The 144,179-nt window shown below is 43.1% G+C and overlaps 1 protein-coding gene across 2 annotated transcripts; it reads left to right on the top strand.

Annotated features, from left to right (window-relative positions):
* Positions 1-83,465: 83,465 nt before the first annotated feature.
* Positions 83,466-139,687, top strand: SHB (SH2 domain containing adaptor protein B). Of its 2 annotated transcripts, XM_088527320.1 has the most exons (7): positions 83,466-84,038; positions 95,424-95,513; positions 105,107-105,224; positions 118,848-119,063; positions 124,630-124,798; positions 128,937-129,056; positions 139,158-139,687. In XM_088527320.1, exons 1-7 carry the CDS (start codon positions 83,466-83,468, stop codon positions 139,339-139,341), a joined length of 1,470 nt encoding a protein of 489 aa, XP_088383446.1. In that variant the 3' UTR covers positions 139,342-139,687. The 2 variants fall into 2 exon arrangements, with proteins under 2 accessions (XP_088383446.1, XP_088383447.1); XM_088527321.1 differs by lacking the exon at positions 95,424-95,513.
* The last annotated feature ends 4,492 nt before the right edge of the window (positions 139,688-144,179 follow it).

The raw sequence follows: 144,179 nt of genomic DNA, 5'->3' as shown, positions 1-144,179 counted from the left end.
CTAGGTCCCAGCCGCATAGGCTCTTCTCAGCTCTGCAAAGTTGTTTACCCGAAACGGCCAGCTACTCTTTCCCAGCTAGCTCCTCATTCCCAGCCGGCCAAGGACAATTTGCTAACACTCCCCTGTACATTATCAGCAAGGCGCAGGTGGTGCAGATCCTCAGCACGGCATTTCCCTACAATTCCCCCTTTTTTCTTTTGCACTAGTCAAGCCTTGCTGGTAAGCGAGACTATCATACGTCTAATACATGCAAAAGTACAGCTAAAGATACAAAGCAAAAACAGTAAAACAACCAGTAACATTAGCTTCAATTTTACTAGTACATGCACCCATCCCCAATTCCATGTTGGTCTGCAAAGTCTTCCCAGCCAGAGAGTCCGACGTCCTGCTGAGCAGCGTCCATTGTTTATTGATCTGCTGATGGGCAGTTCAAAGACTCTCGATCATTTCAACGTCGGGGTTGTGCTTACCGCCTGGAGCCGTAAGGTGTCCTTGGTCTCCAAGCCATTCCTCTATAAGTCCTCCTTTTTTCTTTTGCAATAACCAGGCTTTATGAGTATGGGAGGGTAGCATTCGCCTTAAGCATGCAAAGGCACAGCTGAATAAGCCTAGGACAAGAAGCAGAACAATCCAAAGCATCAATCCTGTCTTAAGCAAGGATTTTAGCCACCCACCAATACCCAATAAATCAGTTAACCCATCCAGCCCAAAGAAGACCACATCTTTCTGTATCTTCTGGGTGTGTTCCATCAGCTGTTGGATTTGCTGGTGGATTGCTCTGGAATGGTCCTGCAGGTCCATGCAGCACATTCCTTCAAAGTCTTCACATCCGTGTCCATGGGCTAGCAGCAGGAAGTCGATGGCCACTCTATTTTGTAGCACCGCGTGTTGCACCTGTGATAAATCTAGCGCAAGATTAGAGAGGACCTGACTGGTGACATTTGCTTGTTTAACCACCCAGCAGGACACGGTGTCTAAGACTTTGTGGGCTCGCGCTGCTGCCGCCCCCGGTATGAAGAGGGATGCGAAAATTACCTCCCACTTAGACCAGAGGCGGACTTCATCATTACAGTCCTCCATCTGGGTTATGCTACGCGCCATTCGCCGAGTTCTTCTTTTGACACTGGTGCTGTTAGGATGGACCCAGGGCAAAGCCATACTTACTTGGCCTACCGTACATGGACCCCCTATGGGCTTTGATGGAATGCCGGACCAAGCCCGGTCGCCACATATGAGAAAATATCCTGCAGGCAAGGTTCGAGGGGTTACAGAGCTGGATCCTGGATGTGAGGAATTGTGGGACATCTTGCCACACCATTTATCCCAACTACTCCCGTTGCCGACTGGGTACAACCAGGTGGGCGCCTGAGAGTTACTGCGGTAATTATTACTATAACCCGAAGCGCAACCCTTCTGCGATGCATTAAAATAAAGGCAAGTAGAAGCATTAAGGAAGTCTAATAACTCTATCTCCTGTGGTTCAGGCCCTACAGGCAGTCCTTGGTTCCGAAGATCGAAACGGTTGATTCCCGTTGCCAAGTTCTCGAGTGCTGTCAATCTTCTCAAAGTTTGGGGATTCCCCAATGATGGCATTGCCTTTACTGCATTCCAGAAATACTTCCACGTGGTCTCGTTTACAGATACCCCAACTAGACATGTTACAAAGAGGGTACTAGGGGTGGCCAGACTAGCGCAAAAACACGTGGTATTTAGCTCTTGAGCTAAGGTCACCCAGATGTTCCGTCGAGGATCAAACAACCGTGGATGGTACCCTGGAGCCCCTTCCGTTCCAGAGCCCAGTACCCAGAACATCAGTAACGCTGTTGCCCACCACTGTCCTGCACATCCTTTTCGACAGGACGCTCCCTCGCGTCTGCGACTCCTTTCGCTGGGCGAGTCAATCTGCTGGGAACCCATAACCGACCTGTGGGTGTAGAAACACACATATGCCCTCAACTATTGAATACGACTTTCGCTGGACCCTCCCATAACCCGGTTCGAGGATGCCGATAGTGCACGCTCTTAGATGACTCCTGCATCTTTTCACTACGGACCCGCTGTGCATGCACCCACATGGGGGGTTCCGTGTCATCTCCAAACACACAAAGATGGTTTGATACAAACAGTGTGTAGGACAACCGCTCTTTTGGGTCTGTCATTTCCTTAAATTTCATCAGGTAATCTTTTAAGGTGCGATTAGCCCGTTCTACCATGGCCTGGCCGGTGGGCAAATTTGAGATTCCCCTGACATGCTTAATGCCCCATTTTTCGCAAAACTGACAGACACCATCACTGGCATATGCCGGACCATTGCCCGTCTTAATCATTTCTGGGACTCCTAACAGTGCAAAGCAAGCGGTGAGATGTTCTTTCACATGGAGGGCTCTTTCCCCAGGCTGAGCAGTTCCCCATATTACATGCAAGTAAGTATCAATAGACACATGCACATACTTAAGTCGAGCAGACTCCGGAACATGTGTTACATCCATTTGCCACATCTCTAATGCCTTCAGGCCCCTGGGGTTCACAGCAATGCCCAGACCTGGCCCATTTCTGGTCCATGCTGCAAGGCTGCTCCCCCTAAAGTGAAAAGGAGCACCCGGAAGAAGCGGCGGGTGATCGTCGTGGGTGACTCCATGCTACAGGGCACGGAGGCACCGATATGCAGACCGGACCCCTCATCCAGAGAGGTCTGCTGCTTGCCTGGGGCCAAAAAAAAGGATGTTACAAAAAGGCTCCCAAGAATTGTTCAAGAGTCTGACTATTATCCTCTAGTATTGTTTCATGTGGGCGCTAATGATGCCATGGGGAAAATGAGGGATGTCAAGCAAGACTTCAGAGCCCTAGGGATGGCCATCAAAGGTACAGGTGCCCAGGTAGTGTTCTCCTCTATTCTGTCAACGAGGGGAATGGATTCAAGGAGGAGAAGGCGAATATGGCAGCTTAACAACTGGCTGCGCCGCTGGGCTTGGCAACAGGGTTTTGGCTTCTATGACCATGGAACTCTGTTTGATGTCCACCAGCTAGTGGGGAATGATGGGACCCATCTTAGCAAGAGAGGCACACGTCTCTTTGCCAAAAGGCTGGCCAACCTGGTTAGGAGGGCTTTAAACTAGGCAAGAAGGGGGAAGGGGAGTGGCACACTGACACGGCAAGCAGTACCGCACAGCCCAGGTCAGATGGCGTCCAGCGGGAGTACGCTAGTGGGGAAGTGAGGATAGGAAATGATCACAGAGGATCCTCTTCCACCCCTCCTGGGAAACCTGTGGCCTCTGTTGCTTCCCTGAAATGCCTGTACACCCATGCGCGAAGCATGGGGAATAAGCAGGATGAACTGGAGATCTGTGTGCGGTCCCAGCGTCATGATCTCATTGGAATCACAGAGACGTGGTGGGATAGCTCGCACAACTGGAGCGCTGCCATGGAAGGCTATGTGCTCTTTAGGAAGGACAGGCTGGGAAGGCGAGGTGGTGGAGTTGCTCTTTATGTGAGAGAGCAACTGGAATGCATGGAACTCAACCTGGGAGTGGAGGATGACCGAGTTGAGAGCTTGTGGGTAAGGATTAGAGGGCAGGCTAATGTGGGAGACACTGTGGTGGGTGTCTGCTACAGGCCACCTAGCCAAGACGAGGAGGTTGATGAGGCCTTCTATAGGTAGCTGGATATTGCCTCACGGTCACAGGCCCTGGTTCTCATGGGGGACTTCAACTACCCCGACATCAACTGGAAGGACAACACAGCCAGGCACAAGCAGTCCTGGAGGTTCCTGCAGAGCGTCGACGATAACTTTTTGACGCAGGTTGTGGAGGAGCCGATGAGGAGAGGTGGGCTATTGGACCTCGTGCTATCAAATAGGGAGAGTCTAGTAGGAGATGTTAAGGTGGGGGGTAGCCTCAGCTGCAGTGACCATGAGTTGGTGGAGTTCAGGATTCAACGAGGAGGAGGCAGGGCTATAAGTAGCCTTGCGACGATGGACTTCAGGAGGGCCAACTTTAGCCTCTTCAGAGACCTCCTCGGTAGAATCCCATGGGCTAGTGCTCTAGAAGGCAGGGGGGCCCAAGAGAGCTGGTTAGCTTTCAAGCGGCGCTTCCTCCACGCCCAGCAACAGTGCATCCCTGTGTGTAGGAAGTCAGGCAGAGGGGGCAGGAGACCTGCGTGGATGAGCCGTGAGCTTGTGGCAATGCTCAAGCAGAAGGCAGAGGTATACAGAAAGTGGAAAAAAGGACAGGTCCCCTGGGAGAAATACAGGAACGTAGTCAGGGAATGCAGAGATGAGACAAGGAAAGCTAAGGCACGGCTGGAAGGCAATCTGGCAAGGGACGTTAAAAATAACAAAAAAAATTTCTTCAAATACATCAACAGCAAAAGGAAAATCAGGGAAAACGTGGGTCCGCTGACAGACGGGATGGGCACCCTGGTTACAAATAACACAGAAAAAGCAGAGTTGCTCAATGCCTTCTTTGCTTCGGTGTTTACCAAGGGCAGCCCTTTAGAGCCCCAGGCCCTAGGGACAAGAGAAGAAGCTGGTGGAGAGGAAGACTTGCCCTGGGTAGAGGAAGATTGGGTCAGAGAGCACCTAAGGAACCTCGATACCCACAAATGCATGGGCCCTGATGGGATGCACCCCAGAGTGCTGCGTGAGCTGGCAGATGTCATAGCTAAGCCGCTCTCCATCATCTTTGAAAGATCCTGGAGAACGGGGGAGGTGCCGGAAGACTGGAAGAAGGCCAATGTCACGCCAGTCTTCAAAAAAGGCAAGAAGGAGGACTCAGGCAACTACAGGCCAATGAGTCTCACCTCCGTCCCCGGAAAAGTGATGGAACGGCTCATACTGGCCGTTGTCTCCAGGCACATGGAGGACAAGAAGGTGCTCAAGAGTAGTCAGCATGGATTCACCAAGGGGAAATCTTGCCTGACTAACTTGATAGCCTTCTATGATAGAATGACCAGCTGGATAGACGAGGGGAGAGCGGTGGATGTCGTCTATCTCGACTTCACCAAGGCTTTTGACACCGTCCCTCACAACATCCTCCTGGGCAAGCTCCGGAAGTGTGGGATAGATGAGTGGACAGTGAGATGGATTAGGAACTGGCTGGATGGCAGGGCCCAGAGAGTGGTGATCAGCGGTGCAGAGTCTAGTTGGAGGCCTGTGGCTAGTGGGGTCCCCCAGGGGTCAGTCCTTGGTCCAGGCCTGTTCAATTTATTCATCAATGACCTGGATGAAGGCACAGAGTGCTCCCTCAGCAAGTTTGCTGATGACACGAAACTGGGAGGAGTAACTGATACCCCAGAGGGCTGCGCTGCCATCCAGAGGGACCTGGACAGACTGGACAACTGGGCGGTGAAAAACCTCATGAAATTCAACAAGGCCAAGTGCAAGGTCCTGCACCTGGGGAGGAATAACCCCAGACACCAGTACAGGCTGGGGACCGACCTTCTGGAGAGCAGCTCTGCGGAGAAAGACCTGGGTGTCATGGTGGATGATAAGTTGACCATGAGGCAGCAGTGTGCCCTCGTGGCCAAGAAGGCCAATGGAATCCTGGGCTGCATTAAGAAGAGCGTCTCCAGCAGGTCGAGGGAGGTGATCCTGCCCTCTATTCAGCCCTGGTGAGGCCACATCTGGAGTATTGTGTCCAGTTCTGGGCTCCACAGTACAAGAGGGATGTGGAGCTTCTGGAGAGAGTCCAGGACAGGGCCACAAGGATGATCAGGGGCCTGGAACATCTGCCCTACGAGGAGAGGCTGAGGGAGCTGGGCCTGTTCAGCCTGGAGAAGAGAAGGCTGAGAGGGGATCTAATCAGTGTATATAAATACCTCAAGGGAGGGAGTGCAGAGGACGGTGATGGTCTCTTTTCACTGGTGGCCACTGATAGGACTAGAGGAAATGGCCGGAAACTGAAACACCAAAAATGCCATAGGAACTTAAGGAAAAATTTCTTAACAGTGAGGGTGACAGAGCACTGGAACAGGCTGCCCAGAGAAGTTGTGGAGTCTCCTTCTCTGGAGATCTTCAAAACCCGCTTGGATGCAGTCCTGTGCCACGTGCTCTAGGTGACCCTGCGTATGCAGGGGGGTTGGACTAGATGATCTCTAGAGGTCCCTTCCAACCCTAAGCATTCTATGATTCTATGATACTTCACTGTTCTTAACATGAATGCAGCTTACGTTGCACAAACCAGAGCTACTTCAGAAAGTCTCAATTTCTCCCTGGAAGAATGAACAGCTGGGGATACAGAAATGCAAGATTTGCTTTCTGTAGAACTTAATCTGGCTTTATTTATTTCATTAACCCACTTATTTCATTAACCCATTTCAGAAATCTGCACTGCTATGGAGAGTCCCTGCTCCTTATATCCCAAGAAAACACTTCCACTCCCTCTCTTTTACCATGTGTAGTAGTTCTGTTGCTCTCTGACCTGACCAGAAAATCAGTTTTTATCACTGTGAAATTAGGTTTTTCCAAGACAGTGTTTCCACAGTGGTAAAAACTCATGTTGGCTGTAAACTATAAAAACTACACATGGTTCCAGAGCAGCAGGAAACCTAAGGCTCCTTCCATTCATGTGTTTCTTTGGACTTTCTCCACTTACACTGCATGCCAGCTGCACTCCAACCCTCCAGACCTTCTTTTGCTAGAAAACAGTAAAATACCTAGTGTCTGCAAGCAGCTCTGAGGAACCAAGGCCTGGAGACAGTTTTTTCTCATTGAAGCTGATTGAGCCAAGGTCTCCTCAGAAGTGGTAACAAGGGGAGAGAGATGTGAGAACCCCATTCCCAGCTGAAAATAAAATAAAAAATAAAAAGCCGGGGCGCTGGAGGGGGGGAGGGGGAGGGAGCGGGAGGGGGGATGCAGGTAATGGACCCAGAAACAGGAACTTGGGATGGAAACATCCCCGGTGCTGACAAGTCCTCCAGGTTGGATTCCACCTTGGAGTATGAAGAGGACGCAGATGACTAGCAGCTGGCAAAGCAGCTTTCTGAACCAAACGTAGCCAACGTGCAAATCGGCCAGAACTACTTCTCGTTTTAAAGCACCCGAGCAGCAGAACATGCACGGCCGTTTCAAGCAGCAATCCCATGAAAGCTTTCCGTGAGAGTGTTAAAGCTGCGGCAGTAGGGCAGAGGCAGTTTATTTTATTAAAAATAAGCCCTTTGGGGATAGCACGGACCAGAGCGGCTGCCCGAACACTCCTCCCCCCGCACCGCGCTCTCCCCCCGCCATTTTCCCCTCGGGCTGCTGCGCTCGGGTGCTTCCTGGCGGCGAGCGCGCATGCGCGGCAGGGAGGCCGGGGCCGCTCGCGGGGGCGGGGGCGGGGGCGGGGGCGGAGCACGCGCATGCGCATGCGCGCGGCGCCGCACAGGGGGCGGCCGTTGTGGCGGTTCTGCGGGTGAGTAAGGCGGGGGCCGCGTCCTGTCCCGGTGCTGCCCTTTTACGAGGTGGCGGGTTGGAGGGGGGCGGCTCAGTTTTCAGCCGGGAACGAAGGGAGGGCGCAGGGATGTGTCTGTTTCGGCTTCCCCTGAAACGGTGACGTTGCATTTTGAGCCTGTGTGCGTGGTTTTCTTCTGCCGGCGCAGCCTGTCATAGGCTATATAGGAAGGTCGCCTAGCGCTGTTAGATGAGGCCTAAGAAAAAAACGAGGGAGCAGGTGCTTTTCTGCCCTAGGGGGAAACAGTTGGACAGTTTTAGTTGGGACCTGAAAACACATAGATATATGTATCAAAAACAAAACAAAAAAAACAGATGAAAAAAACAGATATGTCAAATAGGATCAGTATCACTTCTTCATTTTGCCCTTTTTTCCATTCTCTTCTATAGCGTGCAGCAATCAAGGTGCAGACATTTTAAAAAGGAACAACGAGGTTTAATGTCTCCAAGTTTAGCCAGGATAAATGCATTTCGGTGTTTTATTTGTCTATCCTGGGTTGAGATTTTTAGAATGACTCCTGATCTAATATATCTGGGTTCTTGGTGTAATATATTTGGGTCCTGAAGCTATTGCTGTGAGCAGCATGCTGTTTTTTGTCGAGGTGGAACTTCCTGTTATCTCTTGCAACCTCATCAAAATTGAGAAGATGTAGGGTCTTTGGAAATGGCCAGGGCATGCATGTATATTACTTTAAAGTGAAGGAAATGCTTCTCATGTGTCTTTTCTTCTACACTACTTGAATGTGTTGCAGGTTCATCGTAATAAGCTTTTTAGAGCTGCTAAAGAATATCCGAGTGATTGACTAAAATTTGTGAATCATGCCACTTTGTTATGTAGAGAGTATGCATGTAAACTTGCTTCTTGCATGAAGGCTAGAATGGAATCCTAAAAGTGTAAGCCAGAGCTGTGGATGTGGTGAAATCTTATTTGAAAGCAAAAAAAAAAAAGAGAGAGAGAAAATAATGTATGTGGTTCTAATTTATTTTTCTGCTAAAACTTTGTTTTTTAGGCAATGTAAGCATTTTAAGGATATGGTTGAGAAGAAATAGGTATGTCAGCTCTTTGCTCACCACCCTCACCTGCAGTTGCCAAAACAGAGATCTGGTTTGAATGGAGAGTCTCCTTTGTTAGCTGCCACTTTTGCTTACTGGGACAATATTCTTGGTCCCAGAGTGCGACACATTTGGGCCCCAAAGACCAAACAAGTTCTCCTCAGCGATGGTGAAAGAACTTTTCTTGCAAATCACACACTAAATGGAGAGATACTTCGGAATGCAGAAAGCGGTGCAATAGATGTGAAGTTTTTCGTTTTGGCAGAGAAAAGAGTAATCATTGTGTCATTAATCTTCGATGGAAACTGGAATGGAGACAGAAGCACCTATGGACTGTCCATTATACTTCCACAAAGTGAACTTGGCTTCTACCTGCCTCTTCACAGGGTGTGTGTGGATGGGTTAACACATATTATAAGGAAAGGAAGAATATGGATGCACAAGGTAGGTTTGCTTTTCATTGCTAAAAACAGTTGTCTTAGTTGTTTTGGGCACTAGCAAAATATGAGGCTGTGTCATACCCAGACAAAAACTCGAAGGAAAGTGATCTCTCTAGAAGTAAGAAATCCATATGTCAGCAAATTCAAAGCTGGATTTTCAGTCATGTGAATTGTTGTTACATAGGGTATTGTATGAGCATATGCCAGTTTCTAGTTAAAACAGGTGTCCTGTGCATTGTCTTTCATCTCCCCGAATCTAATAAAAATTAGTACTACAAAATGTGCTAAATAAAGTATTCGTATTCAGTAGAATTGGAAAATTACTATGTTTCAGATAATTGTTTTCACACTTTGTGTCCAAAAAGGAAACTCTTGGAATGATTTCACGTTACTGCTATTGTATACAGTAGTCACTGCATTATTTCCCCAAAAAGATATTGGCAAGCAGTTTTTGCAAGAGAACTCACCAGAGTATTAAGCTGTGGGAGAATCAGTAAGATAAATCTGCTTTAGTCCAAATATTATTACTACTTCTGAATCCTGAAGAAGAAAACTATATTAAATTATTTTTAAAGAATTGCACCTTAGTGCATTGTGGATTTTTCGTGATTAAATGGAAATTATGTCTTTCATTAAAAACACGTGATGGTCTAATAATAAAGTCAGTTGTTCTCTATACGTTAGTACTTTTGACATAAAGAAATGCTCATGCTCTTACTTAATTTCCCAGTCATTTAGGTCTCTCTTTACAGACTTTCTGTGTGGAATAGGGAAGTTCAGATAAAGCTTTGTGCATCGTTGTTAACTACAGCTTCCCTCTTTTTCAATCTACTGTAGAAATGGCCTTTCAGTTATATTGACCATGATGGAACATGTTTTCTGGTGGCATTCTCTGAAAATAGTCTTAAATTCTTCATTCTTTTTCAGATGTTCCTGAAATAGACAGTCCAGCTTGGTAAGTCAAGACAGTTAAATTCTATTTAAAAAGTTCTTGTTGGGTTTTTGAGGAAGGTCAAAAGTGTTTATAGCGTTTTTTGAAGATGAGGAGAGCAGAGAAATCAGAGCCTTAACCTTACTTGGTATTAAACATTTAGATTAAATCTTAGGCATGAGTAGTGTGTGAAGACAGGCTGAAATACTCGTTTCCAATTTCTGACAATTTATCAAGCAAGTCTATATGAGAACAAATTATATTGAATTAAAATGTCAGAAGAACTATGCATCTGTTCTGGCATTTATAGTGTTGTGGTTATCAGTTCTCATGAGATCTGTTTAGGGATGAACAATCAGATTTTAGACAAGAAGAAACCTTCCGAACTCAGGGCTAAGACAAATGTGGAACAATATTCATACTGGTAAAGACAAGCGATTCCAAACAGGGGTACTGTATGGGGTTAGAAATCCCTTTTATTCGTATAGATATCATATTTTAGTTCTTCGACAATTAATGGCAGCTCTATTTCTAAAGTGGAAAAAAAAAGTGGCTTATGGTATTACAGTGGTACTAAGGTATTTGCATGAAGTCTTCTTTCAAAACAAAGGATCTTCATTGTCTAGGAAGCTTCACAATAGAAGTGTCCTTAAGGAATCTACATTGTAGCCTTTCAAATCGTTAGCTGGGTGCCATTTGATGGCAATTTACTATAGATTATGCCTTATTCCCCTGTTTCAAAAGAGTTAGGCAAACTCTACCCACTTGAGATTGATGGACTTCAAGTAGTTCATGAGACCAATGGGATTAGAAATGCAGTAACTTCCTAGCATTTAGCAAAACTTATTAGTTGTTGTGGCATTATTTATTTTTGGATCTCGTAGTGATTGATCAAGTGATTTAAGCTTTTATTGTGAATAATAATTCAATATTGTTCAATTACATTTTGAATGTTGTTTGCTACTGAGCTGCTGGTGAGTGTGTTTGGAAAGCCTAGTCCAATCCCTTCTACAGTGGTGTTTTATATGCTGTGAGGTTTTGTGTCTCCTGGACTTGACTTCTGGTTCTTTAAAACAGAAGGCATGTTTTGAAGTCTTGCCAGTGTCTGAAGATGTGAAAATAATCCTGTCTTTCCTCCCCTGTCCAAACCAATATTTTTCCTTATCCTAGAGATATCATTTTCTCCTGTTTCTGTGGGAGTCATCCCTGTGTATGTTAATCATTTGAAAATAAAAGTATATAAAACAGAATTCTGAACTTTAATCTTTTGATCATTTGTCATTTTCTTGGTCTGTAACAAAAGAACTACTAATCTGTTGTTACTGACATCATTCTCTCACTTTCCTGCTACTCCTGCTATGTGTAAGAGGTTTGGTGGGAAGTGGAGCAGGGAGCACTGATCACTTTGAAGTGACTTCATTCCTAGCAGTGTCAACTCTGTAAAAGAAAAAGACTTGAACATCAAAGTTTGAATCTAAGAAGCATGTTTCTGAAGGGAAGAAATTTGGCCTTTGACTGTTGTGTGCATGCGTGTATAGAGAAATACCAAAGCTTTTATATTTAACTGCTTTCTTGCTCAGGAGAGGCAAGAACATTTCCAGAAGATTGCCCTGGAAGGCACGGAGAGAATGGAGGATCAGGTAAGACAGGCTGGTTGATGAATATGGCACAACATGACAAAATTAATCGACTGGATCTCGTGACTGTAGCACTTGGTGCCACTTCTCATTTCTGGGATTCAGGAAGATACTTTGGACTGGCTGATGACCTGCCATACACATGAGGCCAACTACTGAAGATAGGATGGTGGGAGCTGTGAAAAAACAAATACATTCCGTCACTTTATGTGTAAAAGGAAAGTCTATGAAGAATGTTGTATTTCAGAAGAGGGAAGTGTTTTATGTGTACTTCAGTTTCCCTAAAGGTAGTAGCTTCCACAGATATATGCTTTCTCCTGTTAAGAGTAGTTTTTCAATAGGTCATTACCTTTTCAGGTTACAGAGATGTATGGAATCTGTTGTGTTAGAATGTGCTTGTAGATCTAATGTGTGAGACTGTGAGGTTTCTGAAAGAGTAAGTAGGAAAATGTGGCTTTTGTGTGTGTGTGAAGCAAGAGAAATAAGGCACCATGTTAATAACTAGTAAGCCTGGTACTGTTGCCCTGTCACTGTGAAAACATTATAGTTTGAATACAGTACTTGCATGTAATATGGTGTGAATAAATTGTATCATTGTAAATGTTTTCTGAGTAGGTTGATCAAACTGATCTGGTGAATCAGCCTAGGACCCCGGGAACGCATTTTACATGTCTGGTTAAAAAGTGAATTGCGTGTTTCCAATTTACAATTGCTGTTGAAGTTTTGTGTATTAACTCATACACCGCACTTGCAAATAATAGAAACTTAAGATGTTTTGCCTGAGTTTCTCCCTGGCAACTTCCTGTACTGCATGCTTTAACTTCAAACATGTTATTTATTCCACAGGGCCACAGTATCATTCCGATGCTGACAGGAGAAGTTATTCCTGTAATGGAACTCCTTTCGTCTATGAAATCACACAGTGTTTCAGAAGAAATAGATGTAAGTCCTTATATTTATTGCATTCTGAGTAATAAAGTGATGTTCTCATTTGAAGCTCTCAACAACAACAAAAAATAACGTTCCACTTAGTGAAGTTTTGCTCAGCACTTAGTAAAATTAGCTACCAGTGATACCATTTTTAAAAGAACGGGAGAGAGGCTGTTCACACAAAACAAAACAAGTGAAGATGTAATTGGGTTTAATGTTGATAACCGTTTCAGTGTGGTTTATCATTCTCATGAAAGAAATAGAAGTGATTTGACTTGAACTAATTTAAGGTAATCTGGAGAAGGCATTAGAAAAACCTCTTGGGTGCAATCTGACTGTCAAGTTGGAGAAACAAGTTTAATCATCAGTGACTTGTTCAGTATTCTTTGGCCAAAGACTGAGGCCTTTTTACGCTTTTGGTTTTCTGGCAATGTTAAAACTTTAGCTTAAGCAGATCCTAAAGAGAGAGTTCCTGAAGAGCAAGCACCTGTGTTCAAAACAAAAAGTAGTTATTTAAAATTGGCACATATCCTTGTGTAACCTTTGTTTGTGTTTATTTGCATTTCAGGTAAGTGATACTGTGCTAAATGACGATGACATTGGGGATAGTTGTCATGAAGGCTTTCTCCTCATGTATGAAATACAGTTTTGATAGCAAAATGACATAGACTTGTGTGTGTGTATATTTATAAATATGTATGCATGTGAGTGTGTGATTAGATTTATTTGTAAGAATGGAAAAAGACATGTATTTGACTTTTATTGTATTTTTAATGTAAAACCAGAAATAATTGCACTTCAGAGAAACATTATTCTGTGGGAATAGTATTTCATCGATTTTTAGATCATGTTATTTTAGAATATCACCTTTACAATTTCATTAATTTCTGTACTGCTTAACTTCAAATAATCTATAATCTCTTTATACAGTGTGACATATTCTTTCAGTACTGCACAAATTCATGTGTTAAATTTACAAATTATTGACACATAGTATTTACTTTTATAGAAAAATTGGGTTCTCTTTGTGTTTTTAATCCTTTAAGGCTATCACTCTTTATAAAATAATATGACGAATGTTGTTAGATGGATTGTTGTAAACAACTAGAGTCACTGATTCTATGATGATAAGTTACTCTTCTATCAGTAATGGCTGCCTTGATGCTACTTCTCTTTCACAGATAAAATTTTCAAGAAGCAGAATAACTTGGCCATTTGCCTAAAGGGTCCTAACATCAAGGACCCTGCTTGAAACATATCTATTACTCTGACATGCTGCTGACAACATCCAAATAAAGAGCAGTGAGATGTGCAGTGTTGCACAGTAGTCCTCCTAAGTCAGAGTCACTGCATATGTTATAGCTGTGTATCTCTACAGTGATCAGGAGCATACTTCTGCGTTATGTGATTTTCTGTGTACCCCCTTTTCCTGCTTTTATAACTTTTTAAAAAATTACTGCTAATAGTATCAAGGTCGTACAGTTTTATGCAGCAGTTGTACAATCAGTGGCAAGATTATTGAGCAGAAGTGACATGAATGATCTGATGAACTCTGTGTCTTGAAGAATAAAGATTCAGTTAAGCTTCCTGTGCTGCTCTACTTGATAAGGTCTACTACCCTCTGAAAAACAGCATCAAGTCCTCTGGGTCTGCTCTCAATCTAATATAGTGTTGGAATGGATTTCCTTATTTTGCTGACTAAAAATTGGATCGCACAAAGTAAGAAATTCATCTGCACACCTTGAATCTATTTTAAAAATATTTGGTAAGGTAAAGAGTAGTAGGCCCACTATAAAGTCCACCTGTAGGACTTTCACCTGTAGGAGAGTCTCAGCATAGCTGTTATAATCCTAACCATTTTAGAAGTGTTTATTAGAACTGCTTAAACAGTATCCAAACAGTTGCTCAATTCTAATACTTATTCACAGATGTCGGAAAAAAGCTTTCTAATTACAAAGATAACCAGACTTTTGATACCGTGTGGTAGGTAAGAAAAGTGACGACAAAGGTGACGACAAAACATCAACAGAAGTCTGTTAAGAACAGGCTAAGAGTTGTGAGGATTAGTGCAGATAAACTTGTAGCAGCTGCCAAGCTGAGGAGTGACTAAATCAGAGCAGTGCTGCTGGCAAATCACAAGACAACACTCTCTAATTCCCAGTGTGTCACTCTATATCAAGGATCTCATACCTGTGAAGTGTTCTTGTCCATGTAGTTAACAAGAGTAGGGCAGTCCATCTACCAAGTGTCCCAAAACTGGTATCTGACACAAAGTTTTCGAAAATGAGAACCATCAAATAAATCATCTTTCAAAATTCTTTCAAATCCTTTATTATTAATGTCTTCTGCTATTTTAGGTGAATTATTTTGTAGTGGTGGTGAAGTGGTGTAGATGGTATACTACAGTTACGATACAGAGACAGTTTGGGTTAGCACCCAAGTGATATTTGGAGATTTTGTCTGCCGGTTTTTCTATCAATTGGACTAAAATTGTAAGTGTTGCTAAAATCTGAAAGTTATACTGGGGACTTAATTCTGTGGAATCATGGTGATGATTATATTTTAAAAGTATTTATAAAGGTATTAACCTGTTCTGTTTTTATTTGCAGTGCAATTAGTTCACATTTGCAGACCTGTGGTTGTTCTGTAGTTTCTAGGAAGCAGTGCAGAAAAAGTGAATAAGGTAATGCACTTCTGAACAAACCAACTGGAATGGCCATTGTTAAGAGTGTGAATGTGTCATTTGCCTATAGATGTACCTGAGGTTGAAGAGAGAGAGAATATCATTATGGAATTGTCTTCAGTTAATTACTCTAACAGTTATCAATTCTGCTTGAAAAGTGGCTTATAAGTTGTTTTCTGGCAACTTTAAGCAAGTTGCCAGACTTCTCTTTCACAGATAAAATTTTCAAGAAGCAGAATAACTTGGCCATTTGCCTAAAGGGTCCTAACATCAAGGACCCTGCTTGAAACATATCTATTACTCTGACATGCTGCTGACAACAGCAGCATGACAGAGCAGTGCTGCTGGCAAATCACAAGACAAGACAAGAAAAAATTTAATTTTATTCATATTGTTCATAAGGGAATAGTGGATGAATTGGAGATTTTAAGATCAGGTTTGTTAGCTATAAATATGAATTCAACCATTCTGGTGTGACTTGCATAGCTCAGGTCAACAGGTGTTGTCCATGTACTTTAAGAAATGGATATCTGCATAATTTTACTGTGCTGGGGAATACATACTTCTGCATCATGAACTGCTTGTGTTTCATGAAACAGATACACAACTGTAGTTATAAACACACTCCTCAGAATGTGCAGCTTATTAGGATCTTCATCTGTACCATCAGTTTCAAGATATTTGCATACCTGTGTCTGCAATCTATTTGAAATTAATTTGTAAATAACTGCAGACTTAGATCCTTAAATTAAGTTGACTCAACTTTTCAGAAGAGCCAAAGAGATGCAAAACACAAATGTAGACCCCTAAAACTGCAAGAAAAACACCATATTTCAACATAATTGCTGTAGCATGTGTAAAACTGACCTAATGTTAGCAACTTTCCAGGGCTAGAAACAACAGGCAGCATTAGCTGCACTTCTTGGTAGAGAATAGTAAAATGTACATATACCACTATGATCCAGAACTCACCATTGGAGGCTGTCATTTTGGAACAATAAAATTACTACCTTTTTTATAGTCACCCTTTTCTCCATTTTATTAATACTTTTTAACTTTCTTCTAAATCTGTTGATTTCATATTGGTTCAGGTTAAGTATTTGTTATCTTTTCTGTTTTTTCTTGTAATGTTTTTTGTACAAATATGGGAAGTTTTGATGCTTTTTTTAAATTTACTAAGTGTTTAAAAGAAAAATTAAAGGAAGATTTTTTTTTATTCAGTGTTTTCCAGCTCAAATTTTATACACAGCTTTCTGATTACATATAAAGCTAGTTTCAAATAAATTGAAAATAATTTCTGGAAGATATATATCTGTGTTTGTAGTCCACTGAAATATTTCTAAAATCTTATTTATTTATGGCATATGGCAGTATATCAGCCTTTCACCCAGGAGGGTTTCCCTCCACCCAGGAGGACTTAATTAGACTATTTTTCCATCTTTTCTAATAAATTCACCAAAGTTAATCTTGAATCAAAATATGCACAGACAAATCATGGATTTTATTTTTTAAAAAGTAAATGGAAGTCACTAACTAAATTGCCTCTCTGCTTTCACTCTTTAATCTTCTAATGTTAAAGCCTGTTTGATTCAGAATATCCCTGCCAGGTGGGAATGGAAAGAAGGGCTTTATAAAAACATACGATCCTAGAGCCTTCAGGTATTAGATACTATTACGTTTAATGAGGACACTGGTACTACTCAGAGTATTTTCTCTGCAGAGTAGTAACAATATTTTCATGTTCTTAGACCGTGACATGGCTGCTGGAGTATACATGTGGAGAAGCAGTATGGTCAAATAAATTCATTTCCTGACAGAAAATATTTTTCTATATTGGAGTTTTCTCTCCGATCATGTTTTTTTAATTATGGTGTACTGATCGTTCAGTTCTAGTTTATTTTGTAAGCATAAGACTTTCCATTTACAGAAATTCTCACTTTCGTGTTTTTTTGATAAATATGTGAATGTATCTGTGTGTATTGCTTCAACTCAAATATCAATTGAAATGTGAAACAGCTTAACATACTATCTTTTAACGGTTAGAGCAGTAAGAATGTGTATGTATGAATCCAATGTTAGTATGTTTGTTTTGCATATTAGGAACCTGTTTGTCACATTTGCACACTATTTCTTTATATTCCATAGTTTGATTTCTGTATACAGCTAATTTTCTGGTGTAATTTTTAACAGATCTTTCACCTGAAACCAGGCTTATCTCTGAGGAGTACTTTTCTTGCACAATTTCTGCTAGTCCTTCACAGAAAAGCCTTAACTTTAATAAAATGCATAGAGGATGACACGTAAGTGAATAAGTAATAGAAAACAGACTGTAGGAAATTATGTTCTTTTTGATGTAATCCAGCTTCAAAAATTCTTCTCATCTTTCTTGCAGGCAAAAAGGAAAAAGGCCTTTTAAGTCTCTTTGGAGTTTAAAGATAGACCTTGACCTAACAGCAGAGGGCGATCTTAACATAATAATGGCTTGAGCTGAGAAGATTAAACCAGGTCTACATTTCTTCATCTTTGGGAGACCATTCTACATTAGTGTACAAGAACGTGATATGCTGATGACATTTTAAAATTACCCATTGTTCATGTGTAATATTGCAGTCTTGCATGCTGGTAAAAGAAATCAATGTGAATACCACATTTCAGACAATCACTGATTTATAATGAAGCAATAGTAATAAAGGAAATCTGCAAGAAGCAGGAAGAAGTGCTATCAGACGGAATATCAACTGAAATAGAAGAGCATGCTTTGACTGTTAACAAGCAAGTGTTAACAAGCAATTGTTGATTGTTAACAACATAAATTGCAGCACTGCACAATGGAACTGTGACCTTATTTAAGATGTTATGTTCACTGCCAACCAGGATATTCTGCCACAGATCGTTGGTCTACCATTAAATATTCAGTAATGTAGCATAATTGAGATCTTTCAAAGCACAGAAAATTTGTTTTTCTCAGCTTCTGTTGTCAGTCTTTGGCTATTAACTGCTATTGTTTTATCCACTGTCAGTTTGTATGCAGGCCAGGTCAAAACCTTAAAATCTTCCCGCAGAGCACCAGAGTGATATTCTAAGTATTCTATTTGTATACCGTAAAATTTTTCATTACTATGTTTTTTTGTTTGTTTTTGTTTTTTGACACTTTGGCTCATGGTTAATGTATGCTGTATTGAAACGGGTGACACATCTGTGTTTGATGACGGTGTATTTCTCTTTTTTTTGGATGAAGGCAGGAATATGTGTCATGTTTTAGAGTAACCTTATAACTAGTTGTTAATTGTAAAAGAACTGCTCTTGTAGTTTGAAAAGCTGCTATTGCTTGTTTGATGAACTTATTCACAGCAGTCCTTGGAGGACAGTTTCCTCTTTTCAAGGTAGTCTTTACTATCTCTTCCGTGAAATGAGATATAAAATCAATAATTCAGATTCATGATGTTTTTTTAAATGGAATACTGTCAGTTCCTAACACATTCAGAATTCTTTACTTTTCACAGAAAGATTTATTGTTAAATATTGAGAGCTCCTGCAGGAAGGCAGTTGTGTCTCAGTTATGTGCTGTTTTTATGAATAAAAATGTTCAACCTCAGTAAGTAGCTGCATCTTGTCCAGCCTTTTTTACTTCTTTTTTATTATTTTTGGACAACAGACTTCACCAATTTTTCAGGAGAACTTGTCAGAGTTATGCTGACATAAGTTGCTTGTGCTTAGATTCTGTTTGTCTTGCTAGCATTTTCTTTTCCTTCTGCACTTTAGTCGGTTTATAATTAAACTACAAGTCTGATTCATAACCTTTAACTCTCTAGGCTCACAATTGTGGGAGAAATTATAATGAACAGTTTTGAACCTTACATAGAAATAGTGTTAAAGTCTAAATAGATGTAAATGTGGTGCTGGAATTAATCACTGTAACTTGATAGCCGTTGGAAACGTAACATTAACACTATTAACAGTAAAGCTCTAATTTATTGAATATGCTCTCACTTACTTGACTCCACAACCTCTCTGAGCAGCCTGTTCCAGTGGTCTGTCACACTCACTTTCAAGAAGTGTTAAGAAGCACCCTCACTGCTCCTTATCTGCACCTTTTTTTGGGGGGGGCATGCTTACAGTACAACTGTACACAACTTTGTGTGTCCCTTCAGTGGTCACATTGCTCAGACACATATATAACATATTTATATATTGTTTCTGGATATGGTATCACAGTGGTGCAAAATACTTATATACTCCTATTGGTTAAATATGCTTCAGTAGGCACTTAGATAAAGGTTCAAGGCAAGGTAATATTATACCTGACGGTGATGATTTTGATTGTGGCACTCTTGATTTCTACATGTTACAAGCCTCCGTTTTTGTTATAGTTAGCTAAATCGTATAAGTTTGCAGTCATACATATTGTTCTATTTAGGCATAAGGAAAGCTAATTCGGTTTTACACTCTTTCCTATTTCTTTGTAATATAGCATGTATTAAGGGCAGTGGTCCTGAAACAGTACCTCCAAAACCAGGGTTTCTTTTGTACTTTGTAGCCAAATCATGGTTTGCTTTGTATGAAAAAGGTATCTTATGGAAATATGAGGAGAGCAAGAAAGGCAGGTTGGTTATAAGTTTGACATTCTCGTATGTTCAGCCCTTGGTTTTGAGTGGAAGACTTAAAGAAGACTAACACACGGAAAAGGACACAAATACATGCAAAAGAGTGCAAGATTTGTTTTATGCAAATTCAGATTAGTTTAGGCAATTGGTTTTCTGCCACATTGACAATCCCCAAATCAGTTACGATGACAAAAGGAAAAAAAGATGATATTCAGTGTTTTTAAAAACTTCATAGGATTTAGTACAACTCAGTCATCCTTAGATATACTTGAGAATTTTTAAAAATTTTTTCCTTAATTTCCTGTGGAACTTTTGGTGTTCCAGTTTGTGGCCATCACCTCTAGTTCTGTTGGTGGCCACCACTGAAAAGAGGCCAGCACCATACTCCTCCCTCCCTCCCTTGAGGTACTTATAAACACTGATTAGATCCCCTCTCAGCCTTCTCTTCTCCAGGCTGAACAGGCCCAGCTCCCTCAGCCTCTCTTTATAGGGCGGATGTTCCAGGCTCCTGATCATCCTTGTAGCCCTGCGCTGGACTTTCTCCAGCAGCTCCACATCCCTCTTGTACTGGGGGGTCCAGCATGGGACACAATACTCTGGATGTGGCCTCACCAGGCCTGAGTAGAGGGGCAGGATCACCTCCCTCAACCTGCTGGAGACGCTCTTCTTAATGCACCCCAGGATCCCATTGGCCTTCTTGGCCACAAGAGCACACTGCTGCCTCCTGGTCAACTTGTCCACCACGACACCCAGGTCTTTCTCTGCAGAGCTGCCCTCCAGAAGGTCCGTCCCCAACCTGTACTGGTGTCTGGGGCTTATTTCTCCCCAGGTGCAGGACTTTGCACGTGGCCTTGTTGAATTTCATGAGTTTTTTCACCGCCCAGTTGTCCAGTCTGTCCAGGTCCCTCTGGATGGCAGCGCAGCCCTCTGGGGTATCAGTTACTCCTCCCAGTTTGGTTATCATCAGCAAACTTGCTGAGGGAGCACTCTGTGCCTTCATCCAGGTCATTGATGAATAAATTGAACAGGACTGGACCGAGGACTGACCCCTGGGGGACACCGCTAGCTACAGGCCTCCAGCTAGACCCTGCACCACTGATCACCACCCTCTCAGCTCTGCCATCCAGCCAGTTCCTAACCCACCTCACTGTGCACTCATCTATCCCACACTTCCGGAGCTTGCCCAGGAGGATGTTGTGAGGGACGGTGTCAAAAGCCTTGCTGAAGTCAAGATAGACAACATCCACCGCTCTCCCCTCATCTATCCAGCTGGTCATTCCATCATAGAAGGCTATCAGGTTAGTCAAGCAAGATTTCCCCTTGGTGAATCCATGCTGACTACTCCTGAGCACCTTCTTGTCCTCTATGCCCGGAGACAACGGCCAGTATGAGCCGTTCCATCACTTTTCCGGGGACGGAGGTGAGACTCACTGGCCTGTAGTTTCCTGGGTCCTCCTTCTTGCCTGTTTTGAAGACTGGCGTGACATTGGCTTTCTTCCAGTCCTCCGGCACCTCCCCCATTCTCCAGGATCTTTCAAAGATGATGGAGAGCGGCTTATCTATGACATCCGCCAGCTCCCGCAGCACTCTGGGGTGCATCCCATCAGGGCCCATGGATTTGTGGGTATCGAGGTTCCTTAAGTGCTCTCTGACCCAATCTTCCTCTACCCAGGGCAAGTCTTCCTCTCTCCAGGCTTCTTCTCTTGTCCCTAGGGCCTGGGGCTCTAAGGGGCTGCCCTTGGTAAACACCGAAGCAAAGAACGCATTCAGCCACTCTGCTTTTTCTGTGTTATTCGTAACCAGGGTGCCCATCCCATTCACCAGTGGATCCACCTTTTCCCTTGATTTTCCTTTTGCTGTTAATATAGCTGAAGAAGTTTTTCTTGTTATTTTTAATGTCACTTGCCAGATTGTGTTCCAAACGCCTTGTCGCATCTCTGCATTCTCTGACTACGTTCCTGTATTTCTCCCAGGGGGCCTGTCCTTTTTTCCACATTCTGTATACCGCTGCCTTCTGCTTGAGCATTGCCACAAGCTCCTTGCTCATCCACGCCGGTCTCCTGTCCCCTCTGCCTGCCTTCCTACACACAGGGATGCACTGCTGCTGGGCGTGGAGGAAGTGCTGCTTGAAAACTAACCAGCTCTCTTGGGCCCCCCTTCCTTCTAGAGCTCTAGCCCATGGGATTCTTCCAAGGAGGTCTCTGAAGAGGTTAAAGTTGGCCCTCCTGAAGTCCATGGTTGCAAGACTACTTACAGCCCTGCCTCCTCCTTGGAGGCATGGGAGGAAGTCTCCCATAACTTCCTCACAAGGAAGCTCAGGAGGTGAAGCTTAGATGAATGGACAGTGGAGAGAGGACTGGCTGGATGGCAGAGCTCAGAGGATTGTGATAAATGAGGTCAAGTTTTGTTGGAGGCTTGTGGCCAGTGGTGTCCCGCAGGGGTCAGTACTGGAACCGGTGCTCTTCAACTTGTTCATCAATGATTTGAATGAGGGCACAGAGTGCACCCTGAGCAAGTTTCAAGATGATACAAAACTGGGTGGAGTGGCCAACAAACACTCCAGAGGTCTGTGCTGCCATTCAGAGAGACCTGGACAGGATGGGCAGGGAGGAACGTCACGAGGTTCAACAACAATTGGGATAGCACAAGGTGTACGGACTCTGAATTGCATGTAGTATTCAGAGGTTTACAGCAATTTTGAGCCTGGTCTTAAACTGCCAAAAGCTACCAAAGTTGAAAGCACATTAACATAATCCTGCACAGGCTTGAATCAGTGAGAGAAATATGGTAATGCCAGTTTTGGAATTGACCCCCAATTTTTGAAAGCAGCAGCTGTCATCCTGACTCTGCAAGGGGTTGAGTGCTCCCCACAGCCTAAGCTGTTCACTGAGCTTCTAACACTGGTCTGGGTTCTGCACAAGGCTGTAAAAATGCTAAAACAAACAAAAAAAGAGCCTGGCACAGAGGGAGAAAAAAATTGTTGGCTTAGTGCAACATATGAAATTCATGAACTTCGGTGGGGGTGAAACCAAAGATCTTTATTTAGAGTTAACCACAACTTATACAGCTTCTGACCCTGGAGCAGTCCCCACCCTGCCTGGCAGCACACAAAGCCCAGCAACCCAACCAACCGATCAATTAGATGATCACATCTCATACACATCGCGAAGGGACCCATCTTGGTCTCTTGTCTGTTAAAACACAAGCATGAACTCTTCCTCAAGTTACTAAGTCTTTTGGACCTCTCAACTTCCACATACCTAGACCTTTTATGGTAACTTGTCTGTAAATTTTCTGACTTGGCCAAAGTGTTGAGTAACTTGTCTCTCACCTCCTATGTTACAATTTAAAAAATTAAGTACATATAAAGCTTTATCCAATCTTTCTTGGGGGCCATCTCCCTGAGCTCTCCCTTTCTGTTTAATTAACATATTTTTTAGGGTCTGGTGCACGCGCTCAGTAACTGCCTGCCCAGTAGGAGAATGAGGTATACCGAAGATATGTTAAAGGCCCCATTGTGTAAGAGTCCTGGGTTTGCATAGCAACATACGCAGGCCCATTGTCTTGTTTTATCGTTTTTGGAACACCCATGACTGCAAAACATCTCAACCAGTGCTTACACACATCCCAAATAAAGTACGGATTGGCTCAGTGATTTAACAAAGTCCATAAATTTCTTCCACTTCTGCTACTTCTGCTTCCTCTGCTTATTTTTCTGCTTGTACTTCATCTCCTTCTTTTGCTTCTCTCCTGAACATTTCCCAGCCATCTGACCCTCGATCCCCTTTTGTAACCCCATTATGTGGGTCTGGGAGGGTACAAATCGGGTGCCTTCTCTGGGTCCACAGGGCCTGAGTCGAACAGATCTTAGTGCAGAGGATTGGCTGTCCATCCTCCCACCCCTCCCCCCCACCCATATGCTGGTGCTGATGGTCCTGCTGCACATGACTGATTGCTTTTGTCCCCCTGAACATCCCAGGCCATTTTTAAGGTGATCCACCACCAGGTGGTCACATGTTTTACCGCGCGTGTATCGCCATCTGCCACCACCTCCTTAAAGCACTTTCTGAGATCTTCCCACATCTATCGCTAGAGCCTGCCTTCCTTCAGGAAAGTAGGTACCTTCTCCCGAATCCACTCAAGTAACATGACTAAATCCTTCCCGGAAACCTGTGGTGCGCAGTTCTGTTCGTGTACCACGCGCTGCAGCTTGTCTACACTGCCTTTCTGCTCTTGAGACGTTCCACCTCCCATGGGTCCAGGCCGCTCGTGTAATTAGGAGATGGGTGCACACTGGAGCTCTTCCTGCTCCGTTCCCACTTAGGCTGGGCTGTGCTACCAGGTTCAGGCTTCTCCAGCCTCCTCAATGTTAGTGCTCCACGTTGGGCAACACTTGCACAATATGATGCACACAGACTTCAGTGGGGGTGAAACCAAAAACCTCTATTTATACTTAAACGACACTTACAGAGCTTCTGACCTCAGAGCAGTCCCCACCCTGCCCGGCAGCACGCGACACCCCACCATCAAGCAACCAATCAACCAGATGATCACGGGCTGATCATGCGCGAGGCCATCCAGTGACCTTCTTGGTCATGCGCTGCCCATGTGGCTGCAGCTTCCCGCCTCTCCAGCACAGCCGACCGTCTGTGAACCAGGCATTCTTTGCTACTGACCTTAGGCTGATATGCATAGCCTCGTGTCTCTGTGCAGGGTGCTTGTGAGAGAGGATGGAAAGACTAGGAGACTCCCCTCTAATGAGGGGCACCTCTTGTCCACTCATCTTTCCTCCTTCTCCAGCTCAGCCTCGGCTCTGAGCTCCTGGATCTCTTTACCCTAACTGGAGCTCTCCAGGGAGCAAGAGGCAGCCCACAGTGACCCTTGCCCCAGGGACCAGACTCTGTAACAGTCCTGCTGTCCACAGGCTTCACAGTGGTAGGAAGGGCTCTCCACCTGCCTGTGGGCCACAGGCACTACTGCTCCTGTGGTGCAGCACATGAGGACTTGCGCAAGGTCTGTCCACACAAGTCGTACCTGCCCACAGAGCAGGATGCCCCGCCAGGCACCTATGGAGATCTAGTAGTGAGAAAGAGCAGAAATAGAAGGATGTGGTAGAAGTCGATGCATAAATGGAACCATTGCTAATGTAGCTTGAGGTCCAGAGTTCTCCTTTGCCACTGACAAGTCTCTTCAAATGCATGTTAAAGCCAAAATACTTTGGCTTTGGCTAGGGGCTCGTTATGCCACAGCCGTGGAAGAGCAGACTGTGACCAGTGATGGGCTGTGAACCAATAGCTCCACGAGGTGCTCCTGGAAAGGGCAGCTGAGTACTTGGAGCAGCGTCAGAGAGACTCTGAGCACAGGCTGTTTGATGCAGAAAAAAACCTTTATTGGGCTTATGGGGAAGGGATTGCGTGGAGGCAGGGTTAGGGGCTGGAGACACACACACGGCTGCAGTGCTGGCTCTGGAGGCCTGTGTGGGGTGCGAGCGTCAGCGCACGCTGCTCCAGCACCGCCGCACGTCGTCGTCAGGAGGCCCGTGCACGCCAGCTGGCCAGAAGACGGCCAGGTTGCCCTGCCGCACGCCGAAGAGGATGCGGATGAGCAGGCTGCTGCCCGAGGCGCTGTGCAGGCAGAGCTGGCAGGCATGCGCGCAGGGCAGCACGGCAAGGCGGCAGTGCTGTGAGGCGGGAAGCAGCAGCCAGGCTCTCTGCGCCACGTGCTGGAACCATTCTGCTATCTTGCGCACGTCGAGGAAGGAGTGGGTGCAGAGGGTGCGCAGGAGGCATGGGCTGCAGCAGGCGCCCGACAGTGACGTGGTCTGGTGCAGGAGGCAGTGCACATCGCCCAGCAGGCGCTGCCGCGTGCACACGCACCGCGCGTGCACACGCACACGGCCCTGCCACGGCGAGCGTCCCTGCCCATGGGTCGTCTCCAGGCGGAAGGCATGGCCGGGTGGTGGGCGCAGCGGCACCAGGAAGCTGTAGTGGCTGCTGGGGCGGCTTGGGTTGCTGTCGGTCACACAGATGCCTGGGCCCAGGCGCGGGAAGAAGGAGCCCAATGAGAGCGCGTGGCAGGCGGAGAGCAGCTCGTCTAGCAGCTCCTCCAGGGCCTCGGGCATGACCCAGATCGGTTGCTGGAGCTGCCGCTGCTGCAGACACCCCGCTGCCTGTCTCTGGCCCGCACACTCCTCATCCTTGTCCTCGTCCTCCTTCTGCTCTTCTTCCTCTTCTTCCTCCTCTTCCTTGTCCTCCTCCTCCTTGTGTTGCTGCTGCCCTGCCCAGCTGCACGACGGACTCGACGGCTTCCCGAGCTCACGGCGCCGCTTTCTGGCCAGCCAGCTGTGGCCCACGAGCAGCACGAGGGCTCCCAGCGCCTCCCCGAGCTTCCCCCAACGGCTGCCAGCCAAGAGCCACTGCTGGGCAGCGTCACTGCCCTCCTGCCGCTGCTGCTGCCGCTGCTCGATGGGCTGCGGCTGCTCCAGCTCTTCCTGCAGCCGGGCCATGGAACGTGTGAGGTGCTGCAGGCGCCGCTGCAGCCGCTCCTGCGTGCCCGCATCCACGTGGTCGCTGACCCTGAGTGGCTGCTGCACCACGGCCAGCGCCATCAGCATGAGCACCAGGCACACAGCCATGGCGCTCTCGCTGGCCAGACCGAAGTGCCGCGGTAACGGCCGCGCGTCCCGTCCCCTCGCATTCCGCCCGCCTGTGACACCCGCTGCCCCTTTGTGACTGTGCCGCGTGCTCTGTGCTGCCACGGGCGCTGCCCTGCCACCAGCCCTGGCCCAGCCCAGAAACGGCATGAGAGGGCCTGGAGCCTTCATGTCATGAAACTACTAGTGCTTCAGGACTCTGCTGTGTATTTGATCTTGAGGGCTGCACCCCTCCTAACATCTCTAGCTCCTAAGGCTTCCTGAACTCTCCACACCGTGGTTATCCTCAACCTCCCTCTCAGAAAGCATTTCTTTCCTCTTCCTTTTCCATCAGGATTGAGAGTCTGGCCCCTGGCAGCACAGGATGACCAGTCTTGCTTGGACCGATCTTGCTTGGGCATGGATGGATCTCGGCCAGGCACCGGGAGCCTCTTTCACCTTCATGGGAGCGCCATCTTGGTGTTCCAGAGGTCTTGTGTCTCTACGCAGGGTGTTTGTGGGAGGGGATGGAGATAACCAGGAGGCTCCCCTCTGATGAGGGGTGTTGGGAGCCAAGCGGGATTACAAGACACGGACGCAATATGAGTTTAGATCTTGCTCCGTTTATTAGCCGAAGTGCGCGTATATTTATACCTACAAGCATCTGAGGGATTTCTAGGCTAGCTTTGGTTAGTTGCTAGGGGGGTTGCTAGGTCCCGGCCGCATAGGCTCTTCTCAGCTCTGCAAAGTTGTTTACCCGAAACGGCCAGCTACTCTTTCCCAGCTAGCTCCTCATTCCCAGCCGGCCAAGGACAATTTGCTAACACTCCCCTGTACATTATCAGCAAGGCGCAGGTGGTGCAGATCCTCAGCACAGCATTTCCCTACAATTCCCCCTTTTTTCTTTTGCACTAGTCAAGCCTTGCTGGTAAGCGAGACTATCATACGTCTAATACATGCAAAAGTACAGCTAAAGATACAAAGCATAAACAGTAAAACAACTAGTAACATTAGCCTCAATTTTACTAGTACATGCGCCCATCCCCAAGTCCATGTTGGTCTGCAAACTCTTCCCAGCCAGAGAGTCCAACGTCCTGCTGAGCAGCGTCCATTGTTTATTGATCTGCTGATGGGCAGTTCAAAGACTCTCGATCATTTCAACGTCGGGGTTGTGCTTACCGCCTGGAGCCGTAAGGTGTCCTTGGTCTCCAAGCCATTCCTCTACAAGTCCTCCTTTTTTCTTTTGCAATAACCAGGCTTTATGAGTATGGGAGGGTAGCATTCGCCTTAAGCATGGAAAGGCAAGCCTAGGACAAGAAGCATAACAATCCAAAGCATCAGTCCTGTCTTAAGCAAGGATTTTAGCCACCCACCAATACCCAATAAATCAGTTAACCCATCCAGCCCAAAGAAGACCACATCTTTCTGTATCTTCTGGGTGTGTTCCATCAGCTGGTGGATTTGCTGGTGGATTGCTCTGGAATGGTCCTGCAGGTCCATGCAGCACATTCCTTCAAAGTCTTCACATCCGTGCCCATGGGCTAGCAGCAGGAAGTCGATGGCCGCTCTAGTTTGTAGCACCGCATGTTGCAACTGTGATAAATCTAGCGCAAGATTAGAGAGGACCTGACTGGTGACATTTGCTTGCTTAACCACCCAGCAGGACAGGGTGTCTAAGACTTTGTGGGCTTGCGCTGCTGCCACCCCCGGTATGAAGAGGGATGTGAAAATTACCTCCCACTTAGACCAGAGGCGGACTTCGTCATTACAGTCCTCCGTCTGGGTTATGCTACGCGCCATTCGCCGAGTTCTTCTTTTGACACTGGTGCTGTTAGGATGGACCCAGGGCAAAGCCATGCTTACTTGGCCTACCGTACATGGACCCCCTATGGGCTTTGATGGAATTCCGGACCAAGCCCGGTTGCCACATATGAGAAAATATCCTGCAGGCAAGGTTTGAGGGGTTACGGAGCTGGATCCTGGATGTGAGGAATTGTGGGACATCTTGCCACACCATTTATCCCAACTACTCCCGTTGCCGACTGGGTACAACCAGGTGGGCGCCTGAGAGTTACTGCGGTAATTATTACTATAACCCGAAGCGCAACCCTTCTGCGATGCATTAAAATAAAGGCAAGTAGAAGCATTAAGGAAATCTAATAACTCTATCTCCTGTGGTTCAGGCCCTACAGGCAGTCCTTGATTCCGAAGATCGAAACGGTTGATTCCCGTTGCCAAGTTCTCGAGTGCTGTCAATCTTCTCAAAGTTTGGGGATTCCCCAATGATGGCATTGCCTTTATTGCATTCCAGAAATACTTCCACGAGGTCTCGTTTACAGATACCCCAACTAGACATGTTACAAAGAGGGTACTAGGGGTGGCCAGACTAGCACAAAAACACGTGGTATTTAGCTCCTGAGCTAAGGTCACCCAGATGTTCCGTCGAGGATCAAACAACCGTGGATGGTACCCTGGAGCCCCTTCCGTCCCAGAGCCCAGTACCCAGAACATCAGTAACGCTGTTGCCCACCACTGTCCTGCACATCCTTTTCGACAGGACGCTCCCTCGCGTCCGCGACTCCTTTCGCTGGGCGAGTCAATCTGCTGGGAACCCATAAACGACCTGTGGGTGTAGAAACACACATATGCCCTCGACCATTGAATATGACTTTCACTGGACCCTCCCATAACCCGGTTCGGGTGACTCCTGCATCTTTTCACTACGGACCTGCTGTGCATGCACCCACATGGGGGGTTCCGTGTCATCTTCAAACACACAAAGATGGTTTGATACAAACAGTGTGTAGGACAACCGCTCTTTTGGGTCTGTCATTTCCTTAAATTTCATCAGGTAATCTTTTAAGGTGCGATTAGCCCGTTCTACCATGGCCTGGCCGGTGGGCGAATTTGAGATTCCCCTGACATGCATAATGGCCCATTTTTCGCAAAACTGACGGACACTGTCACTGGCATATGCCGGACCATTGTCCGTCTTAATCATTTCTGAGACTCCTAATACTGCAAAGCAGGTCGTGAGATGTTTTTTCACATGGAGGGATCTTTCCCCAGGCTGAGCAGTTGCCCATATTACATGCAAGTAAGTATCAATAGACACATGCACATACTTAAGTCAAGCAAACTCCGGAACATGTGTTACATCCATTTGCCATATCTCTAATGCCTTCAGGCTCCTGGGGTTCACAGCAATGCCCAGACCTGGCCCATGATGACTACACTGGGGGCAGGCCTGCACAATTCCGCGCGCATCGGATATAGTTATATCATACATCCGGATCAGACCTTTGGCATTGATGTGGAACTGTTCATGGGCAATACAGGCAATTTCAAAACGATTCAGTGGCCCACGTTCGGTCACCAAGCTCACTAACCGGTCAGCCCGATCGTTACCCTCCAAACCTAGTGTCCATTGATGGCTCCAGACGTGGATGACACAGAACACCGTCAAACGCCACCTCACCGCTCTTTTGATTTTGATTTGTAGAAACAGCTGGAACAATCGCTGTTTAGAAGTTTCTTTCAAAAGAGCATCCTCAATTCGCTGTACTACTCCAACGACGTACAGGGAGTCCGATACAATATTCAACGGCGTGTCCTTCCAGTGCATCAACGCCCATGCGACAGCCACCAATTCTAAGGTCTGCAGCGAGTCGCCTTCCTCCGCTTGTAGGGTGTGGGCCTTCCACAGGTCCTTCTCCTTCCAGGTGATGGCTGCCCTTCTGGAGGTTTTCCCTGCATCCGTGAACACCGTGAGGCCATCGCACAGAGGTCTTTCTACACACTTTGGTCTTCCTACCCACGAATAGCTGGTGAGGAAGTGGCCAAACTTTCCTGAAGGCCTTTCTGAAGTCACCTCCTCAGGGAACTCCAAGAGCGCTAACTGCAGCGCAGTGGAGGGCCGCAGGGCCCATTCCAGATGCGCCGCCTGTAGGGGAAGGTGGATCGCCGCTGGCTCACCTCTCGAGATTGCCAGTACCCGAGTTCTCCCACGGGGGACTATGTGAGACACCACTTCCAACCGAGGGGTTATGCTCCTGCATGGTTGAACTGAGGAGAAAATCCATTCTAAAACCGCAAGGTAGTCTTCTCCCCCTTTTTTCTTTTGCCACTGCATGACTACCGCTGTGAGGGAATTCTCCCATGAAAGAATGAGAAGGCGCAAAGGTAACCCTGGAAGGTACCGCGGGCATAATCGCGTAGCCACTAATTCCCCTAATCGTTCAACACAGGCTTGCTGCATTGGCGTGAGCGAAATCAGCTTCCCAGCGTCTGTACCTTTGAGCAAAGGACGTAGTCGCTCAAAGTCCTCATTAGAAATACCCAGTAATGAATGCACCCATTGTAGATCTCCCTAATAGGTCTGCACATCAATTAATGTGCGTAGATTCACGTGCAAGGTAACCTTTTGAGGAGCGACTGTGGATTCTGTAATAACCCAGCCAAGGTATTTCCATGGGTTAGTATGTTGCTACCGAGCTGCTGAGTGTGTTAGTGATTGTTTCGTCGTCCTTTGCCGTGAATCGAGTTTTCCGGGCAAACAAAATGTCGTCCATGTAATGGCAGACAATCGTATCAGGTCATCGGCGTCGGAGAGGCTGTAATGCAGCAGCGACAAACATCTGACACATCGTGAGGCTGTTCCGCATGCCCTGAGGCAGGACGATCCATTGGAAACACTGTGCCGGTTCCGCACGGTTCACCGAAGGTAGCGTAAAGGCGAACCTCAAGGAATCCTCCGGATATAAAGGAATGGTATAGAAACAGTCTTTTAAATCCACAATCAACAGATCCCACCCCTGAGGTAACACGGCAGGGGATGGAATCCCCAGCTGCAGCGCACCCATGGGCTCCATCTGCTCATTAGCTTTTCTTAGATCATGTAGCAGGCAAAATTTGCCAGACTTTTTTGGGATAACAAAAATTGGGGTATTCCAAGGGCTAGTGGAGGATTTCAAATGGCTGGCATCCGATTGTTCTTTCACCAGCTTATGTGCGATTTGCAGCCTTTCTGCACTTAGCGGCCACTGCTCGACCCAGACCGGCTGTTTTTGCAAGTGATTTTTAATGGCTGCCTGACAGCGGCCGCTGCGAGAAAACCGAATCGGTGGTAGTCAAGACCACCCCCAGCTGGGACATGCACTCGCGACCAATCAGGGCATTTATATCCAAAGGCAAGGCAAGGATTGTTACCCGTGACGTTATTGTCTTCCCGTTGATGGTCAAGGTGACGGATACCCCGCTTTCATATGCTGTTGCCACATCACCAATGCCATCAACACTCCCTATAGCAGGTCGTATCGGCCAACTGGTCGTCCAAAGCCTTCAGGAGATTATCATCACGTCGGCTTCCATGTCGAATAAGGCATCAAAGGTGATCTGTTGCCCCTGGCGGGTCATAGTTACCGGCAACGTTGGTCTTTTTCGCATGTTCAGGGTCAAGCACACCAATCCTCCTGTAGAGCCGAATCCGTCCTCTCCCCTTTCTGGTCGATCGTCAGCGGAGGGGGCACAACCAGCCATGAGATTGCTCAAGGGTACCAACTGAGCTATCTTACTACCCTTGGATGTAAACACCGGAGGTGAATGGGTGTAGGCCACAATTTCAATGGCTCCAGTAAAGTCTGCATCAGTCACACCAGGACAGACCATAATCCCCTGCATTCCAGCAGAGGAGCAGCCAATTAGCAAAGCGCCGAGATTTCTCTTGGAGGGGTGAAGGGGCCCCTGTGTCGCTGTTGGAATACGGACCGAATTATGGTCTACAAGGGTTACATCTATTGCGGTTGCCAAGTCGACACCCAGGCTGCCGCGAGTGGCTGGTGGCAACTCGGAATCGCCACGGAGGCTGGGGCAGGAGCTACTGTTTTCTTCGCGCGGCTCTGCAACACGCTCTGGTGGCCGTTTCCCGAACGGGAGCAAGCCTCCAGCGCATGTGAATCCGATCGGCAGTTCGGACACCACACCTGTCCCTGCTGACACTCTCATTTCATGTGCCCCTTTTGGCCACATTTATAGCATTTCCTGGCCCTCCTAAGGGGTGGGCCTCGCTGCGTTTCGGAGAGAGGCCGCAGTGCCGCGGCAAGGATCTGAGTATGTGATTGAAACGCTCGCTCTAAAAGGTCCGATTGGGCTTGCAGCGCCTCCGTGAGAAATGCCGCCGGGCCATTTCTTTCTCTTTTAGAGACTTCCTCGAGCATTATTTCAATACGGGTGTCACGTGGCAGGCTTAATATCATATTCTTACATTTCGAACACGCGTTCTCGAACGCTAGCATCTGCAGCATCTGCTTACGCAGTTCATCTGATAACTCGGGTGCTTGTTCCAGAGCTTGCACCAACCGATCCACAAAAGCTGTGAATGGCTCTGTGCCTCCTTGCTTGATCATAGCAAAGGAGGGGGATCTTTTTTCAACAGGCAACGCAAGCAAGGCGGCCAGGGCTGTCTCCGCGGCTGTGTTAAGCAAGGCCACATTATAGGTCAATTGCACCATCTGGTTGGAAAAGGGCCCTGTACCACAAATCATCTCTACGCGGAAGCTGTCCATAGGGTCTCCGGCTTCCCGGGGCCAGTCACACACCCTTTGAGCCTGCCTCTCCCAGTCACGTTCCCATAAAATAAACTGCACTGGAGTGAGCAGCAGTCAGGCAATCAGGCTGCAGTCCGCAGGAAGCACAAGCTCAGAACTAAACAGAAACTGTAACATCTGCTTTGCCGGTTCCGAATGTAAACCATAGTTCGTAGCCGTCTGTCATAGCTGCTGCAATATCTTCCAATCAAAAGCCTTCCACCTAGCCTCTACATTACCGTCTGTCTGTTGCTGGAGCATCACCGGACACGCTATAGTTGACGCGGCCTCCCACTCGCCTTCCAGGATGGCATCCTTAATCACTCCCGTTCATCTGCCTCCACTTGCAGGCCGTACCATAATACCCTCACCGGAAGTAACTCGAACATCCCCCACGGCTTGGCCTCCAAGACCTAGACCCCGCAGTTCTTTAATTGCCTTCCTCAGCGTTCTATTCGATGGTCTTTCGCTACCCTGCCGGTTTACCGGTCTCATCAATTCTGTACAGTCATCATCAGATGTATCCTCACTGCCACTATTTTCTAACTTCCACGAGCTTTTTGCGGACATTCTTGCCGCCCCTGCCCCTCCCTCAGCCCCCGCCGGTGATCCTGCCTCCTCCGGAGGAGCAGAAACCTCTCGAGAAGAGTCAGCTCTACCTGGCTCAGAGCCAAGGCCAGCCTCTTCGGCGATTTCAGCCGCAGTTTTCCAGGATCTGGCAACAATACCCCTTGGAGTAGCATTCAGTCCCCGACTAAATGGTGAAACCTCAGATTCTGCTCCCAACATTTCCGAAGCCGCCATGGCCATCTTCTCAGCAGCCATCTGACAGAGATGGTTCCTAACTTCTTTCCAGGTGTACCCCATCTCTTTAGCAGATTTGCTTCCGCTGATTGTGGATTCCTATAACAAATCCCCGATCTCTCGCCACACTGTAACACTGAATATACTGGCAGGATCCGAAGTCCGAATATACTGGCAGGATCCAGGTCCCCCGAATACCCGCACCGTTGTGCCAGGTCCGACGCCTACCCGCACCGTTGTGCCAGGTCCCTGTGTCGCTTCCAGAGCCAGGTCCCTGTTCGGGCGCGAGATATTGGGAGCTGAGCCGGATTACAAGACATGGACTCAAGATGAGTTTAGATCTTGCTCCGTTTATTACCCGAAGTGCGAGTAAATTTATACCTACAAGCATCTGAGGGATTTCTAGGCTAGCTATGATTGGTTGCTAGAGGGGTGGCTAGGTCCCGGCCGCATAGGCTCTTCTCAGCTCTGCAAAGTTGTTTACCCGAAACGGCCAGCTACTCTTTCCCAGCTAGCTCCTCATTCCCAGCCAGCCAAGGACAATTCGCTAACACTCCCCTGTACATTATCAGCAAGGCGCAGGTGGTGCAGATCCTCAGCACAGCATTTCCCTACAGAGGGGCACCTCTCGTCCACTCATCTTTCCTCCTTCTCCAGCTCAGCCTCGGCTCTGAGCTCCTGGATCTCTTTACCCTAACTGGAGCTCTCCAGGGAGCAAGAGGCAGCCCACAGTGACCCTTGCCCCAGGGACCAGACTCTGTAACAGTCCTGCTGTCCACAGGCTTCACAGTGGTAGGAAGGGCTCTCCACCTGCCTGTGGGCCACAGGCACTACTGCTCCTGTGGTGCAGCACATGAGGACTTGCGCAAGGTTTGTCCACACAAGTCGTACCTGCCCACAGAGCAGGATGCCCCGCCAGGCACCTATGGAGATCTAGTAGTGAGAAAGAGCAGAAATAGAAGGGTGTGGTAGAAGTCGATGCATAAATGGAACCATTGCTAATGTAACTTCAGGTCCAAAGTTGTCCTTTTTCCACTGACAAGTCTCCTCAAATGCATGTTAAAGCCAAAATACTTTGGCTTTGGCTAGGGGCTCGTTATGCCACAGCCGTGGAAGAGCAGACTGTGACCAGTGATGGGCTGTGAACCAACAGCTCCACGAGGTGCTCCTGGAAAGGGCAGCTGAGTACGTGGAGCAGCGTCAGAGAGACTCTGGGCACAGGCTGTTTGATGCAGAAAAAAATCTTTATTGGGCTTATGGGGAAGGGATTGCGTGGAGGCTGGGTTAGGGGCTGGAGACACGCACACGGCTGCAGTGCTGGCTCTGGAGGCCTGTGCGGGGTGCGAGCGTCAGCGCGCGCTGCTCCAGCAGCGCCGCACGTCATCGTCAGGAGGCCCGTGCAAGCCAGCTGGCCAGAAGACGGCCAGGTTGCCCTGCCGCACGCCGAAGAGGATGCGGATGAGCAGGCTGCTGCCCGAGGCGCTGTGCAGGCAGAGCTGGCAGGCATGCGCGCAGGGCAGCACGGCAAGGCGGCAGTGCTGTGAGGTGGGCAGCAGCAGCCAGGCTCTCTGCGCCACGTGCTGGAACCATTCTGCTATCTTGCGCGCGTCGAGGTAGGAGTGGGTGCAGAGGGTGCGCAGGAGGCCTGGGCTGCAGCAGGCGCCCGACAGCGACGCGGTCTGGTGCAAGAGGCAGCGCACATCGCCCAGCAGGCGCTGCCGCGTGCACACGCACCGCTCGTGCACACGCACACGGCCCTGCCACGGCGAGCGTCCCTGCCCATGGGTCGTCTCCAGGAGGAAGGCATGGCCGGGTGGTGGGCGCAGCGGCACCAGGAAGGTGTAGTGGCTACTGGGGCGGCCTGGGTTGCTGCCAGTCACACAGATGCCTGGGCCCAGGCGCGGGAAGAAGGAGCCCAAGGAGAGCGCGTGGCAGGCGGAGAGCAGCTCGTCCAGCAGCTCCTCCAGGGCCTCGGGCATGAGCCAGACCAGTTGCTGGAGCTGCCGCTGCTGCAGACACCCCGCTGCCTGTCTCTGGCCCGCATACTCCTCATCCTTGCCCTCATCCTCCTTCTGCTCTTCTTCCTCTTCTTCCTCCTCTTCCTTGTCCTCCTCCTCCTTGTCTTGCTGCTGCCCTGCCCAGCTGCATGACGGACTCGATGGCTTCCCCAGCTCATGGCGCCGCTTCCTGGCCAGCCAGCTGTGGCCCACGAGCAGCACGAGGGCTCCCAGCACCTCCCCGAGCTTCCCCCAACGGCTGCCAGCCAAAAGCCACTGCTGGGCAGCGTCACTGCCCTCCTGCCGCTGCTGCTGCTGCTGCTCGATGGGCTGCGGCTGCTCCAGCTCTTCCTGCAGCCGGGCCATGGAATGTGTGAGGTGCTGCAGGCGCCGCTGCAGCCGCTCCTGCGTGCCCGCATCCACGTGGTCGCTGACCCTGAGCGGCTGCTGCACCACGGCCAGCGCCATCAGCATGAGCACCAGGCACACAGCCATGGCGCTCTCGCTGGCCAGACCGAAGTGCCGCGGTAACGGCCACGCGTCCCGTCCCCTCGCATTCCGCCCGCCTGTGACACCCGCTGCCCCTTTGTGACTGTGCCGCGTGCTCTGTGCTGCCACGGGCGCTGCCCTGCCACCAGCCCTGGCCCAGCCCAGCAACGGCATGAGAGGGCCTGGAGCCTTCATGTCATGAAACTACTAGTGCTTCAGGACTCTGCTGTGTATTTGATCTTGAGGGCTGCACCCCTCCTAACATCTCTAGCTCCTAAGGCTTCCTGAACTCTCCACACCGTGGTTATCCTCAACCTCCCTCTCAGAAAGCATTTCCTTCCTCTCCCCTTTCCATCAGGACTGAGAGTCTCGCCCCTGGCAGCACAGGATGATCTCAGGGTGCTTCCACTGTGGAAAGTAACGTGCTGCTGGGAAGGGCCTCAGGCTCGTTGAATGGTCCTGCTTGGTGACTTGTCTGCATCGTTCCATATGTCTTGGGGTGAGCTGGGGAAGTCAAGTGGAGCCTGCACCACCTCAGAGCTGTGGGGCACGTCCTGTGCTGGTCATGGAAGCTGCTGCTGCAGACACATTCCCGCCTGCCTGTCCTCTGGGCGCTGCTCCTGCTCTTCCTTGCTGCAGGAGGGCCTCAGCTGCTTCCTGCTCTCACTAGCCCAGGTGCTTACTGGGCAGGCAGCAGCACAAGGGCTCCCAACCAGGATCTGCATGAGAGCAGGGCTTCAGTCAGGCTTTGCAGGGTTTCTAGGTGGCTTGGCAACCACCAGGAGCCACCAGGATTTGCTGAAGCGGCTGTCAAGGTGGCTGCATTTCTATCCCCTGCACTGGGATAGGAAACAGAAAGCAGGCTATCTTCCTGTCGCGTGAGCGCCACCATGTGTGTGCAGTGGCTCTATCAATAAGCAGGAGAGGCAGGCAGGCCAGTGATGAGGAGCGACTGTCCCCCGTGGCCAGGGGACCGGTCTTGCTTGGGCATGGATGGATCTTGGCCAGGCACTGGGAGCCTCTTTCACCTTCATGAGAGCACCATCTTGGTGTTCCACAGGCCTCGCGTCTCTACTCTGGGTGTTTGTGGGAGAGGATGGAGATAACCAGGAGGCCTCCCCTCGCCCAGCAGCTCCGCCAGGGCCTCCGGCATGGCCCACGCCGGACGCTGGAGCTGCCGCTGCTGCAGACACCCCGCTGCCTGCCTCTGCCCCGCGCGCTCCTCATCCTTGTCCTTGTCCTCCTTCTGCTCTTCTTCCTCTTCTTCCTCTTCTTCCTCCTCTTCATTGTTCTCCTCCTCCTCGTCTTGCTGCTGCCCTGCCCAGCTGCACAACGGACTCAGCGGCTTCCCCAGCTCACGGTACTGCTTCCTGGCCAGCCAGCAGTGGCCCGTGGGCAGCACGAGGGCTCCCAGTGCCTCCCAGAGCTGCCCCAGCTGCCAGGGGACTGATCTTAGGCATGGATGGATCTTGGCCAGCTGCTGGGATCCTCTTTCACCTTCATGGGAGCGCCATCTTGGTGTTCCACAAGCCTCGTACAGCATATCAAGGAATTATGGACTTCAGTGTGGTGAAACTAAGGACCTTTATTTAAATGCAGCTTGTATAGCTTCTGGTCCTGGAGACAGCTCCCACCATGCCTAGCAGTACATTAAGCCCAGCAACCCAATCAACCAATCAACTAGATGATCACACGGTGATCACATGCGAGGCCTTCCAGTGAGTTTCTTGAGCCAAGCATGTGGCTGCAGCCTCCCATCTCTCCTTCTCAGCCCCCCATCTACCAACCAGACATTCTTTGCTACTGACCCTAGGCTAACCTCCACATCTCTCCCTTCCTTATTTAGTTTTTGCAGTGCTATAACCGTCTTTATTTGAGTGGTCGTCACTTGATTGATTGATCGATCAATTAACTGTTGCACACATGATAGGAGACAAGATAGACAAATTAACATCAAGTTTAAAAGAAGGGTTTAAGTGAGTCAGAATATCTGTACTGATTGAGTGGAAATATTTACCCGCGTGGTAATACCGAGGCATGGTGGGGAGACTTGAAAATGCTCTACATCCACAGTTTTCAACAAGAACAACAACAACAAAAAACGCTTAAATATATTTTTGTTTTTCTGTGTCTTTACTTGTAGTAATCTTAAAGGTTGCATATACCAATAGCATCTTAAATATATTTTCTTTTCATAGAAAAATACAGTATTTCATATGAAAATGCTCCCTTAAATGAGAAATTTAGTATTTAGAGATATGCCACTTCGAACTATAGAAGACCCAGTTTCAGCCCATGAAATTCTTTTTACAGGAATGGAAAGTTTCTTGTGTGTCTCTCAGTGAGGATTAAGTCTGAATTCCAGACAGGAAATGTGAACATATTGTCTACCTGGCTTTTTTTTTTCCTTTTGTAAGACAGAATTAATTTTAATTTGAAAAAAACTCACATACATTGGCCAAAAAAAATAGGTAGGACATTTCTTAAACACCTCTTCCCTATACATGTTTTGCTTCCACCAGTAAGTTAAACTTACCAAAGTACAATGGGTTTATAATTTTACAACCTCTCTTTTCCCCACCCCCTTCCAAAATTAAACTGCATCTGAAAGTCACAATTTGACAGTAAAGCATGCATGAACTGATAGATGTATCTGCTTTATAATGGAAGTTCCTTCCCAAAGGGGTAGATGAAGGAAATATTGATATTCCCCACAATGGCCACAGATATGGTGACATTCCACATGGCGCAGTCCTTTTCTAATTTAAATGCACTTCAATCCCAGCAAGAATTAGTGCAGTCTAGGGTGGATGAGGTTGTGTCCTATTGTGTCCGTTAAGCTCTGGAGTTCTCTGGGACAGGAATTCAGCTGCAGATTTGCATAGCGTGAAGAAAAAAAAGTAGCTAAGCTGTACATAGATAGTTGCCATCTATGTGCACGAGTACGAGCCAGTATAATTCCGTAGGGAAATCTCAAATTCATGGACTCCAGCAAAGTACTTAAGCTGGGTATCCAACACTCAGCAACATGAAATAACTTCAGCAATCATTTAATGAAAGCAGAAATATTATGAGAAAAAATCAGAATAAAATGTCTTAAAAATAAGAATACCTTTTCAGCTAAAACTGTATGAGATTTAAACGTTTGCTAAACATTCCTGCCCTCAAGCATCTATTTAATCTTGACTTAGTAGCAAAGTGTTTAAATTAGTAAAGTAGAGATTCGTTAAAGAACTTGTTGCAAATGTAAAATTATGTGTGCCAAATTTAGAATATTGATATTTTTATTCCCTCTGTAAAGAGTGAAACAAATAAGCTTTAATGTGAGTAAGCACAAATAAGCTTTAATGTGAGAGCAGACTTACATGCATGAGTTTGTAACCCGTACTTTCTTGCCCTTTCCTTGTTCCTGTGTGAGAGTGAATGGAATGGGTCTAATTTAGATGTCTAAAATTAAACAGTTGTTCGACATTGACTATGTTGTTACGTTACACTTTGGGGATCGGGAAGAGTAAAACCCTTCCATTAAGATTGCTCCATTCAGAAGCAGTTTTCCGTTTTTTTTTTCTAAGTGCAAAGGGATTTTGATATATATCTTCCATTTAATCAAGAGAACACGTGACATGTTGACTGTGGTGTCCACCTACCAGGTAAAAATGCCAAGGTTTCCTTCTCTGGTGAGGTGTAGTCCCATGACATTACATTTTTTGCCTTCAGAACTTTTCCTCTTTTCGCTGTCCACTCCCTAAAATGTGTACAGTCACATAAATATTTTAATTCCTTTTTAATATCTTAAATTCAAACAGAACAGGTTCCACTTGCGATAACTATGCTTTCAGGAAGAGGGTTACTTAGAGATCAGACACAGGGAGAAATCCATGACAAAAGATGTACAGTCTTTGGGAACTCTACTGGGTCCAGAGTTTTCTTGAGCAGCAGATGAACTGATGCAGAAAAATGAAGTCTTGAAGCACTGGTTGGCTCTGCCTGTATGAAGGAAAAGTGGGGAGCAATAGAAGAAATTTGGTTGCATCTTTGACCATATGCTAAATATTTTCAGATTATTCTTCTCTGCTTGTGAAATTGATACAACTATTTTATATATTAATGTGAACTAACATATCCTAGATATTCTTGTTACAGTTATTGAATATTCTGTGTTCTATACATCCCTGCCATATAGAATGATAGAGTTTATATCTCATAGAGATGAGTTGCAAAATAACACTTGAAAATGACTTTTTAAGCTTAGAAGCTTCCCCCATTTTTTTGTGAGTTGGGTGTTTCATGTTTGTGTATGGTATCAGGCAGTTTAAAGAGGTTTGGGTCATGTCAAATTCTGCTGTGTTTTGTAAATTAAGATCTATGTCTCATACAGACTCAAGAAAGGTCTACCTTCCTTATATATGTCTGCATCGTGGACTTACGTCTGCATTAGTGATCTATTGCAAAAGTAAAATGAATACACTGCCCAACTAGTAGTATTTTGAATCTTTGAACAATTGGCATATTCTGTGGAAAGACTACAGAGAGAACATTAAACAGTCTTCACCCATTTTTTAAAGACCTTTGTTCTACTGAAAATGATGAGAGCTTGAGAATACCAAATTTCCTTAAGTACAGTACATATTTCACTTAGAACACTGAATGCTGTTTTTTGAAAACAAGCCACAATTACAAATTTAAAAAATTGTGAACATTTGAAAATTTGAGACTTACCTAAAAGAGAAAGAATTGCCAGAAACTTGCAAAGATACCAAATATAAAAAAATTACCTTCATCTCTTGTATTTTCTCATAAGGCAGTCAATAAATATAAAGCAAGTTCTCACTTCCATTCGAACTGCTTCCCAGGAACAGTGGCTGTAATGTTTATCTTCTAGAAAGTTGGTGATTCTTCGGAAGTACTTTTTCACACTGAGAGTAGTGCTGTTTAGGACCCCTGTTCGGGAGCTGTTTTTTCCTTTAGATAACTCTTCTACCAAGCATGTCTGCAGTTCTTCAATTTGCTGATGAATTCCATTTTGGAATTTCTCAGTACAGCTTGTATTCCAAGCACTTTTAGGAAGGTTTTTGCTAAATAGATGGAAGATATGTTGGAGGAGCTCATGTATCATCATTGTGGCATTCCTCTGCCTAACTTTGGTAATCTCCATGGGGAATTTAAAATCAGTTCTTTCTCCAAGACATTGCTGAGGAAAATTTGCACCCATTCCACACAGAAAGTTCATGTTCTGGTAGTTCACTTTGCTTCCTTGGAAAAGGCAGAGTGGATGAGAAATTTTGATATACAGTGCCAGTATAATGTAAACTGTCAGTAACGATCTCTGAACTAGGATGGACATGCTGATGATCCAGTCAGTTTTAATTTCCTTGTCTTCACATAGATCTGTAAGCTTGTATTTTCTTGAATGTCTTTTCTGTGTTCATATGCCTTTCCATGACTCTGAATTTATTTCTCCTGAATGAGACATCAGCTATTACTTATGTTCTATAAACTGAGTTTTTATAAACTGTGGTAATGCCAAAGATTTCATGTTGCTTTCATTTTCTCTTCTTGGTTGGAAAGGTTTGCTCATTTACCAAGGGTGGAAAAAAAAAAAAAAAAAAAGGAAACAATCTGAACAATCTGTTCTGGACACCAACAGATTAACAGATTAGAATCTGTTCATCATCTCATATGGTAACTACAACAGGCAGTCTTGCTTTATGCTGAGAAGTTTTTTACTGTTATGCTTAAATCGGAGAAGAGTATGAAAAAAGAATTGTATCCCCAACTGAGGAGAACATACCAGATTGTGTCTTTATAAATAAGGGAATCACCCCACATTCTTTAGCTGATAAGCAGGACACAGGAATATGCAGAGGGGAGGACTGAGTGGAGCCATGGGTGAGTGGGACAAAAAAGCATATGCCAGGAGTTGGGTGCCCTTACAAAGGAGGGAGCTCCCCATTCTTTGGCAAGGAGGACAAAGGAGTCAGTTGAGCTCAGGTGAGAACAGGAGGAAGGAGACAGGGAGTTTGGTGTAGGCGGGCCAGGAAGTCTGTTACTTCTGAGTACCTTGGCCAAAGGGGAAAAGAAGAGGACATCCCTCACTCAGGAAATTAGGATAAGAGGGGGCTGAGTCCTCCAGCAACGTGAGACACCCCACAAGGGTATGCCTGGAGGACTCTTCCTTTATTCAAATAAAGTTTTAGGACTCCTCTGTCTCCTTTTTGGACATTCGGTTCTTGACAGCGAGATTTTCTGCACACAGCTAACAGATGTTCAGTTGTCCACCCCAAACAAGATATAATTTTACTGATTTAAGAATAAACTTTTTTTTTTCTTGGACAAATTGTTTTGTTTGGGAACATACTGAAATTTTATTAACAGAAGAACCCTTTGCTGGCATAAGTATATAGACTCCACTAGGGAATTTCCTGCTATTGCTGTGTTGGCAACAAAACAACAACAAGAAGAAAAAAAGTAGATATATACACAGCTTTTAAGACAGAAATCTTTTTGCTCTGGTCTTTGGTAGTTTCCTGCGTAGAGGATCTTTCTTTAGAATCTGGTCACTAAACCAGTCTGGCTAGAGTGTAATGTCTGTTAAGGAAAACATACTTTTATATAAAGAAAAAAACTTCATTCCAATTTAAGACCAAGAAATTCCTCTTGTGAAGACAAACTCCTAAGGAGACAAAATTTACTCTTGTTGATAATAGAATGTCTCATCTTCAGAAACACCCCAGCCAGTTTTATAACAGAATAGATCTCTCCGTTTTTGTTTCTTGTACTTTGGTGAACATTAAGTTTTTGGACCTGCTTGTAGTAGGATTATAGGTTGCCCTCAGTGTGTTAAAGTGTCCAAAACAGTTCCAGCCTTGTCCTGATCCGCTGTCGGGGGAGGTTTCAATACGATGCAAAGAGCGAGATTAAGATGCAAATGGGTTCAAATGCCCTGCAACCTTGTAAGCTCTATTCTAATAATCATGATAGGATAGAGAGAAGAAGTAGGGAAAAAGAAAGATAAGCAAGCAAATGGGAGAGATTCAGCAAGATTAGATACACCACTACCAGTCCAGCTAGGATTCGCTGTCCCTGTCTCAGTGCAGGTGATGATCTCTTGAAGAATAGTTAAAAAGAAGCCGCTACAAGGGAGGAATATGCAGTCCTTTTATTGTCCCAGTTCAGGAAGAGTCCACCCACTTTCTTCAAGTTTTCTAGTACATGTTGTTCATGTTGTATGTGCTGTGTGCTCTGGTGTTCCTCTTCACCCAACTTGAGTGCAAGCATGGCTTTGTAGGCACTATTGACAATGTCATTGTTCAGCCCTCGTCCTGGTATCACGGTCTTCCCAGGGACAGGATGCTAAGGTAAATGGTGCAGCAACAATTTTGAGACAAACACAATCCAAAGCAGTCTCTCACAAGCCTGCTGTGGCAGCAGTTCTGAGGTACTGCTGCTTAAGTATTTGGGACTAGCAAATCCCATGCACCTAGATGCTGCTGTGTTGCTTTGTCCAAAACCAGACATTTAACTGGATTTTGTAAGGATAATGTTATATACAATATTATAACTATCTTTTAATTCAAAAAGAAGAATTGAATATTAAGAGGAACAGAATTTTCAAGGAGTTTGGTAGAAAGATTTGCTGGGAATCTTTAAGAACTGCTGAACTTATATGTGAAATAAAGTGATTTGCTCGCTGATCTATATGGAGTTTAGAAACCTGGGGGGCATTCCCAATTCAGCTTGTGTAATTGCATAGATATTTCAAAGAGAGTTTGAAAAATGTTGAATGTTTGATGTAAGGTGCAAGGGAACCACAGGATGCTCTTGAGATTAGAAAATATTTTTTAAAATAATGTTAAAACTTGTGAGGACCTTTTTTAAGGCCATAGATTGTAAGATTGTTGTTGGTAAACATTTTCTTTATCAAGCCACATGATAGCATTTCTACAGTGGGACTCCTGCTAGCAAGATTCCTGTAGTGATTCCTTTTGTTTTGCTAATTTTGATGGTAGTGCAGAAGTGACATGGTGCCATTATCATAATTTATTCATCCCTGGAGATTTTCAGAGAGGCTGATTTATGAATTAAAATGTGGGAAGGATGGGTTTGAAATCCTGGAAAGAGACTATGGTGTAATTAACGCATTGATATGTCACAGATATGTCGTTTGTTGAGAAACAAAATTACTTTCACCCCTTTGTTTAGGAAACAAAGTCTGGTCTATGTTCAATGTATCTGTTTGTATTGTTAGTCACAGATAAGATAGGTACAACTTTTAGTATATAAGGGATCTTAAACTTAATTGGAAGCATTGTTTTTTTATATATATATTTCCATTTTCTTGAAATCTGTGCTCAAGTCCAAGTGATTTAAGCTAATCTGTAATCAGGATGTAGTGTTAAGATCAGAGCATCTACTTGTAATTTAGTATAGTAAAAGATTCTAAATTTTTGATTGACTTAAATAACTTTTAAACCAATCAATAACAAAAGTAAGTATGATTAGAGTCACTCACATGCCACTTAAACATAAAAAAATATAAAAGGTGAACTAAGGAGAGAAGAAATTGGAGGAAACAAGTTAGAGAGAAGACTCTATTGTAACTTTTTGTTCCGCCGACAAGTTGAACTCCTGTAGCAGAGAATTTTCTGTGTGGACATCTGAAACCTGCTTTGTAAATGTTAATTTTGAATAAATCATGCTATTCATGAGCTCGACTACTTGTTTTGAGGGCGATTGGACCTACAGTCAACAGACTGTTCATGAATCCAGTGCTGCCAGAATCGTACCTATAGTAATCACAGTATTAGATATCCCTATTCAGAGATAAGTCCATCTACCCCCAGTCCGTCTAACTTCTGAGGATCAGCTGGAACACAAGGGGATTCATCGTTTATTAAATTTGCCCCTCTTCAAACCACAACAAGGTTGTACTGTTTGTCTGTCTCACAGCTCTGGAAGCACATCAGACACAAAAGGTAATCTTTCTCTTTCTCTCTAAAAAACAAATTAACAATTTTCTCTCTGCTTTTGTTTCCTGAACTAGCTAATCAGCATAGAACTGGTAGTATCACTATTACAGAGAGAAGGCCAGAATAGCGTGACTACTGACATGAGAGCTAGACCTCTTTTTTCATCATAGGCAGCTTTCAGATCACCTAAATGATATTTTTATTCTTAGAGTATCGCCTCTTACTAATGCCTCATAGTAGGGCCCCATAATAAAACCACTGTATTTTCTTAGCTTTTGGAATGACTGTCAGTTTGATGGCTCTCTTCCTTCAGACTTATTAAAGAGGAGATGTGTCATTAAGAGCATTCATTAAGTCATTAAGTTTCAGACGCTTGAATCCTGCAGAAAACTGTCAGAGATGATCACAAGATCCTTTCTTATTACGATATCCACAAATCCCATTTTGTGGGAGAGGAAATCATTGACTGTCTTCTAAATCAGCCCAGTTTCTTATTTCTGGTACTTGATGCTAAGACTGTCTGCAGAATGTAGGACAGCAAAACCTTTGAAAACCAACATGATAAAATGTTAAGAAGATTTCTGCCTCTGGAATGCCTGCTATGTCTTCTATCTTGAGTCCAGATACAAATCAGTCTGTGTTGTATGTTATGTTGTATATGCAATAATATTTTGCTTGACTGTATATGCATGCAGTTTATTTACAGTAATTCTGTTGGGCTACTCTATGTCATCAATAATTACAAATAGTAAAGTTATAGTATTTGTAATCACCTCCCCTTGGATTGATGCAGCTGTCTATCACGGTCTTTTGATTTAACAAGCTGCTGAAAAATCATCTTTATTTTAATGTGGCTATTAGCCTATGAGAAATATCTTGAACTGTACAGCATGAAAGCTGTTGACTAAATATGTAGTTTTGCTCAACTGTAATCAGTTGAAAACTAACTATGCAAGCCAGGTTTGTCTGTAATTTTTAAAAGTTTTGTTAACGAGCTAATGAAACCTGGCTTTTGACCTCCTTCAATTCAATTACCCCAATTCCTCCTTTTCATGTTATATCAAAGGTTTTTAGGAGGTAAGGCAGAGGACACCCTGCAATTAACTTTGCATGTGTGCTTGGTCATCAACTGTTCCCTCAGTGAGACCAGTAGGCTGCATCGCATCTCTTGTCCAGTTGTAAACTTTTGGGGTTAGTAATTATTTTGAGATTTGCACTGCTCTGTCAAATCTTGTTGAAGGTGGATGATAGTTTGAAAGGTTACTGTAGGGAGCAACACAGACAGTTGAACTGTTTAGCCTCCCTTTTCCTATTTTTTAATAAATTAGTTAAGAAATATTATATATTTTACCTTAAAAGTTAATAGCACACATATATGCTGCTGTCAAGGAATAGCTGCCATGAGCTTTTTGTGGGACCATCTGAAAGAAAGCAAAGGCAGGGAGTATTGATGTTCACTTGGTTTGACGAAAACTTCTGATTTACTTCTTTATTTATTTATTTGTGAGGTATATGTTAGGGTTTCAGGTTAGCTTCATTCACCATCTGAAAAGATGGTCACATCATGGAGATGGTCACATCATGAAGATAGTCATGTCGTGAAGATAGTCATCATCAGCTAAAGAACTGGCTAACAGTTGAATGTTAATTGGAGGCAGATAGACAATTCTTTCTGTTGTTGATGGATTATCAAATAGCAAAGTTACTGTGGGGTGAAGGCTCTGGTTAACAGCATGTAACTCCATGCAGAAATATTTGCATGTGTTCCTTTTTTACTGTATCCGTAGGAATGTTTGTGGATGCAATCCATCCTCACACTGCACATCTGAAATAAATAGATCAGTTGCCCTGCTTAAACTGAAGTTCCCCTATGAATCAAGTGACATTAGGTTCATTTTGTATGAAGTTTGTGACTGGATAGTTAAAGATTGCATGCAGTACATGTTTTTCTAATTGGGATTTTTTATCTGCAGAAGTCTCTAGATGTTCTAGGTGTCTCTGCTTGAGCTGGGGGGTTGGACTCGATGATCTCTAGATGTCCCTTCCAACCTCAACCATTGTGTGATTCTGTGATCCTGTGAAGTCTGTTTGTGAAACAGATAGGATTGTTTCATAAACACTTCATCAGTATTTCCTGAGTAAGAGGTTGTCTGAAACATATGGGAGGAATGAAGCTGCTGAAGGAATCAGTGAATGGGGCACGTGGTATTTCATGCAGTGCAGTTAAGTGTTCTAGGCTTTGTGCTGCCATTGCTTATTTTGAAATTGCTCAGCACACACAATAGACAGTAGAGCAAGCTGCAGCATTTTGGACAGCAACTGAAAACAGAAGTTGTTGATGTGCCAAAACTGTGAACCTGTTCATCACAAAGCTTCTTGCAAAGCATATAAAAGTCCCAACTTTAAAACCTTTACTAGAATATGGTTTCTGTCTGGACTCCTGCAATTAGAGGCAAAGAGAGTTACTATGTGTCATTGGCAAACTGCCACAAGAAGTTGCAGTACTACAGAATCATAGAATCATTATGGTTGGAAGAGACCTTCAAGATCATTGAGTCCTCCAACCTTTGACATCATGTAAATATTTCATAGGTGCACAGTGACTGATATTCATGAAAAAAATCTCATTCCTTGGCTTCATTCTAGTCTTTCTGCTATGTTCAGGGTGGATCAGATCCAGAAAAGGTAATATGCTAGGATTTAATACATCTCTCCACTGTTGAGAATGAGTGTGAAACACTGCAGAAATAAGGAAATTCCTCTACAGTAATTCAGTAGAAAGTTTTGCAACCATTCCTCAGAAAATAAATCTGCAAAACTGCTTGGAGTAATGATAGTCTCTACCGATTATTAGCGGTGAAGAAAAGATAAGATCCTCACTACAAGGCCTGCAACTATGCCCCTATCATACATGCTTTGCTAATGTGCTGGAAGATGCTTTAAACAAAGGATTATTCAGTGTTGGATTGGCTGTATGGATATATATCTGGACAGCATGCTGGAGTGCATGCTGAGCACTGCAAGCAGAGATTCATTTGACCCCAAAGCCCAATTATTTTTACCAGCAAGGTTAGCAGGATTATAGAGACTAACCAGTGACTTGGCCAGTGGACCCTACACAGTGAACTGAATGAGTCCTCTTTACATCCTTTCTTCTCTATTGACAGAAGAATAACCTGACCTGGGGACCCTAAAAGTTAAATCCTTTTCTGAAGCTTCTTTCTTAATGAACTACTGAATGCTACTGTTGTTCTTATAGAGATTACAGTAGAATCTAAGCACTAATGATGGAAGAGATCACTCAATCTGATCATAGTACTTTACTGTCAGACTTAAAGCACAGTGATATACTGAAGGGTCTAAAAGTCTTCTTATTTTGAGTATTGCCTTGGGCTAGTGTATGTAGCAAGGTTTATCCACCATGCAAGTCCAAGACTACAAGGTAGCGCAAAGAGAACCTCTGGGATACATCACCTTTTTAATAAGCACACATCAACATTTACTGCCTCTGATGCTATGTTGTGTTAGAATAACAAACCATAAATGTTTTAGATTCTGGATAATCTAAGGATAAGAGAAAAGCATTACTTTATTTCAGTCGGTAGAGCTGAAAAAGCAGAAGTCCCTGTTATGCTCTTTAATTATTACATTGTTTTTTCAAACACAACAACAATTCTGGCTATCCTGGGTTTCTGAACTGAGGCCAATGCTTCTGGGTTTTGAAAGCCTTGATTTGAAGCAAGAATCATATCTTCTACTGTGCAGATGGGGTCATATCCATCATTATGTTGTATATTATACAGTAGAATGAGTGAAATGGGACGTGTATTTTTTATGAAAGTGAAATTTCTCTCTTTAAATACCTGTCTGAAATAAGAATATAAATCATTTTAACCTGATTCTGAGTCTTTCCTGAGTCTTTCCTGAGTCCTGAGACCTGAGTCTTTCTTCAAGACTGCCAGCATGTTTTTGTAACAACTGAGAACATCCAGTTCAAACTGTACTGCTTCTGGTGTAAACAAGAGCAGGATTTCAGCTTGTGGACAGGGAAGAATGCAGCTAGCAGTGAGAGTGTGGTCAACAGACTCAGCCGTTTGTGCAGCAGTTTCTGGACTCTCTTCCGTGATCCACATTGGAGGCTATGGGGGTTTTCTTGGAATACTTAGAGGGACAGAGGGTGCTTGTTGCTGACTGTTAGACAGAGCTAGTTAAGGACAGCTAAAGACCTTAACTTCTCCTGAAAACCTCTAGTGTCATCATCTACTGCTAACAAGCTCTATTGGTTGCCCCAGATCAAAGGGAATGGGGGCCTTAGATCCAGGTGACCCTTGATCAGGGAACATCAAGCCCCCGTTTAACCAGTTTTAGGGAGAGGCCTATGTAAAAGCCAGGGCTACCACACAGCCAACAGGATTGATTTGTGCAAAGAATCATAGAATCATTGTGGCTGAAAAAGACCTGCAAGACCATCGAGGCCAACCAAAAGCGCTTCAACACCATCCATGCTAAACCAGCTGAAGGCAGAAAAGGATCTGAGAGTGTTCATCAAGAGCTGGCTGAGCATGAGTCAACAGTGTACCCAGGTGCACAAGAAGGCCAATGGCCTCCTGGCTTGTATCAGGAACAGTGTAGCCAGCAGGACCAAGGAACTGATCCTTCTGCTGTACTTGGCACTGGTGAGGCCATGCTTCTAATACTGTGCCCCTCAATTTTGGGCCCCTCACAGGAAATATTATTGAGGTGCTGGGGCGTGTCCAAAAAAGGGCAATGAAGCTGGTGAAGGGTCTGGAGCACAAATGTTATGAGGAGCAGCTGAGGAAGATGGGGTTATTTAGTTTGGAGGAGACTCAAGGGAGACCTTACTGCTCTCTGGAAATACCTGAACAGAGGTTGTAGTGAGACAAGGGATGATCTCTTCTCCAAAATAACTACCAACAGGACCAGAGGAAAAGGCCTCAAGTTGTGCCTTCACCATAGTGTCCTTCTTTTCTGTGTCTATGTAAGAAGAAGTATCTATGAACCGTATTTTGTTTTGTATTATTAATTAAGGAGTTATTTGTTTTTTACAAGTCTCATAGAATATGTTGAAAATGAATCATACAGTATTGCACAGAAATAATTCCTAAGTTCTGCAGAATTTTATAGGAGTTATTGTCATTCTTCATCTATTTTAGGGAGCAGAATACTGTAGAAAAAAGGAGCTCTAATTTTGTGTCTTATTTTAGCAAAATATGTAAAATATGGTTTTAACAGTCAGTCTGACTGAAAAATAAGAATTATGGCATTAGAGCCTTACACATGCTCAGCAGAAAAGGATCTGGGTTTGTTGGTTGATAGCTGAACATGAGCCAGCAGTGGGCCCAGGTGGCCAAGAAGGCCAACAGCAGCCTGGTCTTACACACATACACATATAAGAGACTATTATCATCAGTAAATGTAAACAGCTAATAGTTGATGAAGTAGCTAGTGGCTATTTCAATTAAACTTTTGGTTTTGATTAAAGCCCTAAAGAGCAGCCACTTCATTCTGTGCCTTATTCAAGCTAAATTACAAGTCCTAAATAAACACTGAAGTGCAAAAACTACATTATTAACATGAAGTGGATTCTCCTCATGCTCTTGTGTTGCCTTGAAGCATGTTCCCTACTCTCTCTTAGCAGAAAACCCATGCAAATTTTCCTGGACTGCTTTCACTTTAGTCTCAAAGAGGAAAGAATAGCCTGTCCTTCATCATGTGGCTCAGAGGAGTACCTGATTTTCAGCTAAGAGCCACATAGACATCTTAGACTTGGATCATTCAGAGGTTTAAGTTAATGGGAAAGTTCTGGCCACAGTCTACAGGTTCTAAAAACATCTACTTTACTGCTCAGACAATAAAGTTATGGCAGTCAATGATAGGATGGCCACTGCCCCGCCCTGAAACTGGACTGAATCACTAAGCCTTTGTAGAAACTCACCTGTAAACTTCAGTACATTGCAGACTAACTGTGTTTTAATCAGACACACAGTAAACCTGTCTATTCATCAAGACATTTTCTGAAACCCTTTTTTTAAAATTATTGTAAATATCCAATCTGACAATCTGAGTATTAACTTTCTCTAACTCAAAACCAGCTGAAACCTGTAGAAAAGCACACAAATCCCATTAAGGGATTTAAATCTCATTAAGGTGTACCATAACATTTTATAGATTTGTCATGTGTGGTTCTACACTATCCATACAATGGGCCATTTTGCCAACTCCAACAAGTACATGAGACAACAGGGGTAGCCAGTACATTATGTGGACATACATATATATGCGCGGCCCTGCATAAGCAAATGCACTTTCTTTTTTTCTCCAGTTTGATAACCAGTATGACAACGATCACATCTGCCACAAGCATATTTCAGATCAAAAAGATGAAAAGTTGGAAGTATTGTCTAGTAGTTTCTCAGTGCCTCTTTTAAAGCCATTGATTCCACTTCCTTAAGCAAACTTCTACTCTAAACAGAAAACATAGTCCCTCCCTCCTCTTTGTTTTCTGCAAATTGTATGTTGGAAAAAAAGAAGGAACTTACGTTTAATGAAAGTCATTTCTAATATAAAGTGGTGTTTATACACAGGTGTTTATACACACTTGCAACCGAGAACTAAACTGCAAAGATTAAATTAAAAATTGGATTTTTCAGTCTTGTAAATTTCCTTGATCTCTTGTTCAGCCGGGGAAGAGGATAGCATAAGCGAAAGGTCTGCTTGGAAGTAGAAAGATGGAATAGACGATACAAGGAACACATGAGATAGCTTTGATGAGATTAGCCATGGACACTTCAGTGAATCACAGTGTGTGCCATTATCATTTCAGATCTCTCAAACTCTTAAAGCATGTGGCAAACTCCCTTTAATTTAGGGACCTATGGACAATGCAATTTGAAACCATGACAGATAATGTGATGATGCCTGCAGTTTTCATTGTCTCTCTCTCTCTCTTTTTTTTTTTTTTTTTTTTTTTTTTTTTGTCTTCATAGTCGAAGTTCTTCCAGTTCTCAATAAAGTCTAAAAGCTCTTATTGGTCTCAGCTGTGGTTAGCACACTGGCTTGCACAGTTACAAAACCACACTTTCTCTAAGTACATATAGTACCTCTTCTTTCAGTTATAAAGCCTTGTGACCTGGTACCTCCTTCCACCACTAATAAGACACAGCCTTTATGAGTACATATGCGTGACTTACCTTCCCAGCTGCTCTTAAAAACATTGTTCTTGTAGGCTGCTAGTATATTTACAGAGGACTGTGTGCTTGAGTTTGCTTACTATAGTACAAGCAGCAAAAGAACAAATTCCTCAGCCATGCTCTACCAGAAAAACCTTTTGTCTTTATGGATGCAGTCCTCACCATGGCAGTATATGATTCTTAGACTTTTGCAGTGCACTTATTACAGAATTTGTTGCAGAAGAGAACTGATATTTTTCTTTCTTTAAAAACATGTGAAGAGAGCAGTTGAAAAAAGTAAGGAAATTCTAATAGCTTTGAAAGGAAAAGATAAAGAATAACTACATGGTGATACTCCACAGTAATAGTCTTCTCTCTCCTTCCCTTTGTTCCATTTCAGACTCCAGCCTTTTTCTGGAGACAAAATTCTGCTTATGCTGCAATCAGTGACTTCAAGAGAGTTTTAATTTTTTCTTTTACCTTCTGAGCACCCTCCTGTGACAGAAGAATAAGAACAAGATCTGGTTGAAGTATAAGGCACCACACAAATACAAACTGTACTTTGATTTTAAAAGCATTTAAAAGTAGATCTTACTAGACAAACAAATTTAAATATGCTTTCTTACCCATGCCTACATACTCCAAATATCCGCACAATTCCTAGACAAAAGCCTAAAGCTGGACTTTAAAGCTGGATCAAAAGAATGCCCAATAAAATCAGTCCAGGTCACCCAAAAAGTAGGGAACAGCAAAACATACATACCAAAAATGGTAGAGATTTGAGTGGCCTCAAAAATGGTAGATTTGAGTGGCCTCAAATCTATAGCCATGGCCTTGCTCTTTCCCTTTGTGTACAGATTAACTTAAGGTTATGTGTTTCTGTGCTCAGCAATACAATTAATTTGCTGGGGGTCAGCGCTCTATCCCCTGAAACTTCAAACACATCTTGCTACTTCTTAAGGTGTCTGGTTTCATGCTCAGAGCAAGCAGTGCAAACATATAGTTACTGGTATAAGTCTAAAATTTTAGTAGGGTCATTTTGTGTTGATGTTTCTCACTTAAGCCTTGATGCTGTAATATCCCTTTTTCCCATACTTTATCTCACAGCCTCAAATCTCACAATATTGTGATGGAACGGGAAGCTTAGACAGAACTGATATGTTTAATTTTTGGCACTTATGATCCCCTACATACTAGGGATCCTGTGTGATAGGCGGGGCTATCTTATTAAAGATCAAGTCAATGATGGTTAAGCTGTTAGGGATCTGCATACAACTACTATGGCTCAAGAGAGACTTGAACATTAGGCTACACATACTTCTTTAGCAAAAACTGACCATGCTTATGGAATATTAAGGGCAAATCACTGCAAGTATATCTGCATGACAACAGGAAATTTTATGGCAGTGAATCAGCAGCTACTCTTATGGTGCCTCAAACCTTCACAACACACATCTCAGCAACGCAGCAACACTAGACAAAAATTTGGAAATGCTTTCCCCTATTTTTTTTCTCCATAAGGAGTTTCTTCCCTTTACATTCTTTCCTTTGTTCCAAATTACCCTCTTAATTTTCCTTTTACATTTCTCCTTCCTGCCTTTCTCCAAATTTCGACTTAATGTTCCTTGTACTTGTGTCCAGGAACTGCAACAAGCTTGGATCTCAGTGCTAACTAAACAGCAATGTAGAAAGCAGAGGAGGTGCTAAAGCAAGGGTTGCTGACTGTGTTTTGTTTTGCCTCTACTGTGTTTCTAATCCCAGGTTCAGCTCAGGAAAACAATCAGGGAAATACACAATGAAACTATTACACATCGAAACTGTTACACATCTAATTTATTTCTGTTTTTGCTTTTTCCTTTTTTTCTTCGTATTCACACAGGTTCAATTATTAAATTATGGCATGTAAATGGAATTGTATAAATTAGAGAAATGTTCTTCTTGCATATTTCCTGTTTTAAGAACAGGACAATATATTACAAGTCATGCTGATGATAGAAAGGTCAGAACCTACTACCCAATTCTTCACTTGCATACTCTAAAACAAAACAGTTAATTCCAGTTCAGGCAGAGCCAGACATATGCCGAGTTCTTGAGAGTTCAGGGTTAAGCATGCTTTCTTTTATTAGGCATGCTTAAGTCAGCATAAGAAGCTGTGGCATTTGTAATATACATATTTGAAGAATATGATGACTGTAAGAGAACATGATAATTAAAAGAAAAAAACTTCAAGTACTGCCTACATCAGTTTTAAATTTAATCCTGAATTACATTAACATAAATATATGAGGTCTTGAAAGTTACTGCATGTATAATAAGTATGTAAGAAGGATGGTGATATTCTGTAGTTTTTATAAACTACAATATTAAAGACCAGATATAAATTAATGAAGTGGATTACATCTACAGAATGTTATGTAGATGATATGCACCTATTCTGTCCTATGGAGAGATAAGAGAGTCCTATTGTATTACACAGAGGTTCCTCAAAGTTCACACATCTGATGTAACCACACATTTTTCAAAAGAAAAGCCAGAACTGGGAGCTGGTGTTATTTAGTTTAGAGAAAAGGAGGCTCAGAGGAGACCATATTACTCTCTACAGCTACCTGAAAGGAGGTTGTAGTGAAGTGGAGGTTGGTCTCTTCTCCAAAATAACTACCAATAGGACAAAAGGAAATGGCCTCAATCTGAGTCAGGGAAGGTTCTGGTTACATATTAGGAAAAAATTTCTACACAGAAAGAGTGGTGAAGCATTGGAACAGGCTGCCCAGGGAAGTGGGGGAGTCACTGTCCCTGACAGGGTTCAAGAAACATGTGGACGTTGGGGTTATTGTGACAAAAGTGCAGGACCTGGCACTTCGTCATGTTGAACATCATACAGTTGATCTCAGCCCGTTGATCCAGCCTGTCAAGATCCCTCTGTAGAGCCTTCCATGGCATGGGAGGTGTTCATGGCATGGGAGATATCTGGTGTTTGTTCCATGACCCTGATTTCTGCCAGTCTTTCTGTGCATTGAGAACATTCTCACTTGTGTGCATGCAATATTAGCAACAATGTCTTGAGTGACAAGTAGTTTTTCTCGTGTTTGGAAGTGAGTATGGAAGGGATAATAGGGGTTGGAAGTTTATACAGAAACAGGGCAAGTCTATAACAAGTTTTTTTTAGGTGGCTTTACTCTCAGCTTCTACCACTGTTCTTTTATTCAACAGTCTCACAAAGCCCAGAGCTATCTGGAAGTGCTGAAACATGGGAATGTATCTCAGGCCCTCTATTCAGAGTTTCACTCATCTGTGAAAGCTTTGATGATCTACACACAGAGAGCTGAAAGTTTCTAAGAACAGAAAAATATCCAAGCGCAGAGAGAAGTAGGCCCAGGAAGAGACCCCAGCATGCAACAAGCCCCAGAGGTTTATCTGCCTTTCATTTTCCCTGTGCCTATAGTGTGAGTGCCTGAAACAAAGGACATCAGGGTGTTTGTTGACAAGACATATGTCAAGAACGGACTTTAATTTACTTTGTCCCACCTTCATATAACACAGACCATTGCTTTGGTTCTTACGTAACTAGGCCGAGGTGTTCGCTACTTGTGCCAGCTAACCTCCAACTGTAATAGTGCAAGGAGCAACCCATTAAATCATTTCGGGTGTCCTAGTGTGCATTAGCCCTGTGTTCATTTTATGTTTTCACAATGAGCACAACATTTTCAGACAGGATATATTTTAACAAAAAAAAAAAAAAAAAAGCTTGTTGATTGTAGACTTTTTCATTTTAAGACAGTTTTACTCTAATACTCCAGGAAAAACAAATATGTCCAAAACCTGGAGAAAATTTGCAGTTTATATTTAGTGAGAAAAAAATATGTTACTGTTGTATGTTGTATGCACTTAAAATTGTACTTCAGGACTTTCAAGAATGCTTTTTAGTACCACAATTGTACTGAGTTTTTTTTAGCTTATTCTTCCAACATATCAGAGGAATACTTATAAGGTGACTAAGAACTGAGTAAGAATTACACAGTGCTGGATGTTTGACAGGTAAAACGTCTGGTTTTCCCCTGGCATGAACCATGTTTCTTAGTAGAAGCAGCGTGTTCTGAGATTAACTCAAAAAAGAGAAAATATCTGCTGGCATGAAAAACAAAAAAGAAAAAAAAGGAAAACGAATCAGTAAAACACAAACACAAAATAGGAATTTAGATTTTTCTTCCTTTTCAATACTTCTTCCACACAGATTCTACACAGATATCTTCTGCTTCCTATCCTGTTAACTTTTAACCTGTCGTCATTATAGTGAGAACTAGCTTTCTCATTCCCAGTGCTTCAGCAAGTCAGCAAGATTGTGAGCCTGAGAAAATTTGAGTCCATTTGCTAAGACAGAGTTCTTCAGTGTGCAGCAGAATCATGACTGTGCTGGACTGGATTTTTTCCTGTAACATAAAGCTAAATAAATAGAAAAATAGAAAGTAAGAAAGCAGTTGCTTCAGTGGTATCCTATGAATGATGCTCCTGTGTGCTTTTTATAAAGAGCAGTAAAGAATCCCATACCTGTCAATAGAAAGCATTTTAGAACAATATGACTCTCTTAATGGTCACAAACTTCAAATGTTAGTCTGAATGCTTCTGAGACATTTTAGTTCATTCTTCAGGGAATTACTTAAAAGAAGTCATTTGATATTAAGAGAACTTTATATATGCTATCCCTAAGGAGAAAAACTCAAGCCTTTCTTCCTCTCCGAGGAAAACCTTTTTTTCATATTCTTTTTTTCTAAGTATCATTGCTGCTTCCTAACAACTCAGGGACATAAATACTGAATGCCTGCGTATGTTCAGAGAACTGAGTCCAGCTAGGCACAACATACCTTTTTCAAAACTCTTGCCAAAGTGCCATGATATGTGAGAGACTGGAAAGTCACCATATTGCTTTAATTATAAAGGATTATTACCTTGCATTGTAGGAGAACAGAAATTCGCGCCTCAGTCAACATTTCCATATTTAACATATCTTAAGATTCTTGATTTATGACATGAATGTGGCTTCATTATCTTGGTTTCTGGACAGGTTGACTATGCTTTATGACTAAGCTTATAGCAGTGAAAATTCCTTGCATAACTTTGGAATTTTAAACATACTGCAGGGTTGCAATCTTGACAAATACAAACTTTATTCTAGAAATTAAGACTGAGTATTTTACATAATGATCTCAGTTAATCAAGAGGATTAATATAATGAGAAAAAAGAGTTAAGTCAAAGTCTTTGGAAATGGAAAAAGTGATTTTCAGAGCCACATACAATTTCAGATTTCAGCACTCTGTGTAGAACAAAAGGCAAATGTTAAAGCTGGGTCTCTTTCAGTAGTTTTAGTAAAAACCTTAAAAACAGCCCATTCCTGAACTATCTTGACTTCCTGCATTGTCACAGTTTTCTTTCTTCTGTTGAAAAGCTCTTTCTGAATATCTGATAAGCCTTCTGACATTTCCAGCCCTTCTGAAGTCATGTATCATCAGAACTGCTTGCAGATATATAATTATAATGAATAAAGAAATCAACATACTAGCCTTGTGGTTAGCCAGTTTCAGTTTACACGTACAAAAAACTGCAATTAGCCTGGCAGAAACATTATATATTGGCAGAAATCCAAATGAATGTGATGTTTCCGTTTGGTGTACTTTGGCCACATGACCATCCAAGGTGGAAGATCTGCTGCTAGTGAGTCCATAAATCCTGTATTATACTAAACTGGGCCAAAAAGCACAATAAAAACTATCTTGTTGATAATTCTGATATCTGTTATTTTAACTTGATCCAGCATATCCTATTCCATCTCTCACTTTTGCCGCTGAAAATATTTATCTGCAGTTAGTATGTGTGTTAATACTGAATAACAGAGCCTCATGTCCTCTTCAGAGGGTAATGAATAGTAGTAATGTAAAAATGTCTGGCAGTTTTTCTACATTTTTGTTTTGTTTTGTGTTGTTTTATTTTTAAAGTGTATTAAGCTATATTTAACACTGTATGCAAGTTCTTAATACATGCCTAGGTGCAGAATGAGATGATGTAGCCTTTCGACTTTCAAATGTTCCTACTTCAAGGAGCCAGAATAGATAGAACATTTTGGTGGACGGTGCAAAACAGGTAAAGCAAGTGAGAGAAAAATTGTTTCCATTTAATACGTAGTGGGAGATGGCCAGAGGTAGTCAGGGATGTACAGAGAAATAAAATGATTCACTACACGGAGAGTGCAGAAGTTCAGGAATCAAAAGCATTTGAAAACATAAATCACAAAATAATCTTTTCTCTGCACTATGGTAACTGTGTTTCAGTACTGCTTGTTTTTTTTTTCCAGAGACAAATCCATTACATACGAAAGAAGCACTTCAATTCTTTGCAATGCTTTCTTTTTCTCCTAAGTTTATTGTACTTCCTAATGCTCTGATAACTTCTATACAAGACTGATAGTATAATGAAGGTGGACCTTTACCATCAGCCCAGTTATTCTTTTTGTGTTCCTTTTTTTTTTTTTTTTTGTCTCTACCCTATTCGTATTTTCTAGGTTCCCATCAATGTCATTTTGCATAGCTTAGTGGAAATTTCTGACTTCTTTGATCCCTTCTGGGATGTAATTCATTGTTGAAAATACTTGCAATTTTGGTAAAAAAAAATGTGGTGATGTGGTGATGAAGGGAAGATCAGCTGCTACTTCTCTCCCCGGAATAAACATTGGCTAGGTGAATCTGAAACACGCATTTCTGGATTTTACCAAGGTGGCTTTATAAGCACTTAGCTTCAATATGCACTTCCAGGGGATAACTAGGGTATCCTAGATCTGCAACTTTGTATTAATCACAGTGGTAGAGTTTGAAGGTAGATGTCTCATTTGTGACTAGTCTGTCCTGACCAGGTGATAGATTGCTAGACTACCAATAAAACTTAATCGTTTTGGTTTAGCTGTTTTCTCAGGCTAGCCATCTTAGGCTGCTTAGGTAGAGAAAGATGCTCTGAGAAAGGATGAGGTAGTTCAGGCTTCAATGTTTTCCACATGGATAAGTAGTGTGTCCAGTGTTCAATAAGATTTACTGCTTCCACTCAAAGCTCTTCAAGCGTTTGTTGTCCCTTTTCGCTTTGCAAGAGGATGTATGACTACACTTTCCATCTGAGAAAAAATGTTTTGGCCTTTTGACCATTAAGATGTTCTTGAAATATGACGAGGAGATGCAACATAGATGCTGAAAAGATGTTTATCAATAAAATAAGCTTTTCCTCCTTAATAAGACAAAAGTAGTATGATGTAACAAATGATAAAAGTTAAAACTATCTCGAAACCTATTTCAGAAGGGAAAATCAACCTGGTGCCTCTTACTGTCAGATTCTCCAAACAGTGATTCCTTTTTCTAACTCTTGATGAATTGTGGAAGCTGGTCTCCATGCTTTGTCTTTTTCAGTTTCTTTGCTGTTAATTTTAAATGTATTATTCATGCTTCAGTGATACATATGGACAACTATAGAGCTATAAGAGAGCTCTGTATATTAGTGCTGTGTGTAAAGATTGACTTCCCATCAGTGTCTCTCCTTTGCATCATGGTGTCCTTCTTACTTCAGTAAGTAAGCTGTTGCTAGGCCAAATCTTTTGCTGAATTGGATGAACAATTTAGGGAAAAGTTGTCTCATCTACCTTTGTTAATGCAATCCAGAAGTCTTTAAGTTCGTCTCTTCTACTTCCATATCTACAAGGAAAATACTTTAATACTTCAATGCTTACTATGCCTAAGGCATAGGCATGTCTCTGCATGCATTATGGGGGTGGAGATTAAAATTGTCTCTTTCTGTGACAATTTTGAGCTGAAACTTTGAGTTCGCTGGCTCAGCCAAGCTTTTCGTGCTTTTCCACAAACTTAAGCCTTGTTCTTAACACAAGGCACTGGGTCTGTGCCTGTGGCTTGCGCATGTCACACGGTCATGCGTTTGAGAGCACTGTAGGGCTCTGTCAGGTGCCCTCATCTGTTCTCAAGGAACCCCTCTGAAAAATCTACTTACTGTTTGCTGCAAAATGAAGAAAACATAAAATAGCATCTGGAATATGATTGATCTTCCCTTGTATCCTGGTTGCCCTCTTATTACATTAACTATTCATTATCATATTATTATTATTATTATTATTATTTTCTAATTTGGGCAGTATTTTACTAGAATCTATCTGCCAATGCAAAGAACTATCTACACTGAAAAAGGAAGCAAAATTTGCTTGCTGCATATGCTTTCTGGAACATGAACCCAAAAAATGAAACCCAAATTGTTTCCTAGAAATAATGCTTATCTATTGTTTCATCAAGATGAAATAATACTGCTGCATTTTCTTACACAACAGCAAGGTTTGCCCCCTGCATTTCGAGTGTCTTCACTCTTCCTATCAAGCAGCTTTCTTAGCAGAGCTAATTAATTAAAGCAACAAAATGCCCCTCTTCTCCATTACTAGCTCCTTTTGGTTCCTTGTGGTTCCAAATCTGTTTCCTTGTACTGTGTTGTGAGATGACAGACAATCATTGTTAGGCTATAACTCATATTAACAAGGTACCCAGGGAAAGGCTTTGCTGCCAGACAGAATCTCTCTTGTACTGCATTGTCAGAACTGTGTCATAAAGAACAACAACTTTTATTGTACAAATTATCTGCATATTATGATATATTATGTGTGCCATCACAAAGCTTACATGTATAGCAGGATTATAGAAATATCATATCACTTTGACACTGTTGATGTGAGACCAGAAGTCTTGTGGTTACATATTTACCCTCAAATAATTCTTTTAGGTTGAGAAAATCATGAAGCCAAAGTCCAAATGATTTTGTTTTTACCACAAAGACTTACAGAACACACTCTCCATCAGAACAAATACCACAGGAGTGGGTGCCTGCAAGTGTAAATGGTTGTAGGAATTACCTAAAATAGAAATGTCTTTAGTGTTTTCTGTGGAACAATGGGTTAGTGCAATCCACAGTTACTCATGGATGACTGATTTGTATGACTAAGAAGAAAAAATACTTTCAACAAAGTCAAAAATGAACAAAAAAACCCTGACATATTCAGAGCATTTTAATGACAGTACAGGGTGAGACAGGCTTTACCCATAGTGCTGATACACAGCATTTTTTCCCTCTTTCCGTATCACAGTGAGTCGTATGTCTGAGGAACATCAGGGCAAGATTTGCCCTTTCATAGGCTTAAAAATATACACTGGAAACTTGGATTTTCTTCTCATAATGTAAACACATTGTTTCATAACAAACAAAAGGACGGTCATCCTGACATCTGGAATCAGAGATGCTCAAGGAGGGAATAATCAAAAATTTATTAATCTTTGGTGGTTAAAGGGAAGACAATTAACAGATTCTCTAAATGCCAAAACTCTGTCTGGCTTTGTGGAAAAACAAAAACAAACAAACAAAAACATTTCTCTTTAGAGTCAGATGATCAGCTGAACTGAGAAACTTAGTTTTCCAATAAATGTATACTGTCAACAACATTATGATGAAATAATGGGAATTGTTCCTGCAGTGTCAACTCTAACCAGCTTAAATGCAAAGAACTCAGCACAGTAATAAACATGTACTCAGCAACTGAGACACTTCTGAACAATTTGCTGGATGAGATCAAAAGTTTTAGAAAGTGCCAAAGAATAACTGCATATTAGAAAAATAAACTTGTTTAGTATTTATATGCTTTAAAATTAGCTGCATACCAAGAATGCCTTTCTCTTGTACTTCTGGGACCTCGTAGAGGGTTTATTTTCTTTTGTTTTCGGATGTAATTGTCCCAGAGCCCTATAAAGTGAAGGGAATGTTACTAATACCACTTTTCAAATGAGAGATAAAAACTCAAATAATAATGTAGTCTATCTAGTATATGAGTAGCTACTTGGATAGGAAATTCTGACTAGAAGTGAATTTTCTTATGCTGTATGTTCAGGGTTGATCCAGAAATGACTAGTGTCAGTTATTCCAAGAATAATGCTTATTTGTTCCTGAAACTGTAGGATTTATGTATACATGACAATTTCAATGTTATTTGGAGCAAAGCAGAAGAGAAATGTAAGACTAAAACCAAACTGCTCCCATGCATTTTTAGCCATGAGACAAGAGAAACCTCAACAGTTTCTGGAAGCATTAAAATTGCAAATCATACCAGAAAAGTTTTGTCTAGTTGTTTGTTTACTGAAGCCCAGCAATATTACAATCTTTTGAGTGTTTCATGGACAGATGGTGGGCCAACAAAGACTGTACAAGTTGAAAGCAAAGGTCTAGCTAGCCTAGTAGAGGATGTTTGTAAGAGAACATATGAGAAAAGGACAAAGTGGAATTTCTCAGTTTCCATCAATCTATATCTCAGAGACTCTCTCAGAGGTTTCAGAACACGCTTCATTCCCAGGAACTCAAAATAGAAAGAGGATCTCACAAACAGCAGACTCAAAGTTTCATATTCATGCGATTTCCATGTTCTATCTGTTTCATTTTTATAAAGACTTTGCCTTTTTCATTGGAGAATTTTTGTGAAGGGATTAAGTTATACTGGTGAAACAAAGAGCTGCTGAAATGTTTCCGTCCTAGCTGAAAACATCTCCTTCTTTGAAAAGAAAACAAAGGATCTAAAACTTTGTGTCTATTTTGACTTTCATTTACACCTGCAATTCATTTTACTTCATATATTTTGTTTGGACAGATATACTTTGAAAATTCTTAAGGTCACAGTAGCACATTAGTATCTCAGAGCAGCTAAACTGCTTATAGAGTAGTATTTAGTAGCTGTGTAGTCTGAAAGGATCATAGAAGTAAAGGGACATTAAATCAACCTCAAGACTCATTTTACTTAAACCAAGCAGGATTTGAGAAGAGTCCAAGATTCAGTAAGTCATCCTTAGCGTTCCATATTTTATATCCATATTTTATTAATAAAAAAGAATATGTTATGTATAGCTTGTTTTTTTTTCTTTGTAACAAGAGAATTCTCCATTGCATTAACCTTTCATTATCATGTACACAAAAGCAAAATGATATCAAATCAGAATAATTAAAATAATAATTTTTTTTAAATACATTGACAGTAGTGTAAATATATGACATTGAAGATCAGGCTTAATACTTATAGAGTAGTGTTCTTATGCTATTTTAATATCAGTGAGTGTAATAAAAATTCATATAAAATGATATCTTGACTTTTGTAGTATTTTTCCTTAAATAAAATGTCAGTGTGTAATATTTTTCTTTTGTTTAGGTCTTGGTCAATCAGGTCTGTTTTAATCTCCCCTACATTTAAATAAACAAAATATAGAGTCAAACACTCTGTATTTTGAGCAGGAGATACTGCTCCTTCAAATGAAGTTTTACTTTATTACCTATATGTGAGAATGTGAACACACAGGCGTAAGAAATTTGTCTTTACATATGAATTTGCAACATGCTCTGCTAAGCAAAATGATTTTTTTTTAAAAAAAAAAACTTTCTTGTAGTTGATCTCTGATTCTTGGGGGCAGACAAAAAATGAAATGTGAAGATTGCCATCTGCTCACTCCAGCAGCTGGACTTGGCCACTTCCAGTAAATTGTTTTAGTACCATATCTCTAATGGTCCACTTGCCCTTCATGACCAGGGATGAATATCAGCTGTAAAATCATGTAATGGTACTTAAAGATACATATCAAACTTTCCATCTGCTTACCCCACACATTATTTGTTACTAACACAATTATTGTCCCAAGAGTAAAAGCCACAGATGTTTCAACTGACCATTTCAGTTCTTGTTGATCATCATCTTCATCTTGAATAGTTTTTTTATTATTTTTTACAAAAAAATGAAGCGCTGAAGAAGCACAAATGTCTAAAAATGTTGTCTTTTAGTTTTGATGATCTCAAAAGAAAAAAAAAAAAAAAGCTTTGTGTACTGCTAAAATAACTAGGAGATGATATATAAGACACCTTCTCCAGCTCTGTTTTAAGTCAGCAGTGCCTTTGTGCACTGAAACATGCTCCTGGTGCTTATGAAGTGTGTGTCATAGGAAGGTAAACCAGCTTTGTTAACAGGTAGTAATAGTGATAACACTGCTTTTCTCGAGTCATTTCCCTATCTTTCAAGTTCTGTTGAAAAGACAAAGATGGAGAGCCTTGACATTATTTACTGCTGTCAATTATGTGGTAAATTTAAAGAGAAAAGGCAACAGATTCACAGAGCTACTGACTTTATTAGAATTGTGTTATGTCTGTTTGTTAGTGGATAGATAGATTTAGATAGACTAGATTTGTCAGTCAGGCACAGGAGGAGAATAGCTGTCAGCAAATTAACACTGTAAGGAATGAAATCCATAACCCATACAGAGCCATGGGAATAAGCTTGTTATTGAAAGGGAGAAAATCCCTCTGCTTTCCCTTAGCATGAATGAAAGAGTCTTAAGAAAAAAAAAAATTGCCTGATGTACAAGATAATTTTAGCTTTGGAAGTTGTGCAAAGGCCTTTTCAGGAATTCATGCTAGAAGTGACCTTGTTTAAAAAGTATATATAAGCAAAAAGGACTAGAGAATGTGGGGAGATAAAAGGAAGTATGAAATAAAATAATTGTTCTTTCGTGTTTTTATGTTTTCTGTTTTTATTACAAGGGTATAAGTTTTCATGTTTTTATTAACTGGGTAATAGGTGCAGCTTCTCTGCAGGAGGATGGAAAGGGACTTCCTGCTTTTAGTCTTATCTAGGTAGCACTGTCAAGAAGAGCATATGTGCCAGAAGATGGTCATGTGCCATACAACCATTTTCTTCCCTGCATACTTTGCTGAATTTTCCCCTATACCAATATATTCCCCAGTGAGTTGTTTCTGGAACTGCATATATTACCTTAAACAAGAGTTGCTTGTATTGTGTGCCTGGAATGTGTGAGAGCTGATAACTTGACATATTCTTTAGACATAATCAGAAGCTCTTTTCAACTCCAAATTAACAGAAAAGAATCCATCTGACACTCTTATCTTATAGCAGCACTGAGACTCAGCCTACAGCTGAAATATGGCCAGCTCATTCATCCAGAAATACTTCTTTCAACAACTGGCAGCTCACTCAAAAAATCTACTGTCATCTTTTTGTTTCTTTGCCTTTACTGCAAAGAAACACTTTACTGCTTTCTTTGCTTGTAACTCAGCAATCTAAGCGGGTGTTGTTACATTTCTCTTCACTACAGTATTACTCTGCTGATGTTTAGACAGTCATTTTTTTGGCAATTTGTTTCATTATAAAAAAGAATCTGAAATTCTAAAATGTAAATTTGGATTTTCACCCCCATCTCTTTTTTTTTTCTCCCTCTCTCTTTTATTACACAATTCCAGGAAATTTGGGCTCCATGTCAAATAAAATTTTGAAGGTTTGAAGACAGGGAGTGCTTGCTGAGCTAAAGCAATGAAAATGGATAGTTATCTGCACAAATGTGCACCGGAATTTTATATTTTTAATCTTAAAGTAGGCATTTGTGGAAGTATTGAGTGGCATAGATCCAGAATGTGCTCTAAATCTAAGTGAGACAGATTAGGTGAGACAAAGTTTCAGACAATTTATAGTTTAGTAAAACCAGACACTTCCCCTTGGCCTAGGACAGATTAAAACTGATTTGCTCTTCCTTGCAAATGCAAATAAAAGTATAGAGTAAAGGACAAATCAGGAATTAGTTTACAAATGAATTATTGCTGTGGCCATGTTGGCATGTGAAATGTTGCTTGTTTTTGCTCCATCCCCAAGGTTTCATTACACTGGCAGATCCAGGAGTCGCTTAGCCCTCTCCGCTCCTCCCTCGCTTGGAGGGCACCGTGGGCACCGCTGGGCAGCAGCAGACAACTGAGTCCCTGGCTGCTGTGGGTCCAGGGGGAGCGTGGTGGTGGGGCCCTGCCACCCACTTGCTCAGTGTTGGCTGCTGAGGGCCTGTGCCAGACGCCAGCGAGGCGCTGGAAAGCGCAGTGTGGATGCGGGGCCTGCCCTGCCCTGCTCTTTTGGGATTCCCTGTAGTTTTTCCTGGCTCTGGCAAGTAGAGTGTCCTGGGGCACCCTCCCCACACGGAGCAAGCCCTCCACGCTCCTGGGGCCTCTACCTGTCACACTGTGGGGAGCAGTTCAGCAGGCTCCTGACCACCTCGCTGGGGTGCGCGAACGCCAGCAGCAGCAGCAGGATATCCAGGCTGCGCCGCGCTGCACCTCTGCTGATGCACCTCAGGTTTTCATAGATGCATCGCACGATCTTTGGCACCTGGAGGGCACACAGGGAAGAAGAGGGGCAGACATTTGCTCTGTTAGCCCTGGGAAGTGCTAATTGCCTTCCCATCCCTCTCGGCTGGCTTCCCATGTGTGTTGAAAGTGTTGCAGTTTGAAAGCCGTAGTGGTAGTGGTGGTGGAGGGGGAGAAAGAGATATCAAAAAAAGTATCGGATTCACGAACAGTCTGTGGACCGTAGGTCCGATCGCCTTCCTAGGAGCGAATCGAGTTCCCAAATAGAGTGATCAACTATAAGCTTGACTCTGGTAGTATCGGATTCACGAACAGTCTGTGGACCGTAGGTCCGATCGCCTTCCTAGGAGCGAATCGAGTTCCCAAATAGTGTGATCAACTATAAGCTCAACTCCGGCAGTATTGGATTCACGAACAGTCTGTCAACTGTAGGTCTGATCGCCTCCCCCTAGACAAGTAGTCGAGTTCACAAACAGTATGATTTATTCAAATGCAACATTTACAAAGCAGGTTTCGGATGTCAGTACAGGAAATTCTCTGCTAGAGCGTAGGGTTTTAGCTAGTTCTGATGTGCAAATGTGCAATCATCACTCACCCCAGAAGATGGGAGAGGGCTCTCAGTCTCAAGTCTCCTCAGGCAGCATCCTGACGCAAGGGGAAGAGAGGGGGGATCAGCACATCAACTGATCCAGAATTTATGATGGATTCTTCCCTCTCACTCCTTAGCCTCTTCAGACAGTGTCCCGGCGCGAGGGGAGGGAAGGGGGATCAGCCTGTCGACTGACCCAGGAGTTATGATGGATTCTTCCCTCCCTCACTCCTTAGTCTGCTCAGGCAGCGTCCGGACCTGAGGGGAGGGAAGGGGGCTCAGCCTCTCGACTGACCCAGGAGTTACGATGGATTCTTCGCTCCAGACTTTTCATCCTTAGTTCACCTTTTATACTTTTCTTTACATTCAGGTGGAGCTTGAGTGACTAGAGTCATACTTAATATTGTTATTGATTGGTGAAAAAGTTTCTCGCTTTCATTTAAAGGTACAGTCAATCAAAAATCTAGAGCGCATGCTCAGTGAGGGGTGGTCGTACCTCGGAGGCGGGTAACTTTTGGGATGGAGGTATGGTTTTCACATTATAATGAGCAAAGTTCAAGCAAAGTTCATCATTTGCCACCTTTGCTGGCTCAGCACCGGACTTGTTATCGTATATCTCTCATTAGACAGCCACTGTGTGGCTTATCAGCAGCCCAGCACAGGGAGTGCAACAGAGTTTGGCCGCGGTGCCTTCATCCCGCTCCATCCTCCGTTACTCCCCTTTGCAGCTGCAAGGAGGGCAGATTGCATTGCCCAGGGAACCGTGGAGGAGCAGAGTCCGTGCATACCAACCATCCTGGAAGTGGCAACTGTGTAGCACCCCAAGCAGGCCTCTGTAATGCCAAAACTTTTGTTAGACCCTAGTTTTCCTCTCAGTTCCTGCTTTCAAACAATTCTTCCACAAACACTTCTTCCACACCATGGCCCCGGGTGCCCAAGAGAGATGCCTGGTGGGGAGGTGCTGCCCCTCGGGTGCAGGGCAGTGCCACCATGGCCTGCTTACATTCTGCAGCCAGGAGGTGGGCTCCACGGCGACCATGTCCAGGATGCCGGCAGCCACGTGGAGCTCAAAGGGGCTAGAGTCCCGCAGGCCCTCAACAGCCGCTAGGATGATGTCCGCTCTCTCCGAGGGCAGGAGGTGTCTCCCAAACATCTAGGGCAGCAAGGTGGGAGTGAAGACCTTGTGGCCCAGAGCAGTGTGACAGTGCTGCTGAGGCGAGCAGGCAGCACCGCTCCGGAGCAGGGCCGTGCTGGCGGCTGTGTGCAAAGCTGCAGCGGCTGCCGTGTGGAGGGGGAGCAGAGAGAGCCATGCGGTGGAGGGAGCAGAGCGGGGATCGGGCTCGTGCATGGCACAAGAACCCCATGCACTGGAAATCCATTGGCTCATTTGCAGGTGTCCTGCTGATGGCCCTGGCCCAGAGGGCCAGCAAGGCAGCAGCTCCTTACCATGGCCATGTGGCTGGTGCTGTTGGTGGAGGAAAGGCAGAAGCGAGTGTGCTCAGCTTTGCCTTCCCTCTGGAGCCCTGGATGCTCTGCACTATTGCCTACCAGTTTCCTGCCTGCATGGAAGGAACAACACAGAGGGGTCAGTAGGAGGGAGCACCTGCACCAAGGGGCTTTCCCGCCTACTGAAACAGGCTTTAAAGGAGTCCTGGGGATTCCTGGGGAGTACATGGGGAGCTGAAGAATTGCCAGGGAGCATCTATGGCCATTCCTAGAGGGAGAAGGGGAACTGCTTGCTGGGCTGAAGAGAGGGGGTTGAGTGCGGCAGCCTTTTCCCCTGCGAGGCAGGACAGGAGGCCTCACACGGCAGAGGTGCGTGAGGATGCGCTGCTCCTTGTGTGCTTGTCAGTGGGCTCCTTGGGCAGCCCTGCGCTCATGTAGAGCTGCTGCTCCCCTGCTCCTGCACTGCAAGGCTTTCCTGTTGCTCGTGGCATCTGAGCAGAGGAGTTTGGTGGCGTGAGGCTTTGCTTGGACAGCAGCCTGTTCCTGGAGGGACCCGTTGCATTGCGCTTGCTCTTACTCTTTTGCTGCAGGGCGAATCGGAAGGTGCAGTGCAGAGCATTGAGAGCCACGGTGCTGATGCCCTGCTTCTTGGCAGCAGAGCACAGCAGGAGGTGAGCCATGAGCTTGCCCAGCATGTGGAAGTCCTCCTTTGCAGAGAGGGCAGGCTGGCCTTGGAGCCCTTCAGAGGAGGTGCCGCAGGCCTGGCGGGAGGAGGGAGAAAGTAGTGGGCACAGGGCTGCGGGCAGGCCCTTGTGCCAGAGGCTCTCGCAGCGCTGAGCACAAGGCAGGAGCAGTGCGTGCGGCAGCACATCATGCTCAGCACAGCGCGAGGCCTGAAGCCCGGGCAAGGGACTTGCCTCCTCTCACTTCCTCCCACACACAGCGACACATCTCCATGTATCCTTTTCCACAATACAAGTCTTCAGCTCTGTGCTATGCCTCTGACGTCTCTGAAGTCAGAAAGCTTATCTCTTGCTTGGCTTAGATGAGTGTGGCATTTCCCTGTGCAACCAAGCTCTCACATCACCAAGTATATAGCAGCCACAGGTTTTAATCCAGAGTAAACCTGAAAGTAAATTCAGCACCAGAAGGATGATTCACAGTGGAAAAGGTCGAGCTTTAAAAAAAATATATTGTTTCTAGGTAAAGCCAAATTTCTAACTCAGATAAAAAGGGGAATTGGAAATATGAATTCGAGGACTTTTTCCAGCATTAGTGATGTGGGTAGTGGTTTTGCTTTTGTTTGTTTAAATTAATGTTATTTCATGTGTCTTTTTGCACAGACTTCTTTATTATTATATTGCTATAATACCCACAGATCGTAGCGGAAGGGCATTGCAAACAATGCACAGCATGGTGCCACATGAAAGAGAATATTATGACTCTATTAAAGGCTTCAAAGCTTCAAGGAAATAACTTTTTTTTTTTTTTTCCTAGAGGTCTGTCTCCTAATAATACTATAATAATGCCCTTTAAAAAGAGCTATAATCTCATAATCTCACAGAACCCTCGTCTCCTTTTGGGTTTTTAGAGTTCTGTGTCATTTTTGGAAAAAAAGTCTTGTCTCAAACATAAAATGATATTGCAGTGATAAAAGAAAGAAAAACAATTATTTTGAAAAGTTTCGGTGAACAATTCTTCTACAGCTTACCATTTTTCTATACTGTTCTTATGAGTGGAAAGACTTGTAAGTTGTAGAAAGAGTGAAAATTTTCTTTATGCTTCTTTCACTATCTCAGCTTGTATCTTCGTAGTTCTTGTACTGTATAGGAGATGGACATTTTTGTAATCTGTGGAGTCACAAATAATTATTGTCTGAAACAAAATCCAGACCTTGAAGGAAAAATACTGAACTTTGATAGTGCTCAGCAGAGGCCACCCACAAAGGAAGATTGTAACACCCGGATCTCTGAAGAGAAATGGAAAGCACGTAGTGGTTACATGTTATCCAAGCGAACAAAGAAGTTTGTTAGCTCAGGAGAAACAAGAACTGCTGTTCAGGCTTGTTTGATGCCAGCCTAACTACAAAATACCACCTAAGGAAGTTCGAAGGCCAAAGTCACTGTGAGAATGAGAAGGATAAGAAAAGAGAGACCACCAAATTGAGGAATGAGACCCCCTTCTGGAATGTGCACATGCGCAGCCCTAGAAGGGTTGTGTAATGGAAAGGTGGAGATATACCCGCCCCTGGGTGGCCTCCTAGCATGTACTGACCTTACGTGACTGGACGCCCTGGAGGATAAAACATGAGGATGGACTCAGATGGGACAGAGACTCCCAACATTGAGGCCAACATTGTCTCTCGCAGGGACACCCGCTACAACTGAGAGCCTGCCAGCCCCTTCAGTCTGCTATCTTGGAGAGATGCCAACTAGTTGAATTGGTAACTGTATGGTAGGCCATAGATGCCACACCAGAAAACCACATTTGCCATGTGTATATGAACTCCAGGGTGGTAGCATGGGGCTAGTATACTGGCTGCCAAAATGGAAGAGGGATGGGTGGCAAGTAGGATCAAAGGAAGTATGGGGAAAGGAGTTATGGATTAGGATGGATGAAGCCTTGCAGAATAGAGACGTGTGGGTGTTCCATGTGGATGCACATACCACACAAAACACAGAGACCGCACTGGGAAATGCAGCAGATAGATTTACGAAAATCCATAATGTAGAAATAAATGATGCAGAGGAACAAGCAATGGTGCAGTGGGCCCACAGGAAAAGTGGCCATGTAAGCCACCACATCCTGGGCCCAACAGTGAGGTGTTAAGATTATCAGAACAGGTAACACAGAGTGTAATCGCTGCCTGTGAAATGTGTGAACTGTGAAAGCAGAGGGAGGCATTTTCCCAGCCTTTAGGCCCTACAAAGCGGAGAACAGTAGGAGGGAAGGTGTGGTAGATGGATTATACTGGCCCACTTCCAGAATACTGAAGACAACGTTATGTATGTGTGGCAGTAGATACTCACTCGGGTCTCATGGTGGCCATCGTCAGTCAGTATGCCAATGCGCACATGACCATCAGGTGCCTAGAACTGCGTTACGGAACTCCTGTAGAGATACAGTCAGATAATGAATCCCACTTTAAAAACAAGCAAGTGATACAGTGGGTGAACAATCGACACATTTCCTGGACATATCATCTGCGATATCACCCTCAAGGGACTGGTTTGGTGGAATGTATGAATGGCCTATTGAAACAGCAATTGCAAAGGTTGGGGGGTGGGAAATACACTAAGTGGGTAGATCATCTGCATAAGGTGGTAAGAGTGCTCAATAACAGAGGTTTGACACAGGAATCAACACCCCTCCCCTTGATGAAGGGAATACCTCAAATAAATCACATTGTGGCTACTTCAATCATAACTTATAAGTCAGGGACTATGCTTAAAATTTTCCCCACCGAGGAAGGGCTGGTACTAAGTCATAAGGAGATACTTGAGTGCGATCCGGGAGGGATTTGCTGGTTATGACCAGACGTCCAGATGCATAATGCTCCCCATGCTGAAATTCTGTGATTGGTTTATCTATTTCCTTGGGAGCTGCCCAACAATTGGTTTTATTAAATCCTAGTCAGAGTGCAGAGAAAGACATGATATTGGGCATTAAAAAATTGTCTAGTCAAAAAGTTAAATTATTGCCTGGGCCAATAGCAACTGTCATCCACGTACACCAAATTGTGCCTCAGGAGAAGCCATTTCAAGGATTTCCTGGGGGTAAATATGGCACATTCCCCCAGATTCTCATACTCCAATAGCAGCTGAAGTAATACCTGCTAATGATTCCCAGGCTGTGACTATTGTCGTAGAAGGGAATCCTGAGTGGAAAAGAGTTCGAAAGGACCATCTCAAGCGATGTTAGAGATTTTTTTTTTTTTTTGGAGGGGGGGGAATGTTAACAGAGTTTTGTGATCTTTCTCTTTACAGAACTTATGCGTACGCGGTACCCCAGCCAAAGGAGAATGTACGGATCATCCTAGCCAACGTAATTGAACAGCAACACATATGTCTCGGCATCGCTACCCACAACGATCCATTTTCCACCTGTATGGTGGGGGTACCTCTAAGTAAGAAAGAGCCAGTTAACATGGCAGGCAAATCCTTACTGGCTTCTTGCACTCAGATACTCAAAGAGACAGGAGGGCATGCATGTGACAAGCTTATTCCAGCATGGCATGCATGGATATTGAGTGGGCCCCAAGGCATACCATTGCAGGAGCTGGAACTGCTGAGTTCGCTCCTGGCAGATAACTGTACATATTTTAACTATACTAACAGAAATCCAACAGCGGGATGGTGGGGAAATGCTGCCCATGGTATATGGACAAATAGCTCTGCCTGGTGCAATCATACCTGGAAGGAATGGACCATGTCAGGGCACACATCAGTTAATTTTCCCCCAGGACATTTCTTAATATGTGGGGATCAAGCACAGGCAGGCATCCCAGCTGGCATAAAAGGTGGACCATGTACCATGGGTCAGCTTACCATCCTCCAACCTAATGTAACAATGATAATACGCAAGATGACGGAATGACATTGTGTCCGAAGATTCACAAACTATAGAGAAGATTGTAATTCAGAGGTAGACTTCTGGACAGCGGAAAAGACTATGCTAGCATCCGCCCTTGCCCAAGGAGTAGCTGCTGCCTGAGCTCTAGCTATGCTACACAAATTAGGATGCTGGTTAGCAAAATCTACTAATGCTATGTCATCACTATCAATGGATGTAGATTCAGTCTGACATGCTTCATTACAAAATCATGCAGCTATAGATATGTTATTGCTTGTGCACAGCCATGGATGTGAAGAAGTAGAGGGCATGTGTTATATGAACCTAAGCAACCACTCCAAGTCCATACATGCCCAGATCCAAGCACTGCAAGATCTAACCCATCAATTAAAAATTGATTATGATTGGAACCTATTTGGGAGATGGAAATGGGGTTGGCCATGGCTTCAAAAACTTTTGTTGGGGTTATTGTTCTTATTCATTACATTTATCTGTATCATGTGTTGCATTCCGTGTGCAATGGCATTGGTACGTGGAATGACAGAGATGGCTTTAAAGACCTTATCTGTTTGAGTTCTTCAGTATAATAGGTTGGCCTCCGCTGATCACGAGGGGTATGTAGGAGAGGTGGAAACTTCTCGGATTACCACTACTGATGAAGAATTTTCACCCACTGCGACCAGTATCTAAACGCCTCCTATCATAGTCAAGGGCAAGACTGGGTTGGCCTCTGTGTTTGCCCCCAAGAAGAACCTTGAGCTCCGCTGTTGGCTGCAACCCATTAGGGGTTGAGCGGTGGGAACACATGCCATGCCAGACCTTGATGTGAGTGATGGCCACCGCTCTGTCTGAGGGCAACCTGGGAGGCAAGTGTATGCCAAGCGGTCTGCTGTTAATGCTTATTTATGACCTCTATAGATCATGGGGTGGCATGTATTGGAGATGGATATTTTTATGATCTGTAGAGTCACAAATAATTATTGTCTGAAACAAAATCCAGACCTTGGAGGAAAAATATTGAACTTTGATAGCGCTCAGCAGAGGCCACCAACAAAGGAAGATTCTAACACAGAGATCTCTGAAGAAGAACAGAAAGCACATAGTGGTTACACGTTATCCAAGCAAACAAATAATTTTGTTAGCTCAGCAGAAACAAGAACTGCTGTTGAGGCTGGTTTGCTGCTAGCCTAACTACAAAATGCCATCTAAGGATGTTTGAAGGCCAAAGTCACTGTGAGAATGAGAAGGATAAGAAAAGAGGGATCACCAAATTGAGAAATGAGACCCCCTTCTGGAATGTTCCCATGCGCAGCCCTAGAAGGGTTGTATAACAGGAAGGCGGAGATATACCTGCCCCTGGGTGGCCTCCTAGCATGTATGGGCTGTATGTGACAGGACGTCCCAAGAATAAAACCTGAGGGCAGACCTAGGTGGGACGGAGACTCCCAACATCGAGGCCAATGTGGTCTCCCGTGGGGATGCCCGCTACCATTGAGAGCCTGCCAGCCCCTCCAGTCTGCTCTCTTGGAGAGATGCGTGGTCTCATAGTCCTGTTGGCAAGCATTATTCAGTAAGTAACCACTTCGTAACCGTTTGTACTTGTATCTGTGTTGTTTTGATTAAAGGCGTCAGTGTCAGTAAGTCCGTCTCATCAGATATATCTTTATTGCTGAGTCCCGAGCCCATCCAGCTTACATTACTACCAGCACAGGTACTAATGTAAATGTAATAATATTTTGTACTCCAGAGAATGAATTCCTCATTGACTGTACCTGTCAGGTGTAAAACCATAGAAGGACATATGCCCCTACAATTTAGGGCTTATGTTTTTTGAGGGAAATGGCCAGAGGAAATGAGACACAGAGTAGTTACAGGTGGGCTTTAAAGAAACCAAAATTTTTTGAGTTAGTGAGTACTTTTAGTTTGCATAAAGCTGATATTTACAGATGCTTATTAGGGAGCTCAAACATTTAGATCTACAGTTCTGGCACACCATAGCTCTAGAATCATGACAGAAACCTTGGGTATTTCCCATTCTGCATTTGGTGAAGTGTGATCTTGAAGTCCCAGGCATTGTAGGTGACACATATATCAAGCTATCCAAGTCATGGATTAAGTAAACTTTTTTTTTTTTTTTGCTTTTGTTACGCAAACTTTTACTATTATAGCTGCCATTACAGTACGTTGGAGAAACAGCAGTGACTTCACATTCCTTTTTGTGTCACATGGCTAAATAATTGATATCTTATCTGCAACATCTGAAACTTAGGCATTACTCTGGAATGCTAATCAGGATAGGTACATTACCTGTGTAACACCTAGAGGTAGGGGAGATAACAGTAGCAAGTGGGAGATTCTAACCTGGGTGAATAACTTACCTATGGAGTGGGACTTGGCTGGGCGACTGAAGTCTTCCCTGTGTGTGGCTGATTCTTTGTTGCCTTCCAAGCAGCACACATAAAGAACTGGATGCTGTTCCTTCTCCAAAAGATCCTCCAAAACTTACCATCATTCATGTATTTGACAAAGATTTCTGAGCCCTGAATTTTGGTGGATGGTGAACTGACTCTTTGGGTGGCAGTCCTCCAGTGCAGACATATTTTGTGGTTATCTGGTGGGGGTGCAACAGTAAAATTAACCTGAGTGTACATTCAAGAAGATAGCAAGGTGAAGATATCAAGGTGAAGAAGCTTCTGCCTGGACCATTCTCTCTTGCTGTGCTGAAGAGCAGACCATATTGTGGCCTCAGAGAATGCTGAGTCCTTGCAAAAAAACACTTTGAAGCAATGAGAAGTGTAGAGTATCCTTTATGAGGCTGCAAGGAGAAGAAGTATCACAATAGCATACAGAAATCCATCCCATGCTGTACATAAATACTAGCAGTTTTGCTGGCCAGGAGAGGCCAGACATCCAGCAGAGGCATGTCTGTTCTGTAGCAGGTGAACTTTTAGCATTAGTTGAACTGGTGGAAATGGTCTGTCATAAGGCAAATGTGTTCACAGACCTGTCAGTCTGACCTCGGTATCAGGGAAAGTTATGGAGCCAATTATCTTGAAGGTGACCGCAGAGCATGTGTGTGACAACCAGGGAAGCAGGCCCAGACAATATGGCAGGTCCATCAACCCAATCTCCTTCCATGACTAGGTGACCTGCGTAGTGGATGAAGGAAAGGCTGTGGATGAGGTCTACCTAGTCTTCAGGAAGGCCTTTGGCACAGTCCCCCACTGCCTTCTCCTGGAGAAGCTGGCAGCTCAAGGCTTATACAGGTGGAGTCTTTATTGGGTGAAAAACTGGCTGAATGGCCAGGCCCAGAGAGCAGTGGGGAATGGAGTTAAATCCATCTGGTGACCAGCCACGAGTGGTGTTCCCCAGGGGTCAGTGTTGGGGCTGTTCCCCTTTATCTATGATCTGGATGAGGGGATTGAGGAGGCCCTCCCCCTCAATCCCCTCAGCAAATTTGCAGACAACACCAACCTGGGAGGAAGAGCTGATCTGCTTGAGGGGAAGGTCTGCAGAGGGATCTGAACAGGCCTGACATCAGCCATACGAGGTTCAACAAGGCCAAGCGCCAGGTCCTGCACTTGGGTCACAACAAGCTCATGCGGCGCTACAGGCTGGGGGCAGAGCAGCTGGAGAGCTGAGGGCAGAGAAGGCTCTGGGGGTGCTGGTTGACACGAGCCAACAGTGAGCCCAGATGGCTGAGAAGGCCAAGGGCCTCCTGGCTGCTGTCAGGAACAGGGTGGACAGCAGGAGAAGGGAAGGGATCATCCCCTTGTGCTCAGCGCTGCTGAGGCCGCACCTCAAACACTGTGTTCAGCTCACTACATGGACATGGAGGTGCTGGAGCGAGTCCAAAGGAGGGCAGTGAAGCTGGTGCAGGGGCTGGAGCACAGACCTGTGAGGAACGGCCAACGGAGCTGGGGTTCTTCAGTCTGGAGAAGGGGAGACTCAAGGGAGACCTTATTGCTCTCTACAGCTACCTGAAAGGAGGCTGTAGTGAGGCAGGGGTTGATCTCTTCTCCAGAATAACTACCAACAAGACAAGAGGAAATGGCCTCAAGTTACAAAAGGGGAGGTTCAGGGTAAACATTAGGGTGAATTTCTACACAGAAAGAGCCGTAAAACCTTGGAACAGGCTGTGCAGGGAAGTGGTGGTGTCACTGTCCATGGCAGTGTTCAAGAGATGTGTACATGAGACTTTTAGGGACATGGTTTAGCAGGCCTGCTGTTGAAGAGCTTCAGGCAGGACTTGCTGATCTTGAAGGTCTTTTCCAACCATAATGATTTTATGATTCTATGAAATGGGAAAGAATTGATTGTCTGATTGACTGTTTTTAAGACAGCATGTTAAATACAGTACAGCTTACATATTCAATAGATTTAATCGAATTTTGCCAACAGATTTTTAGACAAAAAGATATCACAGAATCACAGAATGGTTGAGATTCCTCTACGGAAGGGACCTCTAGAGATCATCTAGTCCAACCCCTCTGCTCAAATAGGGACACTAAGAGCACATGGCACAGAGTGGTGTCCAGGTGGGTTTGGAAGATCTCCAGTGAAGGAGACTCCACAACCTCTCTGGGCAGCCTGGTCCAGGGCTCTGTCACCCTCACAGCAAGGAAGCTATTCCTCACATCAAGATAGAACTTCCTGTGTTTCAACTTGTACCCTTGACCTGTCACTGGCCACCACCGAGAAGAGTTTGGTCCCATCCTCTTTATATTCTCCCCTCACATACTTGTACATGTTGATCAGATCCCCTCTCAGTCTTCTCCAGACTCAACAAGCCCAGCTCACTTAGTTTTTCCTCATAGGGCAGATGTTCCAGGCCCCTGATCATCCTTGTAGCCCTGCGCTGGACTCTCTCTACAAGCTCCACGTCCCTCTTGTCCTGGGGAGCCCAGACCTGCACTCAATATTCCAAGTGCAGCCTCACCAGAGCTGAGCAGAGGGGGAGGATCCCCTCCCTCACCCGCTGACAATGCTCCTCCTGATGCAGCCAGGAGCCCATTGGCCACGAGGGCACATTGCTGCCTCATGGTTAACTTGTTGTCAAGCAGGACTCCCAAATCCCTCTCCGTGGAGCTGCTTTCCAGCAGGTCAACCCCTAATCTGTACTGGTGCCTCAGGTTATTCCTCCCCAGGTAGAGGACCATGCACTTGTCCTTGTTGAACCTCATGAGGTTCCTCTCTTCCCAACTCTCCATCCTGTCTAGGTCTCTCTGAATGGCAGCACAGCCCTGTGGGTTTTAGCCACTCTGCTCTTTTGGTTTTACTGCTCCAGCATTGAACTTTTGCAGAGCCACGCATCTGGACTTGGAGGGGAAGCTTCCAAGTGTTCTTTTTTTTTAAGGGGAGTCAGAGTTGGTGAAGCTCATGGAAGTATAGTGATGAGGAACAAAAAACATATTTTTATTGCCTTATTGTAGGCTAATATTTACTATAAATGGTGGGTAGGAACTTTTTTAAATATAAGAATATAAATCACAGCTGTGTTATCATAGAACTGAAGCCTGGAGGAAAACTAGCCGACTTTGAGCCACTTTTGCTCAGCTCTTTTTTCTCCATGTGTCATTGATAAGACATACCAGCAGATGCAGGGAAGAAAACAAACTACAATTTATTCACCCCAAACCAGTGTGAACAAAAAAATTTTTAATAGATTTGTGCAGGAAAACCAGTATACTAATAAGCAAAACATGAGAGAATAATGACTAGGAAGGAAGAATTAGCGTATCAAGTGAAAATAAATTGCAAAATTTTTACAAAACAATATGAGAAACAGTGGCCTCTTCTTAGCACAAGATTGTTGAAGCTAGGAATTTCTCCCCAGCATTCTGCACTGAGCAATCCTTGTCATGAGCATGCAGGACACTGCTGCAAAATGGTTTCATCTACATTTTAACTGCAGAAATTATTCTAGTATAATTGATGTGGCAGCTTTGTATCATATCAGGCTGTGAAGGATTCTGGTAAGTCTTGTAAATGCTATGATTTGGAAAAGCTAAAGTATATTTAATTCATTCAGTACAAATATGCACAGAACCCTGGGTGAATGCAATAACCCAGGTTTGGGAGGTCAAGCCATGCCTCCCTACTGTTAAGAGTTCCTTGAAAGTGTTAAAATGATGGACAAAAATAATCAGAGAATAGAATTTAGTTTTTCAAAAGCATGCTGATACAATTTCTCACATAAGAAAATGAGGTAACTAAAGTTCAGCAGTTAAAGTCCTGTGAGGGATTAAAATCTGTTTACGAGATTGGAAATGAAGAGAAGGAAGAAATGGACAGTACATAACTCAGAAAGAGGTTAGTAACAGCATGCCTGGGGGATTCATGCTAGGACTGTTGATGTTGACTAATAGTTATTTGAAAGAGGCTGAATACTGACTAATCAAATACTGATGAAAGTATGAAAGTATGCTATATTAAATTTATATAGGTTACTTACAGTCAGGGAAGAAGGATCTCTCCAGGTGATCTAGGAAACTGGGCAAACGCTGACAAAAGATATTCAGTCACATGCAAAGCACCAAGTAAAAAATGCAAGAAGATACTGTAAAGTAGTTGTGTTGATGAAGAGTAATGTCTCAGTAGGGGAGACAACAGGCACATCATCTGCAAAATCATCCTGTTGTGCTAGCAGAGCTTTTCAGGTCAGAATCTATCCTGCAGCACTGAAGCACAGCAGTTTGAGAGCACACAGAGAGAGCAGCTCCACAGAATTATTTCCAGAGCTTCTGCCCAACTCTCTGAACAGAGTTCTAATCCCCTGCTCAAAGTAGGACTACTATAAATGTGGATATTCAGTCCTTCTCCAGGTGAAGCATCTTTAAGGATCCTCTCTAAGCCCCACTACCTGTATCTGGCTTCTTCCTGTGCAGAAAGTCCCATACTCTCCAGGAGATAGTACCAGAGAGACTAGGAAGCCAACAGCAGACCTGCTGGAAAAGGGGTGCAGGTGGAAGAGAGCAGGCCTGTCCAGAGCAGGAGTTGTCAGAAATGCCATAGTCATTGCATGTTGCAGTAAAAAAACAGAGAAAAGAGCTTGCACAACTCCTGTGATTCCAGGTTGCCCATAAGACTTCCAGGCTTAATAAAGATGAAAGCAGGTGACAAGAGGGATGCTTATCAATACCTTGTAACTCCAGTCAACGCTCTGAAAAGATGAAGCCCTGTTCCTCCAAGGAGCCACATGGAGATTAGTCAGGTCAGGAATTAGTCCTGCAGGTGCAGACATATCTTCCAAGGTGGGCATGGAAAGCAGTCTCTGCACATCCATGGCTGCTGTTTTCTTCACAAGTTTTTGCTAGTGCAAGCAGGTAAAAACACATTCATCTCACTTCTTTACCTATGCCGGCCTTGCTGATTATCTGTTATTTTTCGTTTTAGGTATTACACAGGGTTAGCTTTTCTTGGGGCTATCCAGTCGCCACACTTTTCCCACCCTCATATATTGCTGAGATTTGACGGGAAGAGAACCTCTGAAATACTACACAAACTTCCCTACAGGTTCACCCGTTCCCAGGCTGCCTTCCATGGCCATGTAGAAAATGTAGTTCCTCATCTTTGCCATGAGGGACAGCTGTTGGACTGAGTTTGCGGGTACTTAGCCTTCTTGTCCCACCTCTGCCTCCAGTTTGGAGCCACATTCTTGGTGGAAGAACATGATTAGGCAGCTGCTGCATTTCTGAAAACCAAGATCCTTGAAATTTTAAAGGAATGCAAATCCATGTAGTTTCATTTATGTAAAGACCTAGAACATTCCTGGAAACAGCAACTGTTGGAAGTCTTGCAACCCCCAGGAAGACCATGGTACCAGGCAGGTTAAAACCTGGGCATCTGGCAGAGGCGGTCTTAGGCTGGAAGATTGTTACGAGAAGGCCAGTCATGGTGAACAAACCGAACAGAGATGGCTGAACAAGTGAACAACACTAAAAATGGAAACAATGAAAAAAAAATGTGTATATATGGTTGCCCAAATTAACAAAGCAAGGATGTTGTGTTAATTTCCACACCAAATGAGGGCAATCCTGCAGGAAGTCCTCTCAGGAAAGAATTGTAATTAAATTCTGTGTTCATAACATAGAGAGGGGCAGTTGGCATACAGGTGCCAACATGCTTTCAGGAGGTTACCAAAGCATACAGACAGGCTCACCTTGAGCAAGGTTCCTGGCGATGGGCAAAATCAAGACACTCGAGACTGGAGGACGGAGGATGTACACAACCAAGAGTCAAGTCATCCATAAAACCTGAGAAAATCCAGTGCACTTTTAATTATCCTGAGGAGACAATCAACTTTGTTCAGTCCTTGAAAAGCATTTGCAGGGCGGGGAGGGTGGGTAAAACTAAAACACTAAAAGCATACTTCTGTTGTTGGATTTCAGCAATGAGAAAGTATAAGCAGAGCACTAGACAGGTGACTTGTACTTACACGTACATAAGGGCTTCCTCTTCCCTCCCCCATTCTGAATACAAAATGAAAAGATTAAAGAGGACCATCTGGCTAAAGATAAAAAGCAGCAGTGCAAAATGTATCTGGTATCTCCATTCCATTTTTTGAAGAGTGTAGAGCAGTCTTACCTTGCATAGCAATGATATTTTAGATCTTCAAAGTGAGATTACATCACAGTTCTTATATCAGGCCACCATTCTGCTCAGGAAGCATGTTCAGATCATTGCTGTTTGTATTACGAACATGTCCCTGTCTCCCAATAGAACTGGGATGGTCTTGTGCAGAGTGCTGTCCTGTCTGCTTGTATAGCACTTGATAAAGGAACAAGAAGTTGGTGTTTTAAATTAAAAGTCTAGATCTGAAAATCCCTTTCACAGTTTGGAATGGTTTGAATTAAAGTGATGAAAAAAGTTAATTCCAAAAGGAAAAGAATCAACCAACAACATAACTTCCTATTGTTTTTGTTATATCTGAATTCTCACTGGTGGAGGCCTTTCAAAGACATAAGTGCAAGACCTTCTCCATCCTTAATTGAAGTTGGCTTCCCCCTCTGCAGGTCAGAAAAATGATGAAAACCTGCTTTTCTGGACCAGTATGCATAACTGAAGCACTACTGGCCAAATTCTTCCCTGGATAGTGCTTTGGTCTGTTTACCTTTTTTGTTGTGGCAAGGCACAGGCAAGACCAGCCTAAAGACATTATCCTTAATCTCAATCTCCCTCCAAAAACAGGTCAAATCAGCACTGGAAGGGGGACTAAAGTTTCAAGTGAGATAAACACACCAGGGCAGAAATGATTTGAGAGAACCTGCTGTGATGGATGTTCACTCTTAGGTAGCTGGATAAAAGACAAAAACAGCAGGAGCAACACTAACCGGTCACAACCGTGGCAGGTCAGAAAAAAACATACCCTAGCAATACACAAGCTTGGCAGCATGATTCACACATTCCACACATTCAGACATTTCACGGATGTCTGACATGCACCCCATGCCTAGGAATGCAGGTAAAAAAAAAATGAGAAAGAAACGTACTGACACAACATCCTGCCGACTTAGCAGCGCCAGCCCTGCACAGCACCGACCTTGAAACTCTCCTTCAGAAGAACTCAACTCCCACAGGCTGCCACCCCCTCGGTGCAGAAGGGCAGGTGGGAGGTTCAAACCACGCAGGGCCACCTCCACATGCCTTCCTAGGCGCTCCTAAACCTCAAGCGACCTCAAGAGAGACAGGGCTGCAGGAGCCTCCCCCAGCCCGTCGCGTCTCTCCCCCATCCCCTGCAGCGGCTCGCGGTGCCGCCGCACATCCCGCCGACAGCAGGTCACGCTGGACGAAAAGCTCGGACCGCTGTCCCCGCCCTCCCCCGCCTCCGCCACAGCCCGGCGCCGCGCAGCCTCGCTCGGCTCGACGGGCACCGAGCCCGCCCCCTGCCCACGCGCGTCTCCCCGCCCCTGATGGCGGCGATGGGCCGGGCCCTACATGCAGATGCCTCTTCCGCCTTGCCGGTGCGCGCGGAGGTCAGGCCGGGGTGCCCGTGAGCGCGGAGGAGCCGCGCTCCGCGCGGCGAGGGGGGCTGGGAGCGCGCGGCGCGGAGCCCCCTCGCGGAGCCGGGGCCCCGTCGCGGAGCCGGGGCCCGCGGTGGCGGCAGCGAAGTTGGACGCGCGCCGCGGCGGGGGGACGCGGCCGCGCCGCCCCGCTCCTCCATGCCGGCGGCCGGTGCGTAGCGCTGAGCGGGCGCCGGGGCCCGAGCTGCTGTCCATGGGCTCAGCGCCGTAGGGGCGAGCGGCGACGATGGCCAAATGGCTGAACAAGTACTTCAGTCTGGGCAACAGCAGGACCAAGAGCCCCCCGCAGCCTCCGCAGCCCGACTACCGCGAGAAGCGTAACGGAGCGCCGCGCTCCGACGGCGGCCTCCACCGCGGTACGTCGCCCAGCTTGCAGCACCGCCACCCGTGCGACGACACGAACGAGCTGCTGCGGGCCTACCGCGCGCAGAAGGAGCGCGACTTCGAGGACCCCTACAGCGGGCCGGGCTCATTGCTGAGCCAGCTGCGCGCCACGTGCCACCCGGAGCGCTGCGCGCCCGAGGGCGCATGCGAGGCGGCGCCGAGGGCCTTCTCGTCGTGGTCATCGTGCGGTGCCGCGCTGCCCGCCTCCGCGGACGTCAGCCCCACGCAGCTCTTGCGCAGCCACAGCGAGCGCCGGCCGGGCACACCGCCCGACATGGGGTACATCTCCCGCAAGCACCGGCTCATCAAGGTGGAGAATGGCGGCGGCGGGAACGTGGCCGAGGGCACTGGCAAGAAGCACGGCCAGGGCAGCGAACAGCTCGCAACCCTTGTCCCCTCTGCTAAGAAGGAGAAAGTGAGTGCCTCTTGGTGCCCCCCACCTAGGGAGGGAGTGGGGCTGGGGATGTGCCTGTCTCCAGGAGCACAGCTGGCGCTCTCCAAGCGACTCGTCCAAGCGATGGTTTGGCTCATGCTAGAATCGTTGGGTAGGTGGGGCGTGTGTGGGCTTTAGGAGTGAAGTGGCACCTACTCTGTGCACATGAACTTACCTCATGGGTCAGGTTTGCAGGATATCTACCAGTCGCACCTGGGTGCAAGTGGATGAAGTTGAAGTGGATGAGAACCGAGCCTCTGTGCTTGAAACTCTTGTTCTATGTATTGAAATGATGCATTCAGAGGATTTAATGAGGACTCTGAGAAAGGAAAGTCACTCCCTACTGCCCTGGTTAGACACCTGTTGCAGCCAGGGGTAGCTTTGCACTGCCTGGTGGGACAGGTATGCTGTACCGTGGCGAAACAGCACACCCTCAGCAACTGCCACCTGAGATGGATGTGCTCCTGTTAACCAGGGCCTGAGTCTGTGGGCTCTGCTTGTGGAGCCCTGGGGGACCTTGAGGAGGCTGCTGCTTTTGGGACAAAGCTGTGACCTCAACCCCACAGCAGACATTGCAATGGTGCCCAATGGTGGACACTGCAGGGTGGCCATGTTTAAAAAAAAAAGAATTGTGATGTTTTTCTGAGTGAACAAGAAGAAAGCAGTATGTTAGGAGTGGACAATGCGGTGTTGGGGAATGGGTCTGAGAGGAGGTCGACTTTTCCATGAACTGCTGGGATTTGAGAGGCCCTTTTGTGTGGTTTAAGTAGTCACCTGCAAGTTTGGTCTTCTTGTTGATGGTACTTAGTGGCTGACCAAACTCAAGAGTGCTGAAAACCTGTGGGGACATGTTTCCCATTCCTCCTCATTTCACAGGGTTACTCTGTTGTGGATGAGTATGGCTTGTTTCTGTAATTCAATCATCATCAAGTATGAGAGTGAACCAGAGTAGGAGAATGGAAGGGCTACTTGACACTTCAGTTTAAATTTGTTCTTTTGCAGGAGCGTTTCCATTGTGTTTTGGTTTTGTTGCTGTTTTTGTTTTGCTTTGTTTCCCCCTCTCCCAACAGCTATTTGACAGCTATCTGCATAGGATAAGCTGTATACTTGCTCTGTGCTTGTTCTGCACATGCAGGAGATATTCTGCATGAATACATCAGATCTCGAGATCAGGGAAAAGTCTGCCATGGAGATTCCTCAGTAAGAACTGTAGCAGCATTTGGAAAGGCTTTCCTTGCATGTTTCTAATCTGCAAATCTGAATATTATGTGGCTTATTATAGGCTGCTGAGGTCCGATCAAGTGAGAGCACTTACAGTTTGGGTGATAACTGCTTCTCAGTGAGGCTTCTTAAGTCTGTACCAAACTGATAAACTGACAGGAGAGTTTGTCAAGGCAATGGCAGACTGCCCATTTTATAAGGTGACAACTTGTCACACATTCAGTAATGCTATTGAAAATCCTGTTTCACAGCAGTACAATGCTTATTATGCCCAAGAGTGTTTCCCGTTGACATCTACCTGAGACAAGCTCCACAGTTACTAGTCCAGCCTCTAAAGTCCTCCTCTCTTTTAGCAGTGCTTCTCTACAAGTATTTGTGAAATGCTACAGACAGGCACAGTTCTGGAAAGCAGTGTACCCATGAAATTTGGGTTACAGCTGAGAAATGTAGCACCGCTTATCTTATAAACACAGCATGTCTCCCCCTCCTCTATCATGCCTGTGAGTGTAATTCAGTTTGTTTTGTTTTCTTGGAAATTAACATTTCTCCAGGTATGCAAGATGGCATGTGCAACTTGCAAGTGTGATAGTCATGTCACAGGAATTCTCAGTATTTGCTGAATGTTATCAGCTTAGATGACATGTGTGTACATATTTAGGGGTGTGACAGGATAGCTTTGATTGGTAATACGTCTCCATGGCAATTATATCCTGTCCAGATGCAGATTTATATAAATCAGCTTGTCATGATGATGACACAAGATTAAAACTCCAGTTATTTATTTATTATTGTCAGTCATTTTGTGTATCATCCCTCACTGGGAAAAGCTTTCAGAAAAGTGAATGTCTTGGTATCATAGAATCATAGAATGCTTAGGGTTGGAAGGGACCTCTAGAGATCATCTAGTCCAACCCCCCTGCACATGCAGGGTGTGTTTTATAGTCATCTGTCAGTTGTCAGTGTTGAGACTCCATATCCCCCTTTTAAGGAAATGCTTTCTCTAGCTTCATTCTTTAAGGAAAATAACTGATTGGGGCAGGAGTTTTCAAGTGCAACTACTGTTTTTTTGTGTGTGTGCTTTTTTTTTAGGGGGCGGGGGGGGACATGATGTCTTCTTTTTTAAATAATCTTTCAGATTATTACTGAATTTTCAGAATAGAAGCCACATGTGTTGTCAAGTGCTCGGTACAAAACCTGTGCCATAATCACCCAATCCATCTTCCATTTCTGTGGCTCTAAGTCTGTGTGCTATATAAGTCTAAGGCCTTGTGGCAGATACTGACACTTGTTTTGAATGAGTAACCTGTAGCTTGTTAGAACAGGTTAATTCCTCAAAATTCCAAGAAAATACATGTGTCAGGAAATCTTAAAATGTCTGAGAAATAAAATCAGCCATACACCTTTAAAGGTAGGCATTAAATGATGCTTCTCAGCTTGTTCATTGCTAATCGATAAACCATATGTCTTTTCTTATGTACATAGGTGTTTTACTTAAAGATTCAAATGACACTGTGGTATTTTCCTTGATTTCCTGTATGACTGTAGTTGATGATACTTATAACTTTTTATATCAGCAGTTCATTTCCTGAGTATTAACATTCTCAGCAACAAAGAGGAGGTACATACATGCTTTTCTTTCTGTGCTGTTAATTTTCTCCCAGTGGCAGAAATTAGATTTTTTATTTCACAATCTAGAAGTGCAAAATTTTTAAATTTGACCACTTAGTGGGGGAGGAAGACAGAAGGTGAAGTCAGAAAGATTGATTTTTTGTTGTTTTAACCATTGAGGAAAAAAATCTGTGAATAGCATAATTTAGTCTACTCTGTACATCAGGAGTGAAAAAAAAATCTCTTTGCCATATTTGTCCATCAGCATGGGGAGACAGTAGTGTTTAATGATCCAGAATGTTCGGTAAATACTCCTGTGTACTCTAGCGCCTCTCGTTTTTTTTTTTTTTTTTTTTTTTTTTTTTTTAAATATACGAGAATGGAACACTGTTCTTCCTTTATGCAAAACAGAAAAGTGTGGTTTCCATCAAACCACGTGTAGTTGTAGTAGCTTTGTGTCTGGCTGTCTGCTTTGCTGAGGAACTCTCTTCAGTTAAACCTTTAAGAGATCCTGTAGAAGGAAAGATATTCCAGGAAGCTGCTGTCCTGCAATTATAAGCAAAAGATAAATGGGGAGTAGAAATGAGTAGACACTGATTAGTGTAAAGCAGTCAAGGGGAAAAAAAAACACAGAATAGCTGATTCAGGGAGCAAGGAACATAAAAGGATGATAGGGAATCTGCTACTCCAGAAAATATAGGTTACATACCTAACTGTATTTTGTGAGATTCAAGGCAGAGCTTACAAAATGAACTGCAGAGGTACAGGGTATCTAATTCAGGAAATTTTGATATGTGAAGTTAAGAATAATTGCAGCTGAAGCAAACAAACCCAAGGTGGCAACCAGGCCTGCATCCTGAATAGTTGAGGTGACCAACATTTGGAACAAATGCCCAGGGAAGAGTTACCATCACCATATGTCTTTGAATTTGGATGGGTGGATTTTGCTTGTTTGTTTTTAGGTACTCTAATCGGGCAAGTTTGGAGCCTCCAAGGATGATGCTTCTCAGCAAATGCACTGTAATGGAGGTGACTGATAGGGTGGTTTAGAACTTGGGGCGGCAACAGCCCCGTTTGTCCAGGATGTAAAATTTGATTTATTCCACAGTATGTGTTTAAGAAATACTTTAAAAAGGCTAGAGATGAGTTTCTCCTTTAGCGTTGGCCTGGGAGGTGGTAACTGCCCAGCTTTCCTGTGGCAGACGAGTGAGCGTAGAAGAGCTTGAATGACATGCTGGTAGCTGGTGTATTTGTTCAAGAAACTTAACATTGACTGAATGGACAGAAATACTTGTTAAATTGGAGACCACACCATCTTAGAATATGCTGAAGCCCCTTCTCTCAATTTTTCCCATTTCTGGCTATATAAATCCAAGAAAGTAACTTGAGGGGAAGGCTGTCCTGTGTGAAAGCACACCTTGTGTTCGTCTTGCCTGTTACAGTTTTCAGAATTTAAAAGCTTCTTTGCCTGGCTTTGGGCTGAAGAACCTGGTAGACAGTAACTGCTGTATTCCCTTGCAGCAAGTGCTTAGGATTTAAGAACTGGAATTGTAGCATTCTTGTCATTAAAGATGATCGTTCTATAATGAGCAGCATTATGCTTTAGCTCTGTGCAGCAGAGGTAAAACTGTGCAGCAGTTCTGGATATTTAATGCAGCAAACACTGCAAGTTAATCAAATCCATTTCCACACTAGAGCCTGTGTCTGATGCTTGTCTGTGTACAAGCCACGCTGGTCCAATGTGAAAGTACATAAATGTGTGGCAGCAGCTGTCAAGCTGGGAAATTTTCAAGGCAGCAGAGTTGCTGGCTTCATTTCCAGAGATCTGAAGACAAGAGCTACAGGTGCATCTTGCACCTGTGCAGGAATAAACAGCACTTCAGAAGTGTGCTTTGTAGAGATCTTGCTGCTAGCCAAACACACAGGCTCAAGCCATTTGCCTCTAAAGTTTGCCAATATTCTTGTGTGCAAAAAGTACCTTTCTTGCATTACACTAGACTATGGAACTATTACTTGAGCTATTCAGGTGTTAGAAAATGTGCTTGTATTCCGTGGAACAATAATGATACCTGCATATGGTTAAAACCTTTCAGTAGACGTTGTGAATATGTTTTTTTTTTTTTTCTTATTTTTGTATATGAAAGGACCAAAAGGACCAAACTGTGTTTGGTCATACTAATGAGAGTAATTAAGAGATGAGAGTAATTAAAACAATATTGTAGGTGATATTTCAGGAGGCACTGAAGAAAAAAAAAAACTTGAAAACTAAGCAGTGTGGGGTACTCTAGATGCAAACGTGCTTCGTAAAGATCTCAGAATTACAAACAAATCTCAGTGTCTTAGACCCATGTTTAATCCTTTACAACAGAGGGTCAGGCTGCTGCTTTTTACAGCTAGCTCCACAGAGACAATCTTGCTTGTCATTTTCTTTGGCACAGGACTCACTCTGGCTTGTGAGCAAAAGAGCTGGAGAACAAGTTACGGGTGGCTGTTGACCTTGTGAACCTGCAGAACTGGCCTGGGCAGGACCATGCACGAAGGCAGGAAACTGTTTTTCTCTTGTAGTTCATGGAGCTTATATGAGAAAGCAGCACCTAGAAATACCTCATTCCACCTATTTTAGCCCTGTATCAAGGGACTACCACAATCTTGAAAACGGGAAGATATTCTGCAATTGCCCTGGCCTGTGGAGGCTTACTGATACAGAGCTTGAAATGATAGTGTGTTGAATTACAATCCCCCTGACTTCTGCAGTGGAGGAATCTAAGAGTTGCATAACTTTGAGTCATCTCAGCTCTGGAAAACATCCATATTTTTGAACTATTCCAGAGAGAGAAGGAGAAGGAGGGAAACAACCAGAGAGAGAGAGAGGGAGATAACGGGAGAAAGGCTATGTAGAAGGAGTCTTAAGCAGATGGACACTTTTAGATGGAGTGGTGATCCAGAAGAGGCTGTCTAGCATACCGACTTGGAGAAAACTCTGAAACGAAGTACCTCACTTACTGAATATTGTAAAAAGAACAACTCTGCCCTGCTGAACTCAAGATATGCTTTTTCAGTTATTTTTTGGGAGTCTGTAGCTGCGGATGTTCCATACTGCCTTATCCAGAAAGTCCTGAGAAAGACTTATACTGCAGGACAGATGCCCTTTAAGGAACTGTGCAGAATAGCGGACCTTTGTCCTTTTTCTTCCTTTCCAACCCTTTTCCTGTTAATGATGGATCATGCTTCCTTGGTCCAAAAAGCAGGCTGCATGCTTACATCACTGCTTGTCTTTCACTTTTGCTCTCTCTTACTTCTCAGGAGAGCATGTGAGACTAGCAAATTTCTGTGCAGGGCTCTCTTCCTATATCCAGCAGTTTCAACCTCTATCCCTCCTGCTAGGGATACTGATTTCTGACCTGTCCATGCTTAACTTCTGTGCCCATTATAGCCTACAGAGTGTTGTGTTTTGGGGTCCTGTTTGTTTGCTTTGCCTTTGGACTAAGAGCTTGAGACATATGTAGTGTTAAGTTTGAGTTTGAAAGTTCTGTGCAAAAACTTAAAAGAGAAGAGACACGATTATTTTATTTTTCCTAAAACTGCTTGCTATTTTCTAGCCATGATATGCTGGCTTCACCTCTAATCACAGACACCTTATTCTTGATTTTGTCCCGTATTCTTGACCCATGTATCACTCCTGGGTGACCAGACTTTGCAGACATGCTTTGTTGTCTCTCCAACCGCTGTTCTGAGCACATCTGCAAGAGATGGTTAGTATGTCTTTTGAAACAGTTAGTCTTTTCTTAGTACACAAACCTTGGTGTCCTCAAAATCAAGTTTTGAAATACAGCTGTCGAAACAAATTTGGCAATGACTTTACAGGCACCAGAGATTCAGCCTTTGCTGTTAGGGTCTTACTAACCTCTGTTTTCAATTCAGTTCTAGCTGAAAACCTGATAAAACTACATGTGGCTGGAGTGGCCTGTGAAGATTCAAGCAGTTTTCCGTTGGATGGGTGAAGGCCATTTTGAAGTGAATTGCTTGTTAATATTTGACTCTTTGAAAAATAGCTGTATTCTGATTGAGAACGAGCGAAAAACTGCTTTTTACCTATAGCTGAGTTCCGTATGTTGATGCCAAGCAGTAACCTGTTTGCAACTCTTAAATCTCTTTTATTTCCTATTGTCTGTTTCCTTGAGCCTTATTCATTGCCTCTGTTTTTTTCTTTCTTTTTTTTTTTTTTTGGAATACTTTAATTTTCTTTGTGTGACTTTGCAAAAATCCCAAGATAAGTGAATTTCCAGTGGTTCTAATCTCAAAGATGTGAAAGCATTTGAGAGGCTTCATATATGGGATTGTTGCCAACCACTGAGATTATTTACAATGTGACAGCAGTTGAGGAACATTAAAGTGCAAGGGCTTCAGAAGCAAATTGCTGGAGAGTGTGTCTACCCGCATAGAGTATCTGTCTGGAATTCAGATCTCTCTGCTCCTTTGAAAGGCTTTGGAATCTTTTTTTTTTTTTTTTTTTTTAGCTAGAAAACCCCAAGCAAGAAAATATAGTCTTAATCTCCAAAGTGGTGGTGTCGTAACAGTGATTAAGCTTGCATTGGGGATGAATGATACAGAAGTGTGTTCTGAGTTTACACCACCACTGCCCATAACCATACTGCATGTTCTTCAGGTAGTTTTTGTGTCCATACAAGATCTATATCTTATAAAGAATGATAGATTGCAGCCTGGTAAAGTTGCAGGAAGCTCATGTTAGGGAAGACTTTACATCAAATAGATCCCATTCAAGTGAAGTTTTACAGTGGTTTCTTTCTTTAAAGACAGCTCTGCCCTTTCAGATACAATCTCTGTCTCCATTTGCAACCAATATGGTTCCAGATACAGATTTTTACCTTGTCTTCTGTGAAATTCTGATTGTCGTGAGTGTAGACAGGAATAAATACTTGTTTAGCATGGAACTGGGAGGAGATCTTGGCTTTCAGGTAGAAAGCATTAGTCCCTCGAGGTTCAGCTTACTGTGGCTACTGTGATCTGTGGCTACCTTATAACTTACCTGTGCTTCCTGGGCATTACCTCAAGTTTTCTTATTCTATCACCCGTGTCCAGTGCTCCTGTTTCCTCTCACATCCCCTGAGATGTCCACACTACAGAAATAAGCAGATTTGGCATAGTGCTTGGTGTGCTCTCCTGCCCATCTCTGGCTTGGAAAACTTAAAGCATCATGTCCCTCTGCAGACAGCTTAAAATATGTAATTCATGTGAGAAATTTCGTTGCACCTGACAGCCATGAATCTCTGGTAAAAGCAGTGAATAATTCCTGAGCTGCAGCACTAATGGACAGCATGAGTTGCATGATTCTCTAAATCCTAGTAGCAATTTTTCTATTTGAAGAATTGAACAAATGACCCAAAGATGGGTAAAGACCAGAGGCTACAACCCAGCAGGTGCTCTCTGCTGCCAAATAGTGTAAGGTTATGGTAGGAAGGCTGAAAGCAAATTTGCTTATTGCCAAAATTGCTTATTGCATTCTGTCTCAGGAAAAAGCAGGTGTCCTTAATGCTACAGAGAAGCCTCTTCCATTTTTCTTGCCCACCATAAAGTTGCACAGGGTAAGTTTTAGTGGGGGACTTGCACTGGTCTTTGGCTGGATGCTGCACCCCCTGACAGTCTGCATAACACCGCTCTGCAAATCATTAGCTAGGGTGGGATGGTTGGTTTGGCCCGTACATCACTATGATTCTGTGTGCATTTGGAGATGAATGGATGATCATCATAGTTGGATCATCCTGGTTCATCACGCACTGAATTACGTAGGTGTTGCTGGCATTTCCAGCTGGCATTTGAGGATGACAGAAAGCATGAGAGAGACGTGGATACTGTTGTGTTGGTCTTGCTGCCACCGTAACCCTGGTTGTGGGTGTGTGACACAAAAGTCATTTTAGTGTAGCAGAAGAGGCACAGAAATAGTGCAGGGAGGGAAGTTCCCTCAAGTTTAGAGGCAATTTGTGTCTGAGTCCTGAGTAGGGGCCCTGGTTCTTCATGTATTCAGCTGGAGAACGAATTGCTGGGCTCTGACACTTGTCTGCTCCTTGCCTTAGGCATGAGTAAAGCACCAGGCTGAAGGAGATGCTGAATATCAACTGCGAAGTCTGGTTGTGACATTTCATTTAGGATAATGCCACTCTGTTAACCCTCAGCAGTGAAGAGGAGCTCAAGAAGAGCTGCTCAACTGTAGCGTAGGCAGTTCAGCACTAGCATTGAGTTTTTGGGAGAGTTCTGTATTCTGTGCTTGCTTGCTCTTTGTCACTAAGTGTAGAGAAGCCAGCTTTGCTGGCAGACGGGCTTTTTTGACATACTCAGGTTGCTAAACTGGTCTTCCAGCCATAGCATAGCATCACAGAGTGGCTCTGCTATGACTGAAGAGTCTTCTGCAGCGCTGCTGCCACTTTTGTAGAGCATCTTCTATGTTAGAGAGGTCTAGATTCTGCTGTTGCTACAGGGAAGGAGGAGAAGGACATGAACTGCTTGTGCTGGCAGCTGGAGATAAGACCGAAACAGCCTGATTTTGGAAGTTGCTGTCTGTGTGCAGAGCACTGTCCGGAACAGCAGGAAATTGAGTGTGACCCTCTTGGGCAGTCTTACCTGGATTTCTCTAAGCAGGCAGAGGAGTCCCCAATCTCCTTCCTGAGCTGTCTAATGAAGAGGCTGGAGCCATGTGGTTCTACAGCTGCTCTGCAAGTTGCTGTCTTATCTTAGTGAAGTTAGGTGGGGTTGGGGATATAAAGTCTGCCATGACCTGTGGTAATCATCCATGTCCTGTCACTGAAATGTCTTTTGCCTGCTTGCCTTGTTGTGTGTATTTCACAATGGTATTGCCTCTGACTGTTCTTCTGTGTAAATTCCCCATTTTATCTTTGTGTCTGTTGATCATTGTCAGAACTTATGCTTCAAAAATTCTACTAGGAAAGACAGCGGAGAAGTTTATTATTGTTACGGGTCTTTCGTGATCCCGTAGTGATGGTTTTGGCCTGGTTCCAGTGGCTGACAGCTGCATGGGGACAGGAGTGAATCCTAGATACTGTAGACACAATCTACGTTCTCCCAGTGTGTGTAGGTTTTCATGTCAGACATCGGGACCCTGAGGCATTCCCTGTTAAATCTCAACTTGCAGCTAGGAATTAGCTGACCAAAAGTATTAGAGGAATGAATAATAATAACAGTAATGAGATATGTCCCTATGGATACATGTTCTTTCATCATTGTGCTTTTATGTTGAGCCAGGAATTCTAATTGGAGTCTGCAGACTGATAAAATTAATAAATAGAGGAGACAATAAGCAGTACTGTTTAATCTCAAAAGGCAGTAGCACAATTTGCAGAAGGCTAAAAGTAGGCTCTGTATAATAAAAAAAGAAAACAAAGTAATGATATCTGCTTAAAATAAATGTACTAATGGAGTATGCATGGATAGCAAAAGAAAATAGGAGAAAGGAGTAAAAATGCAAAAAATGCATGTGGTCACTCTCAAATATATTGACTTATTTTATGGGTTCCAGTTTTAAATACAAGTAAACAAATGCATAATGCATGTCACATTGCCCATGGAAGATTTTTTTTTTCTAAATTATTGTTCTAGTTGCAGGGCTGGGATTGAAATAAGTGTGCAGAGCAGTCAATCAGTATTGCACTTGTATATATTCTGTCTTTATTGGAACTGGAATATCTGTGAATGGAATCTAAATACATACTTAATTACATCCTCTGATGTACCCATCTTTCGTCTGATCTCAAACTGTTGCTGTATTATATCACCTGCACGCATCCGTTTCATTTAAGTAAATTTTCCCTCAAATGGCGTATTTCTCGTTACGTATATTGAAATGACTTGTAATGGTTTAAAATCTAGATAATATAGGCATGGACGTGCATGTGTGGATGTATGTGTATAATATATATGCTGAGAAAGGTTGTGAAATCCCTGTCCATGGAGAATTTCAGTGCTGAAAAACCTGGTCTTGCCCCAGCATTAGCCCTGCTTTGAGGAGGAAGTGGTTTAATTTTCTTCAGAGGTCTCATCTGACCTGAGTCTTTCTGTGACTCTGAAGTTTAAAACCTGTCATGGAGCCCGAGCATTGCCAAAAGACTTTTATTGTGTTAATATGATGTATTTCTGTAAGGATTGTAATTCAGGGGCTAAAGGATAGCTCTGTCAAGATGGAGTCTCCTTAACATCCTTAAAGGAAATTAGCCTGACGTTGTTTTCTCTTGAAAGTGCAAAGAGCATTGAGCAGGGTTTTGTTCAGGTCAAGTGCGTGTGTTTACAGTTGGGCATGAGTTGTTGAGTCAGTAAATGGGAATAATAGAGTGAGAACAGGAAGGCAGGACTAAATGTTGGTGCTGACCAGCAGAAGGGTTGTACTTACCTCAGAGAATCTTCTGAGTTTTCAAGTGCATGTATGCAGCAGCTAGGATATTAAATCTGCATGCTGAAATCTTGAAGCAGTAGACACAGAATTGTGTAATGCTCTTCTCTGTCCGTTCCTAGATTTGGGCCACCATAAACTCAGCTTGCTTATTGTTAGGTGACAGCACAGATCTTACCTCTGTCTGCAGCTTCCCCTCCAAAACTGCTCGGGTAAGGGAAAGGTCTGCCTTGCAATTATTTACACACCCTGCTGTTAGGCAAGCAAACCCTGTTAGCATTAGGGCAGTTCCAGTGTAAAACACACATGGAGATAGAACCTCCTTGTAGAAAAAATAAAGCTAAGCGGTTTGCAGCTTAAAGGACTTTTTAAAGGAAAAGTAGGTACAGCAGATATTGTATGTGCATGTACGTGTACTTAAGTAAATGGCTTTGAGTCTGGTGTAATGAGTTTGGAAGTGTGGAAAGGAAAACATGAATTGGTATATTTATCTTTCATTATCAGGTTGATTAATAAACATTGTGTAGTTCGTTTGCGCCCTGCTCTTTTTGTGGTGGCCAGTTTGCCATTGCGTTTGCTTGGATCAGCAAAGAAATCTTTGGTAGGTTTTCACGAGTTCATTTGCTCCCTAGCTGACACACACAGATGTGGCGGAGAGTCTGTCTCCAAACACTCTTGTATATATCCTTGCCTAACAGCCGTTGGATATGATGCCTGATTCCCAGACGTTCAAGTTTGACAGGGCCCTTTGTCAAAGGACGTGGCTTGACTTCTGTGTGCTTTGCTGCCTTGTGCTGCTGTGATTGCATCTTGTGAGCGATGATATTCCAGGCTATAGAAAGGTAGAAGTGGCATGCGACCAGATCAATGAAATGGCTAATGATGGATGCTGGTGGTAAAGAAGAAGGAGACCATGATCCACATCCTCCTGGATATGTCACTGTATCTGCAGGTTTTCCAACTCAGTGATTTTTTTTTTAAAGCAGTACTGAAGGTGAGTGGGGAGGATTGCCTGAGCTTGCATGCAGAGTTTCATACAAAGAAGTAAGCGCACATTTTTATTTGTTTGGAAAACGAATCCAGACCAAACGTCATGGCCCTTCTGTATACAGGGTAAACTCCATGATTTCATCATTAAGAAATCTTTCTGATACATATCCTCTCAACATTACGTGACAACGCTCTTCATAAAGGAAATATCTGCCTACAATTTGTTCGGGAAGTGAGACCAGTGGATTCCTTTGGTTCAAGAAAGTTAGTTGAGGGTTAGAATCACAGAATCAGAGTCATTATGGTTGGAAAAGACGTTCAAGATCATCATGAAGTCCAACTGTCCCTTAAAAACCATCCAGTTAAACCATGTCCCTAAGTGTCTCATGTACACGTTTCTTGAGCACTGCCAGAGGCGGTGACTGCACCACTTCCCTGCGCAGCCTGTCCCAATGCTTCACCACTCTTTCTGTGTAGAAACCTAGGTCTACCCAGGTCTATCCTAAGTCTATCCAGAACCTCCCCTCATGCAACTTGAGGCCATTTCCTCTTGTTCTATCTGTAGTTATTCTGGAGAAGAGATTGATCCCTGTCTCACTACAGGTTCCTTTCAGGTAGTTGTGGAGAGCAATAAGGTCTCCCCTAAGTCTCTTCTTCTCCGGACTAAACAATCTCAGCTCCCTTAGCTCCTCCTCTTGATGTTTGTACTCCAACGTACAACGGGGACGATCCCTTCCCTGCTCCTGCTGTCCACCCTGTTCCTGACAGCAGCCAGGAGGCCCTTGGCCTTCTCGGCCACCTGGGCTCGCTGCTGGCTCGTGTCGACCAGCACCCCCAGAGCCTTCTCTGCCCTCAGCTCTCCAGCCGCTCTGCCCCCAGCCTGTAGCGCCGCATGGGCTTGTTGTGACCCAAGTGCAGGACCTGGCGCTTGGCCTTGTTGAACCTCATATGGCTGGTGTCAGCCCATGGATCCAGCCTGTCCAGATCCCTCTGCAGAGCCTTTCTACCCTCAAGCAGATCAGCTCTTCTTCCAGCTTGGTGTTGTCTGCAAATTTGCTGAGGGGGCCCTCAATTCCCCCATCCGAATCATCAATAAAAGATACTAAGTTCTTCAACATTTTATGCAGTTTTAAAACTGAGGCACGAAATTTATTGGCAGTTTTTTTTTTTTTTTAATATACAGCGACTTTACTGCAGCCAGTAACTTCTGTAAATTCTCAGTATGGGAAATTTGCATTACTCTCTGTAGAGTGTGTTAACCATTGCCTTCTCAGACTCACTTCAAAGCCTGTAGATCGTTCTTTTTCATGAGAACTTCTCCTGTATCTCTGCTGGTAGTTACATGTTCTCGCCTCTAATATCAATGAATTAAATAAAAACTGTGATTCACAAAAATTGAATAGGGATGAGTATATGACCTACCTAGATAGTAATAAAAGCTTTGTCAAGCAGGAGATGTCTTTTGCTTTTTGTTTAGTGTTATTTATTATAACTCCTCTTGTATTATCCACAAAAATAATATAAATAATTAAGAATATAAATAAGTAGAATATGACTAATCTAGATATCCACTAAATCAGTCAGCAGACAGATTTTTCTACCCTGAAGTTGCTGTCTCAAGGATGCTGTTCTGTATCTTGCTAAGGATAATCCCAAACGGCTTGTTTATCTTAGTTTGGTAAGCTCTCTCAGTAATTTCTCGGTCCTTGCATTTAGATCTATTTATTGTTTTCTTGCTTTGGATGCATATAGAAACCATGCTTTTACATGTACAAGCACTGCTTTAGACTTTAATATAATATGGCAGGTATGTTCTTTGCTAAAGAACATACTTTAACTGTGAAGCTTTCATTGTAGTTAAAACATAAGAGGTGGGCAAAGGAGAGTCTCTGTGAAGTTTATCCCTGATAGCTTGTTTTTTTATTTGGTTTTTTTTTTTTTTTTTTTTTTTTAGTTTTGTATTGGTAACTTGGCTTCTTAGCTAGCATCTGTCTTACAGACAACAATATTAATTTTTGAATTTGACAGTTTATGATGTTAACTGGGACATGTTCATTTTCTTTTGCCTTTAACAGACTACCTGCTTGGGAACTCCTGAGACCTTTCTGCGAATCAGCAAGGGCTCACCTGCTTGATCTAGAAAGCTCAACTATAAGTTTCACATATTTTAGATTAATGCACTTTTTGTTATATCTTGGCATTTCTTTTACTTGAACTACATGATAGAGAATAGTACTGGTTTTATTTTTTTTTTCACTCCTATTTCTTTTTTGGAATTTTTGAACTGGTTTTCAAGTTGCTTTATGTGATTGATATTTACTTATTCTATCCTATGATTATTTCCAAGATGTTAGTTGCTAAGGGCCTGGGTTCTGAGTCTTTAAAGATTTTTTTCTTCATTTGTTTTCCCTGCATGCAACTCTTGAAAAGCTAAGATCAATTTATTGTTGTTAAAAGGAGAGCTGGATATATGCATGTAGGTGGATTAAACAGCAAGAGTATTTAGCTGGAAAATAGTTTACTCCATTTGAATGACTGAAAGCAAATACCTGTTCTTGGTACAGGTCACTAGGAGAGTGAATTACACAATACAACTCTTTAATCTGCCCAATATTTGGTAATTGGAGATGATAGTGTTCCCAGACTGCGACAATTTGCAGGGGTAGCTTCTTAGCACTTAGGAGATCTTGGTTGGACTTTCATAAGTGCAGAGGTAATACAGTTCTGCTTGACATGATGTGTGCTGTTTCAAGAAAACCTGCAAGGTGAGTGAGACAAGTGAGTATTTGTGAGTTACCTTAGATCTCTCGCTGCCGTGAGATATGCACAGAAATGTCTTTAGATGTTCTACGAAATGGAGGGGCTAGGTTAAGGTTCTTAATGATTTTTTTTTTTCCAAAAAAATCTGACTTGTAGGGGGAGTAGAAGCTCAAGTGTAGTGAATGAATACATAGACGGTAATGACTGTGAGATGTGTGGCCAAAGAAAGAACTATTAATCTTCATTTTTATGTTGGCCTGATTTAAATGCAGGGTATAGTATGCATGGTAATGCTACTGAGCCGTTTAGAAGGCTGTTTCTAAGTTCACAGTTTGTACTGAATTTATTAAAAAAGAAGAAAAAAGTAACAAGAATAGCAAGAACAACAAGAAAAACATCAATATAACCCCAAGCCAAGATTCTGATTGATTGATACCAGTCAGCACTGATAGATTTTTGGAAATCAGTCAGATTTCTGTTGTGTGTCTGGAGTGGGGGACAGGCATTATTTGTTTATTTTGCATTCTGCGTACTGTGCGGGCATATACTGGTGACAAGAGTTTGAAAGTTCATTGGATTGGATATTTCATGTATGTGGAGAAAGCTGGAAGTTTGATAGCGACATAGGCAGCTTTCTATTCTCAGTAGCACGTGTTTACTTTAAATTTACTACATCTAGTTTTCTGGCAAAAAGAGGCAAAGAGGCAGAAACACAAACTCTGTAGGACCCGCAGATTCTAATTTTTGTACTGACTGTGGCTAAATGTCAGCGGGCTGGCGAGTGGAACATCTGCCTGTTTTTGCATGCTGCTAGGGTACGCTGTGATCGCAAGACTTAAGCATGCTGGGCTGCTAGTCACAACATGAAGAGCTTTTTCTTTCTCCTTATTTTTCTTGATTGTTGACTGCGGGTCGTTGGTGGAGCCATCAAAATGTTCATAGCTTCATCACACAACAATGTACAACTTCTCTAATATGTCATTTCCTGAATTGTTGCAAATCTGCTTAACTCATCTCCTTTACTGGGGGAGCAACTCTGCTGTGGGACATACAGAGCATAGCTCTGTAAATCCTGATTTATGAGTGATTTATGTTAAATATGAGGGACCTCCCCCAAAAGTGTGCTTTGTCACCTGCACTTAATGATCTCTTGCTAGGTTATAAATTTGATGGTATAAATTTTTCTGTTTCATATTTATCCTTTTAAACAGTACTTGACTCTGGATACTCTAAATGTGTAAAAAGAAAGCTACTTTGAAAATATTTTGCTTGAAACTGAAAATTATTTTGTATAGGGCAGAGTATAGATGCTTTCTAAGCTGCCAAATGAATATGATCATAGCATCAGAGTCCTTGGATATATTAAAAAGTTCTCTGCTTGTTTTGGGAGATTTTTCTGCAGTTGTACAAGCATCATAAACCAGTTCACAGCAAACACAGGTGGGGTATAGCTCTGCAGCAAGATGACATTGCTCATTTCTGTGGGATGCCTTGCTAAGTGAGTAACAGAGCTGATGTGTTTTTAAAGGAAAATCTTGCACAAAAGGGAATGGGCAGAGGTGTTGTTATTGGCTGGGATCAGTTTGCTAGTCTGGAGGGCAGCAGCATCTTTGCTGAGAAAATGGTAACACTTCTGGGATGAAAAAGGGACTAAATTCCAGTCTCTGTAGTCCAGGAACTGGCTTGATAGCTTTTGGTCTGGGCTACTGTTTTCTGGCAATTCTGAGTAGGTATTCAAAGTGGATGTGACTGTCTTTTTTTAAGAGATACTGTATGGTTAGCTCTTCTATGGATAGCTACTATCTTCATTGCTAGTACAGCTTCAGGGCTGTTACAGAGACCATGGAAGAACTGCTTGTCTTGCGAGACTTGTGAGCAAGACTCTTGTTTCATATGGCTAAGTGACAACCTGGATCTGCCACATGCTCGCCTTTGCTACCAAAACAGCTAGTGTTGTCATGATCTCCTAAAAGCTACACCATTTTAAAAGTATTGCTGACAGTCAGAGCTTGTAACACTTTTTAGGCATGTAGAGTCCAGTGTTATTAAGGGTGGGATGGTGTTCTAGTTTTTGTGTATGCCATTTTTATCACCTGGCTGAAACAAAATTCTTGGAAGAAAGGAGCAGCCACAGCAGACAGGTAGGAACTAGTATGTTATTCACATTTTATGCAAAGATGACTTGTTATTTTGCATGTCAGCTGCAGAAATGTTGCAGGCAATACGAGCTGTCACCTCTCGGCTTTCTTTTTCTTTGTTCTAGTCTTTAAAGCAAGCCCTCGGGCCCAATATTCAGAAGTTTTTTAAGAATCTAACTTAAGCAGTCTTCAATGCTCAAATGCCTTCCCTTGTGGTCTGTTATGACAAAAGGAGCATGGAGCAGGTTGTTTACCTGCTCTGGGTCCACAGCATGATTTTATAGGACAGGAATCAACAATCTGTTTTGCAGGATTGCACAGTCCACGTTAACAGTCTTTCTTTAAGAGATAAGCCATAGATCTTCAATAGAACCCCTGGGAGCATTTTGAGACATGAATTTGGACTATGAATCCCCATCCTGAAGCCTCTTGGGGATTCCCTGATAACTATGACTCTCTGTCACAGCAGGGACCCACATGAAAGGTGGCTAGATCTAGCTAAAGAAAGAGGCAAGTTAACTCTATCCTGCTTCCAGATCAGTCCCTCTGTGTGAATACCTTTTCTAGACAAGAGTTACCATACCTCAGGATGTTACCACTCCTACACACCTAATCACATCTGGGACACATAAGGAAGAACTTTGATAGCCTAAATAATTGAGACATGTATGTAGGAGATGGTCAATGGCATCTACTTTACTCTTGTGCTTGCCAGCCATGATGAAGGGTCCCTAAGGAACGTCATCCATGAGTAGACTTGGAGATTCAGTGATCAGTTGTTTGCTGTTTCTTCCTGTAAGCGAATTAGTGAACATGTGACAAAGGTGGATGGTGACAAAGGTGGGTCTCTACCCCAATGTAATCTGGTGCAACAAGTTTTAGGTGACTCTGCTCATGTAGGGGGTTGAAGTAGATGATCTCCATTTGTCCCTTCCAATCTCAACCATTCTGCGATTCTGTAAGGCGAACGGTCAGTTCAGAAGTCAGAGGAACAAGTTTAGCTGTCTGCCTTGGGAAACGCACTTAACCCAAAATGTGGGAAGGGCACTGCATTCAGGCCTCAAGTTAGGACCTCCTGCGCTGACCATGGCCTGTGGACTAAGGTGGACAAACAACTGACCGAGACTTATTCACTATGTCATTGGTGAAAGGTTCTCTGAGAAGAGCCACGATACAAGTACAGCTGATTTGGAGCCCTTGCAAATCCCAGGGAACAGAGAGGCACTGTGTTTATCATGTGGAAAGGCCTGTTCATGATCCACAGCAGCTGTAAGATGTATCCTTGGTGAATAGGTTAGCCAGGCAAGGCTGGCTAGCCTGTGCTTTGTGAGATTGGCACATGTGGGAGCATGAGGACAGTGTGACATCCTCAGCAAATTCCTCATTTACCCTCTGCATCATGACCAGAAAATTCTTGAGCCCAGGGTCATGTATTTAATCAAAACAATTTGTTGCAGTGGCTAAATCCTGCAGGTTACCTGATCTGTGCTTGGATAATAGGAGCACTTCTTAACATTGCTAAGAAAGCATAGCTCAAAAGTTGGGGGCCTGGGATCTCTGAGAACTGTAGAAACAGTCTTCTGTAATGGAACTGTGAAAATGATTTTGGACTTTTGTAGCGGGTATGTTTCATTAGAGTTAATGAGCATGAGGTTTTCAAGCCATTTTGAATGAAGGCTTATTCCTCAAAGAAATAGAGAAATTTGAGATGTTTTAAAAGGGAAGAATTCACAGCTTTCAGCAAGTGTACGTGAAATCCAATAGCAGCATTGGCTAGCTGCTTTATCTAGGCTGAAAATTTGTCATTTTAATGGAAGTGGTTACAGTTACCTAGGACACTTTCCAGCACCTCAGGGGTGTAGAGGTACTTTTTGTTAGGCAATACAGACCACCAGGAAGGGAATTCCTATTGTTCACTTATTCACGCTATTTCTGCCTGAATAAGTTCAGAGAACATGGAGTTGGTGGAATGTTGCATGAGGAGAAATTTGCTCAGTCTGACATTGGGATAGGCGACCTGTTTGGAAGCATAGTTACAGTGTCACGGTGATCATGATATTGTTATTCATCTGGAGGGAAGGGGTTTTGCACCCAGTGTCTTTGCTCACCCAGTGAGCAAAGAAAGGCATTTTTTTCCAAAGAATACTGTAGCTGGTAATTTTCCAGACGCCGATCTGGTACAGATTAACAAAGACTGAAAGACTTTGGGGGCATATGGATTCTCCAGAGTGTTTATGCCCTCTTACACATCATTTAGTTTTGCTGTTAGAAAGCAGCATTTGTTTTGCTAGATTTCTTCTGAATAGCAACTTAGTCACTTCAGTCCTGTTGTTAGGTACCGTGGTTCTTAGGTTGTTATTAAGCTTAAGGCACATGACTGATATTTCCTGTTTGACAGTATTTTGTATGTAAAATCTCTCTCCTAGTGTATTTTTGGCAAATGAAGAAGGAATATCAAATAACTGCCCATGTTAGGGTGTTTTCTCTTTCATGGTGTGGTACAGTTATGCTAAAGAACAGCAGTTATTAGGTGTAAGCATCTCTAATAAGCAAGTAAGAGAGGAGCCCTTGATACCATGAACTCTTGCCAGGACTGCATCAGAGCACTGAACAGTTCAGCTGCAGGGTTTTTGGAGATAAACCTGTCCTTATGACTAGAAGAAATTAGTACTGTGTGATGCATGTTGTCTTTGTATTAAACATTTGCAGCCACTGACACTTCTCTGGCAGCCTGTTTTGATCAAAAATCATCTGGAGATGTTTTGGGATTACTGTTGTTGACCTGTGACCATCGGACAGTGAAGGCTTGTTCTGACATTTTACGTCTGCATGTTCTGTGAAGACAGATGCAACTTCTAAAGGGACCTTCTGGGGCCCCTTCCAACCTAAATTACTCTGTGAGCATCCTTATAATGAGAAATGGAAGAGAAGCCTCCTTCTGCAATTTGAGGTTCAGGGGTCTTCATTTGCTTGGTGTGCTGCTCTGCCTGTTCTGCATTGCATCTCTGTTTGTCTAGAAAGTAAGATTATCTCGGCCTGTTCGGTCATAGGGAGAATAATTCCTGTGAGATGATCATAGTGCCTATATAACCAATGTATATATCATATTAATATGTCAGTATCATATCATATCTTCATATCATATTATCATAATTTTGTGTGGGGGAAATGGAGGATGGTAATGCAGATTAAGAGGTGGGATTTCTTGCCCTTCAGTATTTCTGGGCTCCTAGTGAAGGAAGGAATCTGGATAAATATCTTCTTCACTGCTCCTTATTATCTAGTTTCACTAAATGCAGGTAAATGCAATGCTCCTTCAAGGGAAATGATAGCACAGATTGGTCCAACCACAGATTTTAAGAAGAATCTTATTCTGTGCCTTGTTGTTTTTCAACAATGAATTACAGTTACAGAGTTCTTTATTAATGCAGCAAAAAGAACAGCCCACGAGCATCCCGAAAAAAATTACTTTTTTTTGCTCTTATGGCTTATAACTCTAAAAAGATAGAGACAGTCTGCAGGTAGAAGCATGCTTTTTTCTTGTTTTGCCAAAGATGAACAAATGATTCTTTTAAGAGAAGAACTGCCCAGGATGGAATATGTTGAGTGACTAATTCTGTGTAATTTGCCCCTCACAATTATACAGTGCTTTGTGCTACTCAGAAAACTTTTTGAAATAGTCTGCCTTTGTAAGACATCTGGTGTGATGGATAGGAACAAGCATACTACTACTTCAGCACCAGTACATAACTGATGTGTGGAAGCTGCATGTTTGCCTGAGCCCGGACTGCATTTTGAAGATGGGATAGAATGCAGCTGCGTGAAACTTTCTGCTGTTTTCTTCACTTTTGAGGTGTTGCTTCCTTCTGACTTACGCCAGTGGCAATTCCATCAACATCTTCTTTCCTATCTTTCAGGTCCTGATACCAGATGACTACTCAGATCCATTTGATGCCAAAAGTGAGTTGAACAAAATGAGGAAAGGGGAGAACACGGGCTATATGGAACCATACGAAGCCCAGAGAATAATGACTGGTAAGAGGAAAGAATTGCAGATGTGTGTGTGGTTTAATTCTGAGGCAGTTCACATGAGTACTACAACTCTTCTGAAACAGGAATGTCTTTGGGCACATGGACGTGTGTTTTTGAAGATGTGCAGACAGTCAGTAGTAAATGTTGGGGAGGCTCTTGTAGAACTGTCTGCCTTGGCACCTAACTATTCCTCTGGATCTGGCAGTTGAGCACAGAGTGACCTAGGCCGTATTGTAGGAAGATGACAGTGATAGGAGTATTGGGAGTGTGCATGGCCCTGCGAGGTATTGGCAAGACTTGTGTACATAGCAGGGATGGCTGAAGCATGATACTGCGTTAGCTGACTTAATTATCCAGTTTCCTTCTGACTTTGCTGCTCTGCCTTTTTTCAGCTTTTTGGTCCTCCCTTTACTGGAGGAAGGCTGCAAAGCTGCACCCTCATGTTATTTTGTTCTGTGATTCTCTCGTGCTCTGTTTTTCTGTGTCTGTGGACAAAATGTGACCCTTTAGGATCCCTTTGTGTATTCAACCGCTACTCTTTATAGGCTGCTTATTTTGTTGCCGTGAAGGTAGGTGGCTTATGGAAGTACTTTGTTCTCATATTATGTAAGGTATATAATGTAATTATTACTCACGCGTTTTCCTCATATGATCTGAATTCATTTCCTACAAATTGGCTTTTGCAGTCTGTAAACTCCTCCAGGGGCCTGAAGCCTTATCTTCTGTATTTATACATGTTTGACTCAGCACATACCTTTGGCGCAGGAGCAGTGCTGCATTTTTCAGATGTGCAGTAGGTCCTTTTATTCTCCTTATAAGCTGAAGGTCACAATAATTCTGTATTGCCTAGTTAAGTTATTTGTGTTTTTCTTATCTAGTAACAACTCCTGCTTTTGTTTAGGAAAGATTAATCAGTGGGAGAAGGTGAGGGATTTTGATGCAAAGATCCATGTTGTCTGTTCTCAGTTTTCTTTTTTTAAAGAGCAAGCCTGGTGAAAGGCACAGGAGATGACCTGCAGAGTACATTGTTTGGAAGCTTTCCGAAACTTATAAGGGGAGTAAGAGTATTTATCTTCTTCATGTAAATCTCATTTTAGCCGAACAATCTTTAAATAAATAAATAAATTGCTTTGAATAGATTCTTGCTACTTAAACGGCATTGATGAAAGAGTGTTTTTTCCTCGGTAGAAATATAATAGTGAGCATTTTCGATTTGAAATTGACAGTGTACTGATTTCCCTCTCCTTATATTTAGGTCAAGAAATTATTCTGTATCCTCTTCCAGGGCTAGGCATAATAAACGGAATGATTATGTGGGCTATACTGCGTGGGTTAGCAGTCATTTTCTGTAGTTTTACAATTGTGAAACATTTGTCTACAGCCTCCTTGGGCAAATCAATATTTGGTGCATCTGAGGATCTGGCAGCTCTGCTGTGTATGTTCTTACAAAGCAGATGTGAGGAGCTCTCAGATGATAAAAGTATTTCCAAATACTGTGGTTTGATTGAATATATTTGTATTCAATTGTATTATCTTCACATTTATATACGAATATTTAATTGAATATATTCAATCAAACTGCAGTGTTAGAAATGCTTTTATCACACAACAGGTATCCTGAATATACCTTTGAGCTGGCTTAACTCCTGAAGATGCTGAGTGCTTTTTTGACAGCTGGGCATTTGGTTTCCTGTCGTCTTGTCCTGATGCTTATAAAGGAAAAGAGTAAGTCTTCCAGTGAACCAAGATTATTCAGTATGCAATTCTCATATGATTTTTTTTTCTATTGTATAACTGCTACAGGGTAGCCATTCTAAAGAAAGCTTTTTGATTTAGTTTGGTTTGGTCTCAAAATGAGACCAGCAGGGACACCTCTCAGCAGAGAACAGCAACAACGAAAAAGCCACAATTTTTGCTAAATGCTTCCAAGAAGCCCCCAGGTCTGCCCAGAAGGGCAGTGCTCTCAAAGTGGATTCAGCCGCCTGCAGGGTAACACTACCCCCTTCTCCCAGTTCAGGCCAGTCCTCAGGGGTGGCCAGTGTGTCAAGCACGTAGCTACCAGCCAGTAGCTCAGATGGGGCCGTTCAGGAAGCCAAGGGTGAGTGACCTTTGCTAGGTCCTCACCTTCTCCTTTTGTCTTTTCCAACCACGGCGTCGTTGTTTGTGTGTCCTGCCGGCTACGCCACATGTAAGGATGGGGCAACAGGTTGCCCAAGCATCCAGCAGGAGCCGGCACACAAACACAAGGCAAGCAGTGGTCAAATTAAGGCTTTTATTACCTCCACTTCTTGCCATGGAACGATGCTCAGCTGTGCCTAGAAGCTCCCCATCATTTTCATCCCCCTGCCGGGAAAGTGAGGAGCCTCCGTACAGAAGCAGAGGTAGTAAAAGTATACATGAAAACCACTACAGATACCAAAAATTATACTGTTTTCCAAAAATCCTGAAAACTAGGTGGACAAGAAAAGAAGAAAGTAATCTTTTCCAAAAAGATGCTGGCATTGCTGATGCTGCCATGATATCCAAATCCTAATGAGATAAATGGGGAAGGGTTGGAAGACAAAGAGGAGAAGAAATAGGAAAAAAAAAAAACAAGATAACACTGCTGTAATTCTTTCCTATAAGGCTGCTTTGTTTGAGAGGTCTAGCAGTAGAAAGGACTCTGTTCTTCCACAATAGCCCTGGAGCACTGGGAAACTGCAGAGTACATCCCAAAAGGATTCACTCTGGGTCTCTTGCAAAGCGTCAGCTGTCTCCCTGATCCAGGTGCAAGTTGAGTGCTTCCACTTTAACTCTCATGCATGCTGTTGCTCTTATTTTGCCTCCTAGCATTGGTCATGCTGGAGGGAGATTGTTTTCCCCTTAAGCTGCTCTAAAAATCACAAGACCTTATTGCAGGGTCACATGTCCAGGGGAAATCCAATCTTGGATCATCATTCAGCTGTATTCTTGAATCATACGTATCCTGTGATATAAGTTAGTTGGGGTCTGTGCTTGCTCAAGTCTCAGCCATGGAGTCTGGAAGAAACACAGCACAGCAAATCTGAGGGCTTTTTCTTCTCCTCTCCAGCTCATGGGAAGGGGAGAAAGGTGCGGTAAATCTGCTTGGTTTTCTTTCTGTCATGTCTGCAACAGTTCTGCGCTGTTGGGAACAAGAAGGTGTTTTAAACCCTTAGTTATAGACAACACAACGATTTACTTCCTTCCAGCAGACAAGTTGCTGAGTGTCTTTGAGAATTCAATGTCTGTGTCCATGCAGCTTCACAGCTACAAGGCCCACGAGTTCAGCCTGTTTGCCTATGAGACATATTGTCCTTCTGAATGCCATTTTTCTGACCATGTGCTGTATGCCTGCTGCAAGGTGAACTTTCCCGAATTCTGCACCAAATGCTGGTGAAGACCCATGCTAAAGAGCCCTGTGCTCCTCTGGGCTGTTCCATTCTGACACTGGGGAGAAGTGCAAGTGTAGGGAGACCAGTCGGCCTCCCAGCCCCCTTGGTGGCACCACCTGGCTGCAAAATGTGGCTGTGATCCTGTTCCTGCTCCTGTGTGAGCAGTGCCCAAATATGGAACAGAATTTTTTAACCCACCAGGAGTCCTTGCTGATCTGGCTGCTGACTCCATTCTCCTCTGTGACAGGAGATTTTGTTTTCTCCTTTTCTCTCTCTTTCCTCTCTCTCCCTTCTCTCTCCCTCTCTCTCTCCCTCTCTTTTCTTCTATTCTACCTCTGTTTCTTCTAGAAGAAGTATTCTATTCTTCTTCTTCTACTTCTTTTTTATCATTTCTTTTTTTCTTCCTGTACTTTTATTGACTGGAAGCACATTGCAGAGAAACAGTTTTAAGTGCTGTTCTCTCTGGCAGGAGGATATTAAATGAGGAATTCTGTAGATGACATTGTAAATCAGGCTCTTATGTGGTAGAGTACCCTGAAAAAATAAACTGTTGTGATATTAAACCTTCCATGTGGGGGAAAGACAGCCTACCAGCTGGGGATGGTTCAAAACCTGAGATGTTTAATCTGTTGCTCACATTTTCCTTGAAAAAATGGAGAAACAGTTTGGAAGAACACAGCCAGGAACTAGAAGGGGGAAGCAATCATGCCCTCTCCTTGTCCTCAGGAGGAATGCACCCACTGTCCCCATCTTGCGAATTACTTCACATAGCAACCCTGTGCAGAAACAAGGCAAAAAAAGGCATTCGAGCTCTAGCATTCAAATTAGTTCTCACTTGCATGCTAGGTAATTTCCATTTAGGCTACGCCATGTTTAATATGAGCAAGTTACATTGCCCGTCATAGAGGATGCAAGGTGAGCACTGCCAAATCCTCCAGCATTCATTCCCCAATGTGGGACAAGCTAACTCACAGGTAAGATGCAAACTGATTTGCACAATGCCCTTAAAGAAATAGCCCTTTTTTCTTTTTTTTTTTTTTAATGCACTCAGTATATCATTACCTCCTGCATGTGAGTTCTGTGCAGACAGACAAAGGCAGGAAAGGGATTTTGGTGACTGCCAAAGAATTTTTCATCTTTTGGAATAATGGGGCAGAGCACAGGGAGGGCAGCTACCCAGGGAAGAGCAGGGAATTACATTACATTGAAGTAAAAGTGATTCCCTAAAACCCCCTCAAAAATACTGTGAAAAAAGTCTACAGGAGGATAATGTCCTTACTGTTCAGAAAGCTATATTAGGTTTACACATTGCAGATACAGCAAATCTGAAAAAATCTTAAAGCAAACCCTACGATGACAATACAAGTCACATGGATCTGCATAATTATAACAACAACCACATTATCCTCCTGTAGATTAGCTTCTTTTACAACATGCAAAAGACAATGGACATTTTCTTCACCTCAAACTAAAGCATCCAGTAGCTAGTGGTCAAAACATGTAATCGCATTGCTTTTTGTTGTTGTTTTTTAAAAAGCACCAAACATTTCCATAAGGTTCGGTTTACTGCTGGGGGACACTTATTTGACATACCATGCCACTGTAAGCCTTGGAATACTTCCAAGGCTTTTATTTCTGTGGAAAACAAGAGCACTTCCCTTTTGTAGCATTCCTTTCGATGAAACGTGATGAAATCAAAACACAGGAGTCTTCCTGAAAGAGCTGTGTAAGGAACATCACGTATGAAAATGTTCCCTGAAGCTAAGCACTAGTAAGAGGGTTTTTCTCCTAGGAGTACGAAATAAAGATTCAGCTGGGCAGGCACTCAAGGCATCAGGAGAGCATGTTCATGTGTGATAACAGGAACAAACCTTGGCTGCCTGCAGTCAGTGCACAGAAAAGGGAATCTACTGCAAAGCCATAAATCACATGAATCCCTCGGTTGGTTTTATTTGTTTGTTTGTTTTCAACATTTACTGTTCTACAGTGAAATAAAGAGACTTATAAGGTATTTGGATACTGATATGTTAACTTACAGACAAACCAACAGAAGTATGAATAAGCTGTTTGGACTCACTAGTGTGTCAGCTTCCCAAAGTTACCCACATATATCAGGTGTAAATATAACAAGAAAGATCCGTCTCTGATATAGATTTCAGGACTGAATTTTAAAATGACAGTTGAATTCCCCCATTGCTCTGCCATGACCTGGCAGATGTGACTATGGCATGCTGGAAATGGTATTGCCAGAGAGTGCTGATTTCTGGCACTTTTTTTTTTTTTTTTTTTTTTCCCTACAGCAAAGTACATGGGCTCTTAACATCCTTTGCATTCCCAAGACTAGGGATAAAATTTTGGGCACCAGGGCAAGGTTCCACTACATGGTGTTCTCAGTTACTCCCACATTCATTTAATATACAAAGCTCAATGAAGAGTTCATGGTCGTATTGGTGAAGGTGAATAAAGCACCACCATTTTTGCTATGGCACTTGATGGCATTTTTGTACTGCTCTTACCCCTGGTCACTAGTAGTTGGTAGAAGCACTTGAATGAAAGTACCAGCATTTGCTAAGGCACATGTGCATGTATCTACCTTTAATCACTTACACGGCCATCTGAAGAAGAGTAGTAGATCACTAGCTGGTTTGCACAGATGATTAAGTTTTTAAACACTGTACTGGATCAGAACACAGATGTCAGCTTTAAGCATTTCTGCTTCCTGCCTCTGGATTAAGACTACACCCCTGTCTAGATATGGCTCCACAGAGAAATATGCCCCTTGGCCCTTAGAAAGCTTCAGTCCTAATAACCTGGATTTAGCTTCCTGATAACAAGAGAGCAACTAGCTATCATCTATATAACATGTAAAGCCATAGTTAACCTCGTGTGAAAACCACCATGATGCCACCCTCACTTAAGTTGCTCCACTTGAGCAAACTAAATAATTCCAGTTGCCAGGATCTTGGCATTGATCCAGTTGCCAGGATCTTGGTCTCTATCCAGAAATTACAGATCTCTGTGCGATCAAGTCCTCAAGGTGTACAGACAAAATTTGTCTTAAATCACCTAAACAAAGGGTGTCTGCAGGATGCTTGGAGGACTTGATATTGCACACTGGTTTTCTACAGACAGTGCGTAGATACCCTTAGATATCCAGAAAAGCTCCATGTTAAAAAGAAAACAATGAAAGAGAAAAAAACTCGACAGCACAAGGCCAGGAGAAGCACCAGCAAAAGCAGCAGGAGAGTAAAAAAATTAAAGATATTTTTACATACTCCTGCTAGCACAGTGTTTCCGTGCAGCAGTAGACACACTTCCCCAATACCTCTACCCCCCAAATTATTCTAAAATCAGCACAACTCTACTCTCCTTAGAGGACATTCTAATACTAATGATGTGGCTGTTTTAAACAAGCTAATGTTCTCCAGGGTCTAGGCAAAGAAGTTGTAGCACATGCATGTGAAGAGGCAAGTGTGGAAATACGAGTTTGTTACTGTGAAAGTGTTTTGGTTTGATTTTTAAGAAAGATATAGAAATAACTTTAAAGTGGCTGTCTGTGCATCTGCTGTGTATTCTACCATGATGCCGTGGTACTCTCAGTACTTAAGGAATGGTAGGCTTTCATCTTGCACTCTCTGTCTCGATGTACCTTACCCTGTAACACTGAAATACTTGTGGATGAACTCCAGTCTTCATGAAAGTGCTTCTTTATGCATCACAAGCTCCTGTATGTCTTTTTTTTTTCCACCAGTGAGTCAGTTGAGAAAGACCACTATAGGGACCATACTGTCAGAGAGGCAAAGCTGTAAATGGACTGAGACAAAACAGGCATGTCTTCTCACATGCCACCTGGCTGAGGCTGATTTTCACAGCCTTTGCTTAGAGCTCCAGGATCATAGGTTAAGTCAGGCTGGAAGAGACCTCAGGAAGTCATCTTGTTCAGTTTCTTGCTCTCAGCAGGTCTAGCTGTGAGGTTAAATCAGTTGCTCAGGCACTAGATGCTCAGTCCAGTCATGGAAACCATCCAGCAGGGGTGATTATACCACCTCTCTGATCAAGTAATACGGTGGCAATTAGTACCTGGACTTCAGCTGGACTTTGTGGCACTGAGCACACTCCCCACTGCCCAGTAGATACTGTCAGAGAAGCAAAACTGGAGCTCGAGTGTTGAGTCAGTGTTTAATCCACCTCACTTTCCCATAACTGAGGAGTTACGGGAGACAATGTCAGAAGCTTTGTTGAAGTCAAGGTAGACAACAAGCACCGCGCTCCGCTCATCAACCAACCAGCTATTCTATCAAAGGAAGCTATCAGGTTGATTAAGCATCATTTCCCCTTGAGGAATCTGTGGTAGTTACTGTTGATTCCCTTGTTATCCTTCACACATTTGGAAATTGTGTCCACTATTAGCTGTTCCATCAGCCAGGATTAGTTCATCTACCGAAGGGCATTCCACCAGAATTCTTTGCAATAGGCTTTTGTTCTTTTTATTTGTAGCTTTATTATTATTATTATTCCATTTGATGGTTGGAGCAGTAAGATTTCTTCAAATCCAGCATAACTTGTACTGGAGGGAGGATGAGGAGGATTGAAGTGAGAAGGGAGAGGGACTAAATGACTGAGCAGAGGCAAGAAGTTGCTTATTCAAACAAGACTACAAACAAATAAGAGAACTAGGAACCCTTTTGATTTTTTGCAGTCTGAAGCTTGTCAGGATTCCCACTGAATCCAGATCTTGTCACTGTAGAGTCACAGTTCTCTGTTGGATTTATCAAGAGCCAGTGATAGAAGTACTGAAATGACTGATTGTCTTGGACCACATGGGACATGGCTACTCCTCACCCTGCTGCAAGAAACATCCCTATCTGGAAGGGGCAGGCGTATCACATCTAACATTAAAAGGATCAAGGACCTCAGGAGAACTGACCTGACTGAGAATCTGCAGCATTTTTGAAGGGGTCTGTGATGACTAACTGTCAAGCGAAACAGAATTGAAGAAGCAAGCTAAGAAATGCAGAGCAAAACCTTATATGCTAAAATCCAATGCTGTTTTTAAGCTGCATCCAGACATTAGGCAATTAAAAATAAATTGCATGGCATATATTGCCTGTATTTGTAGAACAAGTATGTTTTGTGCAAGCACTTCTTTTGAAAGGGAGGGTTACAAAATTTGTGTGTTTTACCCACATGATGCAGGTGGTCTTCAAACTGCAGGCACTGGTTCAACAGTGTGTACAGTTTATTTCCCATACATCTCAGTGCCTAATCGATTCTGCAAACACTGAACAAGCAACTAGCATGTATGAACTTAATTTCGTTTCATATATATTCTTAATCAGCCTATTATCACACTGAACCAGGCTTCCAAAGTTGTTCTGGACACATTTTTCCCATTACTTTAGAGAGAAAAAAAAGTATCATAATGAGAAAAATGGCAGACTAGAACTCAATCACTAATATCCCTGAAACAAAACTTCTGATTCAAGTTTCATTGTCATATAAATAACTTGCAGATTGCATCTGGTCATCTGAGGAAAATTAAGCAAAGGGCAGTGAAACAGAAGGGCAGTTATTTAAATCCTGGTTTATTCTTGGTTATTTAAATCTTGGTTTACTGATACTAAATATACTGATAAATATACTGATCCTGATATATGTTTGTATACTGTGTTCGTGTTAATTTAGCATTTATGGCCAAAATAGCAGCACCAAATTAGCACAGGCGTAGGTACCCTTGCAGCCCCAAGCAGAGGGTTGAGCTCTGGTCCATGCAAGTAATGGATGGAGCAGCTAAGACTCAAGGTGTCTCTTTCCAACCCGTAATCCAGAACAAGGTGAGGGGAGTGATTTTCTTTTAGAGAAAGCCATGCTTTGTGTCTTTATGTTTACATTCATTCAGCTTTACAGATTAGATATTCTTTTTTTTTTCCTCTACAAATCTGTAAGCTGGTACACGCTACGTAGAGCAGAAATTGAGACAGTAACATGAAGCATTATAGAGAATGCCTTCATTTTTTTTTTTTCTGGAAGATGACTCAGTTTAACACGGAGAAATACTGCTCATTTTACACATAGCTCTTTTCCAGCTCCAGTTATGCATCTGACGGACACAGCATGCTGCACCATTCCAAAGCAAGAAATAGAGCAAATACATTCTTGGCTAGTTTCCTCACATTGACTAACAGGATGTGGAGCACTCCATGAAGACGAGAAGAGAAGCACTGACCATGATGGCCACTGGTCAGGGATATAGTGCAATGCAATTTCATAGCCCAGAAAGAAGGCGAACACTTCTGTTGAAGCAACTCAAACATTAATTCAATCATACTCCAACTCATGCACATCAGTCACAATGGAGAGGAAGGAACATTTTCTGTAATGCTTCCCATTTCACAATAGCTGTAAGTAGTTAGGACTTGCCTTGTCCAGCTCAGCTTCCTTCCTTTAAATCACTGCTGAATGAAATCTCTGTCCAAATATCTAACAAAGAAAGAAGCACCTAGCAACTTCAAAGCATATTCTGAAAGATGTGTCTTTTTTTTTGAGCTGCTGTAGTCTTTCCTTAAAATATCTTTAGAACTCAGTAGAATAAACAGTGTACCAGAAGGCACCTATTAAAGAACTAAAAGGATTTTACAAGACCTGACTCACACCAGCGCACTATCATTCCTATTCAGATGAAGTTACATGTCTGAACAACAACAAAAAAACCTTCCTGGTTACAAGGGAAACCAGCACCCAAGGGTAGCTTAAAGTAGGTGCAAGTTCATGGGAATACTGTTTCCCCAACACTCCCAGCATTTCTGGGTTAGCTTGCGGCAAGACCAAGCTGTTGCTCCCAGCATGTCCAAAGTGATCTCCTGCTTATGGCAGATGTGTTTCTCTTGACAAGATGGCTGATGTACCTTAGGCTCTACCACAAATGAGACATGTCTTGTTGCTTTAACACCTAGAAAGACGCAGTGAAGTGCAGAAAGACGTCCATTCTTTTAGCACTGCCTGCACTTTAGAGGAGGGACTCAGCTTTTGCAAACAAAGGGATAGAGGCAGAGCAAAAAGTGCTGTGAACAAGTTAAACTGCTGTTCTACTGTACAGCCAGGATAATGTTGACAGAGGCAAATAGTACAACCAGCTCCCAGGAGAATAAAGGGTCTCTTAGATGCACCTCTAGGTTACTCAATCCAAAGTCCTGACTAGCTAAAAGTGGAGTCTTGTCCACTGACATGCATATCAGGATAGTGTGTCAAAAGAAGTAAGAAGCTGCATCCTGCAGGCAGAAAAGCAAAATGAGCAGATTCCTCTCCACCTACCTCCTGGCAGAACCAAGTGGAAGAAGAGAAAATTGCAAAGGACAACTACCACAACAGGAATAAAATCATGAATGATAAATACAGAAGCAACTCTTTTAGGTTCTAATGGAGTAAGATAAAGAGAATTCCTTCCTTGTAGCAGAAAAAGAGCTAGGATAAAGGGTAATGGAAACGAATCAAAACACGGGAAGTTCCATCTCCATGTGAGGAAGAACTTCTTTACTGTGAGAGTGCCAGAGCACTGGAATAGGCTACCTAGAGGGGTTATGGAGTCTCCTTCTTTGGAGATCTTCCAAACCCGCCTGGATGCCACCCTGTGCCACGTGCTCTGGGTGTCCCTGCTGGAGCAGGGGGATTTGGACTAGATAATCTGTAGAGGTCCCTTCCAACCTAAACCATTCTGTGATGGTTAAGTAGAAAAGTCATGGAACAGCTCATCCTGGCTGTTGTCTCTAAGCATGTGGAGGACAAGAAGGTGCTCAGGAGTAGTTAGCATGGATTCATCAACGGGAAATCATGCTCAACTAACCTGATAGTCTGAATGGGTAGATGAGGGGAGAGGGTGGATGTCGTCTATCTCGACTTCACCAAGGCTTTTGACACCGTCCCTCACAACACCCTCCTGGGGAAGCTCCGGAAGTGTGGGATAGATGAGTGGACAGTGAGGTGGGTTAGGAACTGGCTGGATGGCAAAGCTCAGAGGGTGATGGTCAGTGGTGCAGGGTCTAGTTGGAGGCCTGTAGCTAGCAGGGTCCCCCAGGGGTCAGTCCTCGGTCCAGTCCTGTTCAATTTATTCATCAATGACCTGGATGAAGGCACAGAGTGCTCCCTCAGCAAGTTTGCTGATGATACCAAACTGGGAGGAGTAGCTGATACCCCAGGGGACTGTGCTGCCATCCAGAGGGACCTGGACAGACTGGACAACTGGGCGGTGAAAAACCTCATGAAATTCAACAAGGCCAAGTGCAAGGTCCTGCACCTGGGGAGAAATAACCCAGTACAGGCTGGGGACCGACCTTCTGGAGAGCAGCTCTGCAGAGAAGGATCTAGGCATCGTGGTGGATGACAAGTTGACCATGAGGCAGCAGTGTGCTCTTGTGGCCAAGAAGGCCAATGGGATCCTCGGGTGCGTTAAGAAAAGAGTGTCTCCAGCAGGTCGAGGGAGGTGATCCTGCCCCTCTACTCAGCCCTGGTGAGGCCACATCTGGAGTATCGTGTCCAATTCTGGGCTCCACAGTACAAGAGGGATGTGGAGCTGCTGGAGAGAGTCCAGCGCAGGGCCACGAGGATGATCAGGAGCCTGGAACATCTGCCCCATGAGGAGAGGCTGAGGGAGCTGAGCCTGTTCAGCCTGGAGAAGAGAAGGCTGAGAGGGGATCTAATCAGTGTCTATAAGTACCTCTAGGGAGGAAGTGAGGAGGATGGTGCTGGCCTCTTTTCAGTGGTGGCCACTAGGGACTAGAGGTGATGGTCACAAACTGAAGCATCAAAAGTTCCGTAGAAACTTAAGGAAAATTTTCTTGACTGTGAGGGTGACAGAGCACTGGAACAGGTTGCCCAGAGAGGTTGTGGAGTCTCCTTCTCTAGTGATCTTCAAAACCCGCTTGGACGCAGTCCTGTTCCAAATGCTCTTAAGTATCCCTGCATGTGCAAGGGGTTGGACTAGATGATCTTTAAAGGTCCCTTCCAACCTTAACTATTCTATGATTCTATGAAAGAATCTTCTACAGGCAGTGCAACAGTTCGGACCACCATAATGGATAAATAAAAGAACAAACACACATAAAAAAAGGAAAAACACCTACTCACACAACTACTGATAGCTCAAGGGAATGCATGAAAGAAGATACCTCTGTAAACAGAAGAGCACCCTGGAGGTGTCCCGCCCAGTCTCCCGCTCAGAGAACTCAGGTGCCCATAGCACTAGATGGATCGGCCCAGGTTTTGCCTAGCCAAAACTTGCAAAGATCAGTGACCTCCCTCCACCACCATCGCCAACTCCCTGGCCAACTGTGCAGGGCTGAGCACTCTCCAAGGCAAAAGGTCCTCCCAGTGCCCCAGCTAGCTCCCTCAGGCTGCATCTTGGTCCTGTTGCCCCCTGTTGCATTGCCTGGCACGACTGAGGAGGACTGAGTTATGACTGTCCTTCAGGTGGTGTGGGATGCTGTTAGGTCCTCCATAGCCTCTTCCTCATCAGACTGCCCAGATAGGCCGTTGTTCAGCTGGTGATGGCCGCTTTCTTGTTTTATGAGCTATGGAAAGGCAGTGTGTGCAAACTGGATCTAGTTGTACAGTGGTTGCATCCTTCCTGGGGAGATACCCAAGGAGAGGGCATGATGGCTTCCTCCCTCTATTTGCTGGCTGTGTTCTTCCAAACAGTTTGGCTTGTGGTTTGCCTAACTCATGATGACAGTGCTTTGTTGTTTTTTGCCAAGTTTTAGCATATCCATTTTTTGCAAAGTCACTGTGAAGGAACACATGTGCATTTAAATTAATACTGAAATGCTGTAAGCTAATATAGTATAAATATTATTACATATATTTAATGTTACAAATATATTGTTGTGTTATCTTTGAGTTGCACAACTTTTCTCAAAGATTTAAGTGCATCCAGGAACACCAGTGTTCTCAGAATGTATGTGTTTTATACAGGTTGATGAGTACTTTGTGCTTCCAGTAATCTGGTTTTGTGACAACTGGGCTATGTTGCTGAGGCAGAAGAATGTGCTAAAGCTATTTGCCGTGTAGCGCAAACTATTGTTTCCAGTTACTCAGTTCAGAGACAGGTTTTAGAGGACCGGCTTGTCATCTGCAGTATAATTACATAGATATTATGTAGTGGCTGGAGTTAAATCATTACCAGTCATGATAAGGCATGGTCAGCAGTGACAATAATGGAATTTTCTCTTTATTTGGCCAACAGAATATCAGAGGCCTGAGAATGAGAAGCCCCATGGAAAAAGTATGCAGCTCTATGATATGCCCTATGAGCCAGAAGGCGGCAGTGTGGAATCGGACTCTGACAGCGTGGTGAGTCAGCATTTGCGAGAAAGCAAGTTGCCACAGGACGATGACAGGCCTCCAGATGAATATGACCAGCCATGGGAATGGAACAAAGTCACCATACCAGCCCTGGCAGGTAAGATTCCCAGATCCCAACTGGAAAATTTTCCCTCATGCATGAAACGTAAATACTGGTCCTTAGAGTTTCCCAAAGGAGATGGATTAAAAAGTAGCTGTTTAACATGCACATGATAACATGCCTCTACTTGGTGTTGTTTCTTGCTGTTTGCCAAGAATGTTGTCTTCATCCTATTTAGAGTGCCTCTCTAGATGTGTATAAGTTGTATTCAGGTGAGTGCTTTAGAACTGCTCAAGATCTAAGAACTTGTCACTCAAGAAAACCTCACACCAAATTGTTCACGCTCTCTGTGACTGCCTGTGCTTTGTGTTGATACTGGTTGTGCTTTGCTGCCTCTTTCTCCCTGTTGCTACATGGCAGAAAATAGCTGAGAGGACTAAGCCTCAGCAGGAGGCTGAGAATTTTTTCCATAGTGGAATCCTCTTCCCCTAGCAAAGCCCAGCTAAGCCTGATGCTCTGGCCCTGTTCCCAGAAGCTCCTGTAGAATGTTGCTCTATCATCTTCCTTTCAATGATACGTTGTGATTAAAAGTTGTGTCTGAAAAAAGAGTCTTTAGGTGTCAGTTTGGCAGAAGACTTAGGAAGGCAAGAACCAGAGCTGCGTGTAGCCAGGATTCTGGGAGTGAGGAGGTAAAGCAAGAGATGCATCTCTAGGTGGAGGCATGAAGGAGTCTTGGGATCAAGGTTTAGGAATAACCAGCATGAATTTACCTCATGCTAAATCTTGCTTGTTAATTCTCACTGCTTTCTCTGTTGATGCAGTTGGTGCATGTACATTGACTTCAGCCCTCAATATGTGCTGCTGCAATATCCTTGTATGTAGTTTGGAATGTTACAGTTTCAACGAGTGAAAACCTGTGAGGAGGCCTCACAGAGCTTATAAGTGTTCAGTGCTTCATATTTTCCTGGAGGCTGGTTGCAGCTATGACCTGGAGAAAGAGAGGAAACATACCGCATCAGATTTGCATTGATACCAAACTAGAGGTGTCCCTTCCTCATTTGTCTCTCAAAAGTGAACAAAATATCTGAAACAGAAACTTTTTTGTTTGGCAACATTGAAGTGCAAGCTAAGTATTTGCAATATGGTGCAATGGGACCAGGGCATTTCTGCTGCCAGTGAGATCACTCTGAAGTGTGATATTATTGATTTTAAAATAAATTGTGATATATGTGTGTACAAATGAAAATCCTAGGCCTGATTTTATATGTATTGTGCCTGTCATATGAAATGACTGAGATTATTTCACTCAGAAAAGTAGTACATTTTCTGCTACATTTTGGGTTTCACACAGAATCTCAGAATGGTTAAGTTTGGAAGGGACCTCTAGGGATCATCTAGTCGAACCCCCTGCTCCAGCAGGGACACCTAGAGCACGTGGCACCGGGTGGCATCCAGGCAGGTTTTGAAGATCTCCAGAGAAGGAGACTCCACAACCTCCCTGGGCAGCCTGTGCCAGTGCTCTGTCACCCTCGCAGGAAAGTTGTTCTTCCTCATATGGAAATCAAGATTCCTGTGTTTTGATTTGTACCCATTACCCTTTGTCCTCTCTCTGGCCACCACTAAGAAGAGTTTGGCCCCATCCTCTTTAAACTCTCCCCTCATGTATTTGTATGCACTGATAAGATCTCCCCTCAGCCTTCTCTTCTCCAGACTGAACAGGCCCAGCTCACTTAGTGTTTCCTCATAAGATAGATGCCCCAGTCCCTTAATCATCTTCATGGCTCTCCACTGGACCCTCTCGAGAAGCTTCACATCCCTCTTGTCTGGGGAGCCCAGAACTGCCCCCAATGCTCCAGGTGCGGCCTCACCAGAGCTGAGCAGAGGGGCAGGGTCCCCTCCCTCACCCTCCTGGCAACGATCCTCCTGATGCCGGGAGCCCACTGATTTTGCTCTCAACTCGCTTGGTCCCTGTCAAACCTTTGGATTTTGTAATTATTTTCCTACCTTTATTTTCTGCCTGTTACCAGGTGAATTCCAAAATAGTGTTGATTTTGAAAAAAAAAAAAAAAAGGATTTTTTTTCTTAGTTCTTTCTTCAGGTTTTGTCTGCATGCAACTGTGAAATAATTAAGCATAATGCATCCAATTTTAGACTTTGTTTTGCTGTGTGCAAATTTTCTCTTAAGAGATTAGGTTATTTTCTATTATGAATACACAGTTAATTAAAACATAGCTTTTAAAAGTGGCAAACTAACATGAAATGGAATTTAAAAGTATTATGATATTTGAATCCCTGTTGGATTTACATAAGCATTTGAAGCATGTTTAGTTTGTCACTTTTAAAAACTGCTTCAGTTCTGTTTTACAGTGCTAAGAGGGTAAAAACTTATTTTTCTTCCCAGGCAAATCATCTATCTGAGATTAGGTATGTAATTCCTTCCAGTGTGCTATATCTGAGATAAATGAATTTCTAAGGATTGGTTACAAGCATAGATTCAAGCTACTTTCTAACCAGTGCTCACTTCACTTAATCTAACTCCTGGGCAGTATAAATATTTAAAACAAGGCAACAAGAGCTCCAACTCCTGCATTTGAAATAAGGAAATACATCCAAAAGCTCTGTCCTCCTGAGATATCAGAAATGCTTCCAACTTTTGTCAGTGCTGTGATTCTTTAGCATAGCTTGCTAAACCTATTGTTTAGATGGTTTAAACCTCAACCCTATAGGGTTTTTTTTGTTCCATTTTAACTGATGTGGATTTCTCAAATGAGCACAACCTTGACCAATATGACAATAAAGATGCTGGCAATGAGCAATTCTCACTTCACCGGTCCCAAGTACTGCTGAGGTTTTGGAGGCTGCAAATGTAAAGGTGACCTCTGCTAAAAGTGGTCCGTCTGGATCCATCTAGCAGACATTTGTGATTTGAAGGACAGACATGATAAGACTTGTACAGTGAATGTTTTCAGTTTGTTGTGTGACAGACCTGGGGAACAAACCGAAATGACAAACCGTCAAGAAGCACAGGAGAGTTATTGTATAGTCAATTATTCATCTAAGTCTGAACAAATTTTATGTTCTGCTGCCACCATTTCAAGACTTAACTGCTGAGATGATGTGTATCAAGCCTGGTTTCTGGCCTGTGCACGGACAGGTGGGGAAGAGGCACAAAGTCTTCCTGGCCTGTGATGCCTGCTGTGGCTGATAGCATCATGCCCACAGTCTGGCTCCCAAACACAGCACAGAGCTGGACTGCTGGTGTCTTCTTGTCACCTACAGAGCAGAAAGTCCATAGCTTTCCTCAGGAACACTTGCTGTAAATCTTGCATGGTAAAAAGATATAGCTGTGCTGCCTGGGATACAGCATGTCTTGTGGCTTAAGTTCTTCTGCAAACAGGTTTGATATGGTTTCTTTGAAGTCTGCACAGTGACACATGCAGGCTGAAGCTGAGAAGTGTTTTTGAAGGTTCTTATGGGATGAGAACAGGTCCTGTTATACCTCCTGTTGAGCTTGGCAAACCAGTTAGGTTAGGGCCAAGAGTCTGGCTAAGTGACAGGAACAGGGTAATTTTCTGGTACATAGTCTTTCTGGAAAGGGAGAAGGAAACACAGGCGAGTCCGTTCAAGAACAGCAGTCTGACAGTCCTTCTCCTTGTGTGTATGAGTCTGCTCATAGGGTAAAACACCGAGTAAAAGAAATGTGAAGTCTGTAAAACCCATATAAATACAACTTTGTAAAAGAAACGGCCCTCTGTTATGAAGGGGGCCTGAAGACCCATTCATGGCCGCCGCTTGCTCCTTGGCTTCCTTGAGGAAGAACCACAGGTAACAAATTTGGACAGCTCTGCTAGTGCAGTTGCTAGTGCATGGAAAGCTTGTGCCCTGGCCTTGGGGAACTGGAAGCAGGGGAGTCATGGCATGCCACCCTCAGTGGGTTTTGGCAGTAGCAGCAGGGCAAGGCAAGAAAGGAAGCATGGAGAAAGGGGAAGGGATGTAGCCAGTTCCACAATGTAATGTGGAACTGTAATGGTCATGTCCAAACAGAAATGCCATGTCCCTAAGAAGCTTTCCGCTACAGCTGCCTGGAGCTGAGCTGATGAACCTTCACTACAGGAGCTCCAGCACTGGATAGGATGAAATTTGAAATGGTCTAGGATGAGTCGTGACAGTCTTGATTCACATAGACTGGTGCTTTATTTTGAGCATAGTATTTGCCAATTTGTCTGTTTGATGGAGTCCAGACACTTATCTCACCTTTTCAGAGAAATAAAACATTCAGAAGCTTCTGAAATTCAACTTCACACTGCTTTTGAAGAACAAACTTTTCTTCTAACTATCAAAATATTGCAAAGATATTGCAGTGTACAGTTGGATAACAGTTGTTTTGTGAAACAAATGTTTTTGGTGTCTGAAAGATACTCCTGAGTCACTGAAGTCATGAGTTTACCAGTATTCATAGAATTCCAATCTTTTAGTACTGGGTGTTTTTTTCTGTCTGAATTTAAGTGCTCTGTGTCTGTTTCAGTTGCAGGTATACACATGCCCTGCTTCTCCTTCTTTAGCTATTCAACTTCCATTATCCAATAATTAAGTTAAATCTGAATTTCCATTAAAAGTAATAATACCCTGTATATTTCTGCCATGTAAACTTCAGAATGTGTGCAAATACATTTACTCCACTTCAGCAGTAATTTCTACTGACTTAATTAATTAGAAGAACAATCTGGAACTACCCTACATCTTCTAACTGAAAAAGAAAAAGAATTCAAAACTTCTTAGAACACTTTTTTTCTCTCTCTCCTTCTGAAATGTGCAGGAGAGTTACTTGCTCTTTGTGTGTATTTTTAGGTGGGTCTTGTAGCCTATGCCTCGTGACACCAGTGATATTTGTTTTACACAGTTCCTGATAGATAACCTGAAAAGCGATAAGCTGGGAGTGTTATTTCTTGATGATGAAGAAACATGTCTAAAATTCAGGGATCAGCTCGAGAAGAAAGTAACTGTTCTGCCTTTAGTTGTATGAAACTAGGAAGGCACAGAATCTGTAAGTGCAGTTTTTATATGCATGAGGATAAAGGTCTCATTAGTACGTGTTTTGTTACAGACAATGTGGTGTTCTGAGAAATTACAGTTCTGCTAATAAGCCATATATCTTTCCTTAAAATAATAATACAGTTTGTGAGAGGAACTGACAAATGTTATCTTCTCTTTTCATCGCTCTTTGGACTCTTTTATTTCAAGACAAAAAGGGTTTGTGTCAACCTTGTACAAGTGGGTGCAGTTTATAAAATCATTGCTGCTTGATAGCACTTTTGATGTGGATAAATGGGTGTTTGCTATCCGTATTTGTACCCAGGTCACTGTTCAGTTATTCTGTATAGCTTAGGCAAACTGGATTCATGATGATTTCATCTGCTTGTTGTCTTAATTTTGACAGGTAAAATGACTGTTTTCTCTGTCTTTGGTAGTCTGAGGTACTGTGAGGTTTGACCGCATCATCTTATGATGATTTTGCAGTTAAACCACTAGATTTCATGCTAGTGGATGCACACTTTTTCTCCTGAAAAGCTCTTTAAATGCTACAGCTGTTTTGGACCTTGCTAACCTGTTGTGTATCTTGCAGCCCAGTTTAATGGAAGTGAGAAGCGACAGGCACCTTATTCCTCAAATGATCAGCGCAGGCAGTTACGAGCACTTGGAGGAGGCTTTAAACCCATCAAACATGGCAGTCCAGAATTTTGTGGCATCCTGGGAGAAAGGATAGATCCAACTATTGCACTGGAAAAACAGATGTAAGTAAACACAATAATTGCTCTTCACCTCTTTGCCCTGCACTTATAAGAGGAGCGGATGACTTCCATCCTGCTGTCCAGCTCCTCTTCCTCACTTTCCCCTGTGTTAATGTTCTTGGAAAATTTCATGGAAATGTTTCATGGAAAATTACTATTAGTTGCACAGAACTCAAGTAATTTCTGTGAGGGATAAAATGAAGTTAAGTAAGAGCCTCTTGGAGCTTACCTCAGGTATACTGAATTTTATCTGGCCAGGCACACATGGCTTATTGCATTTTGATCTGTGTTATTTTCATTACTTTGGGGAAAATAGGTGTGGAGAACGTACATCTGGACTATGCGTTACTGCTTCATGAATTCCATATATTTATGGTTGCATAGTATACTTCTGGTATCTTGCATGTGCCTTTCATGTAGCTGTAACAGTGTTCTAGGGAAAGAGAGATGAGACTGCTTTCAGATCTTTCAGAAAAAAAAAATATTTATTTCTGTTATGGTGTCAAACTCAGGATGATATGGCAGCTTTGTCAGCTCTGAAGTCAAGATGTGGGGAAACTCCCATGAATTAAGCTCTCTTATCCAAAACAGTGACTTTTGTCTTACCTCATTTCTGTCCTGACATTTATAGCTGAGGAAAAGTCATTCCAGAAGTTCCTTTCTCTTTGACATACTCTTTTCCTATGCAACACTTAAGTTTAAAATGTAGAATAGTATCACCCCCATGGTATCATTTTTTAACTTACTGACAACAGCCAAAACTTTGAGGGGTCTGCTCATTGTCAGAGGGTAGATGCATCTAAAACACAGGGAAGAGCAACCTCTCATTTCAAAATCCCCACTGAAAATACTATACCTAAACAATTAAAGTGTTTTACATTTGTCTATAAAATTTGATACTTATTGAATAGTTCTAGTCCCAAAGTACATTTAACATATTGCAGAAAGTTGAGCATCTGTTAAGTGTTGGCTCCCACATAGATTATTGGATGGTTCTCTTTCGACCTTTTTGGTAACCTGTTTAATAAATCCTCAGCCTGATCATTGAATCATTAAGGCTGGAAAAGACCTTCAAGACACCAAGTTCAAACATAAACTCATCACCATCATTCGCACTAAACCATGTCCCTATGTGCCTCATCTACACATTCCTTGAACATTGCCAGGGATTGCACCACTTCTTTGCACAGCCTGTTCCAATGCCTCACCACTCCTTCTGTGCAGAAATTTTTCCTAATGTGTAACCGGAACTTCCCCTGGTGCAACTTGAGGCCATTTCCTCTTGTCCTATCAACAGTTATTTTTAAAAAGAGACTGACTTCCACCGCATTACAACCTCCTTTCAGGTGGTTATAGAGAGTGGTAAGGTCTCCCCTGAGTCTTCTCTGCTCCAGACTAAACAACCCCAGCTCCCTCAGCTGCTCCTCGTAAGATCTATGCTCCAACCCCTTCCCCAGCTTCATTGCCCTTCTCTGGACATGCTCCAGCGCCTCCATGTTCTTCTTTGTTCTACTAAATGGCCCAAAACTGAACACAGGATTCGAGGTGTGGCCTTTACCAGCACCGAGCACAGGGGCACAATCCCTTCCGTAGTCCAGATGGGTGTACAGTTCTTTAGTTCTTAGGATGTCTAAGTTTAGTTCTTAATTTGCAATAGACACACTAGGCATGCCAATCACTGCCTAAAGGACTGCAGATTTAGCCCATTCTAAAAATTCAAGCAGATAAAACTGTTCTTACTGGATTGTTTTTGGTTCTTATGTATGCAGGACCTCAGAAGAAGTGAATGTGCAGTTAACAATGTATCAGAAAGCTGGAGAGCTTGGATTTTTTTTACTCTAGTTAGTCATACTTGTATGAGCTGATCACATTTTAATAATACCTCTTCACAGCATCTGCCAAACCAGTTCCTCATTTTCAGTTTTTACAAGTATGGACTCTGATTTAGGATAGAGCAGGATCTAGAGGAAAGGAAACATGCTAATTAACAAGAGAATTAGCAAAGCGTCGCTAGGAACTTTCGCAAACAGGCAGAAATTCCAAGGCATGGTAATATATCAACAAGTTGATTGTGATTAAGTTATTAATTTTAGGAATTTAGTAACTCATAGACACAGGGAAATTGAATGAAATTGTTCTGGTTCCTAGAAGTAGCAGTGAAAAAAGAAATAATCTGCTTTGTTTCCTGCATTCTCTTGAAAGTGAATCCCTCCCAGCCTTACGTACAAGACCTGGTGACTTCCTGTTTTGCTCTGACTAATTCAGAGACGAAAGATTCATATTATGCATTATGTAAACTGCAATAACTGATTGCACTTGCTGCATAGCTAATGCAGCTGCCCTGTCTTCAGTGAAGCTGTAGCCAAATGATAACTCATACCTGATCATTGACAAAATCAGGGACATCGAGAAGAATGTCTAGAAGACACACAGATCAGGATGCTTTCACTTAATCCTAGGAGGAAATCCTTATAAAGGTAGAACTACGTGATTACATTTGAGTTTTCCTTCTAGATTTGCATTATGTGCCTGTATTTCTCCAAGACATGTCAGAAGATGTAAACATTTTCAACTATTATTTCTGATGCTTTTCCCCTGGCCTGATTCCCTGCTCTATGAAGATGTTCTTGACATTTCAGTATTGACCGTTACCTACAAATGTTGGCATTTGAAGAATAACTATGTCCAGAATGAACAGCTGCAATACAGTTGAAACAGCAAAATGGTCAAGAACTTTCATGCTTACCTCTCTGGATAGCTGGAGCATAAAAATCTGTCTGTCTTCACTGGCATGTGATAACAAGCAAACACACTTCATAATGCTCATGTTTACTCTCAGCTATAGCTAGAACTTCTCTGTTTTGTTTTTTAAATTAGATGTTTGCATCAAGAGTTCTCTTTATATACTTTGTTGTTCTTCTCCCAACCCTGTTTTTAAAAGCCAGTATTGTTTCTCGGACACAGTTTGATGTTCTTTGTCCATGAGCCTGAGTCTGTCCACTGGAGACCATGAGACCGAAAGAACAGATGAAACACTTCCCTGTTAATCTTGGTTTTCAGGACAGTTTCCTGCTTTTTACTGGATTTGTGTTTTATGTTGGTTTTATTTGCCACTTTTTCTGTTCCTCCAAGAAATGATTTATAGCATTAGGAGTAATTTTAGATTCTTTCGCAATTCCATTTTTTGATCAACTCTTATGAATTTGTCATCTTTCTCCTATGTTCAGAATACAACTTAGCCTTCAAATTGCTTGTTGACACATATCCTCCAGGAGTAAGTAGATGCTGAGGGAAGGGTGAATACTGTCTAAAAACAACCAGTCTTGAGGAAGCTTCATTGCTGCTTATGGTGTGATGGAGCTGTCACCATATCCTTTCCTTATCTGTCTTGAATATGCAGTAGTTTAATCCCTGTGTTATCCCTCTCAAATGGAGATCTGGTTGCAACCAGAGCAGGCACATGATGAATTTTTAATTTGATCACTAACTTTTGTTTAGCGCGTTTGCCAGCTTGGACAATGGAGCTGGTGTTAACCAGGTAGGTAGTTAGTAGCATAACCTCCAGAATTTGGAGAAGAGGTTCTTCTCTTGCAATGGTCAGCTTAATAAAGGACCCACCTTTCTCCTTTCTTCCCAGCTCACAGAAGAATTTCCCTTTCCAAAGATTCCCACGCAGGATTTACTAAAAACTGTCTGGAGTTTTACAAGCCCTGCTTAGATGTGTCTTTTTTATAAATCTTCACACAGAGGAAACAGGCACCCTTCCTTATTGTTTTTCTCCTTTTTTTCTCCTTTTTTTGCACATATTATTTTTTTCACATTCCTCAAAAGTGGTTTTGCTTGCCTTTAGTTGAAATACTAGTGTAGTATTGGGACAAAATAGTGCACTGTGATCTAGTGCTTGCAAATTACAGATAATAGTGTGCTTGATAAGGGTTTATTACATAAATATTTATGTCAATTAGTGGAAAGTAACTACTAGACATCTCAAATGTAACATTAACTTCAGATATGGCAAGCAATCTGCTTTTTGTCTTTGAGATGTTCTTTAAATATCACTTTCTCATACCTTAAAAAACCAAAGTAGAGAAAGCAGTGTCAATTGGAATATGTATATATTAATCTCTCTGCTTTTTCCTAGATGGTATCATGGAGCAATCAGTCGAACAGATGCAGAAAACCTGTTACGTTTATGTAAGGAGTGTAGCTACCTTGTAAGAAATAGTCAAACAAGCAAGCATGACTATTCTCTTTCACTCAAGTAAGTATCTGTCAGTAAAACACATAAATATAATTTATAAACCAGAATTTTCATGGTGCTAGAGGGGAAAATGAGCCAGTCTGTTGTACCAGTTCAGCTCAGTAAAGCACTCAGAGGTTGCGAGACTGTTGGCCTGCATGATATGTATTGACAGTCATTGATTTGGGAATTGGTAAGAGACTTGTTAGTCTTTGGGGCTTATTTAACAAAATAAATTTGGAATTTTCTCTACATCTGAGAAGAAATGCCACTGCTGCTTCCGCTTTATTTCAGATTTGGCAACTCTCTAGTCTGCAGTTTTTATTCTCTTTGTAAAAGGCTCTTTGGTCATAGAAGGAAAGAAGCTTTTATGTGGTTTACTTTGGTGGAAGTGGGCAGCCCTTATATTGGCAGAAGAGAAATTTCAAAATTAGAAAGTGAATCTTGTTCCAGTATTGTAGTGCCACTCTTATCTTGTTCATTTACCTTTGGCTGATCAGGGTATATTAAAAACGTCAGCTTCAACATATGCCCTCTATCTTTTCTTGTAGAGGAATTTCCCAGTTTTTCTGTGCAGGAGAACAAGTCTCTTGACCTTGCTAATGGGTATACAGGTGTAAAGCAGATTGTTTTCATGCTTTTCTACTTCCAGAATGTGGTCTGTGAAATTAATCTCCCTGGTGCTCTGGTGTTTAAAATGATGATTATACTTTCAAAAACAGCTCTAAACCTGCACATGCAAAGGAACAATTCCACAATCTGAGTTTCACTATCTATAAAAGGCTCCCTCTTTTCTGGCTTAGTCCAGTGGTCTAAATATTAGATTTCAGGTCAGCTTTATATCCGCACTTCGGGTTGAGTAGAATTCTGTCCATTACTCCATTTTATGATGTGGTCTGAAAGTGTTTTTTCTTAATACACTTCTTAAAATACACTTCTTAAAATACAGCTCCACTGTCCCTGTTGTGGTATTTCTGTAATAAGAGATGTCTGCCTTAAAAAAATGCCTCAGAAATGAAGTTCGACTCCTTTTGTGCCCTTTGTTATTTGATCTGTGTGCTGTTGCATATTATATATGACATATATCATCAGCCCTTCAGATAGAAGTAGACTTAATTTTTTCTTTTCATATTCTGGAAGTTATGACTTCTGTTATTAAATTAGACTGTAGAATCTCACTTAATTCTTATATGGACCATGTGATTTTTACTATTTAACTAGAACATGCCTTCAGAAAAAAAATCAAGACAGCTCAATTTCTGTGCTTTTACTGTAGTCATTCTTTCTCTGCATCACCTACATCTCTATTTCTTTTCATCTCTCTAAAAAAAAAAAAAAAAGTAAAGTACATCCGGATGCTGGCTCTTTCTGGCTCTTTTGCATGATATTTTACTGACTTTTCCAACTCAGATTTCCTAGTAGTACATATTTTAAATCTCCTCCATGTTTCTTTTTGGTAAAGTAACTAAATATACAACCTTTTCTCCTACAGTTATCAAAACCAAACTTAACCGTGTGTTCTAGGTTCTGCTACTATTGTTTACCAGTGCCCGCTGATGTTGGTTGTTCTCCCATGGCCTCTTCATGTATTCCCCTTGCACATGGTATCACACTCAGAATTCATGTCCTGTTCATTAGTCAGTACTAGTTATATATATATTTTTTTAAGGGAGTTCTTTATCTCATACTATCTAGCTGATGCTTAACAACTGTTTAGTTACCATACAAACTCACTTGCATAGCCAACAATCTGATTCTAGAACTTAGTCTAGAATTAAGTTTTTGGAACTATAGTATTCAATCTTGCTGCAAATCGTGTAAACAATGTAGGCTATTCAGAGACAAATAATAAAGCAGTTGTTGTTATGTAATAACATAAATCAATCAAATAAGAGAATAAGTCAATCATGTGAAAGAGCAGAAGGATCAAGATTTAATTTATGGAAAAATAAAAATCACCTTGTAGAAAAAGGTCATCCAGCAATTGATAAATTAACAGCCACAATGGATTGTTGCTGCAAAAAAAGAGCTAAGAAGAGCTGAAACTGACCTTTCCCAAGTGCATTTCCAAGCCTCTTTAAGTGTTTCAGGAGCCAAGGCACTTTGGGTATTAATATTTAAGAGTATTACCTTTTTCATTTTAGTTCATCGAAATGAAGCTTCCAACATGTGGTTGAGTTGATACAGAAATCGAAAGAGCTACTTTTGTCTTCTGTGGTTACACGTCTTGATTTGAGCCTCGTGTTTTTATTTATTTATTTTTGTTGCTTAGGCAAGAACAATTCTCTCAAGTTATAGAAGTGGTAACATGCCTAATAGGTTCATCAGTGGACAGGGAGTTGTTTTGTGGGGTGTGAGGTAAGCCGTGGTAGTTCTGTGGCTGTTTCCCTAAGACCATTTTGAGGCAAAAAATGCAGCATCTGAATGTTGTACACATGCCCCAGACACCACTCATGTATATCACTGCCTTTCTGGTGCGTTTTTGATTCTGACAGACCTTCGTCAGCACATTTGAGCCATTATTTCTTTCAATCAGTGCAATACATTCTGATTATAGGAAAAGGAAATAGTAGCATCTTGATTTTCAGTTGAGACTATTAGCCATTTAAATTCTATTCTTTAGCTTCATGTGGCAGTTCTTTTAAAGCATCAGCACTGCTCAGTTTTAGGCATGGGTTTTCTTCCTTTGTCTTTAACCTAATCAGTATTTTCATTGGACCATTTCCCTTATAATGGAAGAGTAACTTTTAAGTTGTGCAAAGCACAGCTATGTCTAGCAATAAGAATCCACAGAAATACTGCCTATATTTGAAAAATTCACACTCAAAGATGGTAGCAATTGTTTTGTTCTATTTAAAACAATGTGCATGTCTCCAAAGACCCTCTTTTCCAAAATGAGGAAAGGTTCTGAGTTCCCAGACGAGTTTCATTTGCCATGGAATTTGCATGAGTTGATTGTTGTCTTTATCGTGTTCCAAAAACGTCTCTGACATGGCAAAGACACTGAGGGCAAAGCGCACACAGAAGTTGCTCTACGATCAAGTCAAAAAGCATATGGTGAAAGCATTCATTGGAATGGTTTAACCTGGTTGGGCCAACATCTGTCATTTCAGGTTAGCATTGTTTACACAGTAACTGTTTGTGGTGTGTGAACTGGCTGCCTCCGGAGGCTGTTTTGAGAAATGGTCTCTGTAATATTTATGTATTCATGCATTGCTCATCTGAGTAGCAAATGAAATTATTTTTAATGGCACGTGTGCAAATAAAAACCAATCCTTCCATGGGATTTTGGCTTGAGTTCCAGAAAACTGGACATTCTTGTTGACTCTGTTGACATTTTCTGTTGCGCAACAGTTAAGAAATATGATTTACCTCACAGAAGAGAAGGATCTCAAAGACTTGTCAAGGCAGCCATGCTCTTTCTTGTAGCTCTTCCATCAGCCCCACATTGTTGCTCTTTACAGCTGGAGATGCTCTTGTTTTGTTTTGTGTTGTGTCTTGTCTGGATTTCCTCCCTGGTTGTAGACTTTTGGTCCACTGATGCTCTCCTGCTTTTTCCATAAACTTAATTTGTAAGTGCACAAGGCAAGAGATAACCTGGAGATCCATACTCCTGGAGATCATGTTGTGGCCAGAACCCCCAAGCTCTGACTGCTATAGAAATGCCTACCAGCAAATTCCTTGTATTATATCCGTTCTTCACAAGCAAGCATGATGGTGAAAAAGGTGGAAGTGAATGTGCATAAAGAAGAGGAAAACCATCTCTCACTTCACATATCAAAGTGTGTTTCACTTGTTCAGCAATTACCTTTTGGTAGAGTATGCTCAGTGAGCTCCCTTGCTAAATTAAATGGTAAAACAGCACATAAGTTACTATTCTGTATACTATTCTATATAATATTCTGTATTATATTTCAGTCTTGGATAATGAAGAACAACCACCTGCAGAGCTTTAACACCTAATGCAAATGCAACACCTAATACATTAAAAAAAGTAATCATTTTCCCTACAGAACACTGATAATTCTGCATTTAGATACCACAAGTGCTTTGAGGCCTCCCTATGCAAAAGTCTAAAAATGGGAGCAAGTGCAAAGCAAGGCCATGATGATGGTCCGGGGCTTGATGTGAAGCATGGAGATGATGAAGGAACTCAGCCTGTTCAGCAGGGAGAAGAGAAGGAAGAGGAGAGGACAGCATATTGCAACCATCCATTGCCTAAAATAGGGCAATTACAGAGAAGACAGTGTCTGACTTTGCTGCAAAGTGCACTGTGAGACAACAAGCACTAGCCGCAACCAGAGTAGTTCCAACTGGGCTTTAGGAAAAGCTTCTTCACCACAAGAGTGGCGCTGAGAAGTAGGAGATTCCCCTTCTTTGCAAGTTTTCAAAAGCCCTCAGCAGCCTGACACAACTTTTGGGTGAGTCCTTCTTGGAGCAGAGGATTAGACTGGACTGCCCTGAAGTCCATCCCCAACTAGAATGCTGTAAGACCTGATTGCTATAATAGTGAAGAATTTAGTAAAAATTAACAATAATTATTATTCATTACTGTAGTAGCAAAAAATGTTGACTGGTTTCTTTAGAGATGGAAGATACAAGAGTCCATACATTTTACCTTGGGTAGAGCCTTTGTGTATTTGTACTCTGGATCCAAAGAGCTGACAGATTGTGACTGAATACATAATGAGTCTGTAGGAAAAGCAAAATCCACTGATATGAATGTCCCTCAGGTATATTTTTTGACAGGTGGTAAAGGCTCCTTGTCTCTAGAATAAATGATGGGTATTTTCAGAATAAGTACTGTTGCCAATTGCACATTCATTAACCATAATAAAGTTTTGCAGCCTGATGCCTTGAAAAGTAGCGCTATAGACTCCCAAAATCTTCTCCAATATTTCGTCTCAATTCATCTCAAACCCTAATATACAGTTGGACCTGCATTCTTTTTTTGTTCATTGTTTTTTTGAGATCATTATGGCCAGACATGGTTTTCCCTAAATGGCAGAGGGTGCTGCAAACAAAGCTTTTTGCCACTTAGGAAAATGCACAGATAGCCTGTGGAACAAATCCAAAACTGAAAACATTATCTTTTGGCGCGTTTCAGGTTTTGGATTAATGTTTGCTTTCTGTCTCTTAGGTGGTGTAAAATACTTACTCTCTTCTTGCAAAGGAACATTTGTAATGTTCCAGTACAATTTATAAAGAGAAAGGAGAAATTTTCATGGCTTTCCAAATATAGTTTAATCAATGTATTTTAAAACTATATCTAGTCTGCTAGCAGCCAAAACAGAGGTGATGGAAGCCTTGGTGTTTGCTGACTGCAAGGATTCTATCACTTTCACAAAAATACGCTGTAATTTTGGTGTTACCCCAGACACTAATGAAAAGTGGATGTAGGCAATGGAGCCTGGCAAAGCAGAATATTCTTCATGTGTGTTGCATGCAAGGGGATGTTTTCTTAGCTCTTGCTAGCCAAGAGACAGACACTGTTCATTGCTCATGCAAATAACAGTTGTCAGATGCAGAATAACGTATTGTTGTTTGTACTGTGCTTCAAAAGAACAGAGCTGAGACAGCAGAAAATAGTTCATAGCCTCTGAAGTAGTAGTGGATAGTCTCCAAGAAATGATTTTTCTAGCAGGTACTCGTCCTTAGGTAGGAACAGGATTTTATTTTTAAGAGGAAGTTTTATTTCTTGCCTTTTGTTGGCCTGAATCATTGTAGGATTTGTTAGCAGTAATGGTATAGAACAAAAAATAAATTTAGAATTGAGAGTTATTTTGGAATGGAACAAAAAAAAGAAAGCAAAATACAATATAGTTTCAAAATAGGTGGATTTTTTTAAGATGTTATTGCAACATTATTGCTTTATGTCCTTGCTCAAGTGATATTTCATCAAAATAGAAGTCTCAATGCAGAAAACATGCTCTAACAAAGCAGCATATTTTTAAGCTAATGCAGCATTGAGAGGATTTTTCTGTTTAGTGATATTTCGTTAGTGATATTTCAAAGCCAAAAACTTTTTCTTCAAAAAAATACAGTAAGTTAAATGTATTTCTTGAATACGCTTGTGTCATACTGCAAGCACAGAGTCAAAGAAAACACAGTCTGATAAGCTATCTTTTTCTTTGGATTTAGAGAACTGAAGAGAAAATATGGAGAAACTATAATTCAAAGTTCAATTTTAGGTTTGTGTTGGAAAAGAGTTTAATCAAGGGGTGACTGTTACTAAAGTGTATATCAAGTACTGAGTCTGTACAAACATCTGTTCTTGGAAGAGAAAAAATTTAGTGCAGCCAAGAGTTCTCCTATTCTTCATTTGAAAGTCACCAGAATGGTTAAAATGAGAAAGAGGAGGAGTGTGTGTGTCAAATCCACTATTTTCCCTCAGATAAGCAAAAAGTTTGGAAAAGTTTGAGACATCATAACATATTTAAGAAGTCCCATACTAAGAATAAGCATCTAACTTAAATAAATCCTAAGGTCAAATTATTGGGTCTGCTGTCTTCAGGAACATGCATCCATCAAGATTTATGTATGTAAATTTGGGGTTCCTTTATGATCTGCTATTTGGAAATCTTGGGCCTAGCAGGATCAATAATACTTGCTACTGAAAGAGACTGAAAAATCCTGATTCCAAACATCATTGCTATTATCCACCAGCCTGCAGTAAGGATCAGCTTAAAGAATTCTAGGCATGTGGGAAAAATAATTGGGAAAGAAAATTGATTTATGCTCATGACTAACAACATGTTGATAACTAGTTTGTTGGTGAACAGCTAGCAGTGCGTTGTTCTTGACTACAAACACCAGCAACATTAAAAATAAGCCCAGTTGCATTGCTTTCCCTGTCAGTCTTTATCCTTTATGAACAAAAAGTTTGTATGCTTGACATGGCAGAGTTTTGAAACCCCTGTAGAAGCCAGTTCTGAAAAACATTTTCTATTCAGACTGTGTTTTATCTAGTGCTTTTCTAGGAAAAGAACCCCAAAAGAGTAGAAATACAAGAATCGGAGTAAATGGGAAATGCCAGTTTTTCAGTGATCAAAATATTAGGTTACCTGGCCATTCATTTTCTAACAAGTTTTCTAACATACCTTTTGAAGAGAAAAGAAGAGCTAGTGCTTGAATGAGGACTGTTAAAAAAGCCAGGAAAAGCCAGGAAAGATAGCTGAAAATGATGATCCTGCACATGACTGGTTGACATTTGATTCATCTAAGAAGCTCCACAAAGATCCTGGTTAGTGATTGATTTTAACAAAACAGTTCTGTAAAATCTGCAAGTATGCTAGTCTTAGGCAGTAAGCTTTCAATGGCTAGGTGAGCAAACTGGCATAGAATACAGTGGTGATAAAATAACAATAAAATTAATGTAGGGAGAGCTACCTCCTATCTCAGTCCTTCTACACCAGAAGTCAGTTTGTTTTGTTATTGATTTCACCAATGGCAGGACTACACTTTTCAAAAACTGTAATGCAAAGTGCTTGAAAAGAAGAAATAGGGCAGAGATCTCATTGCCTCGAGCTAGTGTAGAAATCCCAGAAAACAGTAATGAGTCTCTGCTTCATTAAATAGAAAATATCTGTGGGTTGCATTAAAAGGATTATTGTTTTTGAGAAATGAGGGTGGCTGGCTTCTCTACCTCTAATGACTCTTTTTTCCCTTTGGCTAGTGGTTTTAAGTTGTTTTATACTGAAAGGAGTTGATTTAGCATAAATGTTGCCCTGCATTCTTCATGAAAAATTCATTAACCAATTATCAGGAAAAGTAAGAGGAACTGTATTCCAGTTATAGGCAATATGCCACAGCAGCTGCAAAATCACATTATCTACTACTAAATATCTTAGGTTTTAGTAATGGATAATTCTGTTATTGGGGTCTGTCTCACTGGCAGTGTTTCATAATCATCTTTCTTATGATAATAAGTTATATTCAGCATTTGTGTTAATTGTGCTAAGTGTCGCTTTAAAGCTAGCATGCCTTAATGAGATGGGTTACCTGCTGGGGAGATGTCTGTGATTTGCAACTTGCTTCTCAAGCATATTTTATCAGAACAAGAGAAAATGACCCAGGGACTCCTCTTTTGATGGGAAATAGGCAGCTGCAGCATCATTGTGCACCACAGCGTTTTGAAACAATGCGTTCATAGAGCAATTGCTTTGTAGTGGAGGAAAAAAACAGCAGCAGAAAGATTCTCTCACAAATGCTCTAACAGCTCTCATCTCAGAACCAGAACACTGCTTCAAGAGGAGTCGAATCAGCAAAGAGATACTTACCCTAAAGTAACTGGCTGTCAGCTGGCCATGAGTTTGGCTTGTTGATGTGTCTACTTCATTTGGCCACTGTGTTTGTCTGGTCAGACCATTATGCGCAAGTGTTTTCATTTCTGCTGGTGCATTTCTCCATCAAATCAGATTCTGGCTTTCCAAGTTTGAACCAGCAATTCGCAGATATTGTTAAAGAGAGAAAGAGTGGAAGAAGGAAAGCTTTAACACTGTAAAAGATGGAAGTACCAAGAAAAGTGCCTTGCTCCTTGCTTCCAGGACTCAATGATTGTTTTTCCTCCACCTAGTTTAGGATAGAGGGCTTCTCAGTGTTTCTGTCATACTGGGAAGGACCTGCGTAAGTAGATACCTGCATGTCAACTGTCCAGGCAGTGCAAGACTTCTTATACATGGTTGAAAGCTGTGATTCCTTCTGACTTGTTTGAAAAGGTCTACTCCAAATGGCAGTAGGTGAGCAGTCTGTTCTGCAGTGTGCCCTGCAGTCTGCACTTTTCCTTACTTTGGCCATGTGGCTCTGATGCAGCTATTTCCTCACTATGCCAGTACGTTGGACTGATTTTTCCTATCTTTGAACCCTCAGGCATTTCCCCACTATCACCAGCTCCAAATCTAGTATGACTGATATTATACATCTCATACCTCAGCTCCGCTTATCATCTGCTGTTCAGCAAGTCTGGTGTTCAGCTTTTAGATTTAGATAGGACTGAATTTGATTTTTGTAAGTCCTTCTCTTAATTGTGTTTTGTCTAGCTTAAAATAGAAATGAATTTTATTATGGTTTCTTGTGAAATGCACTGCAGTTTGCACAGAAGGCTGCAAAAAAAGGGTCTGGGAACAATCACCAGGCCAGCATGCATGTCGTCAGCTATGGTGATGATGCATCACAGGGCATGGTCCCCAACAGCTGTTGGAATTAACTGTCACTCCAACATCAAAGACTTCAGCCCACATAGAACTTCAGAAGGACACAGCTCTGCAGGTCTTGGACTGCAAGGAGTACCTGTGCCCCTTGCAGACGTTGGTGCTGATGGTCTCTCCGCATGCAGAAGATGTGCAGTGGTCAACAAGCTGAGCCAGCAAGTCAAGGAGCCTGGGAACTGGCCAGCAGACTACACAGCATTAGAGGTTTCCCTTGTAAGAAGATGGATGGCCTAGAAATTGTTTGTTTCTAGTGTGGAGTTCATGTCATAAGCTGACTGGAGAGGCTGCTGTCCTTCGCTCTGCATGTGCAGAAATGGATCGTTCTGGTGTTTGAAAGTGTGCCATTGCCCTTGGAAGTGGGCTCACTCAAGTTGCAGGAATGCTTTCCCAGATGGTGTTGCCTGACCTCTCTGGGCATAGTCCTTTTTCTGGGCAGTTACTACTTGGAGGACTCCTCAGCAGCAGTGAAACCCTTGCTTGACATCAGTGAGCCTTAATACCTGTGTGTGTCTCCATGAAAGGGACTCTGGCCAAATGTAACAACTGCCTTTGGTCTTAAGGTGATGACTTGATGTAGTAAAAAGGAGAGAATCACTGCAAAATTTGCAGGGGAGGAGAGGGAACGGTTGTCTTCTGGCATGGATTGAGCATCTGCAGGATGAGGCAGCTTTGCAGCTGAGTCCAGTGGGAAAAGGCTGAATTGGCGGTATAGGTGGTGAAAACAAAACCCTAGCTTAAGTTTCATTTGTTTCAGGCTGTTCATGGGACTACCAAACTAACTGGAGCTGACCTATTGAGCAATCCTAGCCCATTAGATGGAATTTCTGTCTTTCCCTGCATCATGAAGTGGAGACTGTTGTGCTGCCCCACTCCACACACAGAGGCATGATCTAACTCTTTGCTTTTCTCACAGGAGCAGTCAAGGTTTCATGCACATGAAACTGACGAAAACCAAAGAAAAATACATCCTGGGTCAGAACAGTCCTCCTTTTGACACCGTTCCGGAAGTCATCCACTACTACACTACAAGGAAGCTGCCCATCAAGGGAGCAGAACACTTGTCACTTCTCTACCCAGTGGCCGTGAGGACTCTGTAAAAGCCCTTTCACCTCTTCCTGTGGATGGGAGGTGAGAGACAATGTGAGCCGTGCAGGCTTCGTTCCTGGAATTCAGCACTTCAGTTTGTGATGGAGAGTGGCCGCCTCCAGCCTTGGTCACAGAGGCTTTTTGCAGAGATCTGTGTGGGACTGTGTGTATGGTACTTTGACACTGCAGCATGTGTATACTTAAGAGAAAGGAATCTCATTTTAGTGCAAGGAGAGTAGATAACCTTCACAGAGCTTCTCTGAAAACGAAGGTATTTTCGAACACCAAGTTCTTCCATGGTTTAAAAGAGAATCAACAACTTCTCAGTATTAAAGCACCAGCAATATTCATTCTCTTGCTAAGCTGAGAAACATCTGCATGTGAAAAATATAACCTAAGCCTGAGGGACACACTTTTCCAACAAAATACTGTGGAACTGTGAAGGAACTGCCTAGCAGGCAAGTCGCCATGGTTTTGTGTGGTCTCTTAGGTTGGTGTGTCTTTTTTATGCAGTTTTTTTGGAGTAATTGAACAATGCAAAATCCTCTTAGACACACAATCCTAACACATGATTTTGAGATGGCAAATGATGGTGCATTATTTATGAATAGGGGATATAATTAAAATAGTGGTTTAATATATATTTTTATCCTTTCTGGTACATTAATAAATTTCTAAGGGTTACTGTCTTCATTTACAAGTTTCATTCATAAATGCAGGTGGATAGTTAAGAGTAAGTCATTTTAACCCATAGGTTTGTATTTATGCAGGAGGGTGGTTGAAAGTTTTTACAAGGCTTTTGCAGGCAAAATCTTCACTTGCTCATTTTACCTGGGACAAACTATTGCCCCACTGAGGCAGCATATTTAGAGTGTGTCTTTCTACAAGTTGCCTTTCTACAAGTTGGGGTTTTCAGCTGTATAAATGAGCTGTGCAGTATGCAGCTTTTTTTTTTTTTTTTTTTTGTAATGTAAATGATATTCTTAGCACATGACCCCTTGATACATCCTTCTTTGCTAAATTTCTTTTCTTGCCTGAGCTCCATGCTGGGCTGAAGCACTGCAAAAACTACCCTACCTCAATCCTGCCAGCCTAATTCCCACCTGCTTGTGAGATAGCTGGTGCTTGTTGAAGGGGATAAGTGAAAAACTGTAATTGTGCAGAAGTGCTGGAACTGAGGAATCAGTCCTGACTGAATGCCGCCTTGCACCTGTATGTCTAGAATGCTCATCAGCTGTTCGAGTAGCAAATAGCATGCAGTTTGCATACTTTACAGATTATATTAGGACTGTGAAACTGTTATTTAATTCAGCCTTCTTTCCTATTCTTGCCTTCTATGTATGCTTTGAAATAAGTGCAGATCTGAAAAATACAATGGAATGATCATTTATTTAATGCCTGCAAAGTAGTAGTACACTGTATTGTCTAATCTGAAAAGACTTTCAAGATGTTCCATGTAATGCCATCGGTGATGAATGTTCTGCTGCCTATCCCTGCCCCCTTCAGATCAGGTCAATACACATCATACAGATGTGCATACAGTTTGTTGCACCTCCAGGGATAAGACCACGGTTTTTGGTTCAGCAAAGGAAACCGTGTCAGAAAACATTGGTTGCCGGTGAGTGTCAGAAAGACTGAGAGCTTCTCAGTAACTGCAGCATAAATAAAACCAAGATTTTGTTTGCACTGTAATGTTGTCTTTGTTTATTGAAGTGATTGTACGATATTTTTCCAGTGAAGGAATTCTCTTCGTAGGCTTTTTCGTGTACAGTGAAAAATGTGGTGCATTGCAGTATGCAGCATTGCTTATGGCTGGAAGACCCTATAGCAGTCATGCCTATGAAAAACCTATTAAAAATTATTTTTAAAAAATATAATCCTCTCCCTTTTCTTCCCCTAAGTGTGGGGATTTCCATTTGTTGGTATTTATTCAGATTGTCTTCAAGAGCTAACATTTGAAGTAGCCTTTCAGAAAAAAAGTGGATTTTTGTGATTTAACTGTGCAACATTGGCAGCTCTACAGTGAAAATAGGAATTACACTATAGTCTCTTTTTGCAGTCCAGAAAATTAGGGGTGTCTATTCTGTTATGCCTTGAGTAACTCTTGGCAAAAGATTTGATTAAAAAGGGAAGGGGAACAGTCTCCTTAGTGTTCATTTTTGCTTCTGTGCATGAGTGAGCTCACTATTTGGAAACCAGCAAACAGACCTGAGCACAAATTTAGAGTATCTGTTATGTTATTAGTGCCAGGCAAGTCTGAAAAAAATCTACTCAGACCCTTCCAGAGAGCTAATGAAGTTTTTTGGCTTCCATGATATATGACAGAGTTGTAATGTGGGATGTTGCATCGTGGATTTTGACACCAGCACTGACTGGAGTAATGCAGAGAAGAACCTGGATGAAGGCACATAGTGTCGCCTCAGCAAGTATGCTGATGATACCAAACTGGGAGGAGCAGCTGATACCCCAGGGGGCTGTGCTGCCATCCAGAGGGACCTGGACAGACTGGACAACTGGGCGGTGAGAAACCTCATGAGTTGACCATGAGGCAGCAGTGTGCTCTTGTGGCCAAGAAGGCCAATGGGGTCCTGGGCTGCATTAAGAAGAGCGTCTCCAGCAGGTCGAGGGAGGTGATCCTGCCCCTCTACTCAGCCCTGGTGAGGCCACATCTGGAGTATTGTGTCCAGTTCTGGGCTCCACAGTACAAGAGGGATGTGGAGCTGCTGGAGAGAGTCCAGCGCAGGGCCACGAGGATGATCAGGGGCCTGGAACATCTGCCCTATGAGGAGAGGCTGAGGGAGCTGGGCCTGTTCAGCCTGGAGAAGAGAAGGCTGAGAGGGGATCTAATCAGTGTTTATAAGTACCTCAAGGGGGCAGTGAGGAGGATGGTGCTGGCCTGTTTTCACTGGTGGCTGCTCACAGAACTAGAGGGAATGGCCACACACTGAAGCACCAAAAGTTCCGCAGGAACTTCAGGAGAAATTTCTTAACAGTGAGGGTGACAGAGCACTGGAACAGGCTGCCCAGAGAGGTTGTGGAGTCTCCTTCTCTGGAGATCTTCAAAACCCGCTTGGATGCCGCCCTGTGCCACGTGCTCTAGGTGACCCTGCATGTGCAGGGGTTTAGACTAGATGACCTCTAGAGGTCCCTTCCAACCTTAAGGATTCTATGATTCTACGAAAGGTTATTTCCAGAGATAGGAAGGATAGAAAGGCTATTCGGAGTAGTCAGCATAGACTCACAAAGGGGAAAATGTGCTTAAGCAATCTGACAGACTTCTATGATGAGATGGCCGGCTTGGTGGTTGAAGGGGAGAACAGTCGCTGTTGTTTACCTTGACTTCAGTAAGGTGTTTGACACTTTCTCCTGTAACATCCTCATAAGCAAGCTGATGAAATACAAGCCAGACAAATGCACACTGAGGTGCACTGAAAACAGATTGAATGGCAGTTGGAGGCCAGGTACTTGTAGTGTGTCCCAGGGGTGAATACCAGTGCCAATGACTTCATTAATGACTTGGGGGCTGGGACCAAACGCAGCCCCAGGAAATTTTCAGAAATTAGAATACTCAGAAGTGGCTGATGGTCGTACTAAATGGCTGTACTCTCCTATTCTGAGGGACATTCACAGACTGGAAAAGAGGAACCTCATGATATATAAGAAAGGCAAGTGCAAAATCCTGCACTTTGAGAGAAATAACCCCTTGGATCACTACGGATTGGGGTGACCAACTGGAAAACAAGAGAGACATGGAAAGACTGGAATGTGAAACAGTGAGGGATCATGACAATGATTAAGAGTCTAGAGCAGCTCTCATACAAGCTTGAGAGAGCTGGGAGTGTTCGACTTGGAGAACAGAAGGCTTATCATATATCTTATCAATGGGTATAAATACTTACTGGGTGCTGTGTAGACACTCTGCTCTGGTTTGGTGTTGTTCTGTCCAGCTATGTGCTTCTGCCAGGAAACAACATCAACCTTGGTCTGTCATCCCACTGAGTTTCTGCACGTGCCAAAGGACTTGGCTGACTCTTGAATAAGACAAATCTAATATGAACCTAGTAGAACTACAGAAACTGTCCACATTGCTCCCTGGCAGTGATTCCTGAGCTGGAGACATGGTGGGACTCCTTCTTCTCCCCTCTCTGCACTATGTTGCCAGAAGGAATATCAAAATGCAGATGGAGCAGGCAAGAAGAGAGAAGACAGCCCTTCCCATCCTCCATCCAATACAGATAGCGTAGATCCCATTGGCCATCTTTGGGGCAGTCCTACATGCTCCAGGGTGCCTTAGGTTCTAAGTGGGGTCATATGTCCAATCTGTGAGGAGACCCTAATACAGTGATACATCACAGTTATGGAATTACTTAACACACTGTAAGGACTGGGTGACAATGCAGTCGCTCAAGCATCCAATAGGAGCAGGCACACAAACACAAGGCACACTGTGGTCAAATTCAGGCCTTTATTACCTCTGCTTCTGCACAGGGTCTCCCCACTTTCCCAGCAGCAGGAAGAAAACAACAGACGGATTCCAGGAGCCACTGAGCGCTGGTCCAAGGCAAGGAGCAGGGGAGAAGAGGAGAATCTATGTTCTGATACAGCTACTAAGTGTGTGGTTGTCCCATGTTACAATTCGATTGGTGCTAATAGCAGGTAAACAGCATGTAAGCATCGTGTGGTACAGTGTACGATTACGAGCAAAATCTGTGTGCGTGGTGTACGTGACAAGGCCGTAAGCCGAGCATGGGAGTATACTGCAGTTAGGTCAGCGTGCCCCAGAACAGTCTGGCCAGTCCCCGTCACCTATCTCCTCAATAATCTTCCACATCCAATTCTCTACACACAA

The sequence above is a fragment of the Tinamus guttatus genome, unplaced genomic scaffold (genome assembly GCF_059628265.1).
Source record: "Tinamus guttatus ecotype Peru unplaced genomic scaffold, ASM5962826v1 Tinamus_guttatus_pri_ptg000278l, whole genome shotgun sequence".
Lineage (NCBI taxonomy): Eukaryota > Metazoa > Chordata > Aves > Tinamiformes > Tinamidae > Tinamus > Tinamus guttatus.
This window is presented reverse-complemented; position numbering and strand designations above follow the sequence as displayed.

Excerpts from the sequence above, each read along its gene's own strand:
- SHB (XM_088527320.1), top strand. The coding sequence starts at position 83,466 with ATGGCCAAATGGCTGAACAAGTACTTCAGTCTGGGCAACAGCAGGACC. Across the intron at positions 119,064-124,629 it reads CACCATACCAGCCCTGGCAG|CCCAGTTTAATGGAAGTGAG; the intron begins GTAAGATTCCCA and ends TGTATCTTGCAG. Across the intron at positions 124,799-128,936 it reads ATTGCACTGGAAAAACAGAT|ATGGTATCATGGAGCAATCA; the intron begins GTAAGTAAACAC and ends GCTTTTTCCTAG.